The 102,530-nt window shown below is 38.8% G+C and overlaps 1 protein-coding gene across 1 annotated transcript; it reads right to left on the minus strand.

Moving 5' to 3' along the window:
• Positions 1–6,741: 6,741 nt before the first annotated feature.
• Positions 6,742–64,991, minus strand: LOC140140472 (fibrocystin-L-like). Its single transcript, XM_072162235.1, is given in 36 exon segments — positions 6,742–6,829; positions 8,356–8,831; positions 8,833–8,962; positions 8,965–9,321; positions 10,371–10,550; positions 12,287–12,478; positions 15,690–15,931; positions 17,245–17,431; positions 18,717–18,873; positions 19,605–19,750; positions 20,046–20,111; positions 21,839–22,048; positions 23,791–23,902; positions 25,115–25,237; positions 26,583–26,734; positions 28,509–28,811; positions 29,480–29,664; positions 30,811–30,938; positions 32,672–32,914; positions 35,465–35,625; positions 37,502–37,573; positions 38,878–38,976; positions 40,090–40,224; positions 42,615–42,753; positions 44,556–44,801; positions 45,452–45,668; positions 47,441–47,585; positions 48,320–48,427; positions 49,724–49,837; positions 51,770–51,846; positions 52,330–52,383; positions 54,022–54,079; positions 55,602–55,662; positions 56,872–56,980; positions 62,098–62,239; positions 64,913–64,991. Coding segments are annotated over 29 exon segments (4,971 nt in total). The 5' UTR covers positions 51,834–51,846; positions 52,330–52,383; positions 54,022–54,079; positions 55,602–55,662; positions 56,872–56,980; positions 62,098–62,239; positions 64,913–64,991; the 3' UTR covers positions 6,742–6,829; positions 8,356–8,473.
• Positions 64,992–102,530: the final 37,539 nt, after the last annotated feature.

The raw sequence follows: 102,530 nt of genomic DNA on the forward strand, positions 1-102,530 counted from the left end.
AAAAGTGGACTTTTTTGCAAATCTGTCACCCAATTACCCCCCATTTCATCAGCTTAACACCCAATGATCCCCCCGAAATTAAGGCCTTTGCTTTGACCAAGTTTCCAATTCTGAGGGGACACAGCCGGCTGCACGGCGCGCGATACAATGGTGCTTCGTGGCCATTCAAAAAGGTGGCGGCCAAAAACTTCCGAGTGTGCCCCCCTTCCCAAATTCCTGGATCCGCCACTGACTCAGAGAAACAGTCAGTCACGTACACACATACTTGTTTGTCTGGGCGCACACATACGTGAGCCTCACGCGGTAAGCCAACATTAGGTGCGTCCATACCATGCCCGCAATGCGCGTGAAACCATGTACTGCGCAGGTGCGTGACTCGCCACTTACGCAAGGCGTGTTGGACATCGCTTGCATTTGACGCGTATGCTGTCATGACCTGACCTGACCCATAAGGTTATTGACCTCAACGGCCTAGCAACCGACCATTTTTTTGGTTATTTCCATAGTGATTGAATAGTTTTGCAAAAATGAACGTCAGATGGTTTAATGGCAAAATGTACCCGATCAATGTACGAATAAATCAGAGCTGAAAGTAAAAGCATCTCGGAGCCTGCTTCTGGACAAGATTTAGCGACTTCCTTTTATTTATATAGATCATGCAATCTTAATTTCTTCACAATATCATCAAAACGTAATTTCATAAATATCTACCTACGGAAAAAAAATATTTATCTACGGAAACTCTTACCATAATATTATTAATTTGCAACAAGTTGCTTATTTTGCATCAAAGGAGGAATTCTTCCTATTCAAATACATTGGTAGACCACCCGCTGTGCTCGGGGTCACATTCCATTATACTAATATGTCTGCGCCCATGGGTGTCATGTGTCCAGAAAATTTTCCGGTGAAAATTTACCTATTAATTCTAACTGATAGCCTTTCAGGATCACCCAAGGGTCATACTTGGCTATGTAAGCTTGTTTCAGCCAATAAAAAGTGCTGATGTTTTTTGATGCAATTCAACTGACCTTCACAAGTTTACTTCTATGTCTATGCAGTGCACGAAATCATTCACAGTTCAAAGTAATTGATGGGGGTTGAGACACAGAAGAGGATTGAAATCCACACTGCCCTTGTGGAAGATTTTGGAAATATCTTCCACAGGGGGAGTATCTTTTTCAAATGTATTTGGTCAGAGTTAATCATTCTGAAACCCATACACCCCCTGTATAATGGCTTTACCAATATCTTCCACAACTGGGGTGAATATTTCAAATGGAAGTTACTGAATTGTCTATTCTATTCAAAACTCATACTCCTGTAGAAGACTTCAGCTAAATCTTCAAAAAAGTGGGCTTTTTTCACTAGGAGGTTGATTTTGTGAAAAAAAAGGACTTTTTGACCAAAAAAAAAAGCATAAAAAGTTTTTAAAAACCTGACCTCTGGCATACGGGCCTGCATGTTTATATGTGCTCGATGCATGGCACACAATTCTCAATTAGGATATTTACATTACTGTATAAGTGGTCATTTTCATGTGCAGTAATTTCAGCGATTTGGATTTATTTTACAGACACATTTTTACAATTGTTATTTTCGTGATTGCCTAGTCTTGCCCTATACTTGCAATACATTATCATAATACTAATAACGGCGTGTCCGTCCGTGCGCAATCGCGTTCGCGCGGTTTGCGTTCACGCTGTGCGCTATCGCGGAGTATCAACGGGAGTGTGCGCGGTGTACGGTGCGCGCATCGGAAAGCATTACAGTGTGACTGTGTTACTGTGTCTGGGCTAACAGGTGCATCTCATCTGACCAATAGGCCTACTTTCAAAACATCAGAAATAGGCCTATCACAAGAACCACCGACCCCGAGAACCGCAAAATCTAGTTACATATATTCGCGAGGTGTTAATTTCGCAGATGAAACTCCATTAGCGAAATCCACAAAATAAAACCCTCTGGAAAGTTGCCACTTATACAGAATTCAGGAGAAAAGTATCAACAAAATCATCTTGACACACAAAGTGGACCAAATTGCCGCAGTTTACAAAAAAAAAATGATTGGTCCTTCATTCGTTTTAAAAGTTTACTTACGTTGATGCTTACATGCTATGGCATGGACATTTCTACATTTTGGTGACTTTTTCTTTGAAAAAAATAGGGGGCATTTAATAGAGTAAATAAAATGTAAAACGTCTGCAACATCTATATAAATAAAAGGAAGTCGCTAAATCTTGTCCAGAAGCAGGCTCCGAGATGCTTTCACTTTCAGCTCTGATTTATTCATACATTGATCGGGTACATATTGCCATTAAACCATCTGACGTTCATTTTTGCAAAACTATTCAATCACTATGGAAATAACAAAAAAAATTGTTGGTTGCTAGGCCGTTGAGGTCAGTAACCTTATGGGTCAGGTCATGACAGCAAACGCGTCAAATGCCAGCGGTCTCCAACACTTTCATGGTAAGTGGCGAGTCACGCACCTCTTGGCATACACGGCACCATGGTTTCACGCGCATTTGCGGCGCATGGTATGGACGCACTTATTGTTGGCTTACGCGCGTGAGGCCTACGTATGTGTCTGCGACTGACTGCTTCTCTGAGACAGTGGCGGATCCAGGAATTTGGAAGGGGGGACACTCGAAGTTTTTGCCGCCACCTTTAACTTTTTGAATGGCCACGAAGCACCATTGTCCCCTCAGAATTGGTAACTCGATCAAGGCAAAGGCCTTTTTCGGGGGATCATTGGGTGTAAGCTGATGAAAAGGGGGGTCATTGGGTGACAGATTTGCAAAAAAGTCCACTTTCTGAGAGGAATGTTAAAATGTAGCCAACAGAGTCATTCAACTGTTCAGTATAGCCCAAAATGGTTAAATGTTAAGGGTGGGTGAGCCCAATTTAGTGGAACTTGAAAGTCCACATTTTGAAAATTCTGCGGCCCCCGCAAATAAATCCTGGCTATAATGTAGGCCTAGCTTTTAACAACAAAGGCTCGCTTAAAATGTATTGCTGCAACTTTTAATAAATAAATAAATAAATAAATAAATAACTCATGTAAAAAAAACCTAAAATAATGAGAACAGAATTAAATAAATAAAATTCAAACGGGAAATCACAAGCTAAGCAGGAAATATGAAAAATGGGAACAAAATGTAGAAAAAAACCAAAACTAAAAGGAGAAATGTATTAGAAATGGTAGATTTATAAAATAATGCATGGGAACGGGGCTCAATACATGAATAACATGGAAACGGAAATCACGAGCTAAGCAGCATGGGAACAAAATAGACCTATGCAAAAGAAACTGAAGAGAAAGATAGGAGCTAAATGAATAGAAAAAAAGAGAAGAAGACAAAAAAGGTAGGCCTACGGGTAGGCCTATTATACGGGTTATGAATATAATCATAACCCGTATAATACAGTAACTAAATGAAACGGGAGCAAACTAAAGAGGGAAAGAAAGAAACTAATCAGGAAAATTAAGGGAAAAAAGAAGTTAAAATTAGAAACTAATCACGAAAAATAAGAAAAATAAATAACAACTGAAGAAAACGGGAAATCACAAGCTAAGCAGCTGATAAAAATGAAGCTATAAAGGGAAACGTATAAGAAAGGATAGATTTAGAAAATAATGGGAATGGGGTTAGGCCTAGATAGATAAATAACATGGAAACGGAAAATCACAAGCTAAATAGCATTTTGTTTTAATGGAAACAAACTAGGCCCGTGCAGATGCAGAATAAACTGAAAAGAAAATGGATATGCAATAAGTGACAAAAAAAAAAAAATAAAATTTACCTTTCAATGATTCTACCTTTTCAGTAATTCCTCCTTTTAGTGATCGCTCCCATTTACTCATCTAGCGGGGACCAGCAAGCGCTTGGGTATCCCGCTAGTCAAAAATATTTTCTACATACTGTAAAACAAAGTTAATGCTCCAAATCAGACAGAAAGTGCAAGGACATGCACTTAAACATAATGATTGTTTTAGGCCTAATTAGGCCCCATGTCACATGGAGAAAAATGGTAAATCACTAATTTTTGCTCATTTAGCACAATTTTGTAGAACAAATTTGCTGTTATCACATTTTTGTGCGATTGAAGGTTGATTTTATCAAATTTTGATAGGATTATGCTAAACATCCAGCAATTTCCTGTAACAAAATTTAGCAAAATTTGCTGTGATTGAACAACATTTTATATTATACAATAAAAGCTATTTCTCTATTTTAACCACAGCATTAAAACCAGAGAACCAGGACTTGATCGCCATCTTGATACAGGCATGGAGCAAAAATTGGGGGTATTCGGTTTCCCTCAAGGCATTCGTTGTCGTGCAAGCACGACATGGATGAAGGACGCATTTGAGAGACGCGCTTGATGCGCCATGCACGCGAGTACCAAGACGCTTCAGATGAGACTCAGAATTATCTTCGTTCGTCTCCTCGCACCGTCGGCAAAGACCCGAATACCCCCAACTTTCTCCACATAGCTGACAGCGCAATTGTACGTGACAGTATAGGGAGTCCTGGTTCTCCTTCTCTAACTAATTTTGTGATTTTAGCAAATAAGATGATAATTTGATTCAATATTGTGATATTTACCAAATGATTTAGCCGATTTTGTAACATTTGAAGTAATCGGTCATAATTTAGCAAGATATGTAATGATTGGTTAAAATTAAGCATAACATATAGATAAGGTGACATGTGTTTACATTTGATACGCCCTCTATTGGCCCGAGATCAAAACTGACAGGCAAAAAACACTATAGTTTACATGGAAGAAGTTGATTTTGTTTCATTAACTTTGGTTTCAAAGCAAATAATATAATTTCCAATTTGCGAGTGTTCTGTTTTTGGTCAGTTCTTCTTTCTTTCTTTCTTTCTTCTGTCAAACTTTTAACGAGCCATTGTAGCCATATGCTTTAGGCCAATGTAACCATATTTAGTCACAAGGACCATTGGGTAGGGGCACAAATGTTACATGACCAACTCGAGGTCAAAGGTCATCCAAAGGTCATTATGGCCAAAATGTGATTTTCACTAAAAATGCTTCTTCTTCCACAAATTACATAATACAATGACGTCACTTGCATACCTGCATCGCCTTTAGCCACTGTCTAAAAGTTGTACAAAGAATTGGGGTCAAAGGTCATTAAGGGGTAAAATCTTACAATTGCATTATCTCGACATCCATAAGGGGTATGGGGCTCAAACTCGTTAACAACAAATCTCATGACCAGGGGAACATTTTACAGGGGTCAGGTCAAAGGTCATGCAGAGGTCATATTTTAGAAATGCATTTTCTGTACATCTGTAAGGGGGACGTGAGTCACAGCCTGAGCCATCAAACTTGATGACCAGGGGAATATATTGGAACACTTTGCAGGGGTCAGGTTAAAGGTTATCTGGGGTCAAATCTTATAATTTCTTTTTCTGGACATCTGTAAGGGGTATGGGGCTCAAACTCGTTAACAACAAATCTCATGACCAGGGGAACATTTTACAGGGGTCAGGTCAAAGGTCATGCAGAGGTCATATTTTAGAAATGCATTTTCTGTACATCTGTAATGGGTACGGGACTCACACTCTGTGACAACAAACTTGATGACCAGGGGAATATATTGGAACACTTTGCAGGGGTCAGGTTAAAGGTTATCTGGGGTCAAATCTTATAATTTCTTTTTCTGGACATCTGTAAGGGGTATGGGGCTCAAACTCAGTGATAACAGATCTCATGACCAGGGAACATTTTGCAGGGGTCAGGTCAAAGGTCATGCAGAGGTCAAATTTTAGAAATGCATTTTTGGACATCTGTAATGGGTACGAGGCTCAATTTTGATGACAATAAACCTCGTGACCTGGGAAACATTAAGGTCAAAGATCAGATCAAAAGGTCATTAAAGGGTTACATGCCTGGCGATTGTCTGCGCTCTGTGAGCTAAATTATCTCTAGTTAAACTTGTTTACAAATGCATCAAGCTATATTTATAATATCACACAAAACTTGAAAGGTTTTCAAAAGTTGAGTTTTGAAGAGATTTATGTGGTCTGCCATAGACACTCCTGTGTTATTTTGCCTGGCTAGAAACAACAGAGGACGGTCTGAATGTAAACATGTGACATCATAGGTCACCTCATCTATACAATTAAAGCTATTTTTCATGCTATAAACTATAACTAAGAACGATTTGGTGGATTTTGAGCGAATGACCATGTTTCACACATGACATACAATGACATTATGGTAATGTTCCATACCTTGATTTGGTAATCCTGTATCGCTGATCCCTATCAGGTATTCAAATTTAATGCTGGATATTAATATTCCACGACCTTTGCCCTGTACATGCAAATCAACAAGTTTCAGTCCTGCAGCATGGATTCCTAAAGTGCATACTATGCTCTCTGAAGTTGATGTTATTACATCACACCGAGTTCCACCAATTGTAACAATATTCTCATCAGGTACCTCGCTGAATATCTTGCCAGTGATGGTGATGCTGTCACCAGCTTTCCCACTGAGTGGATTCACATCACTAACTACAGGTGTATATCGAGATCCGTAAATGTACAAGTAGAGCAGATCCTTTCTGGAAGTTCCGGAGACGAGGCGTGAGCTCCCAGAAGAGTATGGGGGCGTGATGCACGTAATATGCGATGCATTGATAGTTTGAATCGCGCAATACGCATTGCCCAGCATTATTGTAGTATCGATGACGTCAAACGTGCTGCCAATTATCGTTATCAGCTGTCCGCCGCCTGCGCTTCCATATTTCGGTGTGATGCTTTCAATCTCCATGTCAACCTGGATGTACCTGTGGTAGGCAGAATTAAAACTTTTTTGAAGTTGAATATTTTCAGGGGAAATTGTTTTCATTGAAAAGGGAATCACTTACCAGTCCTGTACATAGATAATATAAAGTCGATAATATAAAACCACCTTACAAACACACGGGTGCTGCCATTTTGCAGTTGGAGCTAGGATGTCTAGCTCTGTGGGTGGCTTTTCTGTAGTTTTCAATGACAAGATTAGTAACTGGGACCTTTTTTCTGCTTTGAAATTTGTATTTTTTGCTACTTTAAAATGCTCTCAATAACTTTTTAAAAACTGACGATAAAGTTGTTTTGTGCATTGTATGTGAAACTCAGAATGGCTCAGTAAGCTGTTTATCAAAAAGACACGACATATTTTCACAATTCTCACTATTCAATTCTGTGTGTAGCAGAAAATCATCTGACAATGGGTGGTCTGCTAATCAGTGGCAGCGCAAGTGGAAATTTTCGTAATATTGGGGGGTATGTATTCTTCATCTGGAATGGCCCATTTCATGATCCATAGCCTCACCCCCCCCCACACTTTTCTCATTTGAAATACTCACTCCAGTTGTGGAAGATATAGGAAAAACCATAAAACAGGGGGAGTATGGGTTTTAAAATGATTAACCCTGACCAATTACATTTGAAAAACATACTCCCCCTGTGAAAGGTATTTCCAAAATCTTCCACAGGGGTAGTGTGGATTTAAACTGGAATAGCCCAATGTAGTTCAAAATCAGCAAAGTGTGAAAAATCACACACACAAAAATTACAACTTTGACAGTAATATGGCTATAACAGATCAAAAATGGAACAATGAAATTTACATAACCCTCTCTGGCAATTAGAAAATACCATTGTGACATGATGATTACATCAATGTCAAGGGCATAGTCTTAGCTCTCAAATATTGTTTGTTCTGTTCAATTTGCTCTTTTCAATCTCGAGATATGTTTAGTTAACGACGAAAGGGTAAAATCACAATTGTGCCACTTTTACTAGGGAATGGGGCTGTACATGTAAATCAATGATAGCTGATGTTGATGCGTCTAATGCACTCCCCCTTCGGGGCTCGTGCATTAGACGCATCAACACCAGCGCTCGTGCATTATTTGGTCTAATTTCAAGCAAAACAAGCAAATTGTACAGACTAAACAGCATTAGAGAGCTAAGACTATGCCCTTGACGTTGATGTAAGCATTATGTCACAACGGTATTTTCTAATTGCAAACGAGGGCGTTTTTCACTTGCACAATTTTTTTTGAGACAGGCTGTATAGTGCAAGACGTTGCGGGTTCGAACCCTGTTGGTGGTTTGTTCACGCTCTCATGGAAAAATTAAGTTAGCTTCAACTTCAAATTCCCCTGGACGGGAAACTTCTGCTAAGTGATTTATGTGTAAACTGAACAACTTGACATTGCATAAACAACACCCTCAACATTTTACTACTGCATAAACACCGCCCTCAACATCTTGTTACTGCATAAACACTGCCCTCAACATTTTGTTATGTGAACCTACTAACCTGTATGTTTCGTTGGTGAAATGACTGTTGCCAATGGGGCTGATGTTGACATTAACCATCGCTTTTCCAAGAGGGACATAGCAGACATCACACTCAATGCGCCGACTGCCAGAGTAAGTCACTCGCAATTGATGCCACCAATGGTAACTGTGATGGCACTTTGCTCCTTACCAAACCTTTGTCCATGAATTGTAATGGAATTACAAGGGCCTTGGATATTGAGTGGTGCCACAGACTTGACCTCAGGAGTCCATTTTTGGCGGGTTTCAAAAATGCAATAGCCTTCGCACTCGGCTCTAACATCGTTGACATTGACATACACATAACGCTGTATTGCTGAAAACCTTGCTGGAATTCGAAGTGTAATGCATGTGACCCGGGTGTAGCTCATAGAAATAATAGTGCATTCTAATCTTGAAAAGGAAGAATATCCAATTTTCACATAAATGCTGTCAGGTGCACTAGCATAGAACCCTCCCGAATATGGTTAACTTGGTACCACCTTCAGTGGATCCTCGATATCGTGACAATCTGTAAACTGCTGGGACCATAAGAAAGGAGCGCCCTCGTGGAGTCATCGGTTGATTGAGTGCGGCGCCACGATTTAAGACGCGTTGATTGTAATCAAGTCGAAGCTGTTATCAATGGGGTAGGAGTTTTCGAGATTAATCACACATTCGATGTATGTGCTGCTAGTTGTCAAGGCAACGCATTCATGGTTACCGACTAGAATTTTATTTTGGCACGCTTTCTCGCCAAAGCCGTAACCGGTGATGTTGATGACGGCTCTTGGTACACCAGCACTTGGTCTGAGGTCTGTGATGACTGGAGTGGCACAATCCCAGAACAACAGGTAGAATAAATTGGTGTCAAATTCTGCAGGCTTAGCAGAGGTGCATTGTGGTATTGGATCAATGATGGAAGGACATGTTGTGTTGGTTTCAGGAGCATGATTGTCTGGACTCACTGAAGAAAATATCAAAAAAAGTTAACATTACACAATGTAAAATACTCTTTTTTCCATAAAGTGAAATGTGATGGGATAAAGCAAAATCATTCCTTTGTCAGCAAAATCAAAATTTAGATTTTAGGTTCAAAATATGTCAGTGCCATTTTAGAGCACTATTTTGATAAAATCTCTATCGCAATTGGATTTACGGTTCCAAAAATATGGTCATTTAAGTGTGACTTAGAACAACAAAACATGAAGGAAGTTGAACGATATTATTGGCTATATTTCAAAAACAATATTAGGGACAAAAGGCTCTTAGCTTGATCACATCATTTATGTTGATTTGGCGAGTAAAGACAGCTCTGAAAATGAGATTATTAGGGAAGGTACTTGAATTCAGAAGCAGTGATTCATCAGGCATTTTGTCATGCAAGGCTTCATAGTCTCCAACATAGTCTTTATATTTCTGGCTCGAATTATACCTACCAGGCATTTTGTCATGCAAGGCTTCATAGTCTCTGACATAGTCTTTTTATTTCTGGTTCGGATTATACCTACCAGGCATTTTGTCATGCAAGGCTTCATAGTCTCTGACATAGTCTTTTTATTTCTGGCTCGAATTATACCTACCAGGGATTTTTTCATGCAAGGCTTCATAGTCTCCGACATAGTCTTTTTATTTCTGACTCGGATTATACCTACCAGGATTTTGTCATCAAGGCTTCATAGTCTCCGACATAGTCTTTTTATTTCTGACTCGGATTATACCTACCAGGGATTTTGTCATGCAAGGCTTCATAGTCTCCGACATAGTCTTTTTATTTCCGACTCGGATTATACCTACCAGGGATTTTGTCATGCAAGGCTTCATAATAGTCTCCGACATAGTCTTTTTATTTCCGACTCGGATTATACCTACCAGGGATTTTGTCATGCAAGGCTTCATAGTCTCCGACATAGTCTTTTTATTTCCGACTCGGATTATACCTACCAGGGATTTTGTCATGCAAGGCTTCATAGTCTCCGACATAGTCTTTTTATTTCCGACTTGGATTATACCTACCAGGGATTTTGTCATGCAAGGCTTCATAGTCTCCGACAAACACTCTTAAAAGTCTCCTTTCAAATGGTTCCCTTGGTGCTACCTTGACTATGCCTTTCATCTGTAAATCACCAGCAGCGTTGATGTCCCCACTTGCATAGTAATAGACACCAACTTCAGTGAACTTATACGCAAAGAAACCTGCGCATATAATAAAAAGGCATATACTGTAAAGATTCACAAACACATACTGATGAGCCCACATCACAATACATGGGCTATTCCAGTTGAAATCCACACTACCCCTGTGGTAAGATTTTGGAAATATCCACCACAGGGGAGTATGAATTTCAAATGGCATAAAAGCAAGATTAGGCAGCCCCATTTGAATTTCATACACCCTCTGAGACAGATTCAACCTGAATCTTTCCCTGAGGGAGAGCGAGTTTCAAATGGAGCTGCTAATGTGCTCATTCCATTTGATATTCATACTCCCCCTGTGGAAGATTATTTCCAAAATCTTCCACAGGGATTGTGTGGATTTTAGATGGAATAGCCCATTGGCCTATACTGTGTAAAATGGAAGCCATTCAAATTCAGTTTTCACAGCTCTAAACAAACTGGTTGGCTTTTGCTTCAAATGTAAATTTTCTTTAATTACAAGATCTAGGTAGTCATAAAAGATGAAAAAGGTATAATATCCAACATTTTGAGATAATTTTTTAAAAAGTGCAGTGATTTATAGCACGCTATACGCACAGGCACAACGCTTAGACGTTGTTCCACAAGCCTCAGCACACTTTACAGGTTGTCGATGACCACTATATACAGCCCCATATCATTCCACAAACCATTAAACAACAACACAGGGACTTGCAGATCGAATAAACAACAACACAGGGACTTGCAGCTAAGAAGCTAGACATTCCAAAATTGACCTTCGCTGACAGGATCAGCTCCCCGAGTTTCACGAGACAATAAGCTATAATTTCCTTGCCCAGGGGAATTTCAAGCACATGTAACTGAATTTTACACAAGAGCATACTAACCACTGCCAAGGTTCGAACCCGCAACCTCAGGCACCATAGTCTTTGGGATTTAGATATATAATGACTCCAAGAACAAAACTATACCATTTTTCACCATGATTTGTAAGTGATGTCAGCGCATTGAGTCATCTGCTTCGCTTCTGTATCTATTTGTATAATGTGGTGCTTTATAAACATGTGTGTATGTGTGTTCGCCAGCACTTTGAGCAAACGCTAGCACTTTGAGTTGTACCTAATGAAATGCGCAGTGACGTCACAGCCTCATCAGGGTGAAAAACTGCATAAATGTGACCATCCACCTCAAACAGCTCGTAAAGTCGGCAAATTGTATTTCGAGTTACAGTGCAAAATGTGCATAGAGCTTGTATTCATATGTCCCTAATGTTTGTCCTACATGTTTCTCATTTTAGTCCAGTCAAACACCAATCTTTAATCCTATTGTTGAAGAGGATAATAAGCTTATACTTATGTATAGAATTAGTAAAAAGCTTAAGTCTTTGTTTGCTTTGGCTAAATCCTATTCAAGTGGCAGGTTAACCAACAATTAACAATGCGAGGACATTCCTGAACCTCGTTGAGTTGGGGATGATTTGAAGTGACCGCCAATTATGACCATTTGATATTTAATACCAGCAATGTGGAAAAAGAGAAATAATGTAGTGCCAAAATAATGTACCCTTTTACTGAAGGAGCAAAGTTTAACAAGTTATAACTCCGCTTCTGGATATCGTTTGAAGTCAAATGATATATCATTGTAAAGCTTAAGATATATATTTTCTAAACACGGAAGAAAACAAATTTGACCAGGGGCCGAACTTTACGAGTGTTTCGACATGGACGGTCACAAATGTTATTATTTCCAGTATACGTTATCGCTATAGGACTCACCCTTTGGTCCGGGCCGTATATTGTACAAGTAGAAGCCAAAGCCATCATATTCGTTAGACTCGGCATCCTCAGTTTGGTAAAGATTAATTATGACATCATGAACTTGACGAATAATCTGCCATTTCCAGTATACTATGTCTCCTACAGTGATGTGTACTATCTCAGGATTCCACCTGTAACCACTACCATACACTGTGAACAATTAGAAAAATATGTCTAGTTATATCATTGGGGTATTCATGATCCACACAATCTCTGCAAAGATTCGACCACCATCTCAATTCCAGTTGCACTCAGCCATCAGATCTTTTTTTTTCAGGGGGGGCAGGGGAATTGATTGAATTGAGGGCAACAACAGTGGGCTATTCCATTCATTATCCACACACCCTCTGTGAAGATATGACCACCACCTCAATTCCAGTTGCACTCAGCCATCAGATCTTTTTTCAGGGGGGGCAGGGGGAATTGATTGAATTGAAGGCAACAACACTGGGCTATTCTATTCATTATCCACACACCCTCTGTGAAGATTTGACCACCACCTCAATTCCAGTTGCACTCAGCCATCAGATCTTTTTTCAGGGGGGGCAGGGGGAATTGATTGAATTGAGGGCAACAACATTGGGCTATGCTATTCATTATCCACACACCCTCTGTGAAGATTTGCACTCAGCCATCATATTTTTACAGAGGGAGAGGGGATTGATTGAATTGAGGGCAACAACATTGGGCTATTATATTCATTATCCACACACCCTCTGTGAAGATTTGACCCCCATCTCAATTCCAGTTGCACTCAGCCATCAGATTTTTTCAGTGGGGGTGGGGTGAGGGTGGGGGGAACAGGGGAAATTGATTGAATTGAGGGCAACAACATTGGGCTATTCTATTCATTATCCACACACCCTCTGTGAAGATTTGACCCCCATCTCAATTCCAGTTGCACTCAGCCATCAGATTGTTTCAGTGGGGGGAAGGGTGGGGGGGGGACAGGGAAAATTGATTGAATTGAGGGCAACAACATTGGGCTATTCTATTCATTATCCACACACCCTCTGTGAAGATTTGACCCTCCATCTCAATTCCAGTTGCACTCAGCCATCAGATTTTTTCAGTGGGGGAGGGGTGGGGCACATCGTCTACATCAGGTAAATAATTAGTGAAACGAACCGGTCTATAAATGCTTCGCCAGCTGCCGAGGGTCACAAAATAACTGTGTGTGCGGTAAGTGATTGGTATTGGTATCTCACTGGCTAAAAATCCAGGCTAAAAACTAATCGCTATATAGCTCAGCGATCATGTTATTAATTTGGCTGTTTGAGTTGTCTTTCAAAATATCCAAGCAAGATTGATTATTCTATAACTCGATGAATAGTCCAAATCGACTCTCATTCCTGAAGCACATATAATTGACCCGACCATGCTCCTATAGCTACATAGGCCCATGCTGGTGTGTTTACTATTGATATGATAAAATCTCAAATCCTTGACAAGGGGGGAATTGATTGAATTGAGGGCAACAGCACTGGCCTATTCCATTCATTATCCACACACCCTCTGTAAAGATTTGACCACTATCTCAATTCCAGTTGCACTCAGCCGTCAGATTTTTTTGGAGATCACAAGGGGGTGAGTGATTGAATTGAGGGCAAAAATCTGAAAATACTCCTAAAATTAGGCAATTATGGGCCAAAATAGTGGATCCCCCTTTGAGCTTTCGGATCTCTTAGTAATTGAATACCTGAGTGGAAGAAGGGCCCAACTCCAATTTTTTACAAGAATTAGTTAGACCCAGCATTTTATTGCCAGCAGACAGTTCTTCCTTGTGTGTGAAAGATGAGCCAAAATCAACTCTCCAAATAGTCTTTCAAGTACACTTAATCATGGTTTTCATGGAAGAAAGGCCCAACTCCATGGAGTTGGGCCCTTCTTCCACAAATATTGGGTTAAAGAGGAATTGTGTTCATCCATGAAATCTGCTTTTCACTACAATAAACTTTCTTGCTAACATATTACATGCTTCTACTTGTGCAATTAATGGATAATTACCCAATTTCTGTAGCTATTTATAACACATCTGCTTACGGAACTGGCACTTGCAGTATATTAGTGGAAGAAGGGCCCAACTCCAGCTCAGTATTAAGACCTGTACCTTTGCCATGGAAACATCATATATAAATTTTGATTGTGTGTAATATTGTATGTTCATGTATTAAAGGTCCCCTGAAGATGAAAAGATTCAGCCTATAAAACTTTTCCAAATATTAAGTTTTTTCTTAATATCTCAAAAACAGTTTTGATGGAGTTGGGCCCTTCTTCCACTCAGGTATTCAAAAGCTTAATCCCTTCAGCTCTACTGACTATTACTATATCACTGATTAACTTTAAACAAGATATATCCCTCATAAATACAAATCAAAAAGAGTAGCATTGACAGGCATGAAAACTGGTCCTGTAAAAAAACGCTGAAACGTGTTGACCAAATGTCTGCATTTTGGTCCATTTGTCTTTGAAAAAAGATGGGAGGCATAGAGGGGGTGTTAATTGGAGAGATATACTATTAGAGTGAATATGTGAAGTTGAATAAGGTAAGGGAGTACAACCAAAATGGGCATTCCATTTAAAATCCATACTACCCCTGTGGAAGATTTTAGAAATATCTTTCACAGAGGAAGTATGAATTTCAAATAAAATAAACACATTAGTCAGTTCCATTTGAAACTCACCCTCCCTCTGTGGAAGATTCAGGTTGAATCTTTCTCAGAGGGTGTATGAAATTCAAATCGAGCTGCTAACACATTTATTTAAATTAAAATTCATACTCCACCTGTGGAAGATATTTCCAAAATCTTACTACAGGGGTAGAGTGAATTTTAAATGGAATAGCCCAATGGTTTGCTGAACTCAGCCATGCTTTGCTGCCTTCATTGACAGTTCAGCTTCACTATAGAGCCTTTGATACTAACAAGTAAACAGTATACCAGTATACTGATATGTATCTGTGCCTTCAGCGAAGCAGCAGTATTATAAACATGGGTCGATAACACAACCACAATCAATTTCCTTTGTGTTCGTGAAGTATACAACAACCCGACTCGTCAAATGCTCAAGTTGTCATTAAACAAGCATGTCTGGGGTCAATAGAAAGTCAATTAGGTGTCAAGGGGTTGTTAATTCAAGCATGGTCGTAAAATAGATTCAATTGGCTTCTAATCAACGGTGGTATCGGAGCGGTATGTGTTAATTCAGTGAAGCCTGTCAGTTTTCAACAGACTTTTATGGGTTTGGGCTTTGCTAAAACCCGGTTACCCTTTCCCTATAATGCCTTACCGAAGGCAGCAAAGCTTGGCTGATCTCAGTGAACCATTTTGGCTGTCCTCCCTTAGCTAAACAATTAAGTTACCTGGATGAATCCCATGGTTGTCCACAAGGGTTATACGCATAGGAGCAACTGTCATACATTCAATCTGGTCATCTCTCACACTCTTAATATTGCAATTATAGTCCCCTAAGTCAATTTTGACCTCTGTAGACTCGGTACCAAATCCACGACCTTTGATGGTGATGAGGGTGTCGCCATATAAGGAGACCTTGTCTGGAAAGATGCTGGTGATGACAAGTCTGTACTCAAATTTACCGATGGAACTGAAAAGAAATACAATTGTAAGAGCTGTTTTAACCCCCTTGGACACTACTTGTTATCTAACAGCATTTCTGATTGGTTGTTAACTTGAAATGCTCATTTCAATTGCCAATTATGACTAGGCTTTAAACTATTCATGGTCAAACTTGCATTTGCAGATGATCTTATTAATACCCTCCTTTGTTGGGTCAAAATTGGACACAATATCCATTTTGGCCAATTGGCAGGTAGTTCTCATGAGGTCAAATATGCGCAGAAATAAATTCTGCTTTGAATGCATATCCCAAATTTGGCATGCAATTAACCAATTTTGAACAATAAAAGGGATACCGTAAGTGCTTTTTGGTAGATGTTTTAAATATCATTAGAATTATAAAGTCTACGTCGAGGACTGCTAAATGTCAAAAATATCATTTTTTTATAATTTGCTGTAAAATTTGTATTATATTGCAAATTTTGATTTTTTGAAGGACATTCTTTGTATTCAGAATGCAATAGCACGTCGGCCGCATCACATACTGACGTATTTGCAAAATACGCATTTCGAGAAAATCGAACTTGAAAATCTAGCGATTTTCATTTGCAGCATAATCTTGATTAAAATATTATTGTCGATTAAAACCAGTTTAACAGTAATGCAATTATACCATATTTTCAATATAATTCACTTATCACTATAAGAGCATAACTTATTCTGCAAAAAATCAATATTAAATAAAATACGTCATTATGTGAAAAGGACTAATGTCAATTTCGCCGTTTAAATGACAAATACGTCGCGCAAATACGTCAGTATGTGAAACAGATGCGCAAATACGTCAGTATGTGAAAAGGACTAAACAGCAATTTTGCCGTGCATTGACAGAGTCGTGCAAATACGTCGCTCAAATACGTCAGTATGTGAAACGGCAAATTCTTCAAATTGCAGATACGGTATACTGGGCTTGCGCAGTATAGGTGATCGGCAAATATGTCGTTATGTGATGCGGACATTTCAAGGTTTTGTAAATACGACATAATTAAATTAATTAATATCTTACTAATCAAGCCACTTTGAAGCATGATTTTTGGTGAAGATATAGAGTAGAGCATAACAAACGAACATACCAATTTTCTCAAAAATGTTAAAAATGTCGAATACGTCAGTATGTGATACGGCCGACGAGCATATGTCTGATGTGCTCTCAGGCTCCACAAATAATAGTGTGCTAAGGTGGGTGCCTTTATGTAGCAAAATCATGCTTAACTCTCCAATGCAAAATCGGAATCAACTGAAATTTTGGGAATAAAGATGTTGTTTGATAGGTTGACATACCTTGTGTCTGCAAAGCCTTTGTCTCCAATTGATAACTCAACATCATATACTCCAGGTTTATGGCCAGGAATCGCACACACCACCTTGGTGTCCGACTGAGCTATGATATTACATTCTACATTGCCAATTTTTACTACACCTCCACTTTGTCCAAAACCAGTACCACTAATGGTTAGATTATGGCCACCTGAGGAGAGTTGACAAACAAACAAACAAACAAACAACATATTTTAATGGGAATGTTAAAACCCAGCGGGTACTAAGTACAAGTGACCATACGTGGACGTGCCATAAGTATGGGTAGCATTTTCAGCCAATTTATGGAGGCCAATTGTGATGCGATCAAGCAAAATGAGTCTGATGTCGATCAAAATCAAAAGTTCAGTTTTCAATTTCAATGCATGAGCCATTCTTAGAGCCTCAGGCATTCATCAATAAGAGCTCAAATTTGAATGATAATTTGCGCCTTTACAAATGCAGCGCTTAGCATGCGTTTTGGGCACAATGTGTTTCACGCAGAAGCCAAACAGCAATGTGCACTTTGAATTGAAGTTTGCTGATTGCACAGTGAAATAATACGGAGCTATACATTAAATAAGTGGCCTCGTGAGCAACACACAAACATGGTGGAGTTGGTACTCTCTGACTCTACCTCATTGGTTTCCACAAAATTGGGCAATTCCATTTAAATTCCACACTCCCCCGTGGAAGATTTTGGAAATATCTTAAACAGGGGGAGTATGAATTACAAATGGAATTAGCACATTAACCATCTCTAATAATGAATGAAATTTAAAGAGCTGCCGAATGTGTTCATTCCATTTGAAATTCATACTCCCCCTGTTGAAGATATTTCCAAAATGTTCCATGGGGGAGAGTTAGAGAATAAATGATAGATTTTGTCTTTTGCCTATCAATATCGTGTCATAATGGATGGGCTGGCCAATATTTTGAGTAGTGGATGCCGGCGCAGCGGTATCCACTACGATAAAAATATTGGCCAGCCCATCCATTATGATTTCGATATTGATAGGCAAAAGACAAAATCTATCTTTATTCTCATTCTTATTCAGTTTTAATGTAATTTTTGCGAGAAAAACTGCCTTTTTTCAGAAAGAAATAAAGTTACTTTTGTGAGGACATCCCGTTGTTTTAAATGAACGAAACCATCACGAACATTTAAGCCGCCGAATCGCGTTCTTGGTTCTCGTGACGTGTATTACGCTGAACGCATTATCGCGCGATCATTGAGGAGCAACAAGCGTGCCGCCGTTGCGTGGCGGTACGCCTGACTAATATCACTATCAACTATTGTGAGATATTATACACCAGAAAACCAATCAAATTACGTGAATTCTTTACAAGACGCACCCATTGAATAAGAATGAATTTTAAATGGAATAGCCCATTACCAGTTTGCGCAATAGACGTTAAGTTATAGTATTTCAATAATATTGTAAACAAGATTTTACCCAAAACGTTAGAATATGTTGGAGAAATGTCGTAAATGGTCGCTGTCAGTGATTGGTCAAAGGTGAATGCATCCATACTGGTTGCTATGGTGACACCATTGATGATGACCATGACATCTACTGTTGATGTAGCACGCTTTCTTTGCTGGGGGTCATTCTGAAAAAGGCAACAAAGAGGAGCATATTAAATCAGCAGCACACAATTCTTCTTCTATTCTGTCATCAGGTTGATGCAAATTTGGCTATTCTCTGACTCTAGCTCAACCTCCCTCACTGGAGTGAAAAATCTCCGTTGTGGAGAATAGGAAAGTTAACAGAATTTGATACAACAGCCTAATTTTCCATGAAAAAGTCCCAACTTGTTTGTCCAGTTAAATATTCTCTCAATTTCTGCTCAACAAAATGTTAATCCATTGCTTCAAAAAAGATTTAACAAAAACTATTATTCACCAATGTAAAGTTTCACTCCAAATCTGGGGAGTAAGAGAGATAGATGGAATAAAGCCCGGATGTCCAGACGACAAAATTGAAATCGGTAAGCCATAACTCGATCTGCAGACACACATGTAGTGATGGAGCACTGAAGCCAGGACAGAGGGGAGCATGACCTATGCTCTGTTCAGCTTGTAATCGGCAGGATTAATTTGACATCTACACCCCCTGCGTCCGAGATTAATGTCATGTCTTCCATAGGGGGTGTATGGATTTCAACTGGAATAGCCTATTGAGCTATTCCAGTTGATATCCATACATGCTTGTGAGGTAAAGAAACTGTGGACATCCACAATTATTGGTGTGTGTATATGGTGTGTCCTCGTTTGGTGGCATATACAAACACACCCCTACACATATTTACATACATACATACATTCTAAATGCGATACTCACACTCTCCAATGCAATCACACATACGATTTCATCATAACATTCGGATATTACTCTGCATGGTCTTGACCCCACCATGACCTCTGTAGTGACGCTATCATCATCATCGCACGAGAACCCATAGCCAGAGATGGTAACCTGACTGCCACCTGTGAGACCAACACAACAACTATGTAACTACCTAGTTTTATCAGTGTAGTTAGCCCACACCACAAATACATTGTGTAAAATGGGAGCAAAAGACTTTTTCAGGGGGGTAGTCAAAAGGACTGGGGGAAGGCTTTTAAGGGGGGGTTGATGAAATTTGTCAAAATTTTGCTAAAAATACAAAAAAGGCCTAAAAGTCTTAAACATCATCAGGGTGGCCAGCATCCCACAGGGGGGGTTAGAGGGGACAGCTGCCCCCACCCCTTGGCTGTTCTTGGCTATTGTTCATGGACTCACCTGCGGCACTGCCGGTGGATGGACTTACATCGGTGATGTCTGCATTGTATGTAAAACTCACATTTCCTGAGAAGAAAACGATGTCAAGATCGATATGAGAATGAGAGTCATAGCACTAAATAGCTCAGCATCGGGCTTGACATGCAAAACAATACACTCTTGAGTCATCACCATCATAAACGCTGTTTGTCAGCATCCAACATAGCACCATCTATGATTTCATTCCATTGCTGGAAATATGATGCCAAAGTTTTGGCTGATTCAAGTGTTTCTGGAGGTCTTTTTCTTTTTGGAGTTTTTGGAGGTCTTTTTTGTATAAGCGACACCCATGTTGTTTTTAGCTTTCCCCTTGGTTTCTTCACTTTCGTGAGATATTCTTGGAACGCTTTGGGGCAGGTGTATCATCTTGTAGTCTTAATTAGCAGGTGTCCAAACTTTTCCATATTTTCTGGCTCCATTTTTTTTGTAAGGTCATATTAGTCTGACGAGTAGGACCTGTTTGTTTCTTAGTTTACCAGCTATACTCAGACTCTGATCGCTCAAGAAATATTAACCCCAAAAGTCCACTAACTGCCCCGCCCGAAAAAAAAAAAAGGCCCTATAATAAATTTTGCTTGCCCGGCCCACACGTTGGTTGAAAACTGCATGGTCACTGCTGGCAACATAAAAACCATGATGCAATCACCACAAATATGTAATAACCCATCCAAACGTCACGCCCATTCAACTTTGCAGCAACTTGCGTGTATCACTCATCTCGGTCAGTGATATCAAGTACCCGTGGAGCAGAACATGTGCAATGTTTAGCATGTTTAGTAGTTTAACTCAAAAGCTACTTTTACAATTTTGCATTCAGCCTGCATGGTGTGTTTTAAAACATTTGAATATGTTGTTTTGAACAATTAATATGGCAATTTTAATTGTAATTCAAAAATATTCCATTTCACATTATCATGCTTGCCTTTGAATATGCCAAGAAACCGGGATAAAAGACTAAAGCAAACTTTTTTGTGACCATTATTAATCAATTCCTACATATGGTATATTTGAAAATATAGTTATTTTAAAAAGTCACTTTTTCATCCAAACATAAAAACAGGTTGAATTGAATGGATTGATAATTAAATAGTTTTCTACTGTGAGTTGTTTGATTCATTATTTTTAGGTGCAAACAGCACCTCATGCATTAACCCTGCCCTTCAGTTCCTAACGTTTGTTGCTTTATACTTTCATGCTGAGCGGTCGCGTTGAGTGGTGTGGCGCATGCGTGTTGTATACAATCACGGCTTGCCGTTGGCTGATATGCAAAGTTTGTCGCTGGGTTTCAATACGATTTCCAGTATATACTCTGAACTGCGGATGTTTACGGCATTGCCTAGATCGGCATACAAGTGACACAACTCGACACGTTCTGTCTGCTGGGAGTCAGTATAAGGGCACACACCACCAATAATGGTGGTTGGGCAACGATTAGCAAAGAAGGACAAAAGGGATGAAAAGTGGGATTCATGAAAGCTCAAGAGTTTTCCTCACGTTGTGAAGGATTAGTTCGAAGAAGATCAATTGAGAGTTTGCAAAATGCATTTTACTTTGCTGTCGTTAAATAAATATCTTTATTATACAATGATCATGACAATAACACAAATTGTCAATAAACTATTAAAGGCCCTTCAACATATTCAACCAGCACCTTCGGAGATTCTGTCAAGCTTGTTTGAACATGGAATAACGAGATAAGACCTTTCTTTCATGATTTCAAGGTGGTCCAAATTTTTTTTGCCATGACCACTCACCATTAGGATATTCTGGAGCACCCTTGAATTCCACGTTCAATACCACAAGGTACGGCCCAGCATGTCCTTGTCCAACATCGCAGGTAATTGTCATCTCTGTGGCGTCTGTTACCTCACATGTACCTGCGCCAATTGTCACGGTGTTGTCTGATAGCTTTGTGCTGAATCCACTGCCTGATATAGTCACTGATGTACCTTCATACTGAGACCCTAATTATAAAAAAAAGTGGGTAATGGTGAATCCAACGGACGAGGACACAAAACACATCAAGGATCAATAAATGATACAAGAGGATATCTTGAATATACGAACAACTGAAAAGAAAGAGGGCAAAGTATACCAATTTGATGTGGGGAAACAAAATACAGACTAGACGGTATGCAGAGGGGGACAAAAAACAACAACAAAAGTAGGCATAGAAGTAGGTAAAGTTCGATAGCCAAAAATTACCAATTCCAATGCCCACAGAAGTGTTAAACCTGCAAAACCAACACAGATCAACAGGAATATAAAAGTGCACTGGAACAAGTGATGAAAATCAGTATGCACATAAGCAGACATAGAGAACCAAACAACCAATGTAGGTACAGGCAAAGTTTGATGGCCAAAAATTGCCAATTAGCCCACAGAAGTGTCAGGAAAACAGTACAAAAGTGTACAATGATGAAAATCACTGTGCACATAAGCAGACAACATTATAATATAATTATATGCAAATAGGGATTTAATACATATAACAGAATCGTATAATGCTACAACCATCGCCAAAATGTTTTGGGACACTTATGGAAAATGTACACTCTATTATCGTCTTATTGCCATTATTTTTAACATGATAGAATGGAGGTTTCTTTTTAGTGTCAAGCCTAAACCTTTTTCTAACACCTTAGACCCTAACCGTCCCCTTCCCTACCAATAAATGTTGGGTGCCACTAGGTGCGTGTGACCAAAGAAGTGGATTCAACATTGATCAGGGGATGGGGGTTATTTACATTTCCTTATTCAAAGGTGTTCCAAGACATTTGGCTAGCATTGTAGGCTTCAACATAAAGTCAGGTCATGATTATTTGCTAACTGCAAAGAATCAAGTCCCGATTGTTTCAGAATTGACCTTTGACCTACCCAGAGAAGATGTAAGGAAGAGGAGGTTGATCCAGCTATCCTCAGACCAAATATGTGTGAGACCGCTCATTCAAAGTATATGATGCATTTCCCTCTATAGCCGCTAAATTAAATTTAAACAATAGAATACTACAATGGGGTTTGAACCCGGAACGGGTGTGATACACGAGCTTACAGGCAACTACTTTTAGGGATAGGTCAGTGATTGCATGTCATCGTACCATGCATACCATACAGGCAGGCCCTGTCATCCAGTCAGATTTCAGATAAAATATGACTGAAGTTCCATAACAAATTATAATTTTCGTAAGCTTGTTGTCACTTTCAGCCTCTATCATTTGTGATAGAATGTTGTCAATTATCAGAATATCTTATTAGGTTTACAGGAAATGACCGGAAAATACATAAAAACTTGAAAATAGAAATGATCAATAATCATCACTTCTCTGAAAAATCCTAAAAATTTCTTCTTTAGAAATGTATAATATTAACAAAAAAAAGCGGATTTGGGGGGAAATTTTACAACACTCAATTTCTTTCTTGTATTATCCACATGTGGTATCCCATCAGAGCAGGAGGTCCTTAATACACGCGTTTCATACTTTTCAACAAACTCTCTATAGAAACATTCGAAATATTTCCAATTCTGGAGTGAAAATCGGTCGACCGTGAGCGGTCTCACACATCACATCAAAGGCTACTGCAAGTAGATGTCTATAACTACTTGAGAATAAAGGACTCTGAATAGGTGCAATCGGATTACCTACGGGATTATCTCAAGTATATAATTCCGTTAACCCTCCTCTTCCTTACATCTTCTCTGACCTACCTGATGCAGGACTGATCGAGGTCACACTAGGTGTAACATCCCAGGTATAGGTAAAACTACAGGAGGCATTCTTGGCACAAATGGATGGAATATGATTGACCATAACTTCAACCTGAAACACACACACAAAACTTTAATTTGTAAAATTTGTAATATCTATAATAATGTATGTATATATGAATGCCCGCCTGGAAAGCAGTGCTTGTCACTTGTATTAAGCTGTTTTACCCTCAATAAAGAAATATTATTATCTACTATCTATAATGGACTATTAAGGGGGTACTACACCCCTGGATAATTTTTTGCCTATTTTTGCATTTTCTCAAAAATTATAGCACATTGGTGACAAGTAAGATATGCATATTATAGGGGCAAGGACTACAACTACTGTACTGAAAATTCAGCAACTCAAAGCAAGTAGTTATTGATTTATTGATCAAATATTGGTTTTCCTCATTTTTGACTGTAACTCCACAACTGTTGTCTGTGCTGAAATAAAATTTCCAGTGCAGTAGTTGTAGTCCTGCCCCTATAATATACATATCTTACTTGTCCCCAATGCGCTAAAAAATTTTGAGAAAAATGCAAAAATAGGCCCAAAATTGGGCAGGGGTGTAGTACCCCCTTAAATACCTCAAGAAGTCAGAGACCTTGTTGAAAAGAACTCACAACCTACATGTAATCTCATCAACATCTTTTTGCTGTTCCAAATGTGAACTCCACTCAAATGGTCATTGTTCTGAATTTGTAATGAATTTTAGTGAAAAAAATATGACTTTAGGAGCACTACAACTTCCAGTTTGAAAAACAACATGGCGGTGCCCATATATTATCGGAAAATACTACAAAATTAGATCTGTAGGTGCATTTTTATTCAAGAATGTGATTTATTTAGTTAAATATATTAACATTCTACTACAACGTGGTGAATTGGATGGAAATGTAGAAGTTAGAATATATAGGATTTGTTTGTCCATGCAATTATGACATGCTACTTACCATGCTTAAAATATGCTATGACATGGAAATGTCTGCATTTTGGTGACTTTTTCTTTGCAAAAAAAAGATGAGGTGTTTATAGGAGAGAATATGGTATGCCAAAAAAATTGATCAAAACTTTCAAATCTTGGGTTACGTTCATTTAAATGTATGCCGCACAACATCAATATTGGAATTTTTGCAACAAAGAGGTGTCTTATATAATGCGCAGAAATAAATTCTGCTTCCAATGCATTTCGCAAATTTGGCGTACAATAACTCGTTTTGGAATATTGGTCATTCATTAAAGGGTGGGGGGTAGTTACTTTTTTTGATGTGTGTATACCTGAGGTTGTTCATAGTACATGCGTAAGAACTCTCCTGGTATGGGTGCCATTAATGTACTGCCCTCCATCAGTCGTTCAATACTATACGATACATCTGTACCAACCAGGTTAGCTTCACTGATCTGTGACAAAATGAACAAGATTAATTGGGCTATTCCATTTAAAATCCACACTCGATCCACCTGTGGAAGATTTTAGAAATATCTTTCACAGGTGGGGTATGAATTTTAATTTAAATGAACATATTAGCAGCTCTTTTTAAATTTCATACACCCTCTGAGAAAGATTCAACCTGAATCTTCCACCAAGGGAGGGTGAGTTTCTAATGGAACTGTGGTAGATCATCTTTATACACTCGTCAAATAATCAGATTTATAAAATACTGGCTGAGGATTTTGCGACTTCCCGATTATAGATATCCAAAAATTGCATATAAGATGCTTCTTAGACTTGATGAAAATGGTAAATCAACTTAGGCAAGCGCTGTTAAAGATATTCTGTTCTTGTATGGCTTTGGCTATGCATGGCTTGCACAAGATATAGGGAATGAAATTGAATTCTTAAGCTCATTTAGCCAAAGAGTTTCTGACATCTCTCATCAAGACTGGGTGGCAGAGGTTTCATCAAACGGTCGTCTTATTCTATATCGGGAATTTAAGAACATGCACATTTCTGAACACTATCTTGATGTATATAATGAGAATCAATTTATAACTGCCGTGGCAAGATTACGATCGCGATGGTGTTACAAGTCTTATTTTTTCACCAATTATAATCCAAACAAACTTTAAATATATACTTTTATATTTAAAGTGAACTTTACTAAAGCATTGTTGTTTACAACGTTGTTTCATGAGGGCCAGCCTAGCAGGCCAGGTTGACCTACACGCTCATCAGAACATAATAAATCTTTGCATTATGTTCTCTTGAGCGTATATCGACCTAGCCTGCCCCACATGAAACAACGTTGTAAACAATAAACCACCAAGTTCATTTTAAATATATTCCAGCTCCCTTCTTGGTTGAGCACTTTACTGTGGATGATTTACCTTGCTTGATTTATTTATATATACTTTTATATATTTTAGACCAACAATTTAGCAGCTGAGGCGCACAAGTTTCCATAATTCCAGGATTAAGACCAATGTTAAATAACTTGATATTTTGTAATCATACACAAACAGGTCAGAGTTCAGCTTTACCAAAAATTTGCCAAAACTGGCCCACAATGCATTTTAGGAGGTATTCACCGATTGCATGGTCATCTCAAAACGAGGTTCTACCCGCAAAGTGGGTGCTGTGTGTGTGTAGGCCTGTCAAAGGTATGCTTTAATAACACTTACACGTTGCAAAAGCCTTCTGGTACGATGCAAGAAAAGCACAAAAATACAAATGAAGAATTTGCGCATGTGTTTGCAGGGAGAACCTTGTTTTGGTAGGAAGATGACGGGTCCGTGCAAATATTACCTGTAGCAATGGATGTGAACTTCCCTTAGTTTTCCATGTGATGTCCCATTGGTATTCATAGCAGGACCCCCTACGTATGACATGCACCGCACCAGAGTTCAAGCTGGATTCAATCGCATCTGCCAGTAACGTTTCTGAATTTGTAAGAGAGACTGAAGACACAAAATAACATTTATTTAGATTGGGTTAGTAACTTAGCTGAAACTGTACCAGAGACTGATGACACAAAATAACATTGAATTAGACTGGGCCAGTAACTTAGCTGAAAGTGTACCAGACACTGATGACACAAAATAACATTGAATTAGACTGGGCCAGTAACTTAGCTGAAAGTGTACCAGACACTGATGACACAAAATAACATTGAATTAGACTGGGCCAGTAGCTTAGCTGAAAGTGTACCAGACACTGATGACACAAAATAACATTGAATTAGACTGGGCCAGTAACTTAGCTGAAACTGTAACAGAGACTGAGGAGACAAAGGAGCATTGAATTTGACAATGTTATCTCTGACTCGACTAGGCTGTCCTCAGGGTTGCCAAACCCAGCGATTTGGTAGCCCAATTGGGCGACTTTTGAAGATATTTCCAGCGACTTTTGACAATTTCCGGTCCCATAGAAAACAATGGTTAAGAAAAAAATTGGGCGACTTTTCAACATTGTCTCCCGCGACTTCCGATAGTTTCCTGTCCCTAGAAACCAATGGTTAAGAGAAAAATTGGGCGACTTTTTGATTATTTGGCCCGCGATTCGGGCTGAAATCTTTTGGCAACCCTGGCTGTCCTCTACAACAGTGCATGTTATTTGTGTTATGCTTGTAGTGACAAATGAAACAATAACCGTTCGTATCGTGTTGGACTCACGAAAAAAATTCCAGACTTTGGTTGTGCACCATAGCACAATTTCCAATCGCGCCTATGTCTTAACACGCCGTACTGACAGGATCGTGCTCTGCTGATCAAAGAATTATGCGTTCAAAACGAACATGTCAAATTTGAACACAACTGCGCCGTCTTTGACACAACTATATGCACATTCAGTCTTACACTACCTGATGGTAAGTCTTGACACTTTTTTAAACACATTTCTCAAACCTTTCACATGACATGATTTTTTTAGACATGATTCCCAAAAGCAGTACTGTTACTGTCCGACCAGCTGCATGGTTGACTCACCCTCATCACTGCAATACTATTATCTATTGATGATTGATCAATGAATCGATCAATCAATCAATCAATCCCATCAAGCTGTAGTGATAGCATGTCACAAACTTGTTGACTCCCGTTTATACTATCAATCAATCAATCAATCCACCCACCCATCAATCAAGCAACATATCAATCAATCAACCAATCAATGGGCTATTCCATTTAAAATCCACACTTTTATGAATATGAATTTCAAATGGAATGAGCGCATTACAGCTTCATTTGAATTTCATACGCCCTCTGAGAAAGATTCAACCTGAATTCTTCCCCTGAGGGAGAGTGAGTTTCAAATGGACCTGCTAATGTGTTAATTCTATTTGAAATTCATACTCCCCCTGTGGTAGACATTTTCAAAATCTTCCACAGGGGAGTGTGGATTTTAAATGGAATAGCCCAATCAATCAAAGTATTACTTCTAATCAATCACATACCTTGTACATAAATCCTATCAGCTGCAGTGTTAATGTACCACCAACCGGTACAGTCACAGCTTGGACCCTCGTCACTGCAATACTATTATCTATTGATTGATTGATCAATGGATCAATCAATGGATCAATCAATCAATCCCATCAAGCTGTAGTGATAGCATGCCACAAACTTGTTGACTCCTGTTACTATTAATCAATCAATCAATCAATCAATCAATCAATCAATCAATCAACCAATCAACCAACCAACCAATCAATCAATCAATCAATCAATCACATACCTTGTACATGATGCCCATCAAGCTGCAGTGTTAACGTCCCACCAACCGGTACAGTCGCAGCTTGGACCCTCCTCACTGCAATACTGCTACCAGATGCAAAGTCTGGCGAATAGTAAATGACCTCATCGCTTTCAGCTTCTGGAGATCCCTCAACAACTGTCGCATATCTGAAGCCTATCAGTGGAAAATCATAGTCGCAACTTGTAGGGGTAAAGGTCACCTGAAAACCTGTGTCGATTTTGGTGACGCCGACATCCTTCACTAAGATCCCATTGGGTTGGGCTGGCTTCTTGAGGCGAATGTCTGCACAGGAAAAACACAGGCAAAACCATATCAATTCCTTCAAATTTAACACAAGGCTAGGTTTCTGCTAAGTTTCTGTACGGAAAATAGTATACGAAACTGGGTCTTTTTTTACATCTCCCGACCTTTGCGGAGAATTAAGAATAAAGTGAGTTCAAAGGAATGATACTAATAAGGCCAATAGAAATAGAAAAATTGAAAAATCATTCAATACACACATTTTCTGTTTTTCTGACCCAATAAATGTGTTATCAATATACCGTGACTTCTCCCTAGTCCGAAGGGTCGCTAGTTTGAAGGTTCTCTAGTCCGAAGGGTTGCTAGTCCGAAAACCAAATTGAGTTCGCTAATCTGAAGGTTTTTAGTCCGAATATAGAATAAGGTTTAGTGTTAGGGTTTAGGGTTATGGTAAGCGAGCCTTATTCTATATTCGGACTAGAGAACCTTATTTATTATTCGGACTAGCGAACCCTCGAACTAGAGAACCCGATATTTGGACTAGCAAACCTTTTTCAGAATTCGGACTAGCGAATGGTAAATTACATGTTCGGACTAGCGAACCTTCGGACTAAGGAGCCTTTGGACTAGGGAACTTTCAGACTAGAGCGTTGTCGTCCAATATACAGCGTGTCCTTTCCAGCCATTTGCTGAAACTCAAGTATACTTACACCTGTCCATCTCAGATCCAATGAATACGTTGTCAATATACAGCTTGTCCTCCCCAGTCTTTTCTTCAAAGGAGATACTCAATATCTTCATTGGCTTATTTTTGTACACCAGATCCTTGATTGTGCCTTGTGTTGTTACCATGGTATCGAGGTCTATGCAGGTGTATTGCCAGTCAGCGACAAATCTGAAAATTAAAATTTATTACATATTAAAACAATAATGCATGATTTACATAAAAAATAGATTCCTATCTAAATGTTAGTTTTCACTGATAGCTACTGATCACATTGTCCCCTTTTAATTTTGAGCCAAACAAATGAGGAAAAACAAAGAAAATTGTTATTTCATTACAGTGCCTACAATGTGTGTATCAGCTCGCTGAACATATTATTGTCAATGAATATTGGCGTAGTTTTACACAGCTAGGACGAACAAACAAGACGTAAGATGAATAACGATATGCACACAAATTATACGTCAAGACGGACAGAGCTTACAATGTGTGTATAATCTTGCCGAACATATTATTATCATGATTATTGGCAGAGCCACACGCAGCTGATGTGATGTACAAACAAGATGTAATTATAAGACGAACAGCGATATGCATTCTGTTTATACATGCGTCACCGATTCAATGGTACACACGCACACGATGTGTTAACCCAGCACTCGATCAGTGAGCTCAGAATAAAACCGGAGATGCGTCCATTATATGCACAGACTTGGTATTCAATATCCAGGGTAATTTAACCATACATGTACCGACATACACTCCTCCCTCACAAGCAACCCAAGCCCATATACATACCCATTATAGCCAGTCAATTCTGGTGCGTGGGGAGCAAGACTTCGGGGGAAAAGGGGGCAGCAGCCCAGGGGCAAGACTTCTCACAGGTGGGCTCACAGGTGGGCACCTGCCCCTTTTGCCCCAGCTACACCACTGCACCCACATTTACATTGTGGCTTCTCTCTAGTCCGAAGGGTCGCTAGTCCGAAGGTTCTCTGGTTCAAAGGGTCGCTAGTACAAAAACCAAATTAAGTTTGCTAATCCGAAGGTTCTCTAGAGTTAGGGTTGGAGTTGGGGTTGGGGTTAGGGTTAGGGTCAGGGGTAGGGTTAGCGAGCCTTATTCTATATTTGGACTAGAAAACTTATTATTCTGACTGGCAAACCTTTGGACTAGAGAATCCGATATTCGGGACTAGCGAACCTTTTTCAGAATTCGGACTATGGTACATTACGTGATTGGACTAGCAAACCTTCGTACTAGGGAACCTTCGGACTAGAGAGTTGTCACCATTTACATACCCATTGTCACCATTTACATACCCATTATAACGAGCCAGTGTTCGTGAGTCATACCAATCAGCTGCTTCTATCTGCTTATACCCACGGATGATGTATCGAAGTCCAATATAAAGCCGGCTGCCTATGTTGCCTCTGAAGGCAAAACACAGCTGACAAATACAAAACAAACAAAATCACAGATTTTAATACAAAAATAAAAAAGCTGGGCATTATGCGACGAAAAATAGCCTGTTCTACGTAGACAGACCAGTAGGTTCGGCTTAATTTTTTGTTGTTTTTGCAAATGACCCCCAAAACCACCAAATCTGTAAACATTTTGTAAGTTTTAAATTTTAGGGTCGGTCAGAAAGGGGTAATACAACTGGGTTATTCCAGTTGAAATCCATACACCCCCTATTGAGGACATGACCGTATAAACTTCCACACAGGGAGTGTGAATTTCAAATGGGATTCCAAAGGGGTGTATGGCTTTTAACTAGTAATAGCCCAATGCTTAGTCATCAGCACAATATGCTATTTAGATGTGACACGGTCTGGTCCATAGAGGCCAAAGGCTGCAAATTTGAAATTGATATAAAGACAAAAATATATGGAGTATAAAACAACATTAAAGAAAATAGACATCATAGAACTTCATGCTAGACCTTTGGTGTTTTCAACACATGAAAGCCTCATGTTTGTAGAAGATAAAGATTAGACCAAGAAAAAAATTGTTTGCTTAACCCTCCAGTGGGATTTTTTGGGTGGGTCAGTCTGAATTTATTTTTTTAATGACTCACTACTGTATTATAGGCCTGTAGGCAATGAACATTGGTCATGTGGATAGATACATCAATACTTCATCACTTCCGACCTTCAATACGCAATAAGATACACCATAGAAATCTGAGACCATAATACCTATGGTCTCAGATAGAAATTGATTCAATTAGGACGACTGCATACTTACAGGCATACGACGCCAAGTTTATTGGAAACATTGATGCAGGAATGGACAGTTATAAATGTTATAATGACTTTACAGTAATGATTTTCTTCTTAAGAAAAATGTTGTTGGCCAAATTTAGCTTTGAAATGAAAAGACACAGAAAAATTAATAAAAAACTAAAAACTACAAAAAAAACCCAATTTTTTTATAAGGGCCGACCCTGATTTTGGCCAAATTTGGGTCGGCCAGTGGAGGGCAAGCAAACAATTTTTTTTTTGCCTTAGTATCTCTATCTTCAAAAAAAAAATGCCTCCTTTGGCCTCCATATGGACTAGATTGTGTCACATAATCTTCTTCATTATTACAACCATATCAAAAAATCTATAATAAATTACTGAGTTGCAAAACTTTTCGTGATAAAAACTCGAACGGCGGTGATGCAACTGCAAATTTCACTTTTGTAAACCTAATCATTCACCGAGTTACGCTGCATATTCACCTCATTTTTTTCAATCTTAGTGATTAAAGTCTAAAAATGAGTAAATATACCTTTAAAAAATATCCAGGGACCTCAAAATAGTGAGCATCAGTTACTAATCCCTATGTCCGCCTAACAACTACATCGCGTCAAACAAAAAAATTGTGCGTCTTCGCGTATCAACACGCCGCGTCAAACAAAAAAACCTGTATCATTTAGTTCGCGTCATCTCGCGACATCGCGTATCAACAAGCTGCGTCTGAAGGAAGTGGGAAAAATAAACATGGGATAATAAAAATGAGCGAGGAGAGTGCGTGGGTGCCATGGGTTGGCGATATTATTTAACAATTATTGTTCACAATAAAAACTCGGAGGGTGGTGATGCATTTTTAAAATTGCATTTATTTACGAACCGCGAAAGACGGGTGACCGCTAGTAAAATAAAAATACAACCAAAACAAAACCAGACCACTTACCACCGGATAATCTCTGCTGTAATATTCTATAACCCTAGAGCGGTCTGGATTGACCATCGTACGACCAGTATTGAAGATGTATGTTGGGTTCAGAAGTGAGGTTTTCCCGCAGAACGGATCCAGGATTCGCTTGCCCCACTCTTCACCGAATTTTGTCTGTTCATAATCTCGGAAAAAGTATGGCGTAGCGTCGCTGATTCTTCGGCATTCTGCGGCAAACAAGTCCATCAGTACGGTCTGAACCTGAATGAAGAAACACAACAAGAAAAAATATAGCGAGTCATAGCCTTTGTATCGGGGGCACGGAATAAGTATTTCCAATTTCTTATTTCTCGACCCAAGGGATAATAGGGCCGGCGTCGGCACCGTTTTTTGATTTCGACATATTTCGTATCTTGACGTCGACAGTGTGTCGACATACATTTGGGTTACGAAAAAATATCAGGACTTTTTTTTCCATGATTTTAGGAATATTTAAAAAATTTTAACCTAAAAATATCTAGAAACACCATCGGCAATTTCAGCAATTTCCAAGATGGCCATCTTCATAGCGAGCATGTAGCGATGAAGTGTACAATTTACACTGGAAAACAAGGCAAAATACTGCCAAAAGTATGACCCCTGAAGGCAAATAACATGAAAAATTGGCGAAATAGTAGGTAAAAGATAAGATTTGGCATTGCAATATATTGGAAATGGCCAATATTTTGAGTGAAAATGAGCTTGCCTGACGAAGTTTTACTGGGCCATTGCCTTTGCACTATGTTGCCATGGACGGAGTTCTGTCGATATGTTGACATAATTCGCTTTGTCGACAGGATTCCGACAGAGGACCTGTCGACACCGGCCTTAAGGGATAATGAGCAAAATTGTACAATTGATTTGTGGAGTGGCCTTTTCCTTGCTGTTTTTTTTCTTTTCTCTTCATACATGTGCAGGTCAGCATGAGGCCTAAAAAAATAGTTTGATTGGCGTAACCTGACATACCCTAAAAGTAGACCTGACCCTGACTTTTTTTTTTTTTTTTTGCAAAAAAAAAAATAAATAAATAAATAAAAGAAAAAAAAATGTAAATTAAAAAAAATGTTACGCCAATCAAACAATTTTTTTAGGCCTATGAAGCTTTTAAGCCTGGCTTGAGCATTTTGCTTGAGCCTAGTTCCATCAGCACCTCGGTGTGTCCACCCGGACCAACTGGTTAAACAAACAAACAAACCGCTAATTCCGTACTATTTTGACCACAGGTGACCTCTGCTGACCTTAGAAAAACTTTCAAATAGTGTGAAGACATAATTTCAAAGTCGAAGTGATGTAATAATCAGATTAACTACCATAGCAGATTAACTACCATAGCAATAGATGAATACAAATTTTGAATAGATGCCCTGCACTACAAGCAGGTTGCACTCATCACATGTTTATGTTGGCAATCATAGATTGAATACAATACCGCTCTTTTCAACGATACTAATCTTACAGGTGTGAGTGATCAGCATTTCTTTGACATCTATGGTTCAATGCATAGGTACCACATGGATGATGTAGTGCAGGGCGATCTATTCAAAAATTGTATTCATCTATTGCTATGGTAGTTAATCCAATTATTACGTCACTGTACTGAAATAGGATAAACCTGTACGAAAATACTGGAAATAATAATAATAATTACCAAAATGGAACATACACACACTATTTTGACACAAGCTGACCTCTGATTACCATGAAATGACGCGGGAGCCAATATAATGTTGATAAGTCACCTATTTTTTTTCTCTTAGCCACTGGTTTCTAAACTGGCCTCAAAAAGAAACTTATAATTTTTCACAAGGTCATATCTTAAAATCTTCTCCATAAAAATGAACAAAAATTGCACACAGGATTACTTCAATACTCTACTCTAAACACTGGTCAGTAACCAAACAGTTGTCCAACTGACACAACATCAAAATGCACTGACATGGAACAACCTTCCTGGACCACATTAACAGCCTAACAGACTTCTTTGGCTGGGTTCCAATTATTCGCCTGTGAATGTGGTCCCGGAAGATGTTCCGTGTCAGTGCATTTTACTGTTGTGTCAGTTGGACTTACTGCTTGGTTACTGACATGTGTTTAGAGTAGAGTATTGAAGTAATCCTGTGTGTACTTTTGTTCATGTACAGGCGAATAATTGGAACCCAGCCAAAGAAGTCTGTTGGGCTGTTAATGTGGTCCAGGAAGGTTGTTCCATGTCAGTGTATTTTGCTGTTGTGTCAGTTGGACAACTGTTTGGTTACTGATCAGTGTTTAGAGTAGAGTATTGAAGTAATCCTGTGTGCAATTTTTGTTCATTTTTATGGAGAGGATTTTAAGATATGACCTTGTGAAAAATTTTCTTTTTTGAGGCCAGTTTATATTGGAACCTGAAATATTCAAAAGTCTCTAGGAAACTCTTCAAAAAATTGCCCGCCAAATCACAGGTTTGGCAACCCTAGTGAATCACTGGACTGTTCTATTTAAACTCCACACTCTCCCTGTGGAAGATTTAGCTAAAGTCTGCCACAGAGGGAGTATCAAATTTGATATACACAATTGAATACACAATTAGGTAACTTCCATTTGAAAGACTCACTCCAGTTGTGGAAGATAAATGTAAAGCCATAATACAGGGGGAGTATGGGTTTCAAAATGATTAACTCTGACCAATTACATTTGAAAAACACACTCCCTCTGTGGAAGATATTTCCAAAATCTTCCACAGGGAGAGTGTGGATTTCAACTAGAATAGGCCATTAATTGCTTTTAGTCGGTTACCTCTGCAGCAGAAGACTCCATTGACAGAGACACTGGTGCCATCGCTCCTCCGTAGTCAATGGTGAAATTGGTTGAGCTAGCATGCTCCTGTCCTGAGGTGATCTTAGTAACCTCGATATCCAGTAACTCTGATGATGTGGTCACTGATATCAATGGCAGTTCTGTGTTAGTGATTAGAGCATACAATAATGCAATTATATTAAGACAATAAATAATAATAATAATAATGATGATTTAATATAGCGCCAGTATCCGCATTTCGAAGCTCATATGGTGCTTGGCACATCAAGTTCAAAAGATCTGAAAAAAGTATGTAAACAGTTCATAAGAAAAACAGTCAAATATATTAAAAGAGTCATTGTATGAATGCCTCATTGTATAGATGGGTCTTAAGTCCAGATTTGAAAGTTGTGATATATTGTCACATGTTCTCAGTGCTATACAGGCAGTGTTCCATAGTTTAGATGCACCAACTTCGAAGGATCTATCTCCCCATAGCGTTCTTGTGCGAAGCTCCAGCAGGCGTCCACTGTCCGTTGATTTCAATCCAGCTTTATCCGGAGTGAAAGCATCAACTAGATCACTGATTTAGAGAGGTGCCTGACTATGGATGCATTTGAACAAGATCAAGCAAACTTTGAAAGACACAATTGGGCTACTTGGTGACCCCTTGCCACTACTCAAAAAGCCATGCCACTACTAGCCTAAAATTGGAATACTTTACAAGAGTCGGGTCGCGGCAGTAGTTTGGTGTATTTTCCTTTCAATTTAGCCGATTTATAAATGTTTTGAGTCCCAATTGCAATTACAAAGGGTGACCATTAATCGGTCCTAATAAACTCATTAAGTATCGGAAGTTTTAAATCAAGTGCTTTTCTGCCCAATTGGGTGATTTTGTTTCTAAATTCGAGGAAATCCACCCAAATACCAAGTATTAGATGCTTTTGTTTGGAAGCTTAAAAATTGGGCTACTTGAGACTCCTGTCACTTACTATGGCCTGTCTAGTCAATGTGCCACCTTGGCGCTGAAAAGTTTTGGCAACACTGCATTCACCTCCTTTCGTTTCGTTGGGCTATTCCAGAAATTAAAGGCACTCCCCCTGAAGAAAACATGGGATTTCCGAACATTTTCACCATTTTTTTTGCTCTGTTAATTCACCCCAAAAATGGTCATAACATTGTCAAAAATTAAAGAAGACATGGGAAAGCCCAAGAAAGAGACCCATTTTTAGGCTTGGGAATTCCCTAAAATGCTGGCAAAAAATGTGCTTACCAATTCTTTTCTGACAGCGGGAATTCCCAAAAAAGGCCAGTATATTGGTGAAATCTTGAAGAAGACAGGGAAATTTAAAAACAAATTGCCCTTTCTTACAGTGGGAATCCCCCACAAAAAAAAACACCCTTTTTTAGGCTTGGAAATTCCCAAAAATGTTGGCAAAAATTTGCATTTCTTCTTTAGGGACACTGCAAAGTTTTTTAAGCTTTTCTTTTTTTTCAAAATGGGAATTCCCACTTTTTAAAATAAAATTTTAGTGTGTGAATTCTCAAAAAGTTGATGGTAAAAAATTACATGTCTTCTATCATAGGGAGTGCCAATAAATTCTGGAATAGCCCATTAGGACCAGCTCAAATGATTTTAATCCAATAATAAATGCTACAATAGTCAATAGAAAGGAATTCGCTGAGATTCTGCATTATCCTTAATTTGACTTCAGTTCCCTAAATGGGTGACTCCCATTTGAAATCTACACCCCCTGTGTGGGAAATTAAGGTCATGTCTTCTATAGGGATGTAGATGTCAAATAAATGGCCCATTTTAGGTTTTATTTGTGAACCATTTTGAAAACAAAACTTTTAAATCTTTATTTTACATCATGTAAGTATAAAGGCTATTCCAGTTGAAAGCCATACACCCCCTATAGAACACATGACCTTTAATCTTCCACACAACTCAATATACACCCCTGTGTGTAGGAGATTAAGGTAATGTCTTCCATACAGGGTGTGTGGATTTCAATTGGAATGGCCAATTCCTACCTTGTCTTGCATGGAACACCACCACATAGTTGTAAATTGGATTGACATCTACACGTTCAACAGTGATGTTAACTGCAAGTAAGCATACAAGTACACTAATTTAAATCGAAAGAGCGTTGTCGCATTTTCCTGTGAGCTTTGATCAAAGTGCAAAGTGACCACTATTAACTTCAACGGCGATTATTTCCATGTTCATTTTCTTGCTGAAATGACGATTTAGGTACACAATAACTAAATAAATGTGACCCATCACATCAAAATATACCTCTTAGAGGCGTTTTTCAAAAGGGAGATTTGGACCTTATCAGAAAGTGTTAAAATCAAGCTTTAAAATGATACCTCATTACTGAATTTTTGCCTTACACATCACAGGATGTGATAAAGACAAGGTTCAAATTTTCTTTTATTTCCTTTATACTTTCATTGTCATTTTACTTCATATCTAGAAATTATAAAAGCCGCGAAGAGGTATGTTTTGATGTGACGGCTCACAAATACAGTATCTATACGTAAGCAATCATGCTCATTGTAAAAAGCAATTTTAAGATTGAATCAAGAAAGCATTTTCTCATTTTTTAATAATTTTTTTGGTCCATTTCAGACTTTAGGCATCATTTTGTGAATTTTCAAAAGTTCATTTTGATGCCTTACATGGTCAATACCTCAAAAATTAAGGCAAATATAAAAAAATAAAAAATAGTTTTGGGAATAGAGCCTCAAGATCAAGGAAAAAACAAAACAAAAATTTTTAGAAATAGTATTTTTTTGTTATGATGTACCAAGAAAAATTATGGTACTTTATGATGTACCAAAAAAAAAGTTATGCAATGTCTGAGAGCACACAGCTGCCTTTTATAATAGCCCATTACCTAGGCATGTTCACAATAATGTTATTATCGGCTATCCCGATAAATTTTCATTATCGCGATCACGATTAAATATTTTGATGGTAAAAATGTGTCTTCAATTGAAAACCGAAAAACAGGCAGATGACACAGAAGATCGAACCCCAACGGTTAACATAGGCCTATTTGTTTGTGATATTTCAAGCGTTTTAAAATTTCAAAATAATCCCATTCAATTACACGGTTGACGATGGAAATTTACTGAATTTAGAGAATGCACGGTGCATACCACCTGGTGGCGCCAGTGACAATACCAGCAATAGCACCACCAGATACCAATGGCACCGATGACAATACCAGCAATAGCGCCACCAGCTACAGACTATTAAACAATATTTTCACGTTTTTTCCAAACAGAAACTTAGTCAAATAAAATCTTTTTAAGCTTCCCTCATTATCGCCATATTGATTATCGCGATAAATTTTGCTGGCGATATACAATATTGAAAAAGTGGGGATGAACATGCCTACCTTGCTGTATCTGTGAAGTGTCAGTCTCATTGTATGTCACATTCGGGGGTAGATTTGTCAAGTTATGTAACTCCTCAGCGCTGGATCCAATCGGGATGACTGTAACAAAAAAAAGGTAATTTGGACAAAGTCAAAATCCTTGACCGGGATGCTAGATCACTTATAGCCCAATAAAAATGTGTATCACTTGTTGGAAGTGAAATTGTACAAAATCATAATGCATGCATACTGAAATTTTGATGCGTCTAATGCACTCCCCCCTTGGGGCTCATGCATTAGACGCATAAACAACTCAGTACAAGTGCATTATTTTGTACAATTTTTTCTCAAGCAACAACTAAGAATACTTATTTATTAACCTATTTCATATACAAGAACAAAAAAGTGCCATTTTTGCTATTTTTATAACAAAATTATCACTGAAAATGTTGGAAAATAGAACCAAAATATAAATGCATCGACCTGCCCAAAAAATAAATCAATCCTACCCGATGTGAAGGATACACAACCAATGCATGCACTCCGCATACTTTTCTAACCACTTTTCTGCTTTGATGGGTGTGAAAGAATCCATTTACATCAGGGCCAACTGTATATACACTCACTACATACACTCGCTTTCGTGCTTAAAGCCATGTTATAACATTTCCATAAAAAATAGATTATAGTATTTCTTTTCCATTAAATGTTAGCTTTTACTGCCAGATATGACCCCTTTTTGAGCCGGACAACTGAGGTAATAGCAAAGAAAACTGAAATTTACTACCAGCGCAGATGTCGCCAATGCATGTCACTCCTTCGGTTTTGCTACTACACGGGCCTTTGATGTATGTGTACAATCCCACACACCGTGTACGTACTGTGATGTGAACATCGTGTATGCGTTCGACTAATATTTCCATCGTAATAATAAAACGATAGTTCCTGCGTTTTATTTAAAATCAAGAATTTTGACAAAACTACAGCACCTGAAGTCTTGATTTTTGCAGGGCATGATTGATGTTTATATAAAGAATATCACAATTGTGTAAAAAAAACAGAATTTTGAAAAATATTGAGGGCGTCCTCTTCAGCAAATGTTATAATATGGATTTAAGTCATTGACAGGAGGTAAAATTTGCCCTTAATGCATGACATGACAACATGGTGTAGTGGGTGCTATTAGCTCCAGCTCATTGGACCACACATAACACATTAATCTCCGACACATACCTTGATCAATGAGCACAGTTGTGTTGTATGTAGTACTGAAATACTCTATATGCACTGTTACAGAGACTGGTATTTCTGTCAGGGTTTGTAATTCCTCAGTCACATTAGCACGAGATGAGCCAACCTGGATGTTACCTAGTAACAAACACAATTTGAAAAAATGACAAGAAACAAATCCGTAAACATAAAATAACGAAATCCATAAATTATATACAAAAGTAAATCACAACAGTTGCCTAAAGTATATATGTGACCCGCTCTGACAAAACCAGGAACAAGTCACATTTTTGACATTGCATGATTTGAATACAAATTTACGCAATAGACAATAAGCTTTAAAATGATACCAAATCTTTTCAAGATATGTATAATTTTGTAAATGACATCTTGATATTTTTGCCAAATTGCTATTCTGAGTGATGGGCCAGTTAATTTCCTGCCTTACAAAGATTGAATAGGGATTATCATAGTTCAACTGTTATTTATTGATTAAATAAATCTCTTTCTAATAAGTACTTTCAAGGATTTAAAAGTCCTATTATTAGTCCCACAGTCAAATACATGAAATTAAGAATTCCAAAATTCCAAAACATCCAAAAAATCTACACATCGTGTAGAGGGGCACAGCATATACGAGGGGGTATCAAAAAGTTTTAGAAATCGCCCAGAAGTGAAAGAGCTATATCAATGAAATTTTGTCAGTGCAATCACTGGTGCAAAAATGGTCTCATAAGTATGTTTACTTTTTTTACAGGAGCTAGATGTCACTACCTGCCTATGTAATCGCATAACCAGCAAAATGGAGAAAATTGAGGCATGCAGCATGATTAAGTTCCATTTTAAGGGTTACAGTGCCCAGAAAATCTGTGATGAAATAAAAAGTCCTTTTCCAAAAAGCGACAGTGACATATCACAATCACCACCGAAGATAACTTTCATTTCATCATCAATTTTCTAGGCACTGCAACCCTTCAAAAGCAGGATCTTAATAATGCTGCTTGCCTCAATTTTCTCAATCTTGCAGTTTATGCGCAGTATAACTGGGGCAGCGGGTTATTGGCATCTAGTGCCACCTGTAAAAAAAGTAAACATACTTATGAGACCATTTTTGGACCATAATGTACATAAGGACCAGTGATTGCACGGACAAAATTTCATTGATATAGCTCTTTCACTTCTGGGCGATTTCTAAAACTTTTTGATACCCCCTCGTAGTTATGAGATTTCATACTTTAACATTACACCATCTTTCACAATTGATGTGGCAGTGATGTCAACGTGATGAAGTAGCTGTATTGCTTGTGCATCTATGCGGCGTCTTTAAGCGTGTGTATACGTACATCAATGCTTTGAGCGCTAGCAATTTGAGGCTGTACCCAACGAAATGCGCATCAGGGAAAAAAATGGTATTTAGGACATTTTTTCCAGTTAATATTCACTACAGGGATGACATATCATACAAAAAAAGCAAATAAAAAAAAAAAACATGAATAGAGACGAGGGGACATTCTTTATTAGTCCAGAAAAGTTGAGAAAGATATTTTTGATCAAGGGTTATGCTCTACCCCCTGGAGCACATTTTTAATGGCAAGCCAATGAAAGCTTCCCCTCCCCCCTCTTGGGGTGCCAAAACACCTTACCCCCACTCCCTCTCAGCCTGCCAAAAATGACTTTCTCCCCAATTGGATTGCCAAAAAAAATTCTCTCCCCCTCCCCTTTACACATGCAAAATTTTTCCAAACCCAATTTGCAAACCTTAAATGGTCTAAACGTAAAATGCGAATGTAGCGAACAGGATATTTTTCATATCAGAGTGTTTTATTTAAAAGGTACCCCATGAATGTGTGTCACAAATCCCCCTCCCCTTTTCGACCTGCCAAAAATTGCTTGTCTACTTTTGCCCTGCCAAAATTTCTTGCTCCCTAGTCAACCGGCCACATACTTATTTCAAAGACCCTCATCTGCTCAATACCACTTTGAGTGGAAGACAAAAATCCACTCCAGATATAATAATAAAGCCTTAACACAGAGGGAGTATATGGTAATACAGCTGGAGAGTATAGGTTTCTAATAAGTAACCCTAGCCAATTCCATTTGAAAAACACACTCCCTCTGTGGAAGACATTTCTTACATCTTCTACAGGGGTATGGCAGATATCAAATAGAATAGCCAGCCCAGTTAGGCAAAAAAAAAAAAGATTGTTTGCTTGTACTCCACAACTTTTTCAGAGTTGGGTCGGTCGGTCAGGATTTTGATTTTTTTAAATATTTTTTTTAAAGGTCATAGCCAAAACATGACTGTATGCCTGTAATTAGCTTAATAAATAGCCCAAATAGTTGTGAATTGGGATATCCTCTGCTGTATACCACTTCATTCATGTTTTTAAAACAGCTTAGAAGTGTGTAGAAACTGTAAAAAAGAAACTTTTCAGGATATCAAAAATGTTGAAAGAAAAAATTTTTTTCCCAGATTTGGGTCGGTCGGTGGAGGACAAGCAAACAATCTTTTTTTTTTTTTGCCTTACCTGTTGTGACCCCATTTAAGGTGACTTGAAACACTTGGCCATCAAGAGGACATGCGCCTTCTAGTATCGCAGAGCCCTTGCATCCGTTGTACTGTATCCTGAAGCTTTGCATATCATAAGTACCCACAACAGTGATGTCCTACAAACCATAAAAATAAGAAAAGTAAAGGAGATGATCTTATATAAACAGAGATCGGAGTGCCCATCTCTCTTTCATTGGCAATTGGGCTAGACTCCTTCATATAATGTTGCTAGGGGATCACTACACCTCCTCCATAGAGGTTACCTTCCCAACATTTAAGAATGCTGGTACCCATTTATACACCTGGGTGGAGAGGAGTAACCGAGATAATTATAAAGGGCCTTATCAAGGGCACAACATGATGGCGTTGCCAGGGCTCGAACCTGCAACCTTCCGATTATGAGTAGGAGCCTGTTCTGCTCAGCCACCATGCTCCCTACAAACCATAAAGCAATATTCATAACCTCATTAATATACACGATGCGTTCAATCCAATCACAGATAAAACTTTGAAATACTGGGACGCAAATGCAGGTTATTGTAAAAGTATAATGACATCGTCTCGTGACAAAACTAAAAGTATGCTTTACAATGGCCACGTTGTGTGACGTTTTATGCATTCAGGTGGTGAGCGCCGTGCATTCTCTAAATTCAGTAAATTTCCTTTGTCAGCCGTGTAATTGAATAGGATTATTTTGCAATTTAAAAACGCTTAAAATATCACAAACAAGTAGGCCTATGTTAATATTAATATAAGCTAAAACCGTTGGGGTTCGAATAATGAACCCCACAAAACTAACCTTCAAATTAATTAAATACAGTAAAATTTGATTATTACTGGGTGAGAGTAGCTGTGACGATTTTAAATTCGCCGTGTTGGTTAGGCTTCCATCACTCAGTGTGCAAATTGAATGGCGCGTACCAGTGATCACGGTAGCTGCAAAATTCAGTCCCGATTTACTTCTGTGTTCCGATTGTGTGGAAAGTGCCATACGGCTGAGCAGTTTTGCCGTCTCTCTCTATCATGTCATCCGCCGCCTGTATGCATTCAAACAATTTACGTGGACACTGGCCGCCGTATTTGGACATCCCATTTTTGCGCGCTAGTGTGATTGCTAGCGGTATTTCCTTACTTGGCTATTCGATTTTTTACAGGGAAAATAAGCGCCCAGCCACACACCTAAATAAATAATAAATTTTGGATTTATAAAGCGTCTTTCTCCAGATCTTAGAGGACTCAAAGCGCTGTAATTTCGCTGCAATGGTGAATCATCACAATCAGGTCACATCAACTAGGCCAGTTGCTGCCGAACGGCAGCACACCTATCCGCATTTAGATTGTAACATCCACCAATTATCTGTGCAGCTCCCCAAATTCCATTGGGTGAAGGAAGTTTTGATAACCAAACAACTAATCACCGATTTTTGCGATACAGGAGGAAACCGGAGATCCCGGAGAAAACCTGCGAGAGCGAGCATGGAATTGGGATAAACCAAGTGCACATGAGTCCTTGGGCCGCGCCGGGGCTTGAACCCTGGGACCTCAGTAGTGCAAAGCGAGGGAACTACTAATGTGACTTTGTTAAGCACCCTGGGCGGTTAATGGAACAAATACAGTACAGCAAAAGAAAACTGTTCAATGCAAGGAAACTTAAATTACTACGGCAATCTCAAATTTGATGTATGACTGAAATGAGCTATTCCAGTTAAATTCCATATACCCCTTACAGAAGACATGACCTGGGAGGTCACAGGGGGGTGTGTATTTCAAATGGAGTCACCCATTCAGGTAAACCCATTTGAAATACACACTCCCTGTGTGGAAGATTGAGGTCATGTCTTCCATAGGGGTGTATGAGTTTGAATAGTCCAATTGGTCAAAAAATTTCCTGTGTTAACAGATAGAAGGCCATCCATACCTGTATCTCATTCTGTATAACAGTCCCGATCGTAATCCGTTGTTTCTCAGCAACAGTTCCGGGAAAATATCCAGTAACGGCAGATATGTCTACGTTAAACATGTCTACGCCAACCGCAACAACACCACGTATGTAGCGTGCCTCCATGAAGTATGGAGCGCCACCTAGGAGCGACAACTTGGTGGAAATCTGATTTGGATGTTCTGACCACGTCTTGGCCGCACCAGGAATGGAGCAAATCTTGGTCTGGGGATAATAACAAAGGTAAAATTTAGATTGGACCCAGTCCACACAGGTATATTTTCGTCATCGTGTCGTAATCACCCGATTATGATACGTTTATGATAAATGAATGATGAGAGCGTCAACACGGTCGGCACCTCGTCATCGTGTCATAATACATTCTGGTTTATACACACGCCACTGCAATTACAAAGTCCATTGAGTAAACATAAATACAATGACGTAATGCGTACACACAGGTAATTTTCGTCGGCAATTAAGACACGATCATGCCAATGAACTGGCCCATGAACTGGAAATTTTCATCATTCACGAATGATGACATGATTGTATATGCCGACGACATTGACTGGACACAGGGTACTCATGTCGTAATACTATTGTAATACGATTGTAATAATTGGAGAAAAATACACTTGTGTGGACCGGGTCTTTGATGAAATATACTCCAGATCTTGTAGTACAAACCCTAATGACGTCACTATGTAAACAACGTACAGGTATTAATAATCAATAAGGTAATACCATGACATGACCTTAATCTCACACAAAGGGAGTGTAGATTAATTTAAGGCTAACAACCCATTTGAAATTCACACTCCCTGTGTGGGAGATTAAGGTCATGTCTTCCATAGGGGGTGACCCATTCTTACCAAATTATTCTCACTTGAACCAAAAAGGAGCGTGGATTGATAGTTGCCATGGATACGGAAGCGATAATTGCCACTACGGGGTGGGATGAAGTATCCCCTCAGACGTCCGATAGATTCTCCTACTCTGTATGGTGATGCAGCACTGTCTTGCAGTACATGTTCAGATTGAGAGTAGTCGGTGGTGTCGACAAAATTCCGGTCCCAGTCGTCGTCAAGCCTATAAGCAAACAGATAAGGATGATTAGTGCAAAAAGGCTATATCTTCATTAACTGCCATATAGACAATTTGACCATTTCTGCATTCTATATTGTACATATGACACCTGGCAGCTACTGCAGAAAGGCCTTTCTTGCTCTAATCCCCAATATGATGAATATGATATGGCCTATCTGAAATAGCTGCCCTATAGATCTATATTCTGCATTCTATATTCTAAAAAAAACTTCGTCAATATTTAGCATGATATGGTTCAATGCAGAGGTACAGTTTGAACATACCAGTGCAATGCGGTATGTTCAAAAATTGTTTTCACCTATTGCTATGGTAGTAAATCCAATTATTACATAACTTCACCAGCGTATTCCAGACATCGGTTATGTAAATGCATTCAACAAAAGCATGATTGCAATCAATCTACCGCGATAGTTCGTCTCACAAACATAACTAATGCACTATGATCAATAGGTTGATGACATCATTTGATTAAATGGACTGCACTGCGCCATGATTACTGTGAAGGACACCGGTTCAAATCTTTTGTTTTGAGCCAATCAATAATTTCACACACAAACTCTATACAAGAGAAGTGGGCCTTTTCTGCCAACGTCCGTGATAAAACAGTGCAAGCGAAACAAAATTAAATGAGCTAAATAGTTTCCTTTGTAAGATGAAACGATTAAAGTTTTTGAAGACATTCTATTCATGATGGGATAATAGATTCAAACATGGATTCCTCATTTATTTTATTTTTTATTAAAAAGACTGCAATTGTGGCAACAAAACAATTTTTTTTTAAATTTCATCACAAGTCTATTATTCCGCGTTTCCTTATGTTCCTTCAGACAATAGCTTGGGATTATTGGGGCAGAGGTTATCTTTTGAATTCTTTCATGACCACTGTTCGTCAAGCCTGTCAAGGACACTCAGCGCGAATTGAAAGACCATGTCACTCGCCACAAAAGAATGTCAATGTTCATAAAACACCAATTTGGGTACCTTCTGCTCCTAAGAATATGTACCTAAAGGCCTATGGCTGCTCTAACCGTGGGTTTCGATATTGTTTAGAATAAATGCTTTTACTAGTTTCTTTAAAACTACAAAATTTCTTTTGAAAAAAAAAAATAAAAAAAAAAATAAAAAAAATAAATAAAAAAAAAAAAAAAAAATAATAAATAAATAAAAAAACCTAAAATGAAATCCTAAAAGAAGAAAGGTAGATTTGAAGATAGATAAAAAGAACATGTCAAAAAGTTTAATCAAAACGAGCATAAAACGGAACCAGTCCCCAGACCGTGCTCACTTTAGTGCCAAAGTCTGACGCTCTATCAATTGAGCTATATGATCCTGATATATGAAACAGTCGTTATTATGTCAATACATAATTATTGATTAGTGTTACAATAATACATAGATGGAATGTATTATAGCCACCTATTGCCAGTACACGGTGGTGCCAGTATAATTATAGTTGCTCAAACTCCAAATAAAAAAAGCAACTAATTTTATTGATGGCGTTTCTTTGATATATGCTGCTAGACAGGTTTTAGAATAAAAGCCAGAAAAAAGAAACTATTTCATACCTTATGATCCTGTCACTTAAGCTCCCTATGGCCTGTGATTGGTTAGTATCTCTTAACTAGGGAAGGAACTGCCCTAGCACCGCCCTAGTTAAAAGATGATTAACCAATCACAGCCTGTGCTATAGTTTGATTGACAGAATCATCAGACACAAACTAATTTTTAATTCAGACTTTTATGTTATGTCTTACCTCTTATTATTTGCAAGGTTACCATACCACCTCTCCCACAGTATCCCTCTACTACCAGGGTAAGAGATTCTGGCCTCTTTGGGTGCTCTCTTAGTGACACACACAATACTTGTATCAGAGATGTTCTGGATGTCACATGGTACACCTGGAAACAGAAACAATATTTTGCATTATTAAAATCATATTAGTACCATTGTTCGCAGTATTGGGTGGGCAAATAATTTTTAGCAGGCCAAAAGGGGGACAAGCGATTTTTGACAGATATTATTATTATTATTATTAGATTTCGCGATTTTCGGGTTGGGCAGTTCTCGTAATAGGCCTATCTCTTTTTGCCCAGCACCCGCTACCCATATACCTGCCCTGACCTTTTAAACTACTATGATATTAGGCCTACTCTATGATTAAAAGCCAACTTGACACAACTCTTGTTTTGTAGCTGTGATGCTTACTTTAGTACCCATAATCTGGAAACCCATCGTTCGTTTGATTCCCTGCCATACCCATTGAGGTAATCCCATTTGAATATTCCACATTAACAGAACATGGAAAAGTGAATCATAATGCATATTATAGCTGTTAATAGGTCTTTAAAACAAAATGTCTTAATGCTCTGCATGTTGACCATAGGCTTCAACATAAAAAGTCCAAGTTTTGAGATATTTTATCAAAATATCAAGAACTATCTCAAGAACCACTGAACCAATACTAGGCTTGTTTGTACTCATTTTAATGCATTTTTCATGCTGATTCCAAATATGGTCATGAAAATTTACAATTCTGAATTTTTTTTATTAAAAAAAATTGAAACTTGTCGTCTGTAATCAAAACACTGGAATATTGCATGCTGGGAAGGCAAGATTGCTTGCCATCTCTTACCTCCAACATTGACAGATGTCTCGGCATGTTCATAGAAATAGTTGCCATGTATGGTTAGATGGGTGCCTCCTACGATACTGCCTGATGAGGGTGTTAATCCAGTGATTTCTGAAAAATAATTAAACCAGTCATCATGTTCAGTGGCGTAGCGTGGGCCATCACATTGGGGGTGGCACCGACCATGATTGGGGGACACGGATCTAATGGGGGGGGGCACAAGTCATTTTTGGCAATCAAAAAAGTGGCGCACAGTTTCCTATCGGATATTTACAAATTTCAGATCTATTGCCCCCCCCTGTGCCCCTATGACACTACGCCACTGATCATGTTTTACAACAGCAAATGTTATAAGACCAGGTGTCCATTTCACTAAACCTTTAACCCTTCGTAACTCAAGTAACCGTTCGTAAAGTTACGAATACCCAATACTAGATGTAACTTTATGAAGGGTTGCTGAAGTAAATCCTATAACTTCGGGTACTTAGGGTACCAAGATGCACAGTAACAATGTTTCTTATTAAGGATGTGCACTTCCGAGCGATCCAACAAGGATCCCAGCGCAAAGGTATGTTACAGAGGTATAAGTGCGTAAGTGTCATAGCCAGACAGGGCTTTTGGTCTATACTAGGCCTTCTCAACTGGCTGCGCACGTGCCATTTGTGGCGTTTTGGAGTTAGTCAAAGTGGCGCACAAAGTGCCGCATGGTAAATTTACAAATTTTTCACAAAAAATGAGTGACAATACCACATCTGAGCCCTAAAATATCAGAGCTTCCACGGGCACTGCCCCCTGGCCCCCACAGCGGCTGGAGCTTTCACACTGGACCCAAGTTCCAGAGGCCACAAGGCTATGCGTTCGGTCGCGCATGCGCTCCCTTGCAAAATCCTCCCTTGTCATGTTGGCAGTTCATGATCACAAAAATTTCCCAGTTGGCACTTCAAATAAACTAGTTGAGAAGGCCTGGTCTATACACTAGCACACTCGCCTTATAATCCCAAGATCATGGGGTCGAGTCCTGGCAGAACCGGAAGTGGGCTGAGAAGCCACATGATACTTCTGTGAGCAGTTTGTGGACAGGCTTATGGGATTTACCGAAAAGGTTTGTTTGTACATTGGGCTACTCCAATTGAAATCCACACTACCCCTATGGAAGATTTTGGATCTTCCACAGAGGGAGTATGTTTTTCAAATTGAATTGGTCAGAGTTAATCTTTCTGAAACCTTTACTCCCCCTGTATTATGGCTTTACCTATATCTTCCACAACTGGAGTAAGTATTTCAAATGGAAGTTACCCAATTGTCTATTCTATTCAAAACTCATACTCCCTCTGTGGAAGACTTCAACTAAATCTTCCACAGGGATAGTGTGGATCTTAAATGGAATAGCCCATTTTGTATTCTTACCTGCATGAGTCTGGTAATGATACAGTTTGTTATTTCCACTGAGACGTAGAGAATTAGCCCCGCTCTTACTGCGGCCGTACTGTCCAGAGATCAGAAAGGTAAACTGCTGGGATTCTTTATAAAAGAAAAAAAATTTAAATAATTACTTACAAATATATGATACATTTTGTTATTGGATCTCAAGGGACAGACTTCAGTGAACAGCTCTTTTCAGATCCACCAAACCTTTCATATTAGCAGATAGGCGAGGTCTGCTAGTTTTCTGTTGACAAGGGCAGTCTTCATTATTTTCAGAGCCACCAAACCTTTAACATTAGCAGATAGGTGAGGTCTGCTTGTTCTCTGTGACAAGGGACATGCAGACTTCAGTGAACAGCTCTTTTGAGAGCCACCAAACCTTAAAATTTAGCAGATATGCGAGGTCTGCTTGTTCTCTGTGACAAGGGACAGTCTTCAGTGAACAGCTCTTTTGAGAGCCACCAAACCTTTCAATTTAGTAGATAGGCGAGGTCTGCTTGTTCTCTGTTGACAAGGGTGTCTTCAGCGAACGGCTCTTTTCAGAGCCATCAGTAGGTGTGGGGCTGCCTACATGTCTAATTCTTAGGTACTTTGTTCTGAAAAATTCAGAGCTACTCCTGATGAAAGATTGACATTTCTGAACTTGTCCGGCAGCAAACCAGCTAAAAACTTATTGATAGACTCAGTACTATTGGATGAATGATAATCTTGATATGCTATCATATACAGCATTGAGGCTATACTATGATTATCAAAAATGTTATTATTTTTTATTTATACTGCTTACTTATAAATATATGATACATTTGTTATTGGATTCAGTGTCATTCAGACCCATGGGGAATATTCAAATAATTTTTGGAAGGTAAGTGCCGCCCATATTTAAAAAAAGCAGGCTCCGGACCACAGTGTGGGGGGCTGGGGGCCTAAGCACTGTGTATGCAAACCTTTGTGACACTCAAGTTTAAAGATGCATATTATTGTCTGATTTCAGGGCTCTTGAATGTTGCTCAAGGACATCATCTGGCCTTCATGAGTGACAACAAAAGATGGAGTGTTTACCATTGCGTTATGTACAGTACAATTTTGAGTTGGCAATCTTTGGATATGATATCTTTGGCCATACCCCTAGGGGTATAGTACAATTTTGAATTGGCAATCTTTGGATATGATATCTTTGGCCATACCCCTAGGGGTATAGTACAATTTTGAATTGGCAATCTTTGGATATGATATCTTTGGCCAAAGATATCATATCTTTGTGGGCAATTTAAGATAAATTCTTCACAGAGGGAGTATGTTTTTCAAATTGAACTGGCTATGGTAAATTGTTTTCAAAACCATACTACTCAGGACTTTATATAGCTAGCTTTACCTATATCTTTCACAGCTGGAGTGAGTTTTTCAAATGGAAGTTACCAATTGTCTATTCTATTTAAAACTCATACTCCCTCTGTGAAAGACTTTATAGCTAAACCTTCCATGGAGGAATGTGGACTTTTAATGGAACAGCCCAACTGGCATCATTAGATCTGGGAATTTAAGGAACTAGATTTTGTGGTTCTCGGGTTGGGCAGGTCTCGTAATAGGCCTATCTCTAATTGCCCAACACCCGTTACTACTATAACTACTATGATATAGGCCTATGTCTTTCAATGACCAAGACCCAACTTGACACAACTCTGTTGCTGTGACGCTTACTTCGGTCACCCATAATCTGGAAACCCACCCATTGTTCGCCTCTTCATGTTCTGCTGAAATAGGCCTATGCACATGTCCGTCTTGAAATATGTATTGAAAATAGGCCTATTGGTCCGATGAGATGCACCTGTTAGTCACACTGTAGGCCTAATGCTTTCCGATTCACGCACTGCGCCCATCGGTACTCCACACACACGCCCGTCGATGCTCAGCAAAAGCACTCCAGTGCACCCGATAGCGAGCGACCTCAGCGAAAGCGCTCCGCGCGCACGCGATAGCGCACGGACAGAGGGACAGACACGCCATGATTAGTATTATGATACATACCAACAAACTTTCCTTGTGGTTTGACGATGACGTTTCCCCATGGAGATGAACCATCGTCATCCATAGTAATACCATACCTGGAATTAAACAGTTTAAGATCATTAGGCACAAAAATGGTTTAGGTGCTGTAGTTTTGTCAAAATCCGAGATTTTGAATAAAACGATGGAACCGGCATTTTATTATACGATGGATATATTAATCGAACACGAATGCACAGTACGTCGTACACGGCGTGCGGGATACACATACACACACACCCCGCGGATCTTACAAAAAAGGGGACATATCTGACAGTAAAAGCTAACATTTTATGGAAAATAAATACTAATCTATTTTTACAGAAATGTTATAATATGGCTTTAATTTGACCTCCTTAACATAAAACAAAAACAAAATATAATGTTTTATTCTTCGCATTGCAAAAAACCTTTTCCCCAAATAATGTAGACCGTAAAAGTTGTTTGTGTTAACAATTTGCCAAACTGCCTAATTTATAATAGATATGAAAGCCATCCAAGCATGTAGCACTGTGAAAATTACCACAGTATTGTAAACTTACAATTCATCAGTCGCTCCGTCCCTCAGATCACAGATATAGTCACCCCAGTAAACTCTACAAAAGACAGAAAATGGGCTATTATGAGCCTGGGGTTGGAAGGTACAACTTGGGGGGCATCATGGGTTACATAAAAATGTTTGATAGCAATATTGAACCAGAGTAGCATTTGGTGGGAAAAGGCCATCAAACATTGTACAAATATCAATTGTGTATGTATTGAAAAATGGAATAAGCAGGAATATTTTGGAATAAGCGGGTAAATAAACATTCCTGTTTTATTCTGTTATTTTATTGCTGATATCAACAGAGAATTCATCGATCTTTATGTAATGTTGATCGAGTGGCAATGACTAAAAAGAAATAATTATATGAGTAAGACTATCTTTAGCTTGTTTTTGTTGTTGAAAGGGATTCAATCATATTTCACCGTTGTTTACCACTGTTTAACGTGTCTGCATGGTTTACTTCGCTCAGGCAGCTAAACCTGCCCTTGTGGAGTAATTACCACACAGACGATGCGGTCACATCGTTGTTAAACGGTGTTGAACAATGGTGACACATGATTGAATCCCTAAATTTAGAACAGCAACAATTTGACGAATCCATTATTGTATCCCTCATTACATTCCCTGAGTACGCTGATGTGATATTTGGTCCGCACGATACACTCATGCGATACACTATTTTCATACTCATTAAGCTGTATATGAACAACCTTATACACATGAAATAGGGAAAGGTTTTAGAATAACAAAAGATCAAGCTCCTAAATCCTGATTTGCATAACAAGGTACAACTTTTTGAATGGAATTTTTTTTTTTTTTTTTGGGGGGCAAAGTGAATTTTAAGGGGCAAAGTGCAAAATTGCCGCAAAAAGAGGAAATTTAGGGGATTGGGGGGTTTGCCTCAAAAGTGGGGGGCAAACTGGGGGGCAAGAAAAATATTTAGGGGGGGCAAATGCCACTGGGCATATTGGCGAAATATCAAACTTAGATATTTATATTCTAGTACTCTGCATTACCAATGAATATTTGGATACCAAAATCAACATACAACTGCATTCCTACACAAGAAATGATTAAATATCATTTTGACTGACACTAATTGACCTTTTCAGTATAATCCCATAAACCTTAAGCTTTATGGGTAGGTCCGAGATGTTGTCATTTGACGTCACACTGATGTGCACATCGTTTAGCGAACATCGTTACTGTGCATTTGGAAGCCATGAAGTGTGCAATAATGATGTGCGCATCAGTGTGACAACATCAGAGGTCTACCCACAAAGGCTATTTACCAAAAAGATGGATTTGTAACCCAATCTGATCCACTCGATCAGGCCAAAGTCAGAAATTTTGAAAAGTGAGTTACTACCATAGCCTGCTCAGTACCCTATACACTTACTGATGTTGAATCTGCAGAAAAGTTATGAACCTTTTATGTCTCCATTTTCTTTATGTTTTTTATTGGCTTTTTTCTCCTCCTTTTTGCCCAGACTTTTTGCCCATATCTCAGTTTTATTACTGCTCACTTTAGCCTGATTGGATCAGATCTGGTCACATTTGATCTTCTAATTTGTACTTATTTATAATTCAAAATGGTATTTGCTGCAATGTACTTCATTAACTCATGTTGGGTCACATATCATCTAGACAATTTAAACCCACAGTCAATGACCTTGAATTAACATACCTTATGAATGCATCTGGGTCGCCAGTGTAAAACTTGCCATATATGGTCACCAAGGAGCCTAGATATTTGATGATAGTTTAAACAAGAACAAAATGTAATGTTAAAAACAAGCATGCGTGCAAACAAAGCACATGTAAGCTTAAGTTTGTTTTTTTGTTTACCTAGGTCATGGAAATAGTAGATAATCTACTATTTCCATGCCTAGGTTGATCTGTAAGGACTGATTCTCCCATGTTTCTGCGATGGTTGCTCAACGACGCAAAATAGTTTACTGTAAAAGTGGTCATTTTCGCGTGTGTAATTTTTTGTGCTTTGCTGATTTTGAACTACATTGCTTGTTTTTAATTTCACGATTTTGAGTTTTTTTACATAGACCTTATACATTAAAAAGAACATATTCGCATATTTTTATTTTCGCGGTAGCTGTGTTGTGCGTGAAAAGTGTGAAAATTAATTTACTGCGAAAATTTCCACTTTTATAGTACATCATGATTATTTAGCCAAGCAGGCAGCAAACTTTGATTTACAGTGCATTTACTGTTTGCATTGTGCATGTAAAGCCTTTTGTGCCAAATATATGCACTAAGCGCTACATGAAAAAAAGCTTTGTAAAGCTGATAATTTATATGCCGTCGTTGGGCAATGAGTGATTGTTTTTAGACCACAGAATTAAAACCAGAACCAGGACTCGGCCGCCATCTTGATACACGTATTGGGCAATAATTGGGGTATTTGTGTTCTGCTCAAATGCACCCACAATTAAGCGGTGCTTGTGCGCCATACTAGACATGATTCTTGGCACGACGCACCGACTGCATCTAAGGAACGAGGCAATGCATTGTAGTTTGATTATCCCGCAAAAGTGTTTTTGTTTGTTTCAGCATACCGTTGGCACTAACCAGAATACCAAAATTTTTCCCTGTATGATCGCACATCTAGTATTGCACATGTGGTACATTAACCTGGGGTTGTTCTTCTTATAAATTCTGTGTTTTTAAACCAATAAGATTAGGCAAAGAACAATAGCTCATGAGGAATGTAAATTCAACATCCGCCTGTTAAATAAGGAAGATGGACTTTTCAAGTACGTATGGTTGGTCAGGATTTTTATCAAATTTAATTTAGGATAAAATGACCCTAAATCTGGTAAAATTATGTTTGCAAAATATCTGCAAACACATTTTGAAAATGTTTTAGTCTAAATCAATCAATTTTGGCCAAAAAATTGCTAATTTTACATGATTTTAGCAAAATAACAAATGATAAAAATTCTCCCAAACTACAAAATCTGGGTCAGTCAGGCCCGTAAAACAGGGGTGTTATTTTGTCGCCAAAAGACGCAAATTACCGTTTGATTTTGAGTTCTTGATGATAAATACCGGCGGACACTATTTGCCCTCCATATGTGATAAACCATAGTGTTACAAACAGGGTACTTTTGAGTCAGTGCTCTTTCAGTGTAATTCTGTTTCAATTTTGATTTTTTTCCCCAGGTCTCCAACATACACAAATGACAGCCAGAAAAAAATTTCACTGACCATCCAGGATTTGAACCTGGGACCTGTTGATATTTTGCCTACCTGGTGTTCCAGACCTGCTAGATGTAATATCCTGAATGATTGGGGTTTTATCACCTCGATACTGCAATTGATAAACAAGAAATGTTTTTAAAACGTTGTAAATAAAGTATAGATAAAATATAGATCACGTCTTTCCAATACTAACAGAACAATGCACGAACCTGGAATGGTGAATGCATTGTGATGGGGAAAAATTAAAGGGCAAATTCTGTGCACATCAACAAATTCAAATCAGTTATTAAAGTATGTCTCCATCAATCACAACATTATGTTAGAAAAATAATTTTCAAGCACAAATCACATGGTTTTATTTAAAACAAACTCATATTGACCATAAAAACAAATAAAAAACAGCCGGCTCTTAAGGGAAGGGGTATGAATGTTTGGACAGTATTTATTGTGGGACATTAGAGCACATCAGACATATCGAATTGCATTCTGAATACGAAGAATGCCCTTCTGGTATCAAATAATTTTGATTTTTGAAATTCGCAATGTAATACACATTTTATGGCAAATCATTAAAATTGATATTTTTGATATTTAACAGTACTTGAAGTAAACTTTATAAATCTGATGATTTATACTTAAAGTGTATGTAGGTGGGATGAAAAGCCGACGATCAATTGAAAATTTTGACCTTTTCAGTATTGAAGATATGGATTTTTTCCCCAAAACACCAAAAAAAAATAGGTCTTTTTGGGAAAAAACTCCATATCTTCAATATAAAAGGTCAAAATTGATCGTCGGCTTTTCCTCCCAGCTACATACACTTTAAGAATATATCATTAAGATTTATAAAATTTATTTCGAGGACTGTTATATATCAAAAATTTGAAAAATATCAAATTTTAATAATTTGTCATAAAATTTGTATTATATCGTGAATTTCAAAAAATGAAAATTATTTGATATCAGTAAGTCAGGCTTCGTCTTCAGAATGCAATTCGACACGCCTGAGGTGCTCTCATGTCCCACAAAAAATACTGTCTAAATGCCATAAACGCTCATTCTAGATCCCTTAACACACAATATTTAAGACTCCCGCGCCGAAATGGTCGATTAATTTGTGCTCAATTGTTGCCAGCCTTCATGTATTCTATCTCCAAGACTTCAGTAAAATTTACAGTTACTGGCTTCTTTACGGCAGTTTTGGCCACCATGTGCTGTGAGTCGGGGAGGGGTACTCAAGTATGGTCATTTGTAGTGAGTACCCCAGGCTGTGTGCTATTTACCATCTTAAGATCCCTCACCTTATCCATATACTTACATAATATTTACAGTTACCGGCTTTTTTACTGCAGTATTGGCCACCACGTGCTGTTAACTCTCTACCATCTATATTTAGCAATAGGGAGTATTGACCAGAGGCAGCAGCTCTGAAAAAAAAATCAATAACCAGTCACCAAAACTAATAATCAATAAATCAAAACACTAATCAATAACCAATATTAAAATACTGACTCCATTTCACTGCTGCATCAGGGATCAGTTGTCAAGAGAGGAGGGAAGATAACTTTCCTGTTGCACAATCATAGAAGGACTGCAAATGTTGACACTGACCTGACCTAAGGCGGGACATTTTGACTGATCAGTGCCAGAAGTAGGTAAGTGCAAAAGCTGCCATGTGTAGATGTGTACAATATACTGTGTGTACATTGCCAAATGTTCACAGGGCAGCTATTGCACTTACCCACTTCTGGCACTGAGCAATCGATTTGCATGTGAATTTTTTACAATAAGACCAAAAAAGATTGCTTGCTTGTCCACCACAACTTTTTCAGAATTGGGTCGGTTGGGTTTTTTTAAAGGTCATAGCCAAAACATGAATGTATGCCTTTAACTAGCCATTAAATAATAGCCCAAACAGTTGTGAATTGGGATATTTCTCTACTGTATACCACTTCAGGCATGTTTTTAAAACAGTTTAGAAGTGTGTAGAAATGTAAAAAAAAAACTTTTCAGGATGTCAAAAATGTTGAAAGGAAAAAAAAATCATTTGTGACAGTAAAACAAAAAACTGTTTCCCATATTTTCCAGATTAGGGTCGTCGGTGGAGGACAAGCAAACAATTTTTTTGGCCTAAGATATATACCGTATACTGATACATTAGTCCAACTAGCGGTCACCCGTCTTTCGCGGTTCGTAAATAAATGCAATTTTACAAATGCATCACCACCCTCCGACGCTTTTTTTATTGTGAAAAATTGTACCAACTCCCTAATTTATTACCGATTGATCAGCCGCTCATTTTAATCAACTTCTTCTTTGTCCCCCCCGTGTTGTCCCCTATCCTCCCATTCTTTCCACTGTTCCCCTTTAGCTCACATCCTCTTCTCCTTCTTATCCGCTCTGCCTCTTATCTGTCCATAGTATCATGGTTTTAGTATTTCTTCCTAGTCAACTGCTAAAAAAATTGTGAATGTGAAGCATAAAATGTCCTTTGCTATTTTAAAATGGCTATTGACTGATTTGTATTTTTGCCGGCCATGTTCGCAAAGGTCACCCATGCATCGCGGATTGTTAAATAATATCGCCAAATCCATGGCACCCATGCTCCCCCTCACTCTTTTTGATTTTCCCGTGTTTACTATTTCCACTTGCTTCAGAGGCAGCGTGTTGATACACGATGTCGCGAGATGACGCGAACTAAATGATACACGTTTTTTTTTCCGCCGCGTGTTGATACGCGAAGACGCAAGAGTTTTTTGTTTGACACGATGTAGTTGTTAGGCGGACATAGCAACTGATGCTCACTATTTTGAGGTCCCTGGATATATTTAAAGGTATTTTTGCTCATTTTTTAGACTTTAATCACTAAGATTGAAAAAAAAATGAGGTGAATATGCAGCGTAACTCGGTGAATGATTAGGTTTGCAAAAGTGAAATTTGCAGTTGCATCACCACCGCTCGAAGTTTTTATCACGAAAAGTTTTGCAACTCGGTAATTTGTTATAGATTTCTGGCCGGTAGGTTGAGCTGGAGAATATTAAAGCAGTCTGAGGGGGCACTATATCTGAGGGGGTACTCTTAACCCCTACCCCTGATATGTCAGCACATGACACTCTACAGCAGCTGATTAACCTACCTTGTGTCACATATGATCTTGTTTTCATTTATGTCAGCACATGACACTCTACAGCAGCTGATTAACCTACCCTGTGCCACATATGATCTTGTTCTCATTTATGTCAGCACATCACTCTACAGCTGCAGTTGATTAACCTACCTTGTGTCACATATGATCTTGTTTTCATTAGACAAATATGTCAGCACATCACACTCTACAGCAGCTGATTAAGCTACCTTGTGTCACATATGATCTTGTTCTTATTAGACAAGTGTGTCAGCACATCACACTCTACAGCAGCTGACTACTCAACCTTGTGTCACATGATCTTGTTCTTATTAGACAAGTATGTCAGCACATCACATTCTACAGCAGCTGATTAACCTACCTTGTGTCACATATGATCTTGTTTTCATTAGAAAAGTGTGTCAGCACATCACTCTACAGCAGCTGATTACTCTACCTTGTGTCACATATGATCTTGGTTTCATCAGACAAGCATGTCAGCACATCACATCCTACAGCAGCTGATTATCCTACCTTGTGTCACATATGATCTTGTTTTTATTAGAAATGTATGTCAGCACATCACACTCTACAGCAGCTGATTACTCCACCTTGTGTCACATATGATCTAGGTTTCATCAGAAAAGTGTGTCAGCACATCTCTCTACAGCAGCTGATTATCCTACCTTGTGTCACATATGATCTTGTTCTTATTAGACAAGTGTGTCAGCACATCACACTCTACAGCAGCTGATTATCCTACCTTGTGTCACATATGATCTTGTTCTTATTAGACAAGTATGTCAGCACATCACATTCTACAGCAGCTGATTAACCTACCTTGTGTCACATATGATCTTGTTTTCATTAGACAAGTATGCCAGCACATCACACTCTACAGCAGCTGATTATCTTACCTTGTGTCACATATGATCTTGGTTTCATTAGAAAAGTGTGTCAGCACATCACACTATACAGCAGCTGATTACTTTACCTTGTCTCACATATGATCTTGTTCTTATTAGACAAGTATGTTAGCACATCACACTCTACAGCAGCTGATTATCCTACCTTGTATCACATATGATCTTGGTTTCATTAGAAATGTATGTCAGCACATCACACTCTACAGCAGCTGATTATCCTACCTTGTGTCACATATGATCTTGGTTTCATCAGAAAAGTGTGTCAGCACATCACTCTACAGCAGCTGATTATCCTACCTTGTGTCACATATGATCTTGGTTTCATCAGAAAAGTGTGTCAGCACATCACACTCTACAGCAGCTGATTACTCCACCTTGGTGTCACATATGATCTTGGTTTCATTAGAAAAGTGTGTCAGCACATCACACTCTACAGCAGCTGATTATCCTACCTTGGTGTCACATATGATCTTGGTTTCATTAGAAAAGTGTGTCAGCACATCACACTCTACAGCAGCTGATTATCCTACCTTGTGTCACATATGATATTGGTTTCATTAGAAAAGTGTGTCAGCACATCACACTCTACAGTTGCTGATTATCCTACCTTGTGTCACATATGATCTTGGTTTCATTAGAAAAGTGTGTCAGCACGGTTACAGCCCGCTAGTCCGAAAGCCCGCCAGTCCGAAGGTTCGCTAGTCCAAGGCTCGCTAGTCCAAGGTTCTCTATTCAATTCTAAATAAGGTCCGCTAGTCCGAATTTTTAACAAGGTTCGCTAGTCCGAATTTTAAATAAGGCTCGCTAGTCCGAATTATATATAAGGTTCGCTAGTCCGAATTTAAAATCATGTCCGCTAATTCGAATTTGATTTAGCTAGGGTTCGCTAGTCCGAATTATAAATAAGGTTCGCTAGTCCGAATTTTAAATAAGGTCCGCTAGTCCGAATTTAAGAAAGAAAGAAAAAAAGAAAGGAAGGAAGGAAGGAAGAAAGAAAGAAAGAAAGAAAGAAAGAAAGAAAGAAAGAAAGAAAGAAAGAAAGAAAGAAAGAAAGAAAGAAAGAAAGAAAGAAAGAAAGAAAGAAAGAAAGAAAGAAAGAAAGAAAGAAAGAAAGAAAGAAAGAAAGAAAGAAAGAAAGAAAGAAAGAAAGAACGAACTTGAGAAAGAAAGAAAGAAAGAAAGAAAAAATTAAAGGAAGAAGGATTTATAGAGAAAGTAATCAATGAAGAAATAAAATAAATAGAAAAGTTTGTATTTTAGACATTCATAATAGGCCTAGCTCTCGTTGTTGTTTTGAATTATATCCATTACTATTGAGGCGATGGTGTATATTTGATTGCAATTTCATTCATTCTGCAAAACCTACATCAGTAATTTTAAAAGGAATAAATATTCAAATACTTTAGAAAAACAAAACAGCATCTATACCATGTATACTTTTTTTTTCTTTAGAACATAAATATACAGTTTTCATTGATTTGGAAACTTATTGGGTTACTTGCATTGTTTCCTTTCTGAAAATGTATACTTTTATGTACTTGCCATCATTACCTTTAAAGAAACATTGCAAAACATGAACAATGTTGTGAACCTGTGTGCACCTACCAGGTAACACGCTATATTTGATCAAACACCTCCAATACATTTTGAGACCGTGTATGGCGCTGATCAGGTTCTTTAAAGAAAATTCGGACTAGCGGACCTTATTTAGAATTCGGACTAGCGGGCCTTATTTATCATTCGGACTAGCGAACCTTATATAAAATTCGGACTAGCGGACCTTATTTAAAATTCGGACTAGAGCAGCTTTTTTTTGATTCGGATTAGCGAACCTGATTAACAATTCGGACTAGCGAACCTTTTAATAAATTCGGACTAGCGAACCTTCGGACTAGCGAACCTTCGGACTAGCGAACCTTCGAAATAGCGAACTTTTTTTCGGACTAGCGAACCTTTTTGCGAATTCGGACTAGCGACCCTCACGTCCTCCATTGAAATATGTGTTCGGACTAGCGAACCTTCGGACTAGCAAACCTTCGGACTAGCGGTCCGTCGGACTAGCGGGTACTCGCCGTCAGCACATCACACTCTACAGTAGCTGACTATCCTACCTTGTGTCACATATGATCTTGGTTTCATTAGAAAAGTGTGTCAGCACATCACACTCTACAGCAGCTGATTACTTTACCTTGTCTCACATATGATCTTGTTCTTATTAGACAAGTATGTCAGCACATCACACTCTACAGCAGCTGATTATCCTACCTTGTGTCACATATGATCTTGGTTTCATTAGAAAAGTGTGTCAGCACATCACACTCTACAGCAGCTGATTATCTTACCTTGTGTCACATATGATCTTGGTTTCATTAGAAAAGTGTGTCAGCACATCACACTCTACAGCAGCTGATTATCCTACCTTGTGTCACATATGATCTTGGTTTCATTAGAAAAGTGTGTCAGCACATCACTCTACAGCAGCTGATTATCCTACCTTGTGTCACATATGATCTTGGTTTCATTAGAAAAGTGTGTCAGCACATCACACTCTACCTCAGCTAGTCCCTTTGACAGGAACACCCTATTACCCTTGTGCTCATTGCCTTCCCCAAAACTGAATGGATCTCTAGAGAAACCTGCAAAACATCAAATAATAGGATGAAAAAATTACTTTTTGGGAGGTACAGTACGAAGTGCTAAATAAAATCATTTGAAATGCCTACCAGAATGTGCACAATGTATAGGGCCATGTGTCATGACATTATAGACAGTTTATTCGCTGGCGAAGTAATAATCAGATTAACTACCATAGCAATAGGGTAAAACAATTTATGAATATGCCACACTTCACTAGTATGTTCACATGGTACCTCTGCATTGAACCATATCCTGCTGATCACTCGCACCTGTAAGATTAGTTTTGTATTCAATCTATGATTGCAGACATGCACAGGTGATGAGTGCAACCTGCTTGTAGTGCAGAAAAATATAATAAAAAATTGTTTTACCCTATTGCTATGGTAGTTAATCCTAATTATTACATCACTTCAGCAGGAAATACAGACAGAGCCTCATTTAAACTTTGTGGGCATTTCTAAAGTCATTTTTGAACAGAATCCACTCTGCGAAAATCTGTTCACTCATTCCTGGAAACAATACAATTAATCCTTGAATAAGAAAAGTGATTCAACACACACTGTCTAAAGCACTGTTGACTGCACAAATTTTGGCCTGGTTCTGGCATGCTTTTACATGTTGATTTGTGTTCCAGGAATGGCATTTTCTTACACACACATGTTGGTGAGAAATATTTAGCTAAATATAATTCTAGATGAAACAGTAGGGACCGTGTAAGAGAGCCTCTTGAATGGAATTTCTAAAAAATAGTACCAGGATGACATATTATTGTGGTTTGAGAGTCTTTCAACAAATTCCATTGACATGTGCACCCCTGAATTTCTGATGACTTAACATGATATTATAAAACGTCTCCCTGACAGCCCTATTTTAATCAATTTGAGTAAAACAAGTTACCATACCAACCAGGGTCTTAGCTAGCCACCCGTCTGGTCGTCATTTTAGACGGCCAGTTTGCTCCTGGGACGGGCAAAATTAATGCCTTTGACAGATGCTATATTATAAATTGTATGTTTTGAGAAGCTAATTGCCCTTTTTAGTAGACCCAATTTGTAGAACAAGGACATATCAGCACATATTTGAACTCTTTGAACCCCAAATGGGCTATAGATGTCTGGTAAATGTTTTAAAGGTTAGGACAGGCAATTTTATTCAAATGATGGCCAACCCTCAATTTCTAGCTAAGACCCTGATACCAAATATAATATATATATAATACACCACCCAGGCACAAATTGAGCAAAATGGTAAACAGTTTAGCAAGACAAAAGTAATGTTTGGGATTTTGTGCTTTCTCCTTCATTATTGAAAAATGTTAAACAAATCTCCTTAATCCTCACCCTCAAACTAATTGTTTAGGGTTGGGGAAAAGATAACTACTTGTTTATAGGGTAGCAATCGTCAGTGTTCAAAATTATGGTTGTCCATTCGCCCGGGACAACCAAAACATGCACCAGACGACCAAAAATAATGCTCTAGTTATCCACCGGACAACCAAAGATCTACAGCCAAAAGTCGGTTATTCCTTCATGTAATTTTACACGAAATTAGGGTTAGGGTTAGGGTTAAGTTTATAGTTGGGATTAGGGTTAGGATTAGGGTTAGGGCTAGGATTAGGGTTAGGGCTAGGATTAGGGTTAGGATTAGGGTTAGGATTAGGGTTAGGATTAGGGTTAGGTTAGGATTAGCTTACACTAAATAATTACATGAAGGATCGACCCAAAAGTCACTTTTTTCAGCATGCAAGTTTGCTCAAACCTGACACAACTGATGAATTGTTAGATATTTATAGAGTAATTGTTCATAAATTAACTACACTCACTCCACTTTATTGGTCACATATAGTTGTTTCAGATTTTGGGATAATTGTGGCAGCTTGCGGACAACCAGAAATTACAACCTGGTTGTCCGTGGGACAACCCCTTTTATTTTCTAGATTCGGACACTGGCAATCATGCTACTTTTACTTGTTTAGGGGTGCAAATTTCAGTCTCAAAATACTTCCAGGTGCATGATTCCCCCACTTGCCACTATTATAATAGTGCCCCCCCTTGGATATCTTCCTTCTTTCTCCCACATATTTTCCTTCTTCTACATGTACTTTCTCCCACACAGTCATCGCCCCGATATCTTCATGGCAGAAATCGCCATGGTAGGTTGAATCTACCGAAACGCATGGCCATTTTGTTCCGACCTGTTTAATAGTTTTGAGACACATAATGCGCTGAAGGACATCTGACTAAGGCTACTGACAATAGCCCGGTGACTGACCTCGCTGTGTGTGAGTGAACATGGTACGCTATAGGTCGTCTGCTCCATGATTGGCCTATACACTGCGCTATATAGTTCGGCACATATAAAATCAGAATTATTGTCAGTTTTTGAGTTCAAGACGCAAGCTTCTTTCTCAAGACGCAAGCTATAATGACTATCATATCTGTTCAATATATTCAAGTGCAAGGAACCACATCTGGTTTCTTTAGACTTAAATCAATTACGGAGATATTCATCATTTTCTACCCGGTATCCAAAGATTTTCGCCTGAATATCAAAATCATGCATAGCACATTCACATGTATCGATTCCGGTATTGAATTTAGTATCTCTGCTGTACAAAGTAATTATTAGCCAGGCGATGTCGGTGTGTCCCATTTCTACATTTGTATCCTTACCTGTTCCAGTAATGGTGATTCTTGTTGCACCCTCCAAGCTGCCCACATTGGGAGTGATTTTGTGCACAGACGGCTTTGCACCAATGACTGATTGTAATCCTACAAACAAATAGACAAACAAATATGGAATTAAAGGCCTATTCACTATTCAGTGATTTGCTCATCTGGTGGATCATAAAATCATAGCCTGCTCTAAAAGCCAAATGCTGTATAAAGATAAAATGAGACATTTTACATGAACCTGTAATATTTCTTTACTTAGACTAAGGCCAAATTAAAAAAAAGGTCTCAAAGCTCCTGCACACATTAGTTTATTCATCCGCATTAGTATAAAAAAAAGAAAATTTTTCTATTTATTATTTTTTTCAGAAAAAGTGTATAAAAATATGCTTAAAATGCTGTTTTTACAATTTTAGACCCCTGCTCTTAGATTACTTTACTTCAATACAATAGCAGCATCACTTTATTGTTCAATACAACACTTCATACAGTAGAATAGGACTTTGAGTTTTTGTCACATTTGAAAAAAATCTTTGGTAAAAAAAAAAAAAATTCGCATTAGTTTTGCTGAGTTAGAGAGCTTTGAGACAAACCTTTTTTTTCTGCCGAAAGCAGTATGTATTCGAATTGGAACATGAAACACGACTATTGGGCGAAATAATGGCCGGATTGCCATGACAAATCATTCTGTCAAGTACATTTGGGCTACGTTTTCCATGTTGCCACGAAGTTCTTACAGTACAAAATGCTCAATGAGTCTGCATTTCGGGCTAATGAATTATGCATTAGAAAAAAAAAAAAAAAATGACAGGGACGGTCATAAATTCTTTATACTGGGTTGTAGTAAAATGTTTGCCTTGAAGAGTGATTATAAAAATGTTTGACTTGATTCTGGACTTTGAAAAGAATATAAAGCTTTGAATGTGTAAAGTTGTTATTGTTTTAAAGAAGTTAATCTGAAATAAGGTATCTGTGAAGGATTTTAGGATATTTAAAGGGCTGCTGCACTCCGCCTTACAAAAATGTCGAATTTTTGTGAACGGTAGCTAAATAGTTCAGCCTGAGACGAATATTTAGGGGAGATCGGGGCAAAGTGGAACACGGGGTAAAGCGGAATCATCAGTCGGCTGCGGAGCAGGTGACTACAAGCTCTTATCTTTGGCTGCATCCTTATTTGTACTTTGTGTACTTAACCCTCTATCTTTTTAACCAAATATCCCACAAAGTCGTGCGATATGTCAAACTTTTCCTCTGGTCATAAAGAACAAAAAAGTCAGTGGTCACATCTCTGTAGGATCATTGGTTGATGAGATATAGTCACTTTTTTTCTACTTTGTGCATTTAACCCTCTATCTTGTTAACCAAATACCACAGAGTCGCAATGCGATATGTCATACTTTTCCTCTGGTCATAAGGAACAAAAAGTCAGTGGTCGACATCTGTAGGATCATTGGTTAACGAGATATAGTCACTTTTTCTACTTTGTGCATTTAACCCTCTATCTTTTTAACCAAATATACCACAGAGTCGTGCGATATGTCAAACTTTTCCTCTGGTCATAAGAAACAAAAAAGTCAGTGGTCGCATTTCTGTAGGATCATTGGTTTATGAGATATAGTCACTTTTTTCTACTTTGTGCATTTAGCCCTCTATCTTTTTAACCAAATATACCACTCATGCGATATGTCATACTTTTCCTCTGGTCAGAAGGAACAAAAAAGTCAGTGGTCGCATATCTGTAGGATCATTGGTTAACGAGATATAGTCACTTTTTCTACTTTGTGCATTTAACCCTCTATCTTTTTAACCAAATATACCACAGAGTCGCATGCGATATGTCAAACTTTTCCTCTGGTCATAAGGAACAAAAAAGTCAGTGGTCGCATTTCTGTAGGATCATTGGTTTATGAGATATAGTCACTTTTTTCTACTTTGTGCATTTAGCCCTCTATCTTTTTAACCAAATATACCACAGAGTTGTGCGATATGTCATACTTTTCCACTGGTAATAAGGAACAAAAAAGTCAGTGGTCGCATATCTGTAGGATCATTGGTTGATGAGATATAGTCACTTTTTTCTACTTTGTGCATTTAACCCTCTATCTTTTTAACCAAATATACCACAGAGTCGTGCGATATGTCAAACTTTTCCTCTGGTCATAAGGAACAAAAAAGTCAGTGGTTGCATTTCTGTAGGATCATTGGTTTATGAGATATAGTCACTTTTTTCTACTTTGTGCATTTAGCCCTCTATCTTTTTAACCAAATATACCACAGAGTTGTGCGATATGTCATACTTTTCCACTGGTCATAAGGAACAAAAAAGTCAGTGGTCGCATATCTGTAGGATTATTGGTTAATGAGATATAGTCACTTTTTTCTACTTTGTGCATTTAACCCTCTATCTTGTTAACCAAATATACCACAGAGTTGTGCGATATGTCAAACTTTTCCTCTGGTCATAAGGAACAAAAAAGTCTGTGGTCGCATATCTATAGGATCATTGTTAATGAGATATAGTTACTTTTTTGTACTTTGTGCACTTAACCCTCTATCCTTTTAACCAAATATCGTGCGATATGTCAAACTTTACCTCTGGTACGTGAAGACGGCCCGATTGGCGCTGAGAGTTCATATTGGTGCGTATGCACCAAATATGTATCTTGTAAACCTTAAATTTTGCCTTGCCTTCCTTCAGTAATCCTGATTGGGCCACAAAAAAAATGTGTTCCACTTTGCCCCGGTCTCCCCTATACTAGGTATATTCGCCTCGGCTGTCTCCGGTTTTAAAGCATCGCTCGATGGGTTAAGCTTTACTGATTTTCTTTATTTTAATACTAGTATATTGTAAAAAACCAAGTAGCTGTGGTGTTAGCTCAATATGCTAGGAAAATATTATAACCGATGACTTTATGTTCACTTTGGCTAAATCAGCTGTATTTTTGCTGATAAGGGTGCATAAATTAGCATTCGACATGTTGGAGAAATTCGCGTCAACTGTTTCACTATTGAAGTAGTAGCACTGACAACGTTCTTCTTCTTCTTCTACGGTGAGTACATTCCTCTCTTCGAGAGTATCGCCAGACGTATTACCATTTAAATGATTGCAAATTTACACATTTGTAATCATTTTGACCACAAAATATGATGTGAAAATACCGGGAAAATACAGGTACCCCGGTAGGCCTAAGCAATGAGAACAAGTCCTCAAACATTTGAAATTTGAAGCGTTACTATAGGTATGCCAGGCAAACCTTAGTTAACACATTTGCTAGTCAGCCAAATTCGCTTAGAACACAATACATATATTTACATAGAAATATAAAAGAACTGGCCGGTCAAGGAAACCTACATAAATATGTTGTCTATACTTCACTTAACCCAAATATATGATTTTTTATGGTGATAAGTCACTCGCACATGGAATTTTCGAGGGATGTTGATAGCAGTTCCATTAAAAAAGCTGCTATCAACATGAGGTCTAAGATCTAGAAACACCACCGAAATGCTTTTTTGGGGAATTTTGCTAGATGAATCTTTTTGATGAAAGTCAATCTTTGACAAGATGTAACTTTACTATGGAAAGTGCTATGAAAAAAAGGTTTTCAGTTTTGGCTTTCTTTACTCAAGGGCTTTAATTTGATATATAAAATGATGCAGTTTGATGGCAAATTTGAATTCACCTGGCATACCTACTTACTACAACCTGAGGCTGAGACTTTTGAATGAACGCAGGTTTCAACAGCTGCACTCGATCCAACCGCGATCGTATATCGCGTATTTCAAACTACAACGCGAACGCACGACCTTGGATATAATGCTAACCAATCACGAAAGTGCATTCCCAGACAAACGAGCACCTAGACCAGTGACTTTGACTCGCGTGAGTGAAGCGGACACTGCTTAGCAACGACTTTGACACGGACGCATACCTGGGCGCAAGCAAGCAGATATGTTCGCTCACGGAACATGTTGTATTTGATGCGAGCGATAATGGCGCTGGAATCACACAAACCAGCGCGCCTTTCTCTCCAGTCGCGTGTACAGAACATGTTGCATTTGACACGAGTGATAATGGCGCAGCAATCACGCAAAGCCCGTCTTTCTCTCCAGATATGAACGCTTTTTTTCTCCGCGTCCGACCAACCGACCAAAATCACCTTGGATACGTGGCTTCACCTACTGCCCTGGTTAGGGATGGGCACTCATAGGTCTAGGTGGTATGTCTATGAGTGCGTTGGCATGGTTGGATTCACTTCGCGATACTCACACACAATCGCACACGCTGGCATATATCGCGCAGTGTACGCAAAAATTAAATCACGCTATTGAAAGTTCATTCAATTGGAATTCCCTCAGTTGAATTCCTACTGAAGACATAAATCATCTACACATGTCAGATGTATATATTGTATTAGCAAATATCCACAAAAGCATTCATTATAAATTTATTTTGATGATTTGTCATATTTTATGCCATATATTATATCCTTAAAACTAACCGTTGGATTTGCGAACAATTTGTCGACATAAATGACGTTATTTTTAGTAATATGCAGACGAATGGCCAAATTACCTGTTGTGATAAATTTATCTGTACAAATTGTCGCACTCTGAGTGACATATGGTACGGTATATTTGCAACCCTGCTGTGGATATGTGAACAATTTGTCGACATAAATGACGCTTATGGAGAAATTATTAGAAAAAAAGGGTTTTTTTGCCTAGGCCTGTCCTAGGCCTATGCTAGGTATGATCATCAAATTTCAAGTAGCCTTTTTAGTACTTTTTTGGTCCTGGTGACAACCCTGCAAGTAGGATATTTCACATTGAAATTGTTTTGTTTAGAAAGGTGATTATTTAACTTGGGCAAATGTATTTTTCCCAATTCTGTGACCATCATTGATGGTACCTTACAATGAATACCTGTACAAAAAGCAAGTACCCATTATGCAACATTTTTCAGCACAGCAATCAATTTTACAGAAAAGAGATTTTATTTGAAAAATCTTACTATCACTTCTGCTGAAATAAAGGTGTACCAATTGACACTTTTTGACTTTCAACCTTAAGTTTCTGGTGTCCAAATTTCAATTTTTTTGTATTTCCTACACAGTTATTAAGCTATTTCTGTGGTCACAAGTTGGGAGTTGAAGGAGGCCCTATAAGCATCCGGGGCTCATGATACGTGATTATAGCCCGGGATTATAGCCTAGTTTCCTTGTGTGTAGCCTCAGTACGAAGGCTACACAGCTGGCTACAGCATCAATGTATTGAAAAATGCAGGGTCCATCGATCATGTCAGTAAATGAATAGGGCCTAGGCCTATTTTGTTTTGGGACTGATTATTCGGACTACCACCTGGCATGCAGGTATTCCTACATTAAATACAACAGAATTATTACCATTGCAAGATGGCTTAAAGCTAGCATTTCAAGTATCTCTTATAAGCTAATAACAAATGGTGCCCACTGGAATCTCTTGAGGCATTGTCTTTTTTAAAGACATTTCTTGTTTTAATTGGCCTAAGTATTAAAAGAAATTTGCTACCTGCTTCAACTTTGTCAATACTGCTGTTTTTTATTTTTGCCCCATGCTTTTTAGACTGTACCATACAGTCAATCTACTCGTGCATTGATCGAAAAGTCTATCCTCAATCCAGGCCACTGATAACCGATGATGGATATGAAGATAGAATGTGGAGCGTTCACCTCAAAATGCGTCAGAATCAGTGAAGCATGATACCATCATTGTAAAGCAATGAAAAAATCAAAAGTAATCAATGCCAATCACAATGGGTATAGCGCCCGAAAGTTGCTAAAATGACATGGTTAACCTCTTAAAAATGTTCAGACTTTGCTCTATTAAAAGCTACAGATATTAAAAGTCATCAAAATAAATTTTGGTAACATTAAACGTCACAATGACAATCAAAGAATTGTTTCAATACGTTTGTACATTGGCGACGATTGAGTGACTGAAGTAGTTATAGTTCTACACTCTTCTTCTTCCTTATTAGTGCCTCCCTCATATGTATGAGTATAATCGCACTGCGTACAGACAAGCTGTACTTATTTTTTACTCTGGAACCTAGAGAGTGTATTTTCGAAGTACAGTCAACTTCTACTTGGTTCTACTTGGTTACTCATCAAAGCCTTCTCAGCATCTAGACGAGGGTACCGGAATGATCCCCTGCTCCCCTCTGACCTTCTTTAGTCAGTTCTAAATACATAGGCTACATGTACACGGGACCGACAGGTCAAAGTGCCCTCCGAAGCACTATTAATGCAAGTAGAGTGAAGTGCCTTGCTCAAGGACACAGTCAAGGTCAGGAGCCAGCCGGGCTCAATTGGACCTACTCAGTCTCAGATTTCGAACCCGGGACCCTGGGATTCACAGTCTAACGCATTAACCACTCGGCCACACTCTCTTCTCCATCTTCTATACACACAGTAACTATCGTGGTCGTAGTGGATAGTAGATGATAGATCGATTCTCGATCAACAACATGTGACGATGTACAGTCTGTCCACATAGAAGTACAAACCAAATCTGTGGCATCGCCATCGGGGGTCGATGCTTTGCGTCACACGCGAACGCATCGTGACGCGTAAAGAGCGTGGTGCGCCCGGCAAGTACAAATCGCGTAGCAGTTGGCGCGCCAAAGAAGCATTGCACTGAAATAATTATTCTCATACCTCCAGTTTCCGAGGTCTATTTACTTTGTACTTCTATGTGGACAGACTATAGTCAATAATTAATTTAAGCTTACGTCATCCCGAGACTTCATCAACGCATTCATTTTAATATCGTTCTAATTCTAATTACAGCAGCACAAATCAGAGAAGAGCTCGTTGTGGTAACAATGATGTTCATATAGTATGCCAACATTAATACAATTCTCATTCAGTATAACACCATAATATAACAACTTCATAAAGAAATATAAATGAATTACAAAAATTCCGAAAATCCAGCTTCTGTGAAAAAAATAACTGCGCATGCTTGCAGGTCTTTATAGGCAGCTCGTGGTAGATATAAAAAGTTTGGGAAAAGTTTCAGGGCGTGAGTGGCGCTATTATGCATGTTTTCGCAATGAATAATTTGTCTTTAGTCTTTGAAGGGTGGGGCATGGGGTGGGGTTATATTAAAAAATGTTCGAACCAAGATAGGGGGGGTCATAAAAATGTTTTCGCCACGATAGGGAGGGGGGTCATAAAAAATTGACTCCGATCACCGACATATTTGGGACACCCCCCCCCCCTTTCACGAAAGTAGCCTAATCATTTCGCGTCATCTGTTTGATATAGGCTAATACCGGCTCTATTGGGAGCAGATTGGGAGAATGTGCACGAGTAGCTCGCCAAACATTTTTGTTTTACACTGAGGCTATTTTTGCCCACAATCAGGCCCTGAAAAGGGCTTTAGTGTTAGTCCTATAATGTGCCACGCACAGTGGCATGATAGGGGTTGTGGCGACTGTGGACTAGGGATGAATCATGGTGCCAGTGCAAATTAAATACCCCCATTTTGCTGATTTCACAGTCAAATTTCGCGGACAGTCCAACTTAAATACACACTATTTTGCCAATTTCGCGGTCCTTGCTACTGGTAAAAAAATTATCCCTTTTCCGCGCTAGTGGTAACTCTCATGGTTGCCAATTTTGGGTTAAGTTGGGGGGGCGGGGGTCTTTCACTCACTAGCTTTGGCTATAATGAAGTTGAATATATATCGGCCTATTAAGGATTTTTTCAATGATTTTGTGCTGAAATGCGCGCAAAATTTTGACTTTCATCGCAAGGGGACAGGATCGACCATAATGAATCGGTCAACTTGGCGCCCCTCCCTTGCCCCCCTTTCTCTGCTGCCCTCCCTTCCCTACGCCACTGGCCGCGAACTTCGCACAAAACACGTAGACACGCTGGGGTGGGTTAGGGACCGTTCACAAACACTTGTAAGGGGGGCCTGATGCAAAAAAAATTATCGTGAACATTTTTCGGAGCCCCCCCCCCCTTTACATACCTCGAAAATTTCAGGCCCCCACCCCCTTTTTGACATGAAAATTATGGGTCAACCCCATAGAAAAGCATATAAACTTAATTTTTCCAGGAAAATTTGTGGTCATTTTTTCAGGCCCCCCCCCCTTTTTTTGCATCAGCCCCACAGGGTTGCCTCAATACTCTACTCTAACAACATGTCAGTAACCAAGCAGTTGTCCAACAGCACTACATTCACAGCCAAATAATTTTGATTTTTTTTTCCCCGTGATTTGCCAATTTCAATCAAAAATGATGAACATTTTAAAGTGGTATATTTTGCTCCTGATTAAATTTCTCTGAACAAACCCCGCGCGAAGGGCAGAAAATTGGTCAATTTTAAGATAAAAAGTATGAACCATTACTCGTTGATGGTCGATAAACGTCCCAATAAATCGGACTTAGTCACCGGTCAGTTCTACAGCATAGATATCCATGGCTAACGATGGTTAACTATGGAAACATGTTAAAGGACATCAAGAAAATTTTCTAAGTTATTTATTTTGAGCTCTTTCGAGACGAGTAATGGATATTATTCTGTATAGATTTAGGTTTTGTCTGTGACTGCTAATGTGAGGCCGTCGTAGGTCGTACGGGGCTCAAACTCGGTGGGTGGGTGTAGTTCTGTCCTGGCAAGAAGAAGTTTATGTTCGTTAAGTCATCCGACCCCGGGGCCCCCTCCAAGGGGTCATTTGAGGTCAAATGACTAAAAACTGCCATATGGGCATGAAACTAGGTCCTACGGGACTCAAACTCGGTGGGTGGGTGTAGTTCTGTCCTGGCAAGAAGATGTTCATGTTCGTTAAGTTATCCGACCCCGGGGCCCCCTCCCAGGGGTCATTTGAGGTAAAATGACTAAAAACTGTCATATGGGCATGAAACTAGGTCGTACGGGGCTCAAACTCGGTGGGTGGGTGTAGTTATGTCCTGTCAAGAAGATGTTTATGTTCGTTTTAAAGTCATCTGACACCGGGGTCCGCTCCCAGGGGTCATCTGAGGTCAAATTACTAAAAAGTGTCGTATGGGCATGAAACTTGTACAGTCAACATTTAAAACAACATTTTTTGAAGGTCATTTTGGGGTCATCCAAGGTCACCACGGGTCATCTGAGGTCAAATTAGCAGACTTGTAGTGTGAGTACTTTTTCTGAGTACGAGTACGAGTACGAGTACCTTGGCCATGAGTACGAGTACGAGTACTTGGCCATGAGTACGAGTACGAGTACGAGTACAGCAAAATTATAAAGCATGAGTACGAGTACGAGTAGTACGAGTACTTAGGCATGAGTACGAGTACGAGTACGAGTATTGATGCATGAGTACGAGTACGAGTACGAGTAATTAGGTATGAGTAGGAGCACGAGTACAATTGAATACCTGAGTGGAAGAAGGGCCCAACTCCATCAAAACTGTTTTTGAGATATTAAGAAAAAACTTAATATTTGGAAAAGTTTTATACACAGAATGTTTTCATCTTCAGGGGACCTTTAATACAAAGAACATACAATATTACATACATTCGAAATTATGTATAATGTTTCCATGACAAATCTTAATACGAGATGGAGTTGGGCCCTTCTTCCACTAATATACTGCAAGTGCCAGTTCATGGATGAACAAAATTCCTCGTTAACCCAATATTTGTGGAAGAAGGGCCCAACTCCATGGAGTTGGGGGTTTCTTCCATGAAAACCATGATTAAGTGTATGTGGAAGACTATTTAGATAGTGGATTTAGCTCATCTTTCACACACAAGGAAGAACAGCCTGCTGGCAATAAAATGGTGGGTCTAACTATTTTTTGTAAAAAATTGGAGTTGGGCCCAGGTATTCAAGTAGGGCCTGAATGGGCAAGACAAGAAAATACAGTCAGATCTTATGTGATAGTTTGATAGTAACAACTTACAGGAATCTATCATGAGTATTTTCTACGAGTACGAGTATTTTTTCATGAGTACGAGTAGATTGGCATGAGTACGAGTACGAGTACGAGTACAGCACAATTCCAAACCATGAGTACGAGTACGAGTACGAGTACTTGGTCATGAGTACGAGTATGAGTACGAGTATTGATGCACGAGTACGAGTACGAGTACCAAAAAAGTACTCGTACTCGTACTCGAGTACGAGTATTGTACTCGAGTAGGCCTACTACAAGTCTGCAAATTAGTAAAAACTCATATATGGGCATGAAACTTGGTGGATACAGTCAACATTTAGAGTTATAAGTTTAGATCATTTTGGGGTCATCCAAGGTCATCCGGGGGTCATCTGAGGTCAAATTACTAAAAACTGTCGTATGGGCATGAAACTTGGTGGGTACAGTCAACATTTAGAGCCAAATTTTTGGAAGGTCATTTTGGGGTCGCCAGGGGTCATCTGAGGTCAAATTAGTAAAAACTGTCATATGGACATGTCACCATCAGCCTGGTAATCGCGCCCAGCCGAGAACCGCCAAATATGGTAACCGCCTAGTCTATTTTAAAACTGATGCATCAATGACTATGTTCATCATGTCATTATTGTATCATTCTCACATACATTAGGAAATGAATTTGGAGAATAGAGGCCTTGCATGTGACATATCATCCCGTAAATATGGCGTACTACTCAAATGCATTCAACAAAAGCATGATTGCAATCAAATAGGTTGATTACAACATTTGATTGAATGGACTGCACTCCGCCATAACTACGGTGAAGGACACCGGCTCAAATCCTTTGTTTGGAGCCAATCGATAATTTCATGCAGGGCCTCTATTCTTTCTGTTAATAAAATACTATGGGTCTTTTTATCTTTTCAGTTTCCGTAAGTCTTTTGTTCAGATACGAAAACGCAAGGGATTCAGTAAGTTACTGTAATCTGATTTCATTGTTAACTCTGAAGTACCAATCAGCTTATTTCAATAGAGGTGATTGCTTATGTCAATAAAATCGGGAGAGAAAAAAATTATGTTAACACCAGTGTTTTAATGGCCTAGCGCCCTCTTGGTAAATTGATCTACATTGATTTGACAAAATGCATGCCAATCCGAATGACAAAGTCCACTTTTTTCTGTAAAATCGTTGCAAATAAGCCCTAAAATCACAAAAGGACCGCTTATGAGCATATCGCACCCCAATGCACTTGTGCAGGGCCACAGTGTCGCCCTTCCCTCGTATCAATGTCTATCTCCCTATTTTGCTTCCTCCTGCCCCCCCCCATGATCAGTCTCCCCACTCCCTCCCCGTCCCCGGTCCCTACTCTCTCCTCTCGAGTTCTTCTCTTTCTAGTATTTCCGTCTCTCCCTCTCCTCTCTTTCTTTCTCACCCCTCCCACTCTCGCTTGTTCAGTCTCAACTTAAGTATCTCCTCCTCCCTCCCCTCGCGAAATTTATCAGTATGATCCATGACTGAAAATAAGCTCTGCAAAAATAAACATTTAAAATAAACCCGAGTCTTGCATATAGGCCCAACCAATTATCAGATTAGCTTGCCATGAATAGAATACATTATCTTTGCTCCAATGCAAATTCTTTTGTATTGCATTTCAATATAAAACATGATTACCAAATCACCACTTGTACGCGCCTCATTGGGATATTTTAGGCGCTCGTTTCATCGCCAATATGAAAGACTTTTGCTTATAACTTGGCAACATGGTTAGTATATATTTCAATGCAAGACTTTTTTACGAGGCACTTACGTCAGGCGTAAGTGCATATACACCAAACACAAGTCAATTGAAGCCGTACAATTTACCGCGAATTTAGGACCGTAAAATTTAGACTCTTCTTTTGTCTAGATTGGCACCCAACCGCACATCTCAAGGTTTTATGTAAAAATCAATATAACTTACCAAAACGAAAACTGAAATTCACGAGCTTCAAATTTTCAGTAACTAACAAAAGGCTGGAATAAAAGATTGGTCATACCTGGGAGACTACCACTTCAGAATAACAATGACTTACAAAAACTATTACGGATACGGAAACAGAAACTGAAAAGATAAAACGACGGCATGGGTCTTTTTATCTTTCCAGTTTCCGTAACTCTATTGTTCAGATACGAAAACGAAAGGGATTCAGTAAGTTTACTGTAATCTGACTTCATTGTTAACTCTGAAGTACCAATCAGCTTATTTCAATAGAGGTAATTGCCTGTGTCAATAAAGCCCATAAAGGCTGGAGATAAAATAGTATTGAACACCGGTGTTCGACCGCTGTTTTAATGGTCTAGCGCCCTCTCGTGTTTGACAGTGATAAATTGATTCACATTATTATGACAAAATGCAAATCCGAATGAAAAGGTCCACTTTTTTCTGTAAAAACGTTGAAAATAAGCCCTTCAATCACAAAAGGTCCGCTTATGAGCCTGTCGCGCCCCATTGCACTTGTGCAGGGCCACAGTGTCGCCCTTCCCTCGTATCAATGTGTATCTCCCTATTTTTCTTCCTCCTGCCCCCCCCCCCCCCTATGATCAGTCTCCCCACTCCCTCCCCGTCCCCCGGTCCCTACTCTCTCCTCTCGAGTTCTTCTCTTTCTAGTCCCTCTCCTCTCTTTCTTCCTCACCCCTCCCACTCTCGCTTGTTCAGTCTCAACTTAAGTAAGTATCTCCCTCCCTCCCTCCCCCTCGCGAAATTTATCAGTATGATCCATGACTGAAAATAAGCTCTGCAAAAATAAACATTTAAAATAAACCCGAGTCTTGCATATAGGCCCAACCAATTATCAGATTAGCTTGCCATGAATAGAATACATTATCTTTGCTCCAATGCAAATTCTTTTTGTATTGCATTTCAATATAAAACATGATTACCAAATCACCACTTGTACGCGCCTCATTCATGTATGTACGTCATCCACCAGTGGAGCTCCTGCGCCCCTCCGCAGAACATCCGGTAGTGGATGTTCTGCGCTCGGGGCCGCAGAGAATCCACTGTCGGAGTTGCTGCGCTCGGAAGTAAAATAATAGATTTTCGTATTATAATAACGGCGGATCATTGCTGCGCTCGGGCGCAGAACATCCACTGTCGGAGTTGATGCGCCCGGGCGCAGTCCCTTATATGTAACGGTGGATCATTGTTGCGCTCGGGCGCAGAACATCCACTGTCGGAGTAACTGCGCTCGGAAGTAAAATAATAGATTTTCGTATTATAATAACGGTGGATCATTTCTGCGCTCGGGCGCAGAACATCCACTGTCGGAGTTCATGCGCCCGGGCGCAGTCCCTTATATGTAACGGTGGATCATTGCTGCGCTCGGGCGCAGAGAATCCACTGTCGGAGTAACTGCGCTCGGAAGTAAAATAATAGATTTTCGTATTATAATAACGGTGGATCATTTCTGCGCTCGGGCGCAGAACATCCACTGTCGGAGTTCATGCGCCCGGGCGCAGTCCCTTATATGTAACGGTGGATCATTGTTGCGCTCGGGCGCAGAACATCCACTGTTGGAGGAACTGCGCTATATAGTGAATTATTTTCTTATTTTATTAATAAAATGCAATATGCATGCGTATAATAACTAATATTTTCTTATTATATAAAAAATAATATGCATGCTTATCATAACTAAACTCCGAGAAGTTAATTGCTATTAGTATAACCGAATTGACAGCAAATAATAGATTTTCTTATTGTAATAACGGTGGATCATTTCTGCGCTCGGGCGCAGAACATCCACTGTTGGAGTAACTGCGCTCGGAAGTAAAATAATAGATTTTCTTATTAGGCCTATTATTTCTTATTAATAAATATACATGCGTATAATAACTAGTATTAGGCCTATTATAATAACTATAACTCCAAATTGACAGCAAAATATGCGTATAATAACTAATATTTTCTTATTATATTAATAAAAAATAATCAAAATAATAGATTTTCGTATTATAATAACGGTGAATCATTTAGGAGCTCGGGCGCAGAAGATCCACTGTTGGAGTAACTGCGCTCGGAAGTAAAAAAAAAAAAGAGTCTAGAGTCTAATATAATATAATATGTTTTTTCTCATTTTACGTTTATTTTCTGTTTTCTTTCATCTACATTCTTTTCTTCTTTTGTCTTTTTTTTTCTTTCCTTTTTTTCCGTTCACGTTTCCTTGTCGGTACTTTTCATGTAACCGCAATTGCTCTCTCAGATAATTCCTATTCAAATATAATTCTGATTGACACATGACCACTTGCAATTCGGCCTTTGTTAGTCAACAGATAAGTAGGTGGATTCCCAAACAAGCGGAGGGGGTCCAAAAATTAGCATAAGCGAAGATCAATGTCAATTTTAAATCCACGGCAGAGGATAATTATGCGCCGTCCTTTTGTGGTTAGAGATTAAAGGATGTCGCCGGCATCTAGGCTACACCAAGGCCTACGATATATAGACGAATAAGGAAATCATAAACGCTATTTTCTTATTATGTTAATAAAATATAATATGCATGCGTATAATAACTAAACTCCGAGAAGTTTATTGCTATTAGTATAACCGAATTGACAGCAAAATAATAGATTTTCTTATTATAATAACGGTGGATCATTGCTGCGCTCGGGCGCAGAACATCCACTGTCGGAGTTGATAATAATAATAATAATAATAATAATAAGACATTTATTAAAAGCGCACTAATACACACAAAGCGGCCTCTAGGCGCTGAATACATAATACACATAATAATGAAAATAATACAGCATTTATAAAATTACAATATTTATAAAAATTACAATACTTATCAATATACAAAATATGAGTTGATGCGCTCGGAAGCAAAATAATAGATTTTCTTATTATAATAACGGTGGATCATTGTTTGCGCTCGGGCGCAGAACATCCACTGTTGGAGTATCTGCGCTCGGAAGTAAAAAAAAAAGAGTCTAGAGTCTAATATAATATAATATGTGTTTTTTTCTCATTTTACATTTATTTTCTGTTTTCTTTCATCTTCATTCTTTTCTTCTTTTGTCTTTTTTTTTTTTTCCCTTTTTTCCGTTCACGTTTCCTTGTCGGTACTTTTCATGTAACCGCAATTGCTCTCTCAGATAATTCCTATTTAAATATAATTCTGATTGACACATGACCACTTGCAATTCGGCCTTTGTTAGTCAACAGATAAGTAGGTGGATTCCCAAACAAGCGGAGGGGTCCAAAAACTAGCATAACCGAAGATCAATGCCAAATTTAAATCCACGGCATACAAAACATTCAGAACAATACAGAACAATATCAATGAGGATAATTATGCGCCGTCATTTTGTGGTTATAGATTAAAGGAACCGATAAACGTGGTTTCATGTCGCCGGTATCTAGGCTACACCAAGGCCTACGATATATAGGCCTACACGAATAAGGAAATCACAAACGCAAACTCGGAATCAACTTAAATTTTGGGAATAACCTACTTTCGTGGATATCTATTGAAAAATTTCATAAAAAGAGGATGCTAGGATCACGAAATCCTCCTTTCATTGTTTTTGTGACATAATTGTGCATTCTACATTTAATTGTGTTTTATTGTGTGTTGCCGCAGCAACTCCGGCAGTGGATTCTCTGCGCTCGAGCGCAAAAATGATCCACTGATATTATAATATTAAGAAAATATGTAATTTTATTTCCGAGCGCAGTTATTTCCAAAAAAAAAAAAAAAAAAAAAAAAATGGCCGACCCTACTTGAAGGTCCGTCCGCCCGTAGAACAGGGTTTTTTTTCGGCCTTATCGGTTCCTTTTATCTATTAACCACAAAATGACACCTACTTATCTGGTGACTAACAAAGGCCGAATTGCAAGTGGACATGTGTCAACGGGGATCGATATAATGGGATAGGCATCGTAGTATTACGTAACACACCGAAAGATGTAGTTTAACTCTAGACAATAGGCGCCATATTGCAGGAGGGTTAGAGTTCATAGAGGAACGTTAAAGGTTAGTAGATTAGGTCACCCAGGCACCGGGCCAGGCACATCACTAATGTGTTTCACGAGTTGTAATACCGACAGGTAAAAACATTGATTTTGTAAAATTCTCCTGATTTTTAAAATTACTAAATAAGGTTAGTACTTCAAACCATTCTTTGATGAATCTATGCAATATGACGGTAATTTTTGAAACATCTAAGAATCAATCTTAAACATCTTCATGATATTCATTTTTTTGCGCATGGTCAAAGCATGCTCTTGCGCTATCCACAGACTATCCGGTGGAAACTTCAAAGCAACGATCATGCGTTAATATTTACAAAATAGCGAATGATGTAGTTTAACTCGAACAATAGCGTGACCGGCGTGACGTAGTTTTTGGCATTGTTCCTATATGCACTTTCACCCTCCTGGTGTCAATCAGAATTATATTTGAATAGGAATTATTTGCGGTTACATGAGAAGTACCGACAAGGAAACGTGAACGAAAAAAAAAAAAAAAAAAAAAAGAATGAAGAAGAAAGAAAACAGTAAAGAAATGAAACTTGTAAGACCAATAGCCCTAATAGTGATAAACTTCTCCGTAGCGCTAATATAATAAGTTTTATTATAATCTGAGCTTGCGAGCGCATTATATAGACCTAATAGTAAATATCAATACACTTCTCGGAGTTATAGTTATTATTATACGCATGCATAGGCCTAATAGTAATAAACTTCTCCGTAGAGCTATTACAATAAAAAATATATTATTAATATAATAAGAAAATAATTTATTTAGCTTCCGAGCGCATCAACTCCGACAGTGGATTCTTTGCGCTCGAACGCATCAATGATCCACCGTTATTTTAATAAGAAAATCCATTATTTTGCTTTCGAGCGCAGACCTAATAGTAAATATCAATAAACTTCTCGGAGTTATAGTTATTATTATACGCATGCATAGGCCTAATAGAAATAATAAGAAAATACTTTATTTTGCTTCCGAGCGCATCAACTCCGACAGTAGATTCTCTGCGCTCGAACGCAGAAATGATCCACCGTTATTATAATAAGAAAATCTATTATTTTGCTGTCAATTCGGTTATACTATAGCAATAAACTTCTCGGAGTTTAGTTATTATACGCATGCATAATTATATTTTATTAATAAAATAAGAAAATAATTTATTTGAATTTCGAGCGCAGAAGCTCCGACAGTGGATTTTCTGCGCCCGAGCGCAGCAATGATCCGCCGTAATTTCAATAAGAAAATGTATTATTTTGCTTTCAATTTGGAGTTATAATAGGCCTAATACTAGTTATTATACGCATGTATATTTATTAATATAGGCCTAATGAGAAAATGTATTATTTTGCTTCCGAGCGCATCAACTCCGACAGTGGATGTTCTGCGCCCCCCGAGCGCAGAAATGATCCACCGTTATTTTAATAAGAAAATCCATTATTTTGCTTCCGAGCGCAGTTACTCCAACAGTGGATGTTCTGCGCCCGAGCGCAGCAATGATCCACCGTTATTATAATAAGAAAATCTATTATTTTGCTGTCAATTCGGTTATACTATAGCAATAAACTTCTCGGAGTTTAGTTATTATACGCATGCATAATTATATTTCATTAATAAAATAAGAAAATAATTTATTTGACTTCCGAGCGCAGAAGCTCCGACAGTGGATTTTCTGCGCCCGAGCGCAGCAATGATCCGCCGTAATTTCAATAAGAAAATGTATTATTTTGCTTTCAATTTGGAGTTATAATAGGCCTAATACTAGTTATTATACGCATGTATATTTATTAATATAGGCCTAATAAGAAAATATATTATTTTGCTTCCGAGCGCATCAACTCCGACAGTGGATGTTCTGCGCCCCCCGAGCGCAGAAATGATCCACCGTTATTTTAATAAGAAAATCCATTATTTTGCTTCCGAGCGCAGTTACTCCAACAGTGGATGTTCTGCGCCCGAGCGCAGCAATGATCCACCGTTATTATAATAAGAAAATCTATTGTTTTGCTGTCAATTCGGTTATACTATAGCAATAAACTTCTCGGAGTTTAGTTATTATACGCATGCATAATTATATTTCATTAATAAAATAAGAAAATATTTTATTTGACTTCCGAGCGCAGAAGCTCCGACAGTGGATTTTCTGCGCCCGAGCGCAGCAATGATCCGCCGTAATTTCAATAAGAAAATGTATTATTTTGCTTTCAATTTGGAGTTATAATAGGCCCAATACTAGTTATTATACGCATGTATATTTATTAATATAGGCCTAATAAGAAAATGTATTATTTTGCGTCCGAGCGCATCAACTCCGACAGTGGATGTTCTGCGCCCCCCGAGCGCAGAAATGATCCACCGTTATTATAATAAGAAAATGTATTATATTGCTTCCGAGCGCAGTTACTCCAACAGTGGATGTTCTGCGCCCGAGCGCAGCAATGATCCACCGTTACATATAAGGGACTGCGCCCGGGCGCATCAACTCCGACAGTGGATGTTCTGCGCCCGAGCGCAGCAATGATCCACCGTTATTATAATACGAAAATCTATTATTTTACTTCCGAGCGCAGCACCTCCGACAGTGGATTCTCTGCGCCCGAGCGCAGCAATGATCCACCGTTACATATAAGGGACTGCGCCCGGGCGCAGCAACTCCGACAGTGGATGTTCTGCGCCCGAGCGCAGCAATGATCCACCGTTACATATAAGGGACTGCGCCCGCGGGCAGCAACTCCAACAGTGGATGTTCTGCGCCCGAGCGCAGCAATGATCCACCGTTATTATAATACGAAAATCTATTATTTTGCTTCCGAGCGCAGCAACTCCGACAGTGGATTCTCTGCGCCCCGAGCGCAGAACATCCACTACCGGAAGTTCTGCGGAGGGGCGCAGGAGCTCCACTGGTGGATGACGTACATAACTCCCTCATTGGGATATTTTAGACGCTCGTTTCATCGCCAATATGAAAGACTTTTGCTTATAACTTGGCAACATGGTTAGTATATATTTCAATGCAAGACTTTTTTTACGAGGCACTTACGTCTAGGCGTAAGTACATATACACCAAACACAAGTCAATTGAAGCCGTACAATTTACCGCGAATTTAGGACCGTAAAATTTAGACTCTTCTTTTGTCTAGATTGGCACCCAACCGCACATCTCAAGGTTTTATGTAAAAAATCAATATAACTTACCAAAACGAAAACTGAAATTCACGAGCTTCAAATTTTCAGTAACTAACAAAAGGCTAGAATAAAAGATTGGTCATACCTGGGAGACTACCACTTCAGAATAACAATGACTTACAAAAACTATTACGGATACGGAAACAGAAACTGAAAAGATAAAACGACGGTATGCTGACCTCACACTCCAGTAATTTCAGATCATTGAGCTCAGTAATACATCAAAGAATGTCTTCCAATTCATGAAAACAAATAGATAATCTGCATATCGGATTAAAAGCTTGAGGCATTTCAATTGCAAGGCCCATTACTTATACACCAACAACAACATAGGCCTACAAGTGTATATAATGTAGCATGTGCACACATTATCATGTTGTGGATGGTGAATCAAGCTGCAGTGCCTACCCATTCCCAAATAAATGCAGTGACCAACCGGTGTTCACTCATGATTGACGTACTGATCATTATGTATGATTTAAACTCATAGGTTTTGGCAGTTTGGGAGGGGGTGGGTTCAAAATGACCCCATAGGATTATACGGGGGTAAAAATTTCAAATTGCTCAAATACCCCTTTCAAATATATCAAATTATTTAAATAAATAATGAATGAATAAATAAATAAATAAATGAAAACAAATTGAACAAATTGTAGCGTAGCATTAAAATAATAATAACCATTGCTGGCAGGCGGATTCGAACCAACGATATTGACATTACCAGTCTGATGCTCTAACACTGAGCTATGCCATCATCTAGTAATAAGGGTCGAGTTTTTAGCATATACAGTGTTTGTCTGTGAAAATGCCGCCTTGTGAAATAAATAAATATAAAGTCTCAATTTTTAATTTAAATTTATTTGATAATTTTCTAACCTATATTTTCTTTAGAGCAGGGACAAATATTTCCCCTTTCATCCAATTTGGCCGCTAAATAAGAATCTACTTCTTTTATTACTGATTTAATTCCGCGATTTGTTCCATTCAGCAATATCAAAGATTAATGTCAAGCATCTCACGACAGATATTTAGTTGGTTTAGTGGTTTTGCACAGTGCTTTTTAACCGGGAGGTACCGAGATCGATTCCCACCTCTGCCTGCAATTTTTTTTCAAGACTGGGAAATAATAACCTGACATTCGCCGCTGATATTCGTATTGCAGAAGCGGAGTTATAACTTGTTAAACTTTGCTCCTTCCGTAAAAGGGTACATTATTTTGGCACTACATTATTTCTTTTTTCCACATTGCTGGTATTAAATATCAAAATGGTCATAATTGGCAGCCACTTCAAATCATCGCCAACTGAACGAGGTTCAGGAATGTCCTCTCATTGTTAATTGTTGGTTAATCCACCACTTGAACAGGACTTAACCAAAGCAAACAAAGACTTAAGCTTTTTTACGAATGCTATACATAAGTATAAGCTTATTATCCTCTTCAACAATAGGATTAAAGATTGGTGCTTGACTGGAATTACGTGCTAGTGTCATTGGTTATTGTTAAAAGGCAATAAGGTGTGTAATTGCAATTATTTCCTCTGAATAGGAAAGACTCTCTACATCGAACCATGGATGCTGGTGGTTGAATTAAGCCCGATCCTGACTCCACTTCGCAGCGGTATGCGATGCTGCGATGCTTTTCAAACATCTCAGCATCCCGCGATGAAATTAAAATGTACAGGTGGAGTCAGTATCGGGCTTTAGGAATAAAAACCCAATTCGAAATGATGCGCTTGGGAATTCAACAATATAAATAATGGTAGCTCTATTATAATACACATTAATGATAAAATTCCAAAATATAATACGTTTTCTGTCTTTGCTTGTCACGTGGTAGCGATTATATTTTTTAAATAAGTTTCAAATGAATAACAACAAGACAAGTGGCCGAGTGGTCTAAGGCGCTAGGCTCATCAGTACTAAGCGTTGCGCCGTGAGTTCGAACCCCGCCTCTGCCAAACTTTAAAAGAAGTAAATTAAAATTTGACTTTTTTTAATTTCATATTTGGGAAATGTGACTGGGAGAATTTATGTATGGTGTGGAGTGGTGTGATAGGGCATGTACTTTAACTGGCCTTTAAGTCTTTATTGGGCGTTTTATCGGCAGTCAACGAGTAATGCAATGAACGGGACAGAACAGAACTTCTGTCAGAAGCAGGCGAAAAGCTGCAATTTGATAGCGACTTTTGCTCCCAGATTAAACTTCTTGGAACAACTTGAACTCCGCGCGAAGTGCGGAAATTTGATAGCTATAAAATAATCAAAATGAACATTGAAGGGGCCAATGCGAACGAAGCGTGCATAAATTTGCAATTTGGTAGATAAAATATTAGCCGAGAAACATTTATAGGGCTATTTGCATAACATGGGGGTGACGGCATCGACCACCCCAAGAGACCCCCAAAAAGCAAAGAAAATAGGCCGTAGTGCGGGCCCGTAAAAACAACCGAAAATGACGTAGCCTTACCATGGGGCCGTAAAAAGGAAATAGAGGGCGAGATGGCCGAGCGGTTAAGGCATTGCGCTGTCGGCCGGGAGATACGATCGACGAGAGTTCGAGCCTTGGGCTTGCCTTAGGTGAAAATTCTCCTTCCTCCCAAAAAGTTCCTATATGGTCGGGAATCCTTCAATTAAGTTCAGTTTCATCACAGAATTTAATTGTAGAATTTCTTCGCCCCCACACACTGCTTAGCACGTGCAGATATAAGTGGTGTGTGTGCGATGTCCGTGGTTCGGAAGTCACGTAAAGCCGTTGGTCCCGTGTTCAGGAGGATTCATCCCTGTGCACGTTAAAGTGTCAGAACTATTCGAAAAGAGAAGGGGGATCATCCCCGGTTCTGATATCTGCACTCAGTCCTAGGTTCCTGGACAAAGTTGGCGTTTAATACAGCTAAGTCTGGATATGCCGACTCAACCAAGAAGAAGAAGACCTTGGTGTGCCAGAGAAGATACCTTGGTCCGTAAAAAAAGAAAAAAATATATACCGTGGGCCCGTAAAAAGCAAAGAAGAGATACCTTCAATAAAAAAAAAAGAGACCGTAGTTGGCCCATATAGGCCTACCAAACATTGAAGGGGCCAATGCGAACAAGGTAATAAAGCAAAGAAAATTTACGAATCTTAAAATCCTTGTTTTTTCTGATATAAGATATTCGGCCTCATAGATTAAATAAATTTTAGGTAGGTTCCTATTTAGCTCTATTTTTCAACAACAAAAAAGAGCGTTAAAAAGTTTTCTGTAGGCCTATGCTACAATCGTACGGAGAACGTGCTGAAATTTTTTTTGCATATTACATGAATCTTTTTTTAAGGATTACCAAAAACTTGCGCTCGTTTCTATTTTTTTTAAAGCGTAGGCCTACTACGCTATTATTATTATTAGGCCTAGGCCTATATTATAGGTGTGGTTAATTGTGTTGTTTATGGTGACAAAATATATTTGGTAAAAATGTTTGCCAAATATATTTCCATGCATAACATGAATTAACAGTGTGCAGTGGCGTAACTAGGGTTGGTAGCGCCCGGGCAAAAAACAAAATGTGCGCCCCTACATCCCCTGCCCCCCCCAGACGCGGACAATTCTTGAAACATTTGCGCGAAATTTTGGACAAATAAGGCCTACCATTAACAAATTTGGGTTACTAGAAGTTGAATATCGGTCTTAAAATGTTCTTTCAATTGATGTTGTACTGAAATGCGCGCGAAGCATTGGTCAATTTGGCGCCCCCCTAAGGGTATCGCCCGGGGCATGTTGCCCCCCTCTGCCCCCCGGTAGTTACGCCACTGACAGTGTGGATGCGGTATCATAAACATTTTTGTAAACGTTTTCAAACCCAATTTTAACATGTTTAAATTATAGGCCTATTATATCCCGAAGGCCTAAGGCCTTGACCAAAAATATCAAAGCCAATCACATTTATGACGCGTGTATAATGTTTTTATGTGTTTGCTGCGTTGACATTCATCATGTTTTCATTATATTTGGGTGTCCATCCCATGTGGTGCATCCACGCTTTTTTGAGTTCTTACCTGAAAATGCGAAAATGAAAATCAGCAAAACTGTCTTCTTCATTGGCGCGGTGTCCATGATACTCTGTAGTACCAACACAAACACCGCTGGTGCCTAATTAACGTGCCATATTGATGGCTTTCATGACCTTGGTGTGGCTGGTGATGTTATGCCGACTAGACTGGATCGAGGATCAGAATCAAAGAAGTTAGTCCACCAAAATTGACTGTTGCTAAGTAGCACCGCGTATCATAACGCGCATTAGGATTGATGCGCACAAAGCTGGTGCGACGCGCGACCATGTGCTGAGCCAGCAAACCCGCGGGTGCACACATTTTAATATGTAGGCCTACAGGGTGTCTCAATAAAAAAAATATGCCCTGTGGATGGGGGGGGCATAACTTAAAATATCAGCAGTAAAATTAAAACTTTCTTGCAGAGATTCAAAATCCATGAAGTGTCTTCTATAAATTGGTGCATAAATCATCAGAATCCGTTCACTCGTCACCGAGATAATTGGAAAACTACAACAAATAGATTCATTTTTGGACCTTTCCAATGGGACAATTCACATTAACAATAATGTGCTGCATTGTAGTTTAGAATTGAAGAAATTAATGAAGTTAAGGTTTGACTAAATTATTGTTGATTATCTAAATCAATTTTTTAGTAAACGGGAGCGGTTAGTAAACGGGAGTGCAGTAAACATGGTAAACGGTGATGATAATCATGGTGTCTTGGTGTAGGCCTAGATTATTCATCCAGTATAGTAGGCCCTAATGATCATGTTAGCTTGATAATCATGAATATGCAGACCTGTGATAATGTTGTTACTCACTCAATCCTCGGGATACTTTTGAAACAGTTCGTGACAATATGATTGATTTTAACTTTATCGCAACAAACATAAAACATTAAGGTTAGAAGAAGTTGCTAAAAGTTGCTGCAAAACATTTTAAGTGATTCCGTGTTGTTAATAGCTAGGCCTATATAATATTATAGAAAGGATTTAATTGCGGGGCGGGGCCGCAGAATTTCCCAAATGTGGACTTTCACCCACCCCCTAAATAACACTTAATGTTAGAGCCAAATTTTTGGAAGGTCATTTTGGGGTCGCCAGGGGTCATCTGAGGTCAAATTAGTAAAAACTGTCATATGGACATGTCACCATCAGCCTGGTAATCGCGCCCAGCCGAGAACCGCCAAATATGGTAACCGCCTAGTCTATTTTAAAACTGATGCATCAATGACTATGTTCATCATGTCATTATTGTATCATTCTCACATACATTAGGAAATGAATTTGGAGAATAGAGGCCTTGCATGTGACATATCATCCCGTAAATATGGCGTACTACTCAAATGCATTCAACAAAAGCATGATTGCAATCAAATAGGTTGATTACAACATTTGATTGAATGGACTGCACTCCGCCATAACTACGGTGAAGGACACCGGCTCAAATCCTTTGTTTGGAGCCAATCGATAATTTCATGCAGGGCCTCTATTCTTTCTGTTAATAAAATACTATGGGTCTTTTTATCTTTTCAGTTTCCGTAAGTCTTTTGTTCAGATACGAAAACGCAAGGGATTCAGTAAGTTACTGTAATCTGATTTCATTGTTAACTCTGAAGTACCAATCAGCTTATTTCAATAGAGGTGATTGCTTATGTTAATAAAATCGGTTGAGTTAAAAATTATGTTAAAACCAGTGTTTTAATGGCCTAGCGCCCTCTTGGTAAATTGATCTACATTGATTTGACAAAATGCATGCCAATCCGAATGACAAAGTCCACTTTTTTCTGTAAAATCGTTGCAAATAAGCCCTAAAATCACAAAAGGACCGCTTATGAGCATATCGCACCCCAATGCACTTGTGCAGGGCCACAGTGTCGCCCTTCCCTCGTATCAATGTCTATCTCCCTATTTTGCTTCCTCCTGCCCCCCCCCCCATGATCAGTCTCCCCCCTCCCTCCCCGTCCCCCGGTCCCTACTCTCTCCTCTCGAGTTCTTCTCTTTCTAGTATTTCCGTCTCTCCTCTCCTCTCTTTCTTTCTCACCCCCTCCCACTCTCGCTTGTTCAGTCTCAACTAAGTATCTCCCTCCCTCCCCCTCGCGAAATTTATCAGTATGATCCATGACTGAAAATACGCCCTGCACAAATAAACATTTAAAATAAACCTGAGTCTTGCATATAGGCCCAACCAATTATCAGATTAGCTTGCCATGAATAGAATACATTATCTTTGCTCCAATGCAAATTCTTTTGTATTGCATTTCAATATAAAACATGATTACCAAATCACCACTTGTACGCGCCTCATTGGGATATTTTAGGCGCTCGTTTCATCGCCAATATGAAAGACTTTTGCTTATAACTTGGCAACATGGTTAGTATATATTTCAATGCAAGACTTTTTTTACGAGGCACTTACGTCTAGGCGTAAGTGCATATACACCAAACACAAGTCAATTGAAGCCGTACAATTTACCGCGAATTTAGGACCGTAAAATTTAGACTCTTCTTTTGTCTAGATTGGCACCCAACCGCACATCTCAAGGTTTTATGTAAAAAATCAATATAACTTACCAAAACGAAAACTGAAATTCACGAGCTTCAAATTTTCAGTAACTAACAAAAGGCTGGAATAAAAGATTGGTCATACCTGGGAGACTACCACTTCAGAATAACAATGACTTACAAAACTATTACGGATACGGAACAGAAACTGAAAAGATAAAACGACGGCATGGGTCTTTTTATCTTTCCAGTTTCCGTAACTCTATTGTTCAGATACGAAAACGAAAGGGATTCAGTAAGTTTACTGTAATCTGACTTCATTGTTAACTCTGAAGTACCAATCAGCTTATTTCAATAGAGGTAATTGCCTGTGTCAATAAAGCCCATAAAGGCTGGAGATAAAATAGTATTGAACACCGGTGTTCGACCGCTGTTTTAATGGTCTAGCGCCCTCTCGTGTTTGATAGTGATAAATTGATTCACATTATTATGACAAAATGCAAATCCGAATGAAAAGGTCCACTTTTTTTCTGTAAAACGTTGAAAATAAGCCCTTCAATCACAAAAGGTCCGCTTATGAGCCTGTCGCGCCCCATTGCACTTGTGCAGGGCCACAGTGTCGCCCTTCCCTCGTATCAATGTGTATCTCCCTATTTTTCTTCCTCCTGCCCCCCCCTATGATCAGTCTCCCCACTCCCTCCCCGTCCCCGGTCCCTACTCTCTCCTCTCGAGTTCTTCTCTTTCTAGTCCCTCTCCTCTCTTTCTTCCTCACCCTCCCACTCTCGCTTGTTCAGTCTCAACTTAAGTATCTCACTCCTCCTCCCTCCCCTCGCGAAATTTATCAGTATGATCCATGACTGAAAATAAGCTCTGCAAAAATAAACATTTAAAATAAACCTGAGTCTTGCATATAGGCCCAACCAATTATCAGATTAGCTTGCCATGAATAGAATACATTATCTTTGCTCCAATGCAAATTCTTTTGTATTGCATTTCAATATAAAACATGATTACCAAATCACCACTTGTACGCGCCTCATTCATGTATGTACGTCATCCACCAGTGGAGCTCCTGCGCCCCTCCGCAGAACATCCGGTAGTGGATGTTCTGCGCTCGGGGGCGCAGAGAATCCACTGTCGGAGTTGCTGCGCTCGGAAGTAAAATAATAGATTTTCGTATTATAATAACGGCGGATCATTGCTGCGCTCGGGCGCAGAACATCCACTGTCGGAGTTGATGCGCCCGGGCGCAGTCCCTTATATGTAACGGTGGATCATTGCTGCGCTCGGGCGCAGAACATCCACTGTCGGAGTAACTGCGCTCGGAAGTAAAATAATAGATTTTCGTATTATAATAACGGTGGATCATTTCTGCGCTCGGGCGCAGAACATCCACTGTCGGAGTTCATGCGCCCGGGCGCAGTCCCTTATATGTAACGGTGGATCATTGCTGCGCTCGGGCGCAGAGAATCCACTGTCGGAGTAACTGCGCTCGGAAGTAAAATAATAGATTTTCGTATTATAATAACGGTGGATCATTTCTGCGCTCGGGCGCAGAACATCCACTGTCGGAGTTCATGCGCCCGGGCGCAGTCCCTTATATGTAACGGTGGATCATTGCTGCGCTCGGGCGCAGAACATCCACTGTTGGAGGAACTGCGCTATATAGTGAATTATTTTCTTATTTTATTAATAAAATGCAATATGCATGCGTATAATAACTAATATTTTCTTATTATATAAAAATAATATGCATGCTTATCATAACTAAACTCCGAGAAGTTAATTGCTATTAGTATAACCGAATTGACAGCAAATAATATATTTTCTTATTGTAATAACGGTGGATCATTTCTGCGCTCGGGCGCAGAACATCCACTGTTGGAGTAACTGCGCTCGGAAGTAAAATAATAGATTTTCTTATTAGGCCTATTATTTCTTATTAATAAATATACATGCGTATAATAACTAGTATTAGGCCTATTATAATAACTATAACTCCAAATTGACAGCAAAATATGCGTATAATAACTAATATTTTCTTATTATATTAATAAAAAATAATCAAAATAATAGATTTTCGTATTATAATAACGGTGGATCATTGCTGCGCTCGGGCGCAGAAGATCCACTGTTGGAGTAACTGCGCTCGGAAGTAAAAAAAAAAAAAGAGTCTAGAGTCTAATATAATATAATATGTTTTTTCTCATTTTACGTTTATTTTCTGTTTTCTTTCATCTACATTCTTTTCTTCTTTTGTCTTTTTTTTTCTTTCCTTTTTTTCCGTTCCCGTTTCCTTGTCGGTACTTTTCATGTAACCGCAATTGCTCTCTCAGATAATTCCTATTCAAATATAATTCTGATTGACACATGACCACTTGCAATTCGGCCTTTGTTAGTCAACAGATAAGTAGGTGGATTCCCAAACAAGCGGAGGGGGTCCAAAAATTAGCATAAGCGAAGATCAATGTCAATTTTAAATCCACGGCAGAGGATAATTATGCGCCGTCCTTTTGTGGTTAGAGATTAAAGGATGTCGCCGGCATCTAGGCTACACCAAGGCCTAGGATATATAGACGAATAAGGAAATCATAAACGCTATTTTCTTATTATGTTAATAAAATATAATATGCATGCGTATAATAACTAAACTCCGAGAAGTTTATTGCTATTAGTATAACCGAATTGACAGCAAAATAATAGATTTTCTTATTATAATAACGGTGGATCATTGCTGCGCTCGGGCGCAGAACATCCACTGTCGGAGTTGATAATAATAATAATAATAATAATAATAATAAGACATTTATTAAAAGCGCACTAATACACACAAAGCGGCCTCTAGGCGCTGAATACATAATACACATAATAATGAAAATAATACAGCATTTATAAAAATTACAATATTTATAAAAATTACAATACTTATCAATATACAAAATATGAGTTGATGCGCTCGGAAGCAAAATAATAGATTTTCTTATTATAATAACGGTGGATCATTGCTGCGCTCGGGCGCAGAACATCCACTGTTGGAGTATCTGCGCTCGGAAGTAAAAAAAAGAGTCTAGAGTCTAATATAATATAATATGTGTTTTTTCTCATTTTACATTTATTTTCTGTTTTCTTTCATCTTCATTCTTTTCTTCTTTTGTCTTTTTTTTTCTTTCCTTTTTTCCGTTCACGTTTCCTTGTCGGTACTTTTCATGTAACCGCAATTGCTCTCTCAGATAATTCCTATTTAAATATAATTCTGATTGACACATGACCACTTGCAATTCGGCCTTTGTTAGTCAACAGATAAGTAGGTGGATTCCCAAACAAGCGGAGGGTCCAAAAACTAGCATAACCGAAGATCAATGCCAAATTTAAATCCACGGCATACAAAACATTCAGAACAATACAGAACAATATCAATGAGGATAATTATGCGCCGTCATTTTGTGGTTATAGATTAAAGGAACCGATAAACGTGGTTTCATGTCGCCGGTATCTAGGCTACACCAAGGCCTACGATATATAGGCCTACACGAATAAGGAAATCACAAACGCAAACTCGGAATCAACTTAAATTTTGGGAATAACCTACTTTCGTGGATATCTATTGAAAAATTTCATAAAAAGAGGATGCTAGGATCACGAAATCCTCCTTTCATTGTTTTTGTGACATAATTGTGCATTCTACATTTAATTGTGTTTTATTGTGTGTTGCCGCAGCAACTCCGGCAGTGGATTCTCTGCGCTCGAGCGCAAAATGATCCACTGATATTATAATATTAAGAAAATATGTAATTTTATTTCCGAGCGCAGTTATTTCCAAAAAAAAAAAAAAAAAAAATGGCCGACCCTACTTGAAAGGTCCGTCCGCCCGTAGAACAGGGTTTCTTTTTCGGCCTTATCGGTTCCTTTTATCTATTAACCACAAAATGACACCTACTTATCTGGTGACTAACAAAGGCCGAATTGCAAGTGGACATGTGTCAACGGGGATCGATATAATGGGATAGGCATCGTAGTATTACGTAACACACCGAAAGATGTAGTTTAACTCTAGACAATAGGCGCCATATTGCAGGAGGGTTAGAGTTCATAGAGGAACGTTAAAGGTTAGTAGATTAGGTCACCCAGGCACCGGGCCAGGCACATCACTAATGTGTTTCACGAGTTGTAATACCGACAGGTAAAAACATTGATTTTGTAAAATTCTCCCGATTTTTTAAAATTACTAAATAAGGTTAGTACTTCAAACCATTCTTTGATGAATCTATGCAATATGACGGTAATTTTTGAAACATCTAAGAATCAATCTTAAACATCTTCATGATATTCATTTTTTGCGCATGGTCAAAGCATGCTCTTGCGCTATCCACAGACTATCCGGTGGAAACTTCAAAGCAACGATCATTCGTTAATATTTACAAAATAGCGAATGATGTAGTTTAACTCGAACAATAGCGTGACCGGCGTGACGTAGTTTTGGCATTGTTCCTATATGCACTTTCACCCTCCTGGTGTCAATCAGAATTATATTTGAATAGGAATTATTTGCGGTTACATGAGAAGTACCGACAAGGAAACGTGAACGAAAAAAAAAGATGAAGAAAAAAGAATGAAGAAGAAAGAAAACAGTAAAGAAATGAAACTTGTAAGACCAATAGCCCTAATAGTGATAAACTTCTCCGTAGCGCTAATATAATAAGTTTTATTATAATCTGAGCTTGCGAGCGCATTATATAGACCTAATAGTAAATATCAATACACTTCTCGGAGTTATAGTTATTATTATACGCATGCATAGGCCTAATAGTAATAAACTTCTCCGTAGAGCTATTACAATAAAAATATATATTATATAATAATAAGAAAATAATTTATTTAGCTTCCGAGCGCATCAACTCCGACAGTGGATTCTTTGCGCTCGAACGCATCAATGATCCACCGTTATTTTAATAAGAAAATCCATTATTTTGCTTTCGAGCGCAGACCTAATAGTAAATATCAATAAACTTCTCGGAGTTATAGTTATTATTATACGCATGCATAGGCCTAATAGAAATAATAAGAAAATACTTTATTTTGCTTCCGAGCGCATCAACTCCGACAGTAGATTCTCTGCGCTCGAACGCAGAAATGATCCACCGTTATTATAATAAGAAAATCTATTATTTTGCTGTCAATTCGGTTATACTATAGCAATAAACTTCTCGGAGTTTAGTTATTATACGCATGCATAATTATATTTTATTAATAAAATAAGAAAATAATTTATTTGAATTTCGAGCGCAGAAGCTCCGACAGTGGATTTTCTGCGCCCGAGCGCAGCAATGATCCGCCGTAATTTCAATAAGAAAATGTATTATTTTGCTTTCAATTTGGAGTTATAATAGGCCTAATACTAGTTATTATACGCATGTATATTTATTAATATAGGCCTAATGAGAAAATGTATTATTTTGCTTCCGAGCGCATCAACTCCGACAGTGGATGTTCTGCGCCCCCCGAGCGCAGAAATGATCCACCGTTATTTTAATAAGAAAATCCATTATTTTGCTTCCGAGCGCAGTTACTCCAACAGTGGATGTTCTGCGCCCGAGCGCAGCAATGATCCACCGTTATTATAATAAGAAAATCTATTATTTTGCTGTCAATTCGGTTATACTATAGCAATAAACTTCTCGGAGTTTAGTTATTATACGCATGCATAATTATATTTCATTAATAAAATAAGAAAATAATTTATTTGACTTCCGAGCGCAGAAGCTCCGACAGTGGATTTTCTGCGCCCGAGCGCAGCAATGATCCGCCGTAATTTCAATAAGAAAATGTATTATTTTGCTTTCAATTTGGAGTTATAATAGGCCTAATACTAGTTATTATACGCATGTATATTTATTAATATAGGCCTAATAAGAAAATATATTATTTTGCTTCCGAGCGCATCAACTCCGACAGTGGATGTTCTGCGCCCCCGAGCGCAGAAATGATCCACCGTTATTTTAATAAGAAAATCCATTATTTTGCTTCCGAGCGCAGTTACTCCAACAGTGGATGTTCTGCGCCCGAGCGCAGCAATGATCCACCGTTATTATAATAAGAAAATCTATTGTTTTGCTGTCAATTCGGTTATACTATAGCAATAAACTTCTCGGAGTTTAGTTATTATACGCATGCATAATTATATTTCATTAATAAAATAAGAAAATATTTTATTTGACTTCCGAGCGCAGAAGCTCCGACAGTGGATTTTCTGCGCCCGAGCGCAGCAATGATCCGCCGTAATTTCAATAAGAAAATGTATTATTTTGCTTTCAATTTGGAGTTATAATAGGCCCAATACTAGTTATTATACGCATGTATATTTATTAATATAGGCCTAATAAGAAAATGTATTATTTTGCGTCCGAGCGCATCAACTCCGACAGTGGATGTTCTGCGCCCCCCGAGCGCAGAAATGATCCACCGTTATTATAATAAGAAAATGTATTATATTGCTTCCGAGCGCAGTTACTCCAACAGTGGATGTTCTGCGCCCGAGCGCAGCAATGATCCACCGTTACATATAAGGGACTGCGCCCGGGCGCATCAACTCCGACAGTGGATGTTCTGCGCCCGAGCGCAGCAATGATCCACCGTTATTATAATACGAAAATCTATTATTTTACTTCCGAGCGCAGTAACTCCGACAGTGGATTCTCTGCGCCCGAGCGCAGCAATGATCCACCGTTACATATAAGGGACTGCGCCCGGGCGCAGCAACTCCGACAGTGGATGTTCTGCGCCCGAGCGCAGCAATGATCCACCGTTACATATAAGGGACTGCGCCCGCGGGCAGCAACTCCAACAGTGGATGTTCTGCGCCCGAGCGCAGCAATGATCCACCGTTATTATAATACGAAAATCTATTATTTTGCTTCCGAGCGCAGCAACTCCGACAGTGGATTCTCTGCGCCCCCGAGCGCAGAACATCCACTACCGGAAGTTCTGCGGAGGGGCGCAGGAGCTCCACTGGTGGATGACGTACATAACTCCCTCATTGGGATATTTTAGACGCTCGTTTCATCGCCAATATGAAAGACTTTTGCTTATAACTTGGCAACATGGTTAGTATATATTTCAATGCAAGACTTTTTTTTACGAGGCACTTACGTCTAGGCGTAAGTACATATACACCAAACACAAGTCAATTGAAGCCGTACAATTTACCGCGAATTTAGGACCGTAAAATTTAGACTCTTCTTTTGTCTAGATTGGCACCCAACCGCACATCTCAAGGTTTTATGTAAAAAATCAATATAACTTACCAAAACGAAAACTGAAATTCACGAGCTTCAAATTTTCAGTAACTAACAAAAGGCTAGAATAAAAGATTGGTCATACCTGGGAGACTACCACTTCAGAATAACAATGACTTACAAAAACTATTACGGATACGGAAACAGAAACTGAAAAGATAAAACGACGGTATGCTGACCTCACACTCCAGTAATTTCAGATCATTGAGCTCAGTAATACATCAAAGAATGTCTTCCAATTCATGAAAACAAATAGATAATCTGCATATCGGATTAAAAGCTTGAGGCATTTCAATTGCAAGGCCCATTACTTATACACCAACAACAACATAGGCCTACAAGTGTATATAATGTAGCATGTGCACACATTATCATGTTGTGGATGGTGAATCAAGCTGCAGTGCCTACCCATTCCCAAATAAATGCAGTGACCAACCGGTGTTCACTCATGATTGACGTACTGATCATTATGTATGATTTAAACTCATAGGTTTTGGCAGTTTGGGAGGGGGTGGGTTCAAAATGACCCCATAGGCGTATACGGGGGTAAAAATTTCAAATTGCTCAAATACCCCTTTCAAATATATCAAATTATTTAAATAAATAATGAATGAATAAATAAATAAATAAATGAAAACAAATTGAACAAATTGTAGCGTAGCATTAAAATAATAATAACCATTGCTGGCAGGCGGATTCGAACCAACGATATTGACATTACCAGTCTGATGCTCTAACACTGAGCTATGCCATCATCTAGTAATAAGGGTCGAGTTTTTAGCATATACAGTGTTTGTCTGTGAAAATGCCGCCTTGTGAAATAAATAAATATAAAGTCTCAATTTTTAATTTAAATTTATTTGATAATTTTCTAACCTATATTTTCTTTAGAGCAGGGACAAATATTTCCCCTTTCATCCAATTTGGCCGCTAAATAAGAATCTACTTCTTTTATTACTGATTTAATTCCGCGATTTGTTCCATTCAGCAATATCAAAGATTAATGTCAAGCATCTCACGACAGATATTTAGTTGGTTTAGTGGTTTTGCACAGTGCTTTTTAACCGGGAGGTACCGAGATCGATTCCCACCTCTGCCTGCAATTTTTTTTCAAGACTGGGAAATAATAACCTGACATTCGCCGCTGACATTCGTACTGCAGAAGCGGAGTTATAACTTGTTAAACTTTGCTCCTTCCGTAAAAGGGTACATTATTTTGGCACTACATTATTTCTTTTTTTCCACATTGCTGGTATTAAATATCAAAATGGTCATAATTGGCAGCCACTTCAAATCATCGCCAACTGAACGAGGTTCAGGAATGTCCTCTCATTGTTAATTGTTGGTTAATCCACCACTTGAACAGGACTTAACCAAAGCAAACAAAGACTTAAGCTTTTTTACGAATGCTATACATAAGTATAAGCTTATTATCCTCTTCAACAATAGGATTAAAGATTGGTGCTTGACTGGAATTACGTGCTAGTGTCATTGGTTATTGTTAAAAGGCAATAAGGTGTGTAATTGCAATTATTTCCTCTGAATAGGAAAGACTCTCTACATCGAACCATGGATGCTGGTGGTTCGAATTAAGCCCGATCCTGACTCCACTTCGCAGCGGTATGCGATGCTGCGATGCTTTTCAAACATCTCAGCATCCCGCGATGAAATTAAAATGTACAGGTGGAGTCAGTATCGGGCTTTTAGGAATAAAAACCCAATTCGAAATGATGCGCTTGGGAATTCAACAATATAAATAATGGTAGCTCTATTATAATACACATTAATGATAAAATTCCAAAATATAATACGTTTTCTGTCTTTGCTTGTCACGTGGTAGCGATTATATTTTTAAATAAGTTTCAAATGAATAACAACAAGACAAGTGGCCGAGTGGTCTAAGGCGCTAGGCTCATCAGTACTAAGCGTTGCGCCGTGAGTTCGAACCCCGCCTCTGCCAAACTTTAAAAGAAGTAAATTAAAATTTGACTTTTTTAATTTCATATTTGGGAAATGTGACTGGGAGAATTTATGTATGGTGTGGAGTGGTGTGATAGGGCATGTACTTTAACTGGCCTTTAAGTCTTTATTGGGCGTTTTATCGGCAGTCAACGAGTAATGCAATGAACGGGACAGAACAGAACTTCTGTCAGAAGCAGGCGAAAAGCTGCAATTTGATAGCGACTTTTGCTCCCAGATTAAACTTCTTGGAACAACTTGAACTCCGCGCGAAGTGCGGAAATTTGATAGCTATAAAATAATCAAAAATGAACATTGAAGGGGCCAATGCGAACGAAGCGTGCATAAATTTGCAATTTGGTAGATAAAATATTAGCCGAGAAACATTTATAGGGCTATTTGCATAACATGGGGGTGACGGCATCGACCACCCCAAGAGACCCCCAAAAAGCAAAGAAAATAGGCCGTAGTGCGGGCCCGTAAAAACAACCGAAAATGACGTAGCCTTACCATGGGGCCGTAAAAAAGGAAATAGAGGGCGAGATGGCCGAGCGGTTAAGGCATTGCGCTGTCGGCCGGGAGATACGATCGACGAGAGTTCGAGCCTTGGGCTTGCCTTAGGTGAAAATTCTCCTTCCTCCCAAAAAGTTCCTATATGGTCGGGAATCCTTCAATTAAGTTCAGTTTCATCACAGAATTTAATTGTAGAATTTCTTCTCGCCCCCACACACTGCTTAGCACGTGCAGATATAAGTGGTGTGTGTGCGATGTCCGTGGTTCGGAAGTCACGTAAAGCCGTTGGTCCCGTGTTCAGGAGGATTCATCCCTGTGCACGTTAAAGTGTCAGAACTATTCGAAAAGAGAAGGGGATCATCCCGGTTCTGATATCTGCACTCAGTCCTAGGTTCCTGGACAAAGTTGGCGTTTAATACAGCTAAGTCTGGATATGCCGACTCAACCAAGAAGAAGAAGACCTTGGTGTGCCAGAGAAGATACCTTGGTCCGTAAAAAAGAAAAAAATATATACCGTGGGCCCGTAAAAAGCAAAGAAGAGATACCTTCAATAAAAAAAAAAAAGACCGTAGTTGGCCCATATAGGCCTACCAAACATTGAAGGGGCCAATGCGAACAAGGTAATAAAGCAAAGAAAATTTACGAATCTTAAAATCCTTGTTTTTTTCTGATATAAGATATTCGGCCTCATAGATTAAATAAATTTTAGGTAGGCCCTATTTAGCTCTATTTTTCAACAACAAAAAAGAGCGTTAAAAAGTTTTCTGTAGGCCTATGCTACAATCGTACGGAGAACGTGCTGAAATTTTTTTTGCATATTACATGAATCTTTTTTTAAGGATTACCAAAAACTTGCGCTCGTTTCTATTTTTTTTAAAGCGTAGGCCTACTACGCTATTATTATTATTAGGCCTAGGCCTATATTATAGGTGTGGTTAATTGTGTTGTTTAAGTGGTGACAAAATATATTTGGTAAAAATGTTTGCCAAATATATTTCCATGCATAACATGAATTAACAGTGTGCAGTGGCGTAACTAGGGTTGGTAGCGCCCGGACAAAAACAAAATGTGCGCCCCTACATCCCTGCCCCCCCCAGACGCGGACAATTCTTGAAACATTTGCGCGAAATTTTGGACAAATAAGGCCTACCATTAACAAATTTGGGTTACTAGAAGTTGAATATCGGTCTTAAAATGTTCTTTCAATTGATGTTGTACTGAAATGCGCGCGAAGCATTGGTCAATTTGGCGCCCCCCTAAGGGTATCGCCCGGGGCATGTTGCCCCCCTCTGCCCCCGGTAGTTACGCCACTGACAGTGTGGATGCGGTATCATAAACATTTTTGTAAACGTTTTCAAACCCAATTTTAACATGTTTAAATTATAGGCCTATTATATCCCGAAGGCCTAAGGCCTTGACCAAAAATATCAAAGCCAATCACATTTATGACGCGTGTATAATGTTTTTATGTGTTTGCTGCGTTGACATTCATCATGTTTTCATTATATTTGGGTGTCCATCCCATGTGGTGCATCCACGCTTTTTGAGTTCTTACCTGAAAATGCGAAAATGAAAATCAGCAAAACTGTCTTCTTCATTGGCGCGGTGTCCATGATACTCTGTAGTACCAACACAAACACCGCTGGTGCCTAATTAACGTGCCATATTGATGGCTTTCATGACCTTGGTGTGGCTGGTGATGTTATGCCGACTAGACTGGATCGAGGATCAGAATCAAAGAAGTTAGTCCACCAAAATTGACTGTTGCTAAGTAGCACCGCGTATCATAACGCGCATTAGGATTGATGCGCACAAAGCTGGTGCGACGCGCGACCATGTGCTGAGCCAGCAAACCCGCGGGTGCACACATTTTAATATGTAGGCCTACAGGGTGTCTCAAAAAAAAAATATGCCCTGTGGATGGGGGGGGCATAACTTAAAATATCAGCAGTAAAATTAAAACTTTCTTGCAGAGATTCAAAATCCATGAAGTGTCTTCTATAAATTGGTGCATAAATCATCAGAATCCGTTCACTCGTCACCGAGATAATTGGAAAACTACAAATAGATTCATTTTTGGACCTTTCCAATGGGACAATTCACATTAACAATAATGTGCTGCATTGTAGTTTAGAATTGAAGAAATTAATGAAGTTAAGGTTTGACTAAATTATTGTTGATTATCTAAATCAATTTTTTTAGTAAACAGG

The sequence above is a fragment of the Amphiura filiformis genome, chromosome 2 (genome assembly GCF_039555335.1).
Source record: "Amphiura filiformis chromosome 2, Afil_fr2py, whole genome shotgun sequence".
In the NCBI taxonomy this organism is placed as follows: Eukaryota; Metazoa; Echinodermata; class Ophiuroidea; order Amphilepidida; family Amphiuridae; genus Amphiura; species Amphiura filiformis.